General features: G+C 34.5%; 9 protein-coding genes and 2 long non-coding RNA genes across 15 annotated transcripts; 7 read left to right on the forward strand and 4 right to left on the reverse strand.

Moving 5' to 3' along the window:
- The first annotated feature begins 10,910 nt into the window (after positions 1–10,910).
- On the forward strand, positions 10,911–13,173 carry LOC102612475 (anthranilate N-methyltransferase-like). Of its 2 annotated transcripts, none has more exons than XM_052436452.1 (4): positions 10,911–11,385; positions 11,739–11,998; positions 12,149–12,213; positions 12,614–13,173. In XM_052436452.1, the coding sequence occupies exons 1-4, from the start codon at positions 10,988–10,990 to the stop codon at positions 12,908–12,910; spliced, it is 1,020 nt and encodes a 339-aa protein (XP_052292412.1). In that variant the 5' UTR covers positions 10,911–10,987; the 3' UTR covers positions 12,911–13,173. The 2 variants fall into 2 exon arrangements, with proteins under 2 accessions (XP_052292412.1, XP_052292411.1); XM_052436451.1 differs by having other exon boundaries at positions 10,912–11,385; positions 11,739–12,049.
- Positions 13,174–24,414: 11,241 nt separating this feature from the next.
- LOC127900948 (probable NADH dehydrogenase [ubiquinone] 1 alpha subcomplex subunit 12) lies at positions 24,415–38,823 on the forward strand. Its single transcript, XM_052436455.1, has 3 exons — positions 24,415–24,505; positions 38,341–38,450; positions 38,526–38,823. The coding sequence occupies exons 1-3, from the start codon at positions 24,415–24,417 to the stop codon at positions 38,682–38,684; spliced, it is 360 nt and encodes a 119-aa protein (XP_052292415.1). The 3' UTR covers positions 38,685–38,823.
- A 2,499-nt stretch (positions 38,824–41,322) lies between these two features.
- LOC102610785 (D-xylose-proton symporter-like 2) lies at positions 41,323–47,770 on the forward strand. Its single transcript, XM_006478848.4, has 14 exons — positions 41,323–41,535; positions 41,684–41,790; positions 41,953–42,031; positions 42,157–42,216; positions 42,346–42,412; positions 42,507–42,631; positions 43,319–43,420; positions 43,583–43,951; positions 44,492–44,539; positions 44,652–44,714; positions 45,564–45,644; positions 45,994–46,092; positions 46,925–47,062; positions 47,396–47,770. Exons 1-14 carry the CDS (start codon positions 41,485–41,487, stop codon positions 47,525–47,527), a joined length of 1,521 nt encoding a protein of 506 aa, XP_006478911.2. The 5' UTR covers positions 41,323–41,484; the 3' UTR covers positions 47,528–47,770.
- Positions 47,771–48,471: 701 nt separating this feature from the next.
- Positions 48,472–50,290, forward strand: LOC102611088 (uncharacterized). The gene is made up of 3 exons (XM_006478849.4): positions 48,472–48,775; positions 49,745–49,825; positions 49,927–50,290. The coding sequence occupies exons 1-3, from the start codon at positions 48,529–48,531 to the stop codon at positions 49,992–49,994; spliced, it is 396 nt and encodes a 131-aa protein (XP_006478912.1). The 5' UTR covers positions 48,472–48,528; the 3' UTR covers positions 49,995–50,290.
- A 511-nt stretch (positions 50,291–50,801) lies between these two features.
- LOC102611390 (uncharacterized) lies at positions 50,802–54,657 on the reverse strand. The gene is made up of 7 exons (XM_006478850.4): positions 54,408–54,657; positions 53,997–54,221; positions 53,691–53,810; positions 53,430–53,519; positions 52,945–53,093; positions 51,582–51,837; positions 50,802–51,329 (listed from the first exon to the last, which is right to left on the reverse strand). The coding sequence occupies exons 1-7, from the start codon at positions 54,618–54,620 to the stop codon at positions 51,177–51,179; spliced, it is 1,206 nt and encodes a 401-aa protein (XP_006478913.2). The 5' UTR covers positions 54,621–54,657; the 3' UTR covers positions 50,802–51,176.
- Positions 54,658–55,869: 1,212 nt separating this feature from the next.
- LOC127900823 (zinc finger BED domain-containing protein RICESLEEPER 2-like) lies at positions 55,870–58,518 on the reverse strand. Its single transcript, XM_052436069.1, has 3 exons — positions 57,178–58,518; positions 56,205–56,934; positions 55,870–55,889 (listed from the first exon to the last, which is right to left on the reverse strand). Exons 1-3 carry the CDS (start codon positions 58,516–58,518, stop codon positions 55,870–55,872), a joined length of 2,091 nt encoding a protein of 696 aa, XP_052292029.1.
- Positions 58,519–62,243: 3,725 nt separating this feature from the next.
- Positions 62,244–62,803, reverse strand: LOC127900950 (uncharacterized). The gene is made up of 3 exons (XR_008052864.1): positions 62,666–62,803; positions 62,511–62,574; positions 62,244–62,358 (listed from the first exon to the last, which is right to left on the reverse strand). It is a non-coding gene; the product is annotated as an uncharacterized LOC127900950 (long non-coding RNA).
- A 9,658-nt stretch (positions 62,804–72,461) lies between these two features.
- On the forward strand, positions 72,462–77,669 carry LOC102611686 (4-coumarate--CoA ligase 2). Its single transcript, XM_006478851.3, has 5 exons — positions 72,462–73,768; positions 75,354–75,552; positions 76,587–76,732; positions 77,073–77,140; positions 77,265–77,669. The coding sequence occupies exons 1-5, from the start codon at positions 72,725–72,727 to the stop codon at positions 77,488–77,490; spliced, it is 1,683 nt and encodes a 560-aa protein (XP_006478914.2). The 5' UTR covers positions 72,462–72,724; the 3' UTR covers positions 77,491–77,669.
- Positions 77,670–79,874: 2,205 nt separating this feature from the next.
- On the reverse strand, positions 79,875–96,039 carry LOC127900949 (uncharacterized). The gene is made up of 2 exons (XR_008052863.1): positions 95,890–96,039; positions 79,875–79,998 (listed from the first exon to the last, which is right to left on the reverse strand). It is a non-coding gene; the product is annotated as an uncharacterized LOC127900949 (long non-coding RNA).
- LOC102609664 (anthranilate N-methyltransferase-like) lies at positions 79,920–112,821 on the forward strand. 4 transcript variants are annotated; one of them, XR_008052862.1, is made up of 6 exons: positions 79,920–80,317; positions 80,647–80,957; positions 81,056–81,120; positions 81,530–81,853; positions 97,719–97,769; positions 112,774–112,821. XR_008052862.1 is itself a non-coding variant. In XM_052436449.1 (5 exons), the coding sequence occupies exons 2-5, from the start codon at positions 110,753–110,755 to the stop codon at positions 112,666–112,668; spliced, it is 1,071 nt and encodes a 356-aa protein (XP_052292409.1). In that variant the 5' UTR covers positions 107,810–108,142; positions 110,563–110,752; the 3' UTR covers positions 112,669–112,821. The 4 variants fall into 4 exon arrangements, 3 of the variants coding, with proteins under 3 accessions (XP_052292408.1, XP_052292409.1, XP_052292410.1); XM_052436449.1 differs by lacking the exons at positions 79,920–80,317; positions 80,647–80,957; positions 81,056–81,120; positions 81,530–81,853; positions 97,719–97,769 and adding exons at positions 107,810–108,142; positions 110,563–111,150; positions 111,508–111,818; positions 111,915–111,979 and having other exon boundaries at positions 112,372–112,821; XM_052436450.1 differs by lacking the exons at positions 79,920–80,317; positions 80,647–80,957; positions 81,056–81,120; positions 81,530–81,853; positions 97,719–97,769 and adding exons at positions 107,810–108,142; positions 110,563–111,150; positions 111,508–111,767; positions 111,915–111,979 and having other exon boundaries at positions 112,372–112,821.
- Positions 95,733–97,907, forward strand: LOC102611981 (anthranilate N-methyltransferase-like). The gene is made up of 4 exons (XM_006478852.4): positions 95,733–96,208; positions 96,567–96,877; positions 96,979–97,043; positions 97,395–97,907. The coding sequence occupies exons 1-4, from the start codon at positions 95,811–95,813 to the stop codon at positions 97,689–97,691; spliced, it is 1,071 nt and encodes a 356-aa protein (XP_006478915.2). The 5' UTR covers positions 95,733–95,810; the 3' UTR covers positions 97,692–97,907.
- Positions 112,822–129,379: the final 16,558 nt, after the last annotated feature.

Consider the following 129,379-nt stretch of genomic DNA (forward strand, 5'->3'; position numbering starts at 1 on the left):
TAATTTAAAGCAAGAGCATTTGTTTTTGAAAACATAATTGTAAAATACACTGGCAAATGAATCGGATGAAGACTGAAAATATATGAAAAATATAAAATTAAACATTCTAATATTTGAATCTCAATACTACATGTTCTTAAATAATAAATTAATAAATTACAAAACTTCTTCCTTCTCATTCACAATTCCTGAAATAGCCAAATGAAAAATGCTTCTTCCAACTCGTGCTCACATGAAGGCAGCAAGCATTTCTGGCAGCTATGTAAATTTCCCTTGGCTCAACAACAAGGTTCGAAGCTTTTTTTTTTTTTTTTAACCTTATAATCGGTGCATGTTTTTTGTTTAGATACGTGTTGAAAATTATTCAGGATGCAACTATGAAGTTCCATTCCATCAAATATTCCGATCTGTAATATTAATATGGATGAAAATTAAAAGTATTTTATTACTTTAAAAATATATTAAAAAATTGTAGCTAATTTTATTTTTTCACCAACTAGAATTCGTAAAATAGATAAATAGATAGAAGGGAAAAATAGTATAACCAAATCCGCTCCCTCTTTGGTGAAATTGAGTAAAACCCTCTATATTTTAAAATAAGTCTCTCTATAATTATAATGATGTTAACTATATTAATCATCTTACCATTTACCCCTTATCTTGATGTCAGCCATAGAATTTAAATATTTTGAGAACATAAATAAAGTAAAATAATTGATATAACCTTAGTGATTGAATTAATTTAATAATAAATATAAATTATTTGACAAAAGTCTCAAAGCAATAGAATAGGTCTGGACAAAATATAATTCTTATGAATAAAATAAAAATATTTTTTTTTGATATTATAATTTACAGGGGCACAAATGGTCACATATGGCCAAATATAACATATTGTACCAAATAGTTGTGGCTCAGTTGGCAGCGCAGGCTGAGTTTGTGGGAAGAACTCTCGGGTTCGATCCCCACTAAACACGCCATTTGGGAGGGGTAAAGAACCTTAATTGTGACTACACCCCGAATTTGGATTAGTCGAGACCCAATGCGGTTGCCGGATACCGAATGACTTACACCAAAAAAAAAAAAAATAACATATTGCAACTTTAATGAATACTTATAGGGACATTTATGACATTTCCTCTACTCATGACTATCACTACTTAAATGAATACTTTATATTCAAATTAATTCAATCATTAAGAGTACATAAGTCTATTTATTCGATTTTTATTCTCAAAATATTTAAACTCTACGGTTAAAATCAAAGATAAAGGGTACAATAATAAAATAATGAAAAAAGTTAACATCATTATAACAGTAAGAGGGTTTCAACCTATAATTTAAAATATCAAAAGAATGTTGCTTAATTTTGTTTAGGGGCCTATTTATACTCATTCTCTCTCTCACACACACACACACACACTCAGATATTCGTATGTAATTATCTATAGCGTAGATGGGGTGAAGACAATTTAAGAACTTGGAAGTATTTATTGAGATAATAGAATATGTTGACATTCACGATGAGTAGTTTGAATTGAAGGGAATACGATAACACTTCAAAAGGCAATCCAAGTTTATCTTCTAGTGGCACATGTTTTGGAAGTGAGAATAGAATTTTCAAGGCTTAAACTGTTTTGCAATGCGACTAGGTTTCTTTCTGTAGAAATTTTAGATATCATTCTGTCAGTAGAGATTGCTTTTCATAACTGGTGGCTTTGATCAATTATAGGCGGAAGTGATCTAATTTCGGCAATTTCTTGTCGATAAGTATCCTTCTTCTCAGTTTCTGCCATGGCTTTGGCTAAAGTGGATGAATTGTATGACCTAAGCACGGTAAATTAAACTTTCATTGTATCCATATCTTTCAAGAAGGAAATTCGGTGACCGATAATCTCTCTAATTTGGGCTTTTTATTTTTCTCTTTCTGGAATTCTCACCTAGTAATATCGCTAAATCTTTGTACGGAGATTTCTAGGGGCTGCCTTCTTATAGGTTCAGTCTGTGAAAAGCTTAAGCAAAAGAAAAATGGACAATTTAAATATAAAATAATGACCAACAAAAGACAAGAGATTGCGGAAAGAGGAGATGGAGAAAGGGCTGAAATTGATAATTTAGATTGAGGGTATTTTAAGTATTTATTAATAAATTTTTAGATTTCAAATATTTATTGTGCTTTTATTTAAATAAATGGGTATAATGAGAAATTTGGTGGGTTCAAGTAACTTAATCTATTATTTTAATAGGTAATGTATGTGACTTAATATCTTAGTTAACTTACATAATTGTCAATTTTAGCTCAAAGCCTCAAATTGCTTTAAAGAAGTTAAAAAAATATCAGCTAATTTTATTTTTCACCAGCTGGAATTTGTAGAAAAGAAACCAATGTATCAAAACAAGAAAATATAGTCATGCATGGTGTGTAGCAGATGGGTGAAGACAACTTGAGAGCTAGCTTAAATGGCTTACGTTATTGACTTAGTTAACGAATAGAGCCTAATGAATCGGAATATCAATTAATTACCAATGAAAAAAATTTGCTGAAGAGTCCGAATTTGACGGACGTGATAGCGAAGTCAACTCAATTAATTGTTTAAGTAACTGGGAGTTTTATAATTGGGCCAGCTGGAATTTGTAGAAACGAAACCAATGTATCAAGACAAGAAAATATAGTCATGCATGGTGTGCAGCAGATGCGTGAAGACAACTTGAGAGCTCGCTTAAATGGCTTTACGTTATTGACTTAATTAACGAATAGAGCCTAATGAATAGGAATATCAATTAATTACCAATTAAAAAATTTGCTGAAGAGTCCGAATTTGACCTACGTGATAGCGAAGTCGGCATAACTCAATTAATTGTTTAAGTAACTGGGGGTTTTATAATTGGGCCGGCTGGAATTTGCAGAAACGAAACCAATGTATCAAGACAAGAAAATATAGTCATGCATGATGTGTAGCAGATGCGTGAAGACAACTTGAGAGCTAGCTTAAATGGCTTACGTTTTTGACTTAATTAACGAATAGAGCCTAATGAATAGGAATATCAATTAATTACCAATGAAAAAAATTTGCTGAAGAGTCCGAATTTGACGTACGTGACTGGGAGTTTTATAATTGGGATAACGTTTAGTGTAATCTTAAAATATTTGATAAATTCTTGGTGCTATAATTTGAAAGTTAAATTGAATTTATCATATATTTATATATAAAAAAAACCTATAATATATTTTTGGTCTTTTTATTAAAATTATTTATCACATATTATTAACTTTTATTTTTTGTCAAAACACCTAAATATGAAACATGGTCTTAATTAATAAAACTAGCTAGCAAGTAGCAAGCACGCATTATCATTTTATTTTGTATATGAAAATTTGACACTCTTTAACATTGTGTTTCTTTGCATATGATTTTTATGAGCTCGACCTTTTGTTTATGAAAATTTGAAACTCTTTAACTTTGGCAGGTTGGTAACTGTATGATGAGCTCCACTTATTTATTTATTTGGAAAAAAAAGACACCTATTTACGTTTGAGAAAATAGTTATAAAGACATCTAAATTTTTAAAAATTGACACAAAATCCCTTTTTAGTATAATATCCTTTGATTTAGTAATTAAAAAATTGACTTTAAATTTTTTTAATCAATACAAATTTAATATAAGTAATATAATCTATCTAGTAGACTAACAATATTAAATTATGTTTAACATTTAAAATTATATTAAAAATTTAAATATTACATTTATTTTAATAATACATTTTTATTTATTATAAAGATTTTAAAAAATCCTCCGGGTTAAATATATTTTGCAATTATTAGAATATATCCCTATTAATAATATTAAAATTATTTTTTACATAATATTCAAAATAATTTTAATTCTAATTCTAATATTATGTTTCTATCTATTATCAAAAATTACTTTAATTATAATATAATTGGTCTAATATATTGTAAAATATTAAAATTATTTTAAAATGTCGATATTATTACATTTATTTTAATGCTATATTTCTATTTATTATAAAAATTTAAGGTCAATTATTTTGGGTTTATAAAGTCAAAAGGTGTTATGGTAAAAAAGGAGTCTTGGTTGTTGAGAATTCAGGTTGTGAAGAACCAGCATTTGATCCCAAGGCCCTGCTGGCATGCCACCTGAGCAACCATTTCCAAAGAGCAGCTGATGAGGAAGGTGAGGTGTATCCTATGAGCTGGCAAAACTGTTATGGTGAGGAATATCAACATGTGAACTCTGCAAGCTGGAAATTTCTAGAATGTTTTCAATGATTGGCTGTGCAGCTGTCACTCTTTGTCTTATTCATTTTCAGCTGCACCTTGAGCCAGCAACCGTTGTTTTTAGTTTATGTATAAATATTTGAAACAATTGTATTTCATTTTTAAGCTTCCTTTAATAAAAACAAAGGTATGTTTGTTTCTCTGCTGCTTGCATATTCAAGCAATTCATCAAGAATTTAAGTTGGTATCAGAGCAACTTTAAGCTATGGAAAGCAGCAGAAATTCACAAACAAACATGAATCAAACACTGGAAAATCCAGACGACCAAAACTTGAATCAACCAGAAAATGTTGATGACCAGAATCCAAACAACAACACCAGAAATATGACCCTAGTGAATGCATCTCCTACCCAACACATCACCAGCAACACATATGTGTTCACCAATCCTATCAAGCTAACACAGAACAATTTTATGCTCTGGAAATCACAAGTGATTTCCAGCATAAGAGCAAATGAGCTCGAAGGCTTCATAAATGGGAGCCATATTTGTCCCCCCAGATGCTTCACTAATCCTGGACCTAATCAAACTACTATCACCACCACAAATCCAGAATACCAAATCTGGAAGAAACAAGACCACATTCTTCTGAGCTGGTTGCTCTCATCACTCAGTGAAGGAGTGCTTGGCACTGTGGTGGATTGTTCTACTTCATGTGAAGTATGGACAACCCTTGCCAATCAATATGGTGCAAGAACAAGAGCTAGAGTTCTATACCTGAGAACACAGATTCAAACCACCAAAAAGGGGTCCCTTACAATTCATGACTATTATTCCAGAATGAAAACTATCCTAAACACTCTTAGAGCAGCTGGAAATAACATGACTGATGAGGACTTCATTATGTGTGTTTTAGCTGGAGTAGGACCTGAATATGATTCTGTAGTCACTAATATTAACTCCATGCCAGAAACTCCTTCATTATCAGAAGTGTATGGAATGCTCCTCAGCCAAGAAACTAGAACTGAACAGAACCTCAGCACAGGGTCACTTGAGGCCAACTTCACACAAATGAGAAATGGTAGAAGGAACTGGGGGTATGGTGAAAGATTTGGTAATCAACAGCAACCTGGAATAGTCTTTAGAACCCCTGGTAGTAGCTCTGGAAATGGTGGAAGTGGTGGTCCTGGTCAGACAAACCAAAATGCTCAAGACAAAGGGAAAGGCAAGGCTGTTGCTGAAAATGAGGGCTCTGAGTCAAAGGGTCCATGCCAGATTTGCTTCAAAATGGGTCACACAGCTGCTGAATGCTGGCATAGGTTCAAGAAAAATTATGTGCCACAACCAAATAGGAGAAGAGGGGCATACATGGCTTCAGCAGAAGGACAGAGCAGCAATGCCTGGTACCTTGACAGTGGTGCAACAAACCATGTAACCAATGCCATTGGGAACATGAACTTGAACTCAGAATACCAAGGTAATGACAAGCTCACTGTTGGTAATGGTAATAAACTTCACATCTCTCACATTGGTTACTCTATGTTACCTACTTACAACCCACACAAGCACATCAAACTAAACCATATTCTCTGTGTACCTGATATTGCAAAGAACCTTATTAGTGTTTCCAAATTGCTTCTTGATAATGATATTAATGTTGAATTTCATAAATCTGTTTGCTTCATCAAGGACAAGAGCCAAGGGAAAATTCTGGTGAAAGGAGTGGCTAGAGATGGACTATACGAGCTACTATGCATGCCTACTCATTTGAGTGGCAACAAGGTCACATATGCTGCTGAGTTATCTTCCTTTTCAGAGTCTGAGTCAATAAGCTACATTAGCAATCCTATGTCAATGATGTGTTTCAATTTCAGTGTTGGTAGTAATGAGTCTGTCAGTACCAGTATAGCTGAGTCTAGTGAGGCTGATAAAGCAAGTAGTAGGAACCTTAGAACCAATGATATGGATCTTTGGCACTATAGGCTGGGGCATCCAAATTTGTCAGTCCTAAGAAACACTCTACTTTCATGTAATCAGCTCAATATCAATAAAAACATTTTTCCTTCATTTTGCAATGCCTGTCAGTATGGAAAGCAAGCTAAACAAAGCTTCAAAAGCATAGAAACCAAAACCAGCACAGCCTTAGAATTGGTTCACAGTGACCTCTGGGGACCAGCACCTATCCCATCAACCCATGGACATAAATATTACATATCCTTTGTGGATGATAGAACTAGATACACATGGCTGTTTCCTATAACAGCAAAATCACAGGCCCTTGACACATTCATTGTGTTCAAAAATCAAATAGAAAATCAGTTAAATCTGAAAATCAAAGCCTTACAGACAGACATGGGTGGAGAGTTTAAAACATTTGAACCATATCTAAAAGGAGAAGGAATAGCTCTAAGACATTCATGCCCATATTTACATGAACAAAATGGAAAGGTGGAAAGAAAACACAGACATATTGTGGAAACTGGTCTAGCATTGTTAGCTCAAGCAAAAATGCCTTTAAAGTATTGGCAAGAAGCCTTCAGCCATGCCACATATCTCATAAACAGACTGACCTCACCTACACTCGAAAACAAAACTCCTTTTGAGCTACTATATCTCACCAAACCAGATTACTCACAAATCAAAGTTTTTGGTTGTGAATGTTATCCATACTTGAGACCCTACAACAAGCATAAGTTTGACTTCCATACATCCAAATGCATATTGCTGGGTATTAGTATCAGTCATAAAGGCTATGTTTGCATGCATCATTCAGGAAGAGTCTACATTTCAGCTAGTGTCAAGTTTAATGAAAGCTCATTCCCTTTTCAAAATGACTCAAATTTCTGCAAGTACAGGCTCACTGACCAAAATGTGTCCCCCACAGTCCTTGAAAAGTTTCAAGTTGTGTCTTTTTCCACAAGTGTCCCCTCTGAGTCAGCACAGCAAAAATCAGCTCATAGTCAATCTCAGGCCACTGCTGGAAACTCAGAACAGCTCTCAAATCCTGTTCAAGATGAAGCATGTGAGAATTTGAACCTCAACAATATGTCAGCCAACCAATCCCCTGCTCAACTCCCATCAAACTCCACAGAAGAAAACTGCAACCTGCCAGCAATAACAGAACCAAACACTCAAGCCTCCAACACTCAAAAGGAATTACCTTTACATCCTATGATCACAAGATCAAAGGCAGGAATCTTTAAACCAAAAGTCTACCAAACATCTACTCAACCTGAAACCTCTTTACCCCAAGACTCAATTGTGGCATTGAAGGACCCTAAGTGGAGAAGAGCCATGGAAGATGAATACAATGCCTTAATCAAAAACCAAACCTGGACCTTAATACCACATGACCAGAACTACAAACTTATTGGAAACAAGTGGGTGTACAAAGTGAAGGAGAATCCAGATGGTACCATAAATAGATACAAAGCCAGACTTGTCGTGAAAGGCTTTCTACAGACACCAGGACTTGATTTTAATGAGACTTTCAGCCCTGTGGTCAAAGCTGCAACCATTAGAATCATTCTGACTTTGGCTGTGAATAATGATTGGATGTTAAGGCAAGTTGATATAAATAATGCTTTTCTGAATGGGGAGTTGACAGAAACAGTGTACATGCCACAACCTGAAGGGTTTGAAGACAAAAGAAAGCCAAATCACATTTGCAAACTCAAGAAGGCTCTTTATGGCTTGAGACAGGCACCTAGAGCTTGGTTTGACAAGTTAAAGAGTGCTCTGTACTCTTGGGGGTTCAACAATTCAAAGTGTGATACCTCACTGTTTTTTAGAAAGAACAATGCTGAGATGGTCATTATACTTGTGTATGTAGATGACATAATTGTCACTGGAAGTGATAACAAAGGAATTGAGGGTGTGATAGGAAAGCTAAGTGAAGCTTTTGCATTGAAAGATCTAGGAAATCTGAGCTACTTCCTTGGGATACAGGTCATAAGAAATCAGAATTCTATTCTGCTTTCTCAAGCTAAATATGTCCAAGACCTATTAACTAAAACTGAGATGGAGAGCTGCAAAGGAATAGAGTCTCCATTCAGCACATCAGAAAAGCTGAAGAAAGGAGAAGGTGCCAAGCTCGATAACCCTTCATTCTACAGAAGTGTTATTGGAAGCCTGCAGTATGCTGTTCTAACGAGACCAGAACTTGCCTACTCTGTCAACAAGCTGAGCCAATACATGTCTGACCCAAGACAGCCTCACTGGATAGCCTGCAAACGAGTGTTGAGATATCTAAAGAACACTGGTAACATGTGTTTACAATTCAAAAAATCAGAACATCTTGATTTAGTAGCCTACACAGATGCTGACTGGGCAAGTGATCCAGATGACAGAAGATCAATAAGTGGGTATTGTGTGTTCCTAGGAGATAATTTGGTAGCTTGGAGCTCAAGGAAACAAGGAATGGTGGCAAGATCTACAGCAGAGTCAGAGTACAGAGCCATGGCTCTATGCACCACTGAAATCACTTGGATTAACTCTCTGTTTGATGAGCTGAAGATTGAAATGCAGAGAACTCCAATGATTCTGAGTGATAGCACAAGTGCAGCAGCAATAGCCACAAATCCTGTGTATCACTCAAAAACAAAACACTTTGAAATAGATTTACACTTCATTAGAGATAAAGTTACTCAAGGAGAGCTGGATATAAACTTTGTGGCCAGCAGAGACCAAATTGCAGATGTCTTGACCAAACCACTGCCTTACTACAAGTTCAGTCAATTTCGAAGCAAACTCAATGTCTTTGACAAGACCTTAAGTTTGAGAGAGGGTGTTGAGAATTCAGGTTGTGAAGAACCAGCATTTGATCCCAAGGCCCTGCTGGCATGCCACCTGAGCAACCATTTCCAAAGAGCAGCTGATGAGGAAGGTGAGGTGTATCCTATGAGCTGGCAAAACTGTTATGGTGAGGAATATCAACATGTGAACTCTGCAAGCTGGAAATTTCTAGAATGTTTTCAATGATTGGCTGTGCAGCTGTCACTCTTTGTCTTATTCATTTTCAGCTGCACCTTGAGCCAGCAACCGTTGTTTTTAGTTTATGTATAAATATTTGAAACAATTGTATTTCATTTTTAAGCTTCCTTTAATAAAAACAAAGGTATGTTTGTTTCTCTGCTGCTTGCATATTCAAGCAATTCATCAAGAATTTAAGTTTGGTGTCCCTTATTAAAAATTTGGGGTTCTTGTAATCATTTTCCAAAACCATGGGGATGTGTGTGTCCTTTTTCCTATTTATTTTTATAAAAATTAAGGTTTTTTTTTTTAAGAAAGAAATCTAATTCGTTCATTCTTCAAAGAGTGTGAGGATCAAAAACTTATTCTATGGTTATTGCTAAATACGAAAGAAGATAATTGACGTAGTTGTTATTTAGTACTATATTGATCCCAGATTGAATTTGGTTTAACCACCAAGAGTGATAGTGAATGCAAATGTTTCAATTTATACTTTCTTTATTTGATCTAATGGCAAATAAAATTTTCTCCCATCCTCATTAACAGGTTCAACCAAAAATTTTGTTTTTAGTTCAAGAAATTTTACCATTTATTTATGTTAATAATCAATACAAGAAGACTTACTAATTTACATGTTGTGGTAAGTTTTTGGACAGAGAAAACTAAGGTAGTGTTTGTTCTTTTATTTAAAATCTGAAAGGATTTGAATGTAACTGAAGTTTGAATGGATGTGAATGTAAATGTCAGAATAATATATTTGTTTTTTCATTTTTTGAAGTCAAGTGTAGCAGTAAGTTATTTATTTTTACAAACTTAAAATAATTTAAATCTAATATTTTTATACTTATGATCTTGAAAGTGTTATATATACTTCAAATTTTTAATAGGTATATATTTACAGTGTTTTCTTAACCAAATAAGTTCATACAATTGATTGTTGTTATTATTGAATAACCTTTTTTAGGTTACCTTTATTAGTTTAACAACGCTACTTTGTCAAAAGAATGAGTTACCATTATTATTAATAGGTCGGCAGTGACATTTTTTTATGTTTAGCTCACTGATAATTGACATAGAATAACAATGTTTTAGATATATACTCTATATATTTAGATAATTACATGTATTCGTATCTTTAAAATACTTATCATAATGTCAAATATTTTTATATTACTAAAAATTGTTGAATAATTATTTTAGAACAATATAAAATATTTTTCCCTAAAAATATCCGATGGATTCATTCTTCAAAGAGTGTGGTCGTTACTAAATATACAAGATGATAGTTGGTAGTTATTGTCTAGTAATTTGTAGATCTCGGATTGAATTTGATTTAAAATCGAGGCCTGCAAATGTTTCATTTTAAATTTTCTTTGTTTAATCCAATGGTAAATAAAATTTTCTCCCATCTGTATTAACGGTTCGAACAAATAATTTTGTTTCAGTTCAAGAAATTTTATCAATTATGTTAATTATTAGTACTCACATAATTATTTGATTTTTTTTTCTTCAGTTCTCATTGTTTGAACTAGTTTACTTGATGAGTAGTGCAATGTGTCCATATATTATATAAATTTTAATTTATTACTAATACAGTAACATTGCATGTTACTATTCGTGGTCAATAACAGTAGCCTGGGCCCAGGAGAACACGAGCATGATTGGTGGTCAGATATATAATATAGATGAACCTCTGCCTTGACTGATTCAATATAAAGCGGTGGAAAAAAAGGAAAACAGGAGCAAGCAATTAAGAAAGAAGCAAATTATAATCATGGCTTCTATGGCTGATCAGGAAGAAGAGACAAATAATTTTTCATATGCAATGGAACTGGCAGGTGCCATAGTGCTACCTGCAGCTATGCATGCAGTGGTAGAGCTTGATGTGTTTGAGATCATAAGCAAAGCCGGTGCTGGTGCTAAGCTTTCGGTTGCGGAGATTGTGGCTCAAATTCCCTTGAAAGATAATAATCCTGAAGCTGCGGCCATGATGTTAGATCGGGTGCTGAGGCTTCTTGTCAGCTACAATGCTCTTCATTGCTCTTTTGTTGACGGACAAAGGCTCTACTCTCTTGCTTCTGTTGCTAAATACTTTGTTCGCAATAATCAAAACGGCGCATCGTTGCGTCCCTACATGGCCTTGCGTCTCGACAAGGTCCCCATGGATTACTGGTATATAGAATTATTTTTTCTCTTTTCTTTTCTTTGATAATTTTGATAAATTAAGGAAAATTGTCAAGACCTTCTAGTTGTATCCAAAAATTAATCATTTGCATCTCATGTTTTGAACCCATCAAAATCCGTCAGCTGCTAAAAGACGGTTATCTTCAATTATTTTACTTTTGTTGTGGTAAAAGACAAAAACAGTTTAAAGTCCAAGCGTTTTTGAAATATGAAAGTAGAAAAGATTGATTGTAACAGACAATTAATAAAGTATTCTTTATCTTGGTTAATTATGCGGTCAAATTTTACAAGCTAAGCTTCTAAAATTGTTACTAACTGTGTTTGGATTTTGGAAAATTCAGGTTTCGGTTGAAAGACCAAATTCTTGAAGGAGGAACTGCGTTTAATAAAGCGCATGGAATGTCTATCTACGATTACATGGGCGTTGACTCAAGATTCAATGATGTTTTCAACACTGGCATGTTAGGCCACACTTGTGTTGTCATGGAGAAGGTCCTAGAATCATACAAAGGCTTTGAGCATGTTAAGAAGCTTGTTGATGTTGGCGGCGGCTTAGGAGCTACTCTTAACATGATAATTTCCAAATACCCTCGTATTAAGGGTATTAATTATGATTTACCTTATGTTATAAAAAATGCCCCATCTTATCTCGGTATGTTACTTACAAAATTTATATAGTATTTTTGTTAGAAATTCGTTGATGACATACACGATAGCTAACAAAAATTATTTTTTTAAAAAAAATTTTCAGGCATTGAACATGTAGGTGGAGACTTTTTTGAAAGTGTTCCTGAGGCAGATACCATTTTGATGAAGGTTATATATGTGTGTGTTATTTAAAATCATGATTATAAGGAAAAATCAATATAGGGTGAATCACACTTTTTCCCCTAATATTTTGTAGGTTTACATTAACCCGATGCTCATTTGGTATTAGAACTTTCACAAAATTACTTACAGTGAATACCAAAATATTATGAAAACTATAAATTAAGGGGGGGGGGGGGTTTAAACTCTCTCTCTTTCTTTTTCTCTAGTGGTAAAGAGGTGGCCAAAAGCCCAAATTGATTATTTAAAAACTACTTGACTAGCTCCTGATCAAAGTGTCAATTTTTCTGGATTATATACGTATGTTTTGTTCAATAACATAAATTGATCAAAGATATTCAGAAAAATAGATCGAATGAGAATTAACATGAATATTAAACTTTTGCAGTGGGTCCTTAGTAGTTTTGATGATGAGCAGTCCTTGAAATTATTGAAAAATTGTTACAAAGCTCTTCCGGATGGTGGGAAGTTGCTTAATGTTAATGTAACAATTCCAGAAGTGCCTGAGAATAGCGCGACTTCAAGGGAGATCTCTATTTTGGATACAATTTGTTTATTCCAAGTTCCTCACGGAAGAGAGCGGACCAAACAAGAATACAGTGAATTAGCAATCAAAGCTGGATTTAAAGGCGTCAACTACGAATATGGTGCATGCAATTTATATGTTATGGAATTCCTCAAATAATAAATTGATTTATTTCTATTAGGAAAGATCTTCTCAACTCTCTTTCGAGAGTTACCAATTTCTGGTTTGTGTTACTTAGTTTTTCTTCTCCCCTTAGCTTTTCTCTTATGTATTCTTTTTCATCCAATAAGCATCTGTCTCTTTAAGGGAGATTGACTGCCTTATAAGGTAGCTCTTATGTAATCTTTTCCATTTTAATTTTTACTGTTGCTGCATGTGATACCTGGTTTTTTATCGAGGAAAAAAATAGTGTATTCATCTTACTTTGTTATTTTTTTCTTTTTCTGGTTATTGCAAAGTTATGTTGTGCAAAAACCAGCAATATATAATTAATAATTTAAAGTAATAAAGTTTGATTTTTGAACGTAGTAAAATAAACAGTAACTGAATCGAACAAAGTCTGAAAATATATTGAAAATGAATTATAGAGATATTAATTTTTCATTAAACAACTACTGAGAGCTAATGATGTAGGACGTTATTTTAAGAATTTTAAGATTTTAGAATTTTATTATTTTAGGACTTTCTATTTTAATTAGAGTCATTATGGTATTTTATTATTTTAGGACCTTTTATTTTCATTAGAGTCAATTAAGGTATGAGAATTAGTTAACTTAGGAAAGTATATTTTATTTTTATTATAATTGTGATTTAATTTTTCATTTTTAAGTTAACTTAGGACAAGTATATTTTATTTCCATTATAATTGTGATTTAGTTTTCTTTTTTAAGTTAACTTAGGGAAGTGAGTTTTCTCTATTATAAATAGAGAGGTTTTATCATTGTTTTAAGAACTTTTTTCAGACTCAATTATTATATAAACTTTTATTCTAAAATTTATTTTCTCTATCTTTTTTACAATTCCACTTTGTCAGCCAATATAGGTCACAGGGGGTTAAAAAAAGTACCAAGTCTTTTGAAACAAGTCACAAATGACAATCAGAACGAGAAGCAAATATAATAGTTTGCACTGGCAAAAAGATTTCCAGCATTTCGTCTAAGGCACAATTGACACAACGCTTGATTGACCAAAACAAATAGTTGATTATTGTAAGACTTTTGTTATATTACATGATTATGTAACATATATGATTCTTCCACAGCCGTTTGATGAAAATCTAACGGTTATAGAAATAACATGATTTACTATTTTATATTTCCCCAACTGTTGGATTTTCATCCAATGGCTGTGGAAAATCCAACAGTTGTGGAAGAATCATATATTTTATATGATGATGTAAATAACAATCTCCTTATTGTAATTATTGTGAATATAGGTATTTTATTTTACAACACGTTAAATATGTTTACATATTTTGTAAAAGTCAAGCAATGAGATGAAGGGAACGATTATTTATTTCACCATATTTCACCATATCAAGTATCTCAAAGATTATCTCAAATATTTTCATAAGATTATCTCAAATATTTTTCATGTTTTGTCTGCCTTCTAGAGGTGCACAATGATGAGTGAAAAGAGGAAAATGAAAAAAGAAAAGGGAAAAAGGACATTTACACCCCCAAGATTTGGGGAAATGGTCACCAACACCTCCAAGTTTTTAAAGAGGGACACCAAGATTCCCTTCTGACTATTATATTATTTGCCTCTATTATCTCAAAAACAATTGACTCTAATATTTTACAATAAATAGAAATATAATATTAAAATAAATGTAAGAATATATACATTTTAAAAATAATTTCAATGTTTAAAAAATATTTTAGTATTTTATAATCTATTAGATATATTTTATTATATTAAAGTAAATTTTATGATAAATCGAATCAAAATATCAAAATAAATTTATTAAAAATTTAAAATATTTTGAATATTATGTAAAATAATAATTTTAACAATATTAGTATGTGAGAATGTTTTTTATTGTAGAGTGTATTTCATGCAAATATTTATATAAATCCCTTCAATAAATAAAAATATATTAAAATATTTTAATATTGTTAGTCTATTGCATAGATTACATTGTTTATGATGCGTACATTAGCAAGTGTACTACTCGGCACAAGTAATATAATGAAGAGTAGAGTATCGTCCCACCGAGATTGTAAATCTTATTAGTTACCAAAATTATTCTAACCCTAATTTATTTGAACAATCGAATAAACGAATTTAGATTAAAAATTAAAATAAAATTAAATAAAAATGTAGGCAGTAATAGAAATTACCAAGAGATTAAGATATTAGGACATCTGATTTCTCGATAACCAATCCAATTTAATCCTCCATCTATGTTATTTAAGTTTATTACCAATGTTGACAGTGAATTTCTCTAATCTATTCAATGTCCTCTCTCGAGTAATATAAAAAATATCTCCACATATCAACCCACTATATCTCTATGTGAATTTAAATATGCTACGATTCATTAAGCTCTATAGAAACTCTTAGAAAAATTGCATGAATTATGTTGGCATATTTATGTCTTTTGTTCAATTCATGGCATCTATTAGACAGAGCAAAAATACATAAATCTCCTCTCGATCTTATTATGTATCCTTAAATCATTCAAATATTGACCAGATATTTAAAAGCATTAAGCACAAGGGAAATTATCAATCGTATACCCTTAGTTTACTTCGTTATCAAATTTACTACAACACTTTTAGAGTATATCAGTCATCCACCCTAAGTTGACAAAATATATCTGTCGTTCATCAAATTGTTAGTTTCTGTTTAAATATGATGACGTTAGAAGAGTAATCTAGTTTTTTATATGATACAAGTGATAATTTAAGGGTATATAAATGATAATAAGAGATTTTAAGGGTATGCAAGTGATAATTTTTAATGGTAAAATCGTTAATTCACTATAGTTTCGTTAACTTTCAAACGGCAGCTAATGGTTTAGTGGTTGACAAATAACTTTTGTCAATTTAAGGTAGACGATTGATACATCCTTAAAGTGTTGTAGTATTTTTTATAAAAGCGCAAATTTAAGATATACGAATGATAATTTCCCTAAGCACAATAATGAACACTCAACCATGGAATAATAAACTAAAAATAATACAGATTTATGGAATTAATGTTTCATTGTTAGGCTACATCGTAGCCTTAGTAAAATAAATTAGTTCATGAGAATATAAAGAGAATTCATGAATTTAATTGAAACATTCAAGTAAGATAACAGATAAGAGAAAAAGAAAAACTCAAAAAGATGTCTCTCTCCAATCTCTGCAATTGACTTCTCCAAATTATTGCTCTATTTACAGCGATGACTTCTCTTCTTCTTCTTCTTCTTTTTTTTCTTGCTCTCGTTCTCTCCAATTTTTGCAATTTGTGCGGCTGCCTTCTTCTCTCTTTTTTTTCTCCCGCAAGTATATCTTTTATAGTAGCTTTTATTGTGCGCCCTAAATCCTCACATGGAAAGGAAAAAAAAAAAAAAAAAAAGAAAAGCCCAGCCGCCACTTTAGTTGATGCATGCTTAACTTGTACAATTAATTGGCCGATGAATATTGCAAAGCCAAAGCCCATCACGTGGTAAATTAATTCGTCAATGCTTGCCCACGTGCAAGCATGGTTAATTTAATCTTTTTTAATTTATCTTTTATTTTTTTCTCTTTTTATTCTTTCAAGGTGATTTTCTGCTTAATGTTCTCATTTTATTCATCTTTAATCTCATATTATACCTAAAACAACAAAATATAAAAATTAAGATAAAATTAAAATGATAAAATTAAAATAATAAAATATAATTTAACATAAAATTAAATTATAGAAACATTAAAATAATAGATAAATTATGAGCACATCAGTTTATATAGTATTTGTATTTACCAAAAATTTTTAAGTCAAGTTTTAAGAATAATAAAGATAAAAGGTATAATGGTCCAAAAATGGGCTTTGGTGTCTCTCTTTGAAAACTTGGGAGTGTTGGTGACCATTTCCTCAAATCTTGGGAGCATAGATGTCCTTTTTTCGAAGAAAAAAAATGGTTCCTCTATGATGCTGTAATATTTTTACAGCATCAATAATGTTTTAATTGTATACCATTGGATTTAATCAATGATATACAATATTTGTGCTAAAAAAATTTTAAAAAATAATGGTAAACAATTTGTTAACTGTTCAAGGGGTGGAGAATTTTTGTAAAATAATTGTGACTACCCTTAGAGTTTAAAGCAATTTCACTTAAATAGTGTATTTTATTTAAAATTACTTTTCAAGCTTCCTTTAAATTTGTATTGTGATAATCATTTTTAAATAAATCTTCCAAAATCTATTACCATTAAGTATAAAATATAATATGAAGTAGACTATTTAACACAAATCAAATAAATAAGTTGTAATTGAAAATTTTATATATGATATAACATTAATAAATAACACATTTAAGAATATATATTTAAGTAAATGTCATAGTTACAACAATAAACTCATTGGTGATTTGCTTGTAGCCTAAAAAAATACTTGATCGCTCATGTTTTAATAAAATTTAAAATCTTATATTAAAATGCTCATTATTTTATATAATATTAAGGACCATTGTATAATTGATCATAAGTATATATTATTTTTAACACCCATTTAATGTACCTATTCTCTGAACTATTTGTTTATCTTAAAATTAATATTTTTACATGGTAGGAATTTTAAGTCTTACAAGTTATATATTTTTATTCTATTTTCAAATATCATTTTGTTAATTTCATAAAAGTTAAATCTAATATATATTCCTAATGAGCTTTAGTTTATGATTCGTGAAATATTATTTTATTGACATATTTTGATTGTAATTATAAAATTTTTACGTTACTAAGAGTCATTACGTTTATTATGATAAGTAATAATGACAATAAATAAAATATTATATCCAATAATATTTAATGGACAAAATGAGAAAAAAATTAATTGTATGTTTTTATATTTCCGTTATAAAGACATGGCTTGAGATATTTTAACTTAAAATTTTGGCACAATATTTTAGCCATTAATATCTCATAGTCTAATGGTTAATATTGAAAGTCAAAGCAACATTTCATAATGTTATATCCTCCACCAATGAATTGCATGAAATTATTAGTTTAATTTTTTGTTAAAAATTTAAATTAAAATATTTCTCACTATATAGTTATATAGCCATATATATTTTTTAATAATAATTGGTGAATAAAATATTTCTCATTTGTTGTGACTCATACAGTATTACTAATAAAACATACATAAAATATTTTATTACAATACCTTTTACTAATAAAACATACATAAAATATTTTATTACAATACCTTTTACTAATAAAACATACATAAAATATCTACACTAAAGACTAAGTATTATGAGTCAAGAAACGATGAAGAGACAATAAATGGTTTAAATAATGAGGTGGGTGAAAAGCAATGGATTGGTTGATTAAATTTTGGGAATATGAGAAAGGGCAAGTAAGAACAAATACTCTTTACCCACTCGGCCAAAGGCTGCTGCCCTCCAACTTGGAGGGCAGCAGTTCGAACCCCCACAAAAGTATTGTGGGGGTATTTCCTTACTCAATTAAAAATTGAGTGAAGGCAGTTCTCTTCCTTACCCATGAGTGATGAGTGGACATCCCTCGAATATTTGTGAGGGTTAAAATCTAGGCAGAGCTCCATTAGCATTGATGTAAGTTAGTCTCAGTATTAGTTTGATTTGTAAATATCAGTTATACTCTTATGTAATATGAGTTGTAATATGAGCAATAGTCTCATGTAATAAAAAAAAAAAAGAACAAATACTATTTAGTTATTTGTTTAGCTTCATAGTTGTTCACAAAAATGTTGTGTAGGCGGAAGTTAACTTTTTCATTTTTATCACAACAACGTTCTGCAACAAGTTAACTGTTCAAAATTAAAGACCAATCACACTACTAGAACAAAAAGCTTCACTAGAATTAGAGATGAATTAGTAAATTGATCGCTTTACCTTGGCTGTTATTACATATTTTGTTTGTAATTGCAGTAATATTAATGCGTTTGTACATCTGCAACAATCAAATGACCCAAAAGGAAAAGAACCAAACATGATAGCTATGTTCACAGTTACTCACACACAAAAAAAAAATGGCAAGTCTGTTCATTTGAACTCAAGAGAGGCAATTGTAAGTAAGAATTTTATATAATAGTTATGCAATTTTAAGTGCCTTTTGTTTTAATTTTTGTTATGAACATAAGCACTACATTTTTAAGTACTATTATAGTTTCTATGACTGATGAATATATTTTTTTTTTGAATCATGAACATATATTACATAATTAAGAGTCTACTGATATTTATATAAGACATCTACTGAAACCACCTAGATTAAGTTCTATTATGTCATAGCCAAATTTCTACTATCATGAATATTGAAATGGATATTTGCTCTACCCGCAAGCCAACAGGAGAGATACTTATCTCTACCTAATTTTTAATTAGGAGAGGAATGCAAAGAGTTCCAAAATGGACTTACAATTTATGCTTTTTGTTTATTCTACCGTGTATATATCTTATATTATGATTTTAATTTATTTGATCCATTGTGCGTTACTTTATAATTTATTTTGGTCTTTTTTTTACTTCAGAATCAAATGAATGAGCTTGTGAACCAACAACCTAATGCATCAAAAGATCAAATCTTTAATCAGGTTGTAGGTGAGCATTCAAAATCTACTCACTTATTATCACGGGATTCGTAGGGTAGATGTCTTTGGAACATAATCTTATCGAAATGAGAGTTTGAAAATGTTAGAGGAAGAGCGAAGTCGTTGGAAAGCTGCAGAAAATGAACTTAAGAATATGCAAGAAGAGATGAATAGAGTGAAGTCAACTCTTGCAGAAGTTTTGAAATATGTTGAAGCACAAAATGAGGCAAATGCAGTTGAAACTTTTGAAAATTGATGTCTTATGATTTTGAACTTTTGACAATTATTAGGGTTTTACAATTTTCAGTAGTTCTTTATTGGATAGAAATGATATTAATAATTGATAGCATTTCTTAATGAATTAGTATAAAATACAATTTTAAAATTATTATTGTTGTTACTCATTTGTGAATTATTTTTTGTGACTGAATTTTCTCAAATCATATTATTTATGGTAAATTACTTTATGAATCATAAATATAGCAACAAAATTAACTGTCTTTAAGATTAATTAGTGACAAATTTAATAGATAAATCATTATTTTTTTGTAACAATAAAAAATGTCACTTTTTTAATTGGAGACTGAAATAGTGTCACTATTCACATTGTTAGTTGCTCAATAAATTGTTATATAATTTACCAATAGTCACACATTTTCAATCATTAATTTAGATATACAATGACTGATTTAATGTCACTAATACATTCATTGAGACAAACTTATGCATCACTATTGAGATCATATTGACCAAATTAACTATCACTAATTATACTAATAACAACATATTCAATTGTCATATTTAATTGTTAATGACTGAATAAATTGTCACTAGTGGCACATTTCATTGTCAATAAAGATCATCAATGACTAACTTAATTGTCCTTAATTATATAAATAGCAACACATTAACAATCACTATTGTCATAGTGACATATTAATAGCCACTAGCATCAAAATAGTGACATATTTATATGACCAAAAATATGCTTATAGTGATAGATTTTTGTTCATGTCTCTACTTATCATCAACTTATATTTGTCAGTATAAGGTGTGTATTAGTGACACATAATACTTGTGACTATTTATTAATTTTCACTATATGTTTTAGTGATAGTGGCGAATGCGACACATAAATAACGACATATAGTCTGTCAACAAATGTATTTAGTGACAAACGACAATTTTTTTTTTCCATCACAATAGACCATTCTTTTTTGTTGTGCTGCTTAAATGATTAGTTAAATGCGTTAAATATAACACAAATTAAAGTATTTTTAATCTAATTCATTGAGTACACTTAGTTAAGTTAATTTAACATGAACATTATTGAATTAAATAGACATGTACAATGTATTTATTATTGATTTTGGTTAATCGAATGTATAGTTTAATTCATATTCAATATTTACATTGAAAGTTTAGTTATTAAATGTATGTTAATTGAATTGTAAATAACTCTGTAAATTAATAAATTATTAATTTATTGATTAATTAATAAATTATTAATCTATTGATTATTTAATATTTCTTTTAACTAATAAATTTTAGATGATCCCAACCGTATTAATTTATAGACGTTTTACTGTAATTTAAAAAAAAAACACATGATTGAATTGTTAATGTAAAATATTTGACAAACAAAACAATCTAATTTTAATTTCTAGCTAGAGTCTTCATGTTCAGTGGCGCACATCAAGGCTATGTTTGATTTAAAGAACGAGAATGAGAGGAAAAGAGTGGAATGGAAAGGAAGGGAGAAGTAAAGAGTGGAAGAAAATAATAAAATTAAATTTCATTATTTGGTTTGACATAAAATTTGATAGGGAAATGAATCACAATTTTTTTCTTTGGACAAATTTATTCTTGGCCTTAAATGCTAAATTACCTATATTAGTAATGAAATATAATTTAATATCAATACCAAACTTTTTTAATGACAAAAAGTCCTAAAACAATTCTAGATTTATATTTAATATAAAAATAAAATAATTTAATATACTAAATTATTTAATATAATTTAATATAAATGAAAGGAGGCCAACGACGGCGGTCAACATAAGTCAACGGCAGTCAACAGCGGCTAGTGAATTTCCGATGAAATTCCGGCTGCTTCCAGCGATGGTTTGAGGATTTGACTGAGCTCCGGCAGAGTTCCAGTGAAGTTTTGAAGGCGGTTCGACGGAGTTCCAGTGAAGTTCCGGTGGCGGTTAATTTATATTTCTATATTTCAAAATAAATAAGTTTGTTTATTTTATTAAGTTTCTTAAATCATTCATTAAATTTAATTAATATAAAATTATTTATAATATTAAATTGATAAAATAAAATTATAAATAATAATTATTAATGGCATTAAACAAGTTAAAATGTTGAAGGACAATTTTGAAAACTTTAGTTTTTAACATAAGAGGAATTTAAATTCTTCACTCTTTGGTGTAGAATTCAAATTCTATATTATAATGGATATTAAATTCTTATATATTTGTGTAACCAAACAATGGAAATAAAAATAAAATTTGAATGACTTTCCTCTCCTCCATTTTCTCCTCTCAACCAAACATCACCCAAAAGTTTATTAATACCCCTTGAGTGTTTTTTTCTTTTTTTAAAAAAATTTTCCTACAATAATATAATTTTTATTTTATTTTTATGCATGTCCCCAGTTCAATCCTTTTTTTTTTTAATTAGTGTTAGGGACTTATTTTATAAATAGTTAAAGTATTTTTGTATTGAATACATTGAAAGGTTAAAATATCATATTACTACTTTACCTTACGAAAATAGTTATTATTTGATCTAATTGAAAGAAAAGTTTGTATTAAAAATTGTCACTATTATTGAAAACTTACAAAATAACAAATAGTAACAACCAGTGATTAGTATTAAAAATTGTTTAATTATCAAGCGATAAAAATGTTATTTTGTGCTTATATTATAATTTATATTGGTGTTTATCCAATATATTAGAAATTGTTAATTATGTCTTAACTATATTTAATTTTATATATTTTTGTTTGTTTATTAGGTAAAATATTAATTTCACGTAATTCGAGACTCTAAACAGATAAACATATGTCAAATTTAGATTCTAGAGGTTTGAAAATCATAAGATGAGTCAAGATCGACTTAAAATTGAGCTTGTGCAAAAAGTTAATTTTATCTATTGATTGAGTACTGATTGGATGATGAAATGAGCTTACGATAGATATTAGTGCATTGAATATCTGGCAATTTTGACTAAATCTCAACCATTTATAATTCAATAGCCACAATCGTGCCACGTGGCAATGGTCGGTGAAGCAAGTTGTAGGATCCAAACTTTTGTATTCGGGTCGACCCGATCCACCCATTACCCGCCAAATCTCAACCGTTCTTTGACCAAATTGGATACTTCACAAGATGCCACATGTAATGTTGACTTTTGAAGTTTGACCAGCTGTTGAATCTTGATCTAATGGTTGTGTAGAGCGCATGCACAAAGTTAATGATGGACCATAAAACACTGGATTATCAATGTATGTTTCTATAAATAGAGCCTTATTTTTATATTTTGGGCATCTCTCTTCTTCTCAACTTCTCTCAATTTCCCTGTAATCTTATTTTTCAGGTCTATTTTAATATTTTGCATAATTATTTTTATAAATAAATTTACTTTTATTTTCAATTTTAGTTGTTTTTATTCCTTTTAATTATGGTTATTTTAATTTTAATAATTAATTTTATTTCAATTATGCTTAGCTAAATAATAATAGTTAGGGTAATGTGAAACTCATAGGAAATAAATATGATTTAATCAAATTCTATTTTTAATTATATAAATTAAGTTATTTTCTATTTAATTTTATACATATTTTATATTTTGAAATTTTGATTTATTGTAGAAAAATAAAGGAGTTTGACACAATAAATTCTTAATATTTTAGTATAAGGTATGGTAAATTAGTATTTTGACTTATTTTAGAAAATTAAATTTTGGCACAATAAATACTTAATTCATAATAAAATTAATGAGAAAATCATAATAATTTATATAATTAATCTTTTGGGCAATAAATCTAAAAAAATGGCAAAAAAAATTTATTAAATTTTAATTACTACTAAGAGTGGATCCATAACCCTAACTAATTTAATTTCATAATTTCATTTAAATTAAATTGTTGTTCAAGTTTTTTTTAGATAAAGTAAAATAAACAAATTAAATATTTTCTCCGTGGATCAACTTCGAACTCACCGAACTATAATATAACAAGACACTATAATACTTAGGAGTTAGAAATCACTTTTAAATTGTGTCAACTAGCAATATTTTCATAATTTCATGGTCTATTTCCTTCACAATCATGCCTTCTCTTTTTCTTTTCATTGCATCAAATCATTTAAATATTGCATCTTCTCTATTAAATAATTAACAATGAATTTCATAAATATTTTTATGGTACAATTTTAATGATTTATTATAAGTGATGATACAGCCACAAACTCTTGCACAAACTAATTTGGCATTTACTCATTAGTTGAATAAAAATATAAAATAATAAAAAATCTTATGGACCAAGATATATATATATTTGTACAAAAAAAAATTATACAAAAGTTTGTAATTATATTATTACACTTTATAATATAAGCTTATTTGTTGTATTGTTGTCATTTATTTTATCAAGTATATATGATTTATTATGATTTTTAATGCTATGTCGCTTTGTGTTGCTCGATATATGTATCATTTAGCACTACATATTTTTTATTTGAGGTCTGTTGAAGAATTTTTTCAGTTGTTGAAGAATTTTTTATTATGCATTTGCTTTCTTGATCACTAGTTTCCATGTTTTACATCTGTATCAGCATTTATCTTTAGCATCTTGAGCTACAAATTGTTTGATTGATACATGCAAACCAAGATACATAATAGAGGGGCAACGCTTGTTGGAGTTGATAAATTTGGTAACAGGTATTATCAGAAACTTGACAAGCAATTTGGTAAGTAATTTTAATCTTCCTCTGTTTTAATATGCGAAATTTGTATTATAATTAATTGAAGATGCTAAAAGACTACTACTGAATAATTACATCGTCTATATTTTACTTTTAGTTATTTTGTGAATTTCTATTTGTTTTCAACAGATTTTGGGGTAGGAAAAGCCAAACCTATTTAGAACAATAAATTTGTATTTTTGGGGGAGATGGGGTACCTCACTAGTTTGTTGTGTGCGGTGAGGTGTATCTGAAATTTGGGGGAGGTGAGAAGGGGAGAGGGAGTGGTAACAATGGTGAAAGGTCAAAACCAAGAGAGGTGTCCTTCAAAATGAGCTTCACGCTTGCAAAACAGTAAAATAGAGGTTAGAGGTGAAGACGAGGTACCCCGGCGTTCACACTCCGACGCTCAAGTTAGCAAACTCAAGCTTTTACGGCAAAGAGAGCTGGCTAGCCCTCTGTAAATTAAGGTTTAAGGTTGAAGAAAACCTATTTTTTGGAGTGTGAGTATTAATGGTGAGTGAGAGCCTGATGGAGAATGAAACATAGGCACCTTTATATATGGAGTACCTCAGCTGCCACGTGGCGTACCGTTTTTGGCTAACGTTCTTTTACTTTTTTATAATTTTTGGGCTGTTATGTGCATGTTTGCAGCGTATCTCATCCTTTGGGAACGTGGTGCGCTCTGAAGAGTGGTCCAGGGTACCTTTACAGTAGCTGTGAGGTAGGCGGCTGAGAACTACTGTCCTTGGGACAATGTCCTTCACTTTTGGCAGAGGTAGTAGGCGGCTATCCCCCCCTTTTGGCACGACGTTCTTGATTCCTAATTCTGACAAAATCGAATGATATCTTTAAGAGATGGAGACGTTTTTCATGGCTAATATTTTCGGAGAGTTCTCTTACATCTGATCTGCCGGGTACCTCAATTTATGTGGAGTACCCCTAATTGTGCGGGGTACCTCTATTTGTGTGGGGTACTTCTAATTGTGCGGGGTACCTCAAATCACGCCTGGTACCTCAGATTATGCAGGGTATCTCGTATCATGTCGGGTACCTCTATTTGTCCGATGTACCTTAAATCATGCCGGGTACCTCGGATTGTGTGGGGTACCTCAAATTGTGCTGGGTACCTCTAATCAAGTCGGGTACCTCTAATCATGTGGGGTACCTCTAATTACGCTGGGTACCTCTAATTACGCCGAGTACCTCTAATCATGCGGGGTACCTCTAATTATGCAGGGTACCTCTAATCATGCTGGGTACCTTGAGTTATTCCGAGTACCTTGAATTATGTTGGAGTTATTCTGGGTACCTTGAATTATGCTGGAGTTATTCTGGGTACCTTGAATTGTGCTGGAGTCATTTTGGGTACCTCGAATTATACGAGGTACCTCCAGTTACTCTAGAATTATGCGGGGTATCTCTGACAGTGCCAAGCACCTCTAATCATGAGGGGTACCTCAAATCATGGCAAGTACCTCTAATCTTGCGGGGTACCTCGGATTGTACTGAAGTTATTCAATTCGTCGACACGTGGCGTTCTGTTATCTTTCTTATTTTTTCCCCAAACAACATCCCCATAGTTTCTTTTGGCGAGAAGTATTGGAGGCAAAAGAAACTTACATAAAAAGTAGGAGCGACATGTGGCAATATGAAGTTTAGCTCGATGGGCAGCTGAATAGAGGACGCCTATAAGGGTACCCTCATGAAGGGAAGATCTCTGGAGTGAACAAGACTTTGAGGGGACACTTTGATGAAGTTTAAGAGGAGAAGACCCATAAGGTGGAAGACCCTAAGGAGCTTTAAGTTAAGCTTGAGGACTTGGTACCTCGACATAAGAACATAGTTGACAATGCTTTTGACCGCATCATGACCGAGGAATGGAGTGCTGATATGGGGCTGATGGTGCCAAGAGAAGAGAACTAGGTAGATAAGCCGGCTATCTTGAAGGCAATTGAGAATAGCAGGGCTCCCCATACATCTTGGCCTGAAAGCCCATGGAAATCAACTAGGGTACCTCAGATGTAGTCGCCATAAAGTACCCCTGATACCGACGCTTGTGTTTCTGCTATTTCTAACACATTTGTTGATCCCCTTATCCTAAATGATGAAGGTGAAGATAACCATCCTACCATGTAACATTGTTCGGCATTACCGACAAGGCGTATGGGGTACCTCGGGTACCCTTAAGCTTGGATATCCCCTGAGCTATCCGTTATTTCATGGCAGGATAACCCAATTTTATCAAACATATGACTATTCCTTCAAATATGCTTGCTGCTTATCTCAGGATTTCTTAGAGTTCCTCTTGGTGTACACGAGGAATGGTTTTCTGTCATAGGGTACCCTGAGTACTATGGGTACCGTTAATCTTGTCTTATCAGTGTATTGTGGTTTACTTAGACATGCTTGTTGCGGTTAATTCATGGCAGAACAACTCAATTTCATCAAACATATTGTGATTCCTCCGGATATGCTTGTTGCTTATCTCAAGCTTTCTTAGGGTTCCTCTTGGTGTATTTGAGGAGTGACTTTCTGGCGTGGGGTACCTCGGAGGTACCCTTAATTAGTGTATGGCGATTTTCATATAAATGTTTGCCGCAAATCTTCACAAAACTTATGGTGATTCCTTTTGAGAGATGATGGAAAATCTCATGATCCACCATTCACTCTACATCAAATATGTAAGAAAAATAGTAATAAAGGTGGGCTGCTCGCCTACCCTTATGCAAGATGGTCGAAAATCTCATGATCCGCCATTCACATGGAATCAAATAAACAACATAGATTAAGATAAAGGTGACTGCTCGCCTACCCTTATGCGATATGGTCGAAAACCTCATGATCAACCATTCGCATGGAATCAAATAGACAATATAGATTGAGATAAAGGTGGCTGCTCGCTTACCCTTATGCGAGATGGTCGAAACCTCATGATCAGCCATTCGCGTGAAATAAAATAGACAACATAAATAAAGATGAAGGTGACTGCTCGCCTACCCTTATAAGAAATGATTGAAATCTCATGATCGACTATTCGCTCAGAATCAAATATGGCGAACAAATAATGATAAATGCGGCTCTTATGTTAAGTAGATTATCATGATTGGGGATAGGTCAGGTACCTCGGGTACCCTAGAGTAAGGTGATCTCTAGATACCCTCTTATATCATAATAAACAATACTAGTAGTATGACTTTTCTTTATTGGATCAATGGCCCAAATCGAGACTGAAACCGAGTCTTCAACCGGGGTACCTCGTTTTTCATCTTTGGGTATTTAAGGATCCAAAGGTGCCTCCAATTCACATTTGGGCTTAATTTGGTCTCCGTAGGGTACCCCTGCATAACTCTAGAGTAACTAGTTATGGGGTACCCTACCATCGAGGCCTCGGTGGTGGCTCTTGCTGCTCTGGTGGTGGCGATCTTAGAGGTTGGGGTACCCGTGAGATACCCTGAGTGTTAAATACTCGTCCCCGCGGGGTAACCCTGTTAACATATATGTTTCCATAATATTGATTTTGATGATAACAAATAAGATTAAGAATGATTAATCTTTTAAGCTCAAATTATTTTTATACATTTTAAATAAATCATTATTTTTACATTATAAAGGTTTTATATTTAATGGAAAAATGATTTTATGAAATTAATTGTTTTTATTCTTTTTAAATAAATCATTATTTTCACATTATAAATGTTTCATATTTAATGGAAAAATGATTTTATGAAATGGGTTGTTTTTCAAAGTTTATGGTTTAATTGAAAGAATTTTGAAAACTTTGAAATAAACAAGTATTGCTTGAAATTTTGGTGAAGGACTTATTTGAAAAGTATCATAACATTTTGGGCTATATCATAATTTAAAAAAGTTTTAGGATTAACAAAGCATTACTTATAAATTCTAAAATTGGACCTATTTGTAAAGTTTCATAACGTTTTGGGCCATAATACAGTTTTATAAAGTTTTGGGGTCAAACTAAAATTTTAGAAAATAGTTCACTGTAGCAGTCACTGTAGCAAGCGACTATCCGAATTCTGACAAACGGAAGTCTGGATTTTAGGTAGAATCTATCCAAATTGAAAGCGGAAATCCGGATCCGGACAAACGGAAATCCGGTTGTTAGGCAGTAAGCTACTGAGCATAAGCGGAAATTCGGATGTGACAAAGAGGCAATCTGGATGTTCAGAAATTTAAAATTGTGGCTGTAATGGTAACATTAAACGGAAGTCCGGATGTCCATAACCGGTAATCCGGTTACGACCAAAATATGCATAACGACTAGTTTTTTAGCTCAAACTATATAAACTCAAAACCAATTCATTTTTGGTAATCCAAGCAAGCAAGAACAAGTGCACACAACATATATTGAGCTTCAACTTCGTGAATCATCATTCATTAAATCATCTGTGTTCTTCAATTTGTATATCCACTCTTAAAGAGAGATTGATTGTTGTATTTTTCATTTCACATCAAATTGTGAGAGTACAAGTGTGAGAAACACTTGGGGTGAAGAGATTGGAGATATAATCTCTTGTTGTAAAAGTTCATTGACACCTTGAAGTCAATTGTAATCGTTTAACGCCTTGGAAAGGCTTGGATAGTGAAATCTTCAAGCCCGGTGTGCTTGGAGGCATGGACGTAGGCGGGAATTGCCGAACCATGTAAAAATCCTTGAGTTTGCTTTCTCTTCCCTTGCTCTTTAATTATTGTACTTTAATTGAACTTATGGCTTTCAATTTTTATTAAGACATTAGATTGCTTGTTGTGTGGATTTGCTAGGATAATTTTTAAAATTCCAATTCACCCCCCCTCTTGGGTTGCACACTTATATTTCATTTGGTATCAGAGCGAGGTGCTCTTGTGTAGACTTAACCGTCTAGAGTTAAAGATCCATGGCAACCCATAATGACTCAATCTTTAGAGAAGGACAATCCACAATTAGACCACCGTTCTTTGACGGTAATGACTACCCATATTGGAAAACTAGGATGAGAATTTATTTACAAGCTTTAGATTATGAAATTTGGGAAATTGTTTGTGATGGTCCATTTATGCCTTTAACTAGAAACGAAGTCGGGGAAGATATTCCAAAACCTTCACGGGAATAGAATGATTTGGAAAAGAGAAAAGCTACTCTAAATTCCAAAGCTATGAATGCCTTGTTTTGTACATTAGATAAGAAAGAATTTCATAAAGTATCTAGTTGTGAGAGTGCTAATGAAATTTGGCACAAACTTGAAGTTGTTTATGAAGGCACAAATCAAGTGAAAGAGTCTAAAATTAGTAGGTACACTCGGCAATATGAATTGTTCCAAATGGAACAAAATGAGAGTGTGTATTCTATGTATACTAGATTTACGGACATAGTGAACACTCTAGGAGCCCTAGGGAAAATTTTTTCCCTATAGCGAGAAAGTCAAGAAAATCCTTAGGTCACTACCTAAAGAATGGAGACCGAAAAGGACTGCCATTGAGGAAGCTAAGGATTTAAATGTATTACCTATTAACAATTTAATTGGCTCTTTCATTTCATATGAAGAAGATTTGGCAGCTGAAAAAGGGCATAAGGAAAAGAATAAAAACATTGCTCTCAAGGCCTCAAAACGTGAGAGTGATGAGGAAAGCGAAATGGATGATGAGGAGTTGGCTAGAAGATTCAGAAAATTTTACAAGAAGAATAATGAGCAGAGAAAGTTCAGAGGCTACAAGAATAAGAAGGAGAAGAATGAGCCAATCACTTGCTATAAATGCAAGAAGCCCGGACACATACGACCGGAATGTCCTCTTCTCAACAAACTCAAGAAGAAAGCAATGGTAGCCACATGGGATGATAGCGATGAAGAAACAAGTGATGATGAAGAGCATCAAGAAATGACAAATCTAGCTCTCATGGCAATTGGAGATGAATCAGATGATGAACTTGATGAGGTAAATGATATTTTTACTTATGATGAATTATATGATGCTTTTAAAGAATTGCATGATAATTGGATAAAAATTGGTAAAAAGAATGCATGTCTTAAAAAGAAAATGGTAAAGCTCACAAATGAAAATGAATCTCTAAGTGCAAAGATTACATGCCTAGAATTAGAGAATAAAACATTGCATGATAGAGTTGTATTATCAAATGAGAAACCTAGCACTTCACAAGAGCATCTAGAATTATATGTAGATGACTTGAAAAATGAAAAGGATGCTTTACAAAAATGCAATAATTCATTAAATGAAAAGATTAAAGGACTAGAGTTAGATAATAAAATGTTGCATGATAGAATTGCATCATTTAAAGGTAAATAAAGTATTTCATATGAGCATGAAAAATCACATGTTGATGAGTTGATGAAAGAAAATGAAGTGCTTAAGAAAAGAGTAATGAGCTCAACGACATTGTGTTAAAATTCACAAGTGGTCAAAAGAACTTAGAAAAATTACTAAGCACTCAAATATGTGTGTTTGAGAAAGGAGGACTTGGGTATAAGCCTAACTTGAAACAAAAATATTATAAAAATTATTTTGTTAAGGCTACCTCCACAAGTGATCATAAGATCGTTTGTCATTATTGTAATGGAAATGGTCATATGAGTTTTAGATGTCCAATTAAGAGAAATGTATATTATGGAGTCAAGTGTATTTGGGTTCCAAAAGGAACCATTGCTAACACTCAAGGACCCAAGAATATTTGGGTACCAAAGCACACAACTTGAATATTTTTTGTAGGTACCACAAACAAGGAATGGTGGAGAATTCCTTGATGAAGCTTGTGAGGATAATCATTTGAGCATGATCTAGGAGAAAAAGATGAGGCAAGATGATTTAATTGTTTTGGTAATAATTCTTGCCATATTAATTTTGTTGAATGGACCATGATAAATGGATAATAGCTTAAATTTGTGAAAGTATGCTTGTATGTTTACATGATTGAATTATCATTGTATTTAACATTGAATGCTTTATCATGATGCATGGTTATATATATAGATGATAGCTTGTCAACTCATCATGATAGCTTTGTTTGATTTTGATGATTATGTATTGCCTAAGCTTGATAAATAAATGATATGCTTGAATTATTAATCCTTGAATGCTTTTATGTTTCGTGATTGTGTAAAATATATACATGATGAATGAATTGTATGTGTGAATTCTTGTGTCGTTAATTGTGTTATATCATCATTCACTTATAAAATTAACATCATTATTTGATACGATTTCATATGTTTGGTCTTGTATGCATTTATGTCTCATGTATTAAATGACTTATTGAAAAGTTTTAAATCTCAAAATGATTTAAAATTAATCAATTTTAAAAGCCAAAAATAAAATGGTAAGTGTAATACAAGTATAAGAGCTAGCCAATATTCAATTAGAGACAAAAGGTTTTCCAAGTCTAAACCAGATTAGCTTTGGTTGCTCTCGGGACAACATTTGGATAACCGGATTTTCAATCTGGAAAATCGGATTTGCTAAGCCTTCTCTCTGCCTCAAAACCAGATAACCGGTTCTTAAAATTCGGAAAACCGAATTCAAGAGGCAACTTTCTGCCTCAAATCGGACTACCGGTTAGCAAAACCGGAAAGCCGGATTCGCAAGGAAAGCTTGTTGGAAAAAACCGGATTTCCGGTTCTGTCAATTCGGAATTTCGGATTCGAGCTGCACTTTAGCAAACCGGTTTCGCGGTTAAATGGGCACTACTCATCTTCCTTCTTCATTCGGCATTCCGGTTCTTTCTCTCTCACTAAAAGCCGATTACTCCTCACTTGATTTCATTCCAAAATCCATCAATCTCATCCTTTTTCACTTCAAATCCTTTATTCTTGTATTTGAACACACCAACATTTACTATTTTTTATTATATGGATGTTTGCCATGATTTTGTATTATATGTCTATTTTGAATTATATGGATTTGATATAGTTATATGTTATGTTCTTTACTTATGTTTTGGATAATTTTGAATTAATGTGCTTGATTTGAGGTTTTGATGATTGATAGGGGGGGACAAATATAATATGTTTTTGGATAAAATCTTTTTTGTTAAAATTTTAAATTGGCCATATATTTAGGGGGAGCATATAATATGATTTTGGATAATATGCATTTTGAACTTTTTTGTTGTCCAAAGGGAGAGACAAAGTAATATATCATTTCAATATTGTCAAAAGGAGAAGAATAATATGCACTTTGAGTATTCTTTTGATAATTGATATTTGATTATGGTGATGATTTTGATGATTTTGAGATATGATGAAGATTTGATTACATGAGTGTTTTCTATGATAATTTTATGTTATGAGTTGTTGATTTGGTAATAAATGGAATAATGGTTCATGATATTTTGGTGTGATGATTTGTGTATGGAGTTGGCTTTTATCATGATCTATAATAATTTGGATGTGATATTACTAATCTTGTATTTTGAGGTGATGCTTGTTGTTAGGGGGAGAATGTGTTGAAATTTCCACTTGGACAACATGGGTAACAAATTTGCTATTTTTTATTCTTTTCCTTTAAGTTTTCTTTTTGATGATGAAAGGGGAGAATAATACATGTTTTTAAATTTATAAAAATTTACTACTCTTTTTCTTTGCCAATTAAGTTTTCTTTTTGATGATGAAGGGGGAGAAAAATCCATGTATTTAAATTTGTTAATTTATCTAATTGGCAAATTGTAAAAGAAGATTATATTTAGGGGGAGCAATTTGTGGAATCATTCTTTAACTACATGAAATGTTTGTCATCATCAAAAAGGGGGAGATTGTTAACATATATATTTTCATAATGTTGATTTTGATAATAACAAACAAGATTAAGAATGATAAATTTTTTAAGCTCAAATTATTTTTGTGGAAACATTCTTTAAATACATGAAATGTTTGTCATCATAAAAAATGGGGAGATTGTTAACATATATGTTTCCATAATATTGATTTTGATGATAACAAACAATATTAAGAATGATTAATCTTTTAAGCTCAAATTATTTTTATACATTTTAAATAAATCATTATTTTTACATTATAAAGGTTTTATATTTAATGGAGAAATGATTTTGTGAAATTAATTATTTTTATTCTTTTTAAATAAATCATTATTTTCACATTATAAATGTTTCATATTTAATGGAAAAATGATTTTATGAAATTGGTTGTTTTTCAAAGTTTATGGTTTAATTGAAAGAATTTTGAAAACTTTGAAATAAACAAGTATTGCTTGAAATTTTGGTGAAGGACTTATTTGAAAAGTATCATAGCATTTTGGGCTATAACATAATTTCAAAAAGTTTTAGGATTAACAAAGCATTATTTATAAATTCTAAAATTGGACCTATTTGTAAAGTTTCATAATGTTTTGGGCCATAATATAGTTTTATAAAGTTTTGGGGTCAAACTAAAATTTTAGAAAATAGTTCACTGCAGCAGTCACTGTAGCAAGCGACTATCCGGATTCTGACAAACGGAAGTCCGGATTTTTGGCAGAATCTATCCGAATTGAAAGTGAAAATCCGGATTCGGACAAACGGAAATCCGGTTGTTAGGCAGTAAGCTACTGAGCATAAGCAGAAATCCGGATGTGACAAAGCGGTAATTTGGATGTTCAGAAATTTAAAATTGTGGCTGTAACGGTAACATTAAGCGGAAGTTCGGATGTCCATAACCGGTAATCCGGTTACGACCAAAATGTGCATAACGGCTAGTTTTTTAGCTCAAACTATATAAACTTAAAACCAATTCATTTTCGGTAATCCAAGCAAGCAAGAACAAGTGCACACAACATATATTGAGCTTCAACTTTGTGAATCATCATTCATTAAATCATCTTTGTTCTTCAATTTGTATATCCACTCTTAAAGAGAGATTGATTGTTGTATTTTTTATTTCACATCAAATTGTGAGAGTACAAGTGTGAAAAACACTTGGGGTGACGAGATTGGAAATATAATCTCTTGTTGTAATCATTGACAGCTTGAAGTCAATTGTAATCGTTTAAAGCCTTGGAAAGGCTTGGATAGTGAAATCCTCAAGCCCGGTGTGCTTGGAGGCGTGGACGTAGGCGGGGATTGCCGAACCACGTAAAAATCCTTGAGTTTGCTTTCTCTTCACTTGCTCTTTAACTATTGTACTTTAATTGAACTTATTGCTTTCAATTTTTATTAAAACATTAGATTGTTTGTTGTGTGGATTTGCTAGGATAATTTTTAAAATTTCAATTCACCCCCCTCTTGGGTTGCACACTTATATTTCAAACTCGTGGAAGGCTCCGTATTCGGGGTACCCTTGATATTGGGGCTTCCGTCCTCTTCGACTTCTCCTTCTTCTTATTCTTTGTGACCTCGACTTTATTTTCTTGGCACTTCAAATGACATTTCTCATCTATTTCCACTTACTGCAACGCCCGGGAACGGGCTTCCTCATACGAAAGTGGGTGCTTCTTTTGAAAGGAACGCCATAACTTGCCCAACCGTAAATTTTTCTCGAAATGGGTTAGTGTGTGTTGATTTCCAAATGCTCCGGTTCGCAACACCTCTTGGTGGAAACGGCTCACATACTCCGCCAAAGGTTTGGCTTCCCCTTGCTTGATAAAGGCATGTTTGGAGGCTACCCTATCTTGAGTGGAAACATAGGAAAACTCTTTAGTAAATTCGGATAATAATTGGTATAGATATGATAGGCTACCCGCCTTCAAGGACCGAAACCATGACTTTGCGAGGCCCGTGAGTGTGTGTGTAAACATCCTACACATGACATTCTCATCTACACCCTTGATAAGTATTTGGTCGTGGTATAGCTTAGCATGCTCCGAGGGATCAGTAGTACCCGAGTATTAGGGTACTTGAGGCATGGTGAACGCTTTGGGAAGTGCTGCCGTCCGGATCTCCATAGTGAATTGCAATTGGTAGGTCATTGGTGTTGGAGCAGCTGTGGTGTTTTGCTTCTCAAAGAGGGCTTCACTTGGGCTTCCAGGTTCTCCATTTTTTCCACAAGTTCAAGGGGTATCCTCGGGGTACCCGATTGTGTCGCTGCCATTTGAGAAGCCCATTTGGCGTTTAACTTTTCACGGAGATCCTCGTGGGCACGTTTTGCACACCTCATACCCTGGCTACTGCGGGAATTGCAAGAGGCGGTGGAACGCTCGTCTAGGGAGCCCATTAGAACGGGTACCCGATGGCCCATGTTTTGGCTTGCTGGCCTCGGGTACCTCTTTTCTGACAATAGCTTGTTGGTTCGTTTGAGGTGGTGGAGCATCTAGTGTAACCGGTAGAAGTGAACTTTCAAGTGCCCGAAATCCAACCGCCCTAAGTATTGCATGGGTAAGATCCTCAAAATGCTTGTGAGAGATATGTTCCTCATCTTGGTGAATACCTGTCGATTACTTGATACCCTTGCCCTTGCTGAGACGAGCTACCTTTCTTGCGGGAACACTGCCTTCACCATTGTTGTCATCTCCTATGCTTATAGGATCTGCCATTAAACCTTCAGGAGGTACATCGGGTGCCATGTATTGGAGTACACACAACAACTAGTTTGGTAACCACGGTAGAGGCTTTTTGCGCTCCTCCCCACAGACGGCGCCAATTGTTTTCAATAGATTTTGGGGTAGGAAAAGCCAAACCTATTTAGAACAATGAATTTTTATTTTTGGGGGAGATGGGGTACCTCACTGGTTTGTTGTGTACAGTGCGATGTATCTGAAATTTGGGTGAGGTGAGAAGGAGAGAGAGAGTGGTAACAATGGTGAAAGGTCAAAACTAAGAGAGGTGTCCTTCAAAATGAGCTTCACGCCTGCAAAACAGTGAAATAGAGGATAGAGGTGAAGCCGGGGTACCCCGACATTCATACTTCGACGCTCAAGTTAGCAAACTTAAGCTTTTATGGTAAAGAGAGCTAGCTAGCCCTCTGTAAATTAGGGTTTAAGGTTGAAGAAAATTTATTTTTTGGAGTGTGAGTGTTAATGGTGAGTGAGAGACTGATGGAGAATGAAACTTAGGCACCTTTATATATGGAGTACCTCAACTGCCACGTGGCGTACCCTTTTTGGCTAATGTCCTTTGACCTTTTTATGATTTTTGGGCCGTTATGTGCATGTTCGCGGCGTATCTCATCCTTTGGGAACGTGGCGCGCGCTGGAGAGTGGTCCAAGGTACCTCTGCAGTAGCTGTCGGGTAGGCGGCTGAAGACCACTATCCTTGGGACAGTGTCCTTCACTTTTGGTAGAAGTAGCAGGCGGCTGTCCCCCCTTTTGGTACGACGTTCTTGATTCCTAATTCTGACAAAATCGAATAATATCTTTTAAAAGATGGAGACGTTTCTCACGGCTGATATTTTCGGAGAGTTCTCTTGCATCTGATTTGCCGGGTACCTCGAGTTATGTGGGATACCTCAATTCATGGCAGGTACCTCTAATCTTGTGGGGTACTTCTAATTATGTCGGGTACCTCGGATTACACTGAAGTTATTTTATTCGTCGACACGTGGTGTTCTGCGCTCTTTCTTATTTTTCCCCCAAACAGTATTGATTATTTATAAAAATTCTTTTTATTTTTATTTAAAAGAATGGAACTTAAATAGTACGGGTTTTATAAAAAGTAATCAACTGCCCGCAGAAACTAGAGTCATCCTGGACAGAACGTCAAAAGAAACCAAAATCAAACTAGCCCACTCAAAGTTGAAAAAACCTAACAAAAATAATGACAACAAATCTATCTTGGTCTAAAACTACTTATTAATTTTAAATTTATAAAGAAGAAAGATGTGTCTTGAAATTCCTTTGTTGCTGGCAACCAAAAGAGAAGCTAGCAAATGTAGTTTATCCTGTTAACAGTTACATATTCCAGACTCAAAACTTTAAAAATTCTTCTGTTTCGTTCTTGACAAATCACCCAAAAAAGTAGCAAAACAGCATACTTCCACCTTTTTACCAAAATTGTTCATTTGTTCCACACACACACACATATATATATATATATATATATAGAGTTACAAATTCTAGCCTAGCGACTCAAGATTAGCTGCCTGAATTAATATATTTGACAAACTAGAAGCAGTGCAACAAAGAAGGAAGAGGTTGCCTATCTTTTGCATGTATTTGTGCAAATGACACACCATGAATGAGAGAGGCACATAAAAGGAAATCGCCTTTGTATATCTTATACTGTACTTTCTTGGTTTTCCTACATAAAATGTTAGGATTCCTTGAATGAACATCTGGACAACCTAAGCAGCCATTTTATCTTTCTTTTCATATTTTCTTTGGGATAATGTTCTTTAACTTGTTCTGTGTTTTATTAATACCAATAGTCATTAACTTATCTCAGGATTTAGTGATTTTAGTAGAAATATGGCTGATACAAACTTTCATGTTTCAACCAGCAATCTCTTTTTAGTTTCTGAAATTTAGAAGCCTCCCCTAAGTTTTGTGAGATCTTTTAGAAGCCTTTATGGAGGTTGTCAATGTAAAATATTTATTCAATAATTAGGTCACAACTCACTAGCTAAATTGCCTTAGCAGCTCTTTTCAAGATTCTTCTTTCTTCTTCATTCATCAAAACTGGGAAGAGGTGTTGGCTTAATTCTGTGTTTTTGTTGTAAAGCTTTCAGTCTTTTAGACCCTATACTTATATTGTCATTTGATTAGCTCTCAACTGCATAGATCTCTCAGTGATCTTTTGGGGGATTCTTTCTTTGTGGACTCTTTGTTCACATTTTGTAATTATTGTTCTTATTAATACTATTTTCTTTGTTTCCCATTAAAAAAAAAAGAATGTTGTGGATGTGATGTGCACTTATATATTTTAACTTTTATATATATACCTTCTAACTTCCTATGGCCCGTTTTTACAGGAAGACACAGGTGGGTTGAATATGCAGAGAAGAGTCGCTACAGTGCTTCCCAGGTGCCACCGGAATGGCAGGGTTGGCTGCACTGCATGACTGATCACACAGGAGATGAGGCAAGCTCTGTTTTAACTTATTCAGATGATACCAAATAACAAATTTGTGTACTGATGATAATGCATTTCTTTCAGCTTCTGATGCTGAAACCGAAGAGATACGGACTTGAGCACAGGGAAAATTTATCGGGAGAGGGTGAGGAGTTTATCTATCATTCCAAAGGACATTTCCTCAATCCAGAGCAGAGAGACTGGTCTAGGTACCAACCATGGGAACCCACCAAGAAAGAGTAATTTCTTCATCAACTTCCCGTGTTAACTTGCAAAATCTGGATTTTGGCTGCCATTTCCATTAATAAAATGTCTTGTACTTGTTTGGAGCAATATAATTTTTGCATTTTCTTACCACATTAATGAAATGTCTTGTACTTCATGTTTTGATCAAAAGCTCATTTTGGATTATGTCAAGTGAATAATCATTGTGCTTTCTCATCTTCGACAAGTTTAAGAACCCATTTCCCCCTTCAAGCGTTTAGATGTAATTTTGCTTCTGTAATTTTGAGTATGCAATATTGTTCAGGCGTAGAGATTAATTTTCAACAAAGCTAAAGTAAGCTAGTGATATCTAATTGTCTCTCAGAAGGTTTTTGATAGATGCCGAATCTTGATTCTGACAGCTGATGGTTTTGTGTTGCTCGGCGAATTTCTTAAACCGGTTCATATTTTTTTTCAACTCAAGAGTCAAATTTAGGTTTAGGAATTATCGGAAAGAAAAACAAGTTTTAGTGATTTCGAAGTGATTTGTTTTTATTAATTTATATTTTCATTCAACCAATTAATTAATGCCACGTCAGTTTATACAAAATAAGTTTGTACAAGAGTTTGTGGCTGTATCATTATTCTTTCTGTTTTACAAAAAAGAACTGCAGTGCCAATACTGGGAGAATTGTATGGGATATACCCCATTTCCTTTAAAATACCCAATATATACCTAAAATTATAACACTCTTAAATTTTACACATATAGACTCTAAAAAACAAGAGAAAGTACAAAAATAACCACAACTAAATCCTCATAAAACTGAACCCAACTCCTCGAAGTCGGGTAAATAGTCGAGAATACTCGACTTCAACCAAACCATACACAATTAGTAATTCAGTATAAATTCTACTTTTTCATGTTATTCGAGAATACTCGACTTCAATTGAAATAAAAAATTATTTGAAAAATTCTCGATTTTTTCAAGTAAGTCGAGTAAAGAGTCGAGAATACTTGACTTTAATTTAACCTTATCCAATATTCATTCAGTAAAAATTCTTGACTTTTCATTGAAGTTCGGTAATTAGTTGAGAATACTCAACTTAAATTGAAATGAAAATTTTCTTTTTAATTAAGTTAGGTAAAAAGTCGAGTATACTCAACTTTTGTTGTGTTATTATGTAGAAGTCATGAGAGACGAAATAAACATAAATAGATGGTTTTTTTTAGGTTTTTTTTTTTTTTACTTTGTACACTTTCACGGGGTATATGTTTGTAATGGGGGTATAGATTTAGTATTTAAGTTCAAATGGAGCATATTTAAATAAACAAACCCGCCAATACCCATAATAAAATTTACTTTTTTTTTCTCTTTTTTAATAAAAATTTTTTCACGCTTGCACAATAACAATCAGCTATGGCAATGAGTGGGTCTTAATCATGTTCACATTATCTAAATCCAAACGGATTTGGATTTGTATAAAATGGATTTGGAGCAGATTTAAATTTAAATGAACAGATTTAAAATGAATTTAATGTAAATGCAGATTTAACTTAAAATTTGGATTTATATCTAATTAAAAGTCTTTTAATTTAATTTAACTTTTAAAAGTATTAAATAATTGCCAATTGTTCACTACTCTTACAATCAAATTAAACTTATACTTAGTTTATTAATATCAACGTCACGTTTATAAGAAATGATACTTATTAATTTTATATAAAATTTAAAGTTTTATTAGTAATTTTAATTGAGATGTTATTATGTCCTTCAGTTGATGGCAATACTTTTTGTTTCTGAAATATTTTCTTTTTAATTTTTTTAAAGGATTTTAGAGTTTAGTAAAGATAAACTTTGTTAAAATTCTCTTATAATCTATAAAAAATTTAAAATTTATTTTTTTTTTGGGAATTGAAATATAGAGTAAAAATCATCGACTCGTAATAAATTTGGAGCATATACAATTTTTTTTTTTTAATTTTACGGATCTAACCATGAAGTTGGGTAAATCCAACCGCCTTCGCCGTCTCTACTCTTGGTAACACTTTTTATGAATCGAACTGTCGAAATCCGAATCTAATTTTGTGAACTTGTGATAATGATTTCTTCAAAAACAAAAAAAAAAAAAAAAGAAGTGAAATTGACAGCTAAATAGAAGAGAAAATTGACTCTAAAATCAACGAAACAGGGATAAAGAAAGAATCATTTTTTGCCCTTATGGTTAAATGTTAATAATCTGAAAACGATTTTCTTCTCGAACCCGGGGGACCAATGGGCTCTAGTGAAGAGAAAGCATGACAAGTTTCAAGCTGCGCTGCCTAAAATTTGTAGGGTCCAAAATGGAATTTTGTTGATTATTGAATCTTACAAACGGCAGAATCAATAAACAAACAGATAAAAAGGTTTCATGAATTTTCGTGTGTATTCTTCACAAGTGAAAGCCACAACTAATTATAATTATAAAAAAATTTAAAATCAAAATAATTCAACTCATATTTTATTATGGATGATCAATGATCTTTTGCACGGTCATGATTAATTACACCGTGGTATTATTTATTAGTTTAACAAACTTCACATTGTTCTCAAATTCTTCCACGTGTACGTAGGTGCTCCCCAGATCATTTCATATTTTTTTCCTTTTGTTTTTTCTTTTAAAGTAGCATTTTGCAGCTCTTACTTTTTCGTTTGGTGGAAGTCTACGACTCTACGCTTATTCCTTGCAGCAAGCAACACCCGCCTTAAATTAAATTAAATTAAATAGAAATACGATTAGAGCTCCAGATAATGTTAATAAACTAGAATAATTTATCAGAGTTTGGTCAGAAGTTAGAATGGCGACTGATCCTGAGCAAGCGCGAGCGAGACTCTCCTCTTTCGGAAAGGTTCCTTCGTGATTTTGTTTTAGTGAATTTGTTTCAATTCTGATTATAATTATTATGAAAAATAGCATCCTCGTAGTAATAATTTGATTATAATAATTTATAATAAAAACTAATTTGATTCTAATAATTTATAAAAAAAAAAAAATAGTTGGGAAAGTCATCTGGAGAGATTGGGAGTGCAGAAGAAGAGCCACTTATTGCTAAAGGAATCCGTCCATCTCCCGAAAATTATTCTGTTTCTGCTGCAATTCTCCCGTGAGTTTACTTCATTTTGCTTTCCTTTGCTTTTGCTGTTGATTATTAAATATAGTAATTTTCTTTTTTAAAAAAAAGGTTCATTCAATTAGGGAGCTTGCCGTTTTCTTTATGAATAATTTGGTTGGGTTTGAATTATTTGTTATTTGATTTTGATTTCAGATTTCTATTTCCAGCCCTTGGAGGTCTTCTCTATGGTTATGATATTGGGTCCACTTCCTGCGCTACCATTTCTATTGAGGTAGCTATAGTAAAATTTCGCGATAATCTCCGTCTATATAACTCAATTCAATAGCTCTTGTAACCATTTCCGTATTTGTCTTATACTTATTTGACCTTCTTTTGTTTGTTTGTTTGTTTGTCCAGTCACCCACATTAAGCGGAATTTCGTGGTACGACTTATCTTCTGTGGAAATTGGTCTTATCGTGAGCTTCTAACCATATTTTTTGCTTTTCATCCATTCATGTATATTTGTTGATGGAACGATTCTTTGTTTGTCTTCTGTTTTACTATCTTTTGTTTATTTGTTTATTATCTTGTTCTTTTTATTTCAGACTAGTGGATCATTGTATGGGGCCTTGATTGGTTCCATTTTAGCGTTTAACATTGCCGACATTCTGGGTAAGTTCTTCTTTTGCGTTATGAGCTTTAAGTTTAAAATTGATTGTCAATTCCTTTTTCTGCATTAAGTTTAAATGATGAATTTAAACTGAAGGGCGTAGAAGGGAGTTGATTTTGGCTGCTCTCTTGTATCTTGTTGGAGCACTTGTAACGGCATTGGCACCTGACTTCATTATTATGGTTGTTGGGCGTTTTGTATTCGGCATAGGAATTGGTCTGGTAAAACTAAATCTTTTTGTTGCACACATGCTCTTTACACCATTATTTTAAGCTAAGCTCCAGAAATTTGATGCACAATTTATCCATGTAATCCTATCATTCAGTTGCCTGTTTCTTGCACCTTTTTTTATTATATTTTATTACTAGTAGCACAATGTTGATGGTAGCCAAATCCCTTCTCCATTCATGAGCAAGGTTCAATCCTTAGACCTTTTGTTCAACCATAAAAAGATTTTGCATGTTTCTTTTGTCTACTATTGGCTATTTAGACATGCAGCGAATTGCCTTGGCTTCCAAGTCTTCTGGTAACCTATGATACAGTAATGTATCCAACCTTAGATTTAATCATTGTACTTTGTAGGACACGCACAAAATTTACATCGGTACATATGAACATAAGAATCTACTCCTGCATACTTTACATTCACAGTTGTTTTTATGTATATATCTGCATACATGCATGCATGTGCACACATTCTTTTTGTTTTCTTGATTTAATATGCATTCAGGGGAATCTACTGGCTCAGTAAACTTGCAGAAAAATGAACATGAAGCAAAGCAAAAGTCTTCTCTTATATGACAACAATTTTCTGGAAATGAACTTTTTAGTTTATATACATTCTGATATTTTATTCCATTTGGTAATTAACTTTTGTGGAAACATTTGGTTACCCATTTTTAATTTAGGCAATGCATGCTGCTCCGATGTACATTGCTGAGACAGCTCCAACTCCGATGCGTGGTCAACTGATCTCTCTTAAAGAATTCTTTATAGTTCTTGGAATGGTTGTAAGTGCTTCAACTTATGATTAATTTGGGTTTCTTTTAGGCCAAGTAGTACATGCCATACAGCCAACCATGGTTGCCTTCAATCTTCTGTTCTCTTCTTTGCTAAATCTTGCCTCAATAATTTTTTTGATGAGATATTTTAAGAGTAGATTTTTCTTTCAGGGTGGTTATGGTATTGGAAGCCTTTTAGTTGATTTAGTTGCTGGTTGGCGCTACATGTATGGAGCTAGTACTCCTTTGGCAGTGATTATGGGAATGGGAATGTGGTGGCTTCCAGCATCTCCTAGATGGCTACTTTTATGTGCCATGAAGAGAAAAGGAGATATGCAGGATTTGAGAGAGTCCGCAATAAGTTGCTTGTGCCGTCTCAGGGGTCAATCTATTGGTGACTCTGCTCCTACAGAAGTGGATGAGATTCTTACAGAGCTCTCTTATGTTGGAGAAGACAAAGAAGTTTCACTAAGGGAAGTATTCCATGGAAAATGCTTGAAGGCCCTTATAATTGGTGCAGGATTAGTTTTGTTTCAACAGGTATCTTGATTAATTGAAGTGGTATGGTCTTGTTAGATCTGGAAAAAGAAAGGGAAAAAATCATTATCGATGTATATATTTTTTATTTAGAGAGAGAAGAGAAAGAGCTCATTTGAGGGAGATAAACAGTGGAAGAATAGTTAACTACTTAATCACATGATTCACCGATATAAAGTAATAATAACCTATTGAACACTAAAATTTAATTTGATGATACGGATGTAAATGGAGAAATTAATGGTTTATGATAGTATAAATGTATGTTGGGTGGGTGTGCTGCATAATTTTACCTTTTTTTAAATGCTTTGTTATACGTCATTTGCTCTTTCAAGTAATTTTGCCAAAGGATTTTCTGATATTAAAAATTTCACTACATGATAGATGGAGTAACTTGATGGGTGTATTTAGTTTGTGTGTATATATACACATAGTAACATTATCCAAATATTATCTATTATCGACGTAGAATATCTCTAACAATGGTATGAAGTAGTTTTATGAAACATCACTAGGCTTACAAGTCTTCAACTTTTGTGGCAGATCACTGGGCAACCAAGTGTATTGTACTATGCTGCATCAATCCTTCAGGTATGGTGCTGTTTAAATTTATAGCATTGGTAAGGTCACAAGAAGAATTCCTTTTTTCTAGGGACTTGCAGAATAAAACAATGCTTCTTCCTAACCAAACATAATCTGATAGAGTGCAGGATTTTCTGCAGCCTCTGATGCAACACGGGTCTCAATTTTACTCGGCCTATTCAAGGTAGGTTCATGCACTTTATTTTTTATGTCAAATGTTTATTTCTTTCATATACGCATTTTCTATTTAATCATATGAGACTAACGTATTATATAAGTTGCAAATTTCATCTTGGCCTCATTTTTCCTAATTCTGAACACTTTGCAATGATGTCTCTGTCCTGTTGGTAAGTTTAGTGTGTTTTCTCAGCTTCCTTGGAAAGCTTATTGCTTGATTGGAGCATGGAAGTAAAAGCATGTGAAACATTTATTTCATGGAAAGGTGGCAGGAAATATTTTGTTGATTCTGTACAAAGTTACAAATGTACATGCACAAGTGTTGTTATGTTTTTATGACTTCCGATACTGCATGTATGCTCCCCCGCTCCCCCTCCCCCAACAACAAGAAAGATATTTTTAGCTGATTTATCTTGATTTTCATTTTTGAATTTTTGCTAAGCATGTTCATCTTCCTAGAAATATTCTTAGTAATTGATCATATTTCTTATGTAAAAGTCTTGGTATGATGGTCCTATTATCCCATTCCACTGAAATTATTACATTTGTTCTAAACTCTCACTTACTACTTCAATCACCACCATGTTGGTTATTTTTTAACTGAATGTGTATCTGTGGTGACTTATGACTTTACTAGAGGGATGTCAATAATGTGGTATGCTTGTCACAGCCAAGGCTCTTTTTCAGTTCAGCTTCATATATAATTCTATTCCATTAAAAGCACTTCTTTTTTCATGTCTAAAAGTATTCATGATGATTGACCATATCGCTTCCATTCAGCTCTTTTTGCATAACCCGACTTTTCCATTTGATGGCTTTGTTATTGGTAACCTGACATGCTCTTTTGTTGTTGTAGTTGATTATGACTGGATTGGCTGTTCTTGTTGTTGAGAGACTTGGAAGGAGACCTTTACTACTTGGTGGTGTTTCTGGGATTGTAAGTACTTTATTTTCTTCAATGTCCATTTGTGTTTGTCCTATATCATGGGCTGAGGCAAACATTAGACTACCTTAATGTTTCTGTGTCAAGTTCGTATAATTTTTTTTTTTTGCTTGATTTATCAAATGTAAAGTAATGGTGGTTCCCAGACTCTGTGTATCCTTTTTGTTTCCTTTTCATTAAGTTTTACTTGTTCTGACAAATTTTGACAAACAGCAGTGAAAAAGGAAATTGCAAATGGGTGATAATTGCATGGGAATTCTGGTTGTTTGAATTAAAAGTAGTTATTTCCTACGTTCTTGAAACATTAGCAGCAATCATGAATAGATTAATTTAATTGTGACAGGTTATCTCTTTATTCCTTTTGGGATCATATTACCTCTTCTTGGATGATGTGCCTGCTGTGGCTGTTGTTGCGTTGTTGTTGTATGTTGGTTGTTATCAGGTAATCAAGAATTTCAATCCTTCTAAAATTTTATCATTTTAGAATTTTCTTCTTTGAGATGACACGAATTGTTTGCCCAATATATTGTGCAAAACTTAGGTTTTAGAATTTATTTTGGTAGCTGGAATTATGATTGTGAGTGTGCTTCTGTTTTTCTGTACGTGGGGACTCTTTTAGGTTTTTATGAAACAACAGATCTTAAAAAGCAGTGTTAAATAAGCATTGAGATAGAGCTTGTTGAACCAGTGAGCACAACTGTTCTCGGGTAAATCTATGCTCAAGCAGGGTTTTAAGACATTAAAAAATCTCGAAAACTACCTTGTTAAATTTGGTTTTCTCCGATTATGTTTAATCCAAGCCCACAGTTCAAGAAATGCATACAATCACATATGATATCACTTAACATGCTAGTTTTATTCAAGTGATGACAAGAATCCGACCTTTAACAAATAGTACTAGAGTAAGCCTCATTTACTATCTGCTATTAGGCTCCCAATTTTCACATCAAGCTTTCCAGGTGGTTAGTGGGGGATCCATCGAGAGTTTAGATCAGAGTGAAGAAAATGTTAGGTGGAGGAGAATGGCATGATTTCACTGTGATTGGAGTGGGATGTGGGTATTGTATTGTAAGCATGGATGAGAAGTATCACCCTACAGGCTGGTCTCTTTGGCTGTAGCAACTGCTTGGCCTTTGATAACTGGAATGTAGGGGCCTCTGAATATATAGCTAATGCAGCTCTTTTTCCACATTTGCCCTCTTTTTTTTTTCTTTTGCAGATTTTATTATATATAATTGTTTCCGTTATTTAGGCTCACAAAATTAGTTTTGCAGTTATCCTTTGGGCCTATTGGTTGGCTGATGATTTCAGAGGTATTTCCACTTCGTCTAAGAGGGCGGGGACTTAGTGTAGCAGTTCTAGTGAACTTCGGAGCAAATGCACTTGTGACATTTGCATTTTCCCCACTGAAGGTACTTTAGTTTTTCAACTTAAATTCCAACAATATTTCTTTTAAAAACTTTGTTGAATGCTACCTTAAACTACAATCTAAAAATTTAATGAAGTACACATTCTTTGTTGAAAAATGCTTTAGCTTATACGTGTCTCTGGTTGTTTCTCAATTGGAATATTAATTTTAGACTTTTGAGTTTGTCTTCAAGAGTAACCTGATTTTGCTCTAGTTCTGCTTTTTTTTAACTTGCTTTATTTTCATTTCGTTGAATTTATGTCACACTATTCTTAGTGTTATTTCAATTAAATTGCATTATTACCGAGAAGATATCATAACTGTTAGATTATTGCAGGACCTGCTGGGAGCTGGAATTCTGTTTTACGCATTTGGAGTGATAGCTGTGCTGTCTCTCGCTTTCATTTTCTTCATCATTCCAGAGACAAAGGGGCTTACGCTTGAGGAGATCGAGGCCAAATGCTTGTAAGTAATGTTGCATCCACTGGACTAAACTGCAGTACTGGACTGAACTGCAGTAATAAGGAGATGTCAGGATGGAATTTCACCATGGCAATTTCAAAACACAGGGTGGGGGCACTCCTTTTATTTTGCAATTTCAACGTTGCTTGTAAGTTATAGCCAAGGAGTTGTACGGTTTTGGATATAAACAATCATGAGATCTTCATGTGTATCACTAATCAATAATCGGTATAGTCATTTAAGCTATTAATTCCGTCTTTCTTTCTTTTTTTCCCCTTCATTTTAAGAGGATTTAAGCTACCAATTCTGTTGTTATTAATTGTCACATAATATGTCTCTTATTCTTCCAATGACGATGAATTAACCGGGGAACTTTCGGCTATTACTGCATGAAACTCCCTGATGGTTCTGACTTCTGAGGACGGAATTGAATTTTGTGTGGAAAGTAGAAAGACCACATTAGTATTGCCTTTTATTCTAAAAAAGAAATAAGTTAGGGAAAAATGAGACTACATACTAGCAAATTTAGAGAAAAAAAAAATAGTGAAAAGTTAATTAATTTATATCTGTTATTTAAAATAAAATACAATAGATTTTTTTTTTTCAAATACTAATTAAATATCAAAACCTTAAAAACAAAAATAAAAGGAGTACATTTCATTTGGTTGATTCCAAGCATTAACCAAACGCTGGAATTTAATTGATTGAATCGGTAATTTAATTTAATTCCGCCTCCTTTCTTCTTCAAACCGAGGGCATCATCTAATAGATTAATTGATTGAATTGGTAAACTTTTAATTTATGAATAATAATTAATAAAAATTAGGGACAGCTGAAAATTATCCTCGCTAATAAATAGGTGGAAAATTGGGCTTCATTGTTGGGCTTATCCCGAAGCTAGGCCCAAACGAAATTAGCTCTGGGAAGTCGGGAGTTGTTAAATTGAGATGAAGGTTTAGGGTTCTTCATGTTGGTAAACAGAAGTCAGAGAAAGCAAAAGAGAAAGAGATGGGAAAGTACAATGTGGTGATGAAGCGAAAGAGAGCAGAGAAAGCAGTTAGAAAGAGAGCAATTCACGGGGATCCAGTTACTGCAAAGCTTAAGAACAAACCTCAGAACCTCTCTGTTTCAGGAAAGCGGCAGCGCAAGCTCCTCAAGAAATGGCGCAGAGACCAAAAGGAGGCCGCCGACAAAGGCCTTATTACCATGCAAGATGTCGAGATGATGGCCGCCTCTCAACCTGAACATGAGGAAGGTACCCACTTACTCTTGTTCTTGTCTTTCTGGTACTTATTATAATTTTAATCCAATAATTAATCAGGCATTATAATTGCAGTGATTATTCTAAATCCTTTATTTATTGACTTCGCAATTCCAGTTGATTAGGTGGGTGCTACGTGCTATTTTTAACTGGTAAAATCGCTTTTGTGGAGGTAAAAGAGGCATGGGGTTCGAAACGTGCTCACGTGGGTGGGGGAAGAGGATAGAGTTGCCATCACACTACTTAGTAAATATAATAATAATAAGAAGAAAATACAAGTTGATTAGGGAAGTTAAAAATATGGATTGGGCATTACATTTTGGAATGTGATTTTCAAATATTTGAAAATGTCGCTTTCGTGCTGAGAGTAAAATTTCCCTCTTTGAAGTTCATTGTTGCATTCAGATTAGTTTCTCTGTTGTTAAGAGTTAGTGGTTCCTTGACTTATAGATACCTTTAGAATTTAGATAATGCTCAATGTAAGGTTTGTTGGCTTTATGTATAAGCTTAGGTATGGTAATCTGAGATGAGCGTGGAAAAATTAAACTTGTTTCTAGGAATTGATGAGTTTTACAAATTTTCTATGAGCCTGATAAATTTATCAAAGTCAAATTTTAAACAAGTTCTTTGTTGCTTAAAGAAAGCGTACATGTTATTCTTGGTTTGCCTTTTACTGTGATGGCTGTATCCGTCTGTAATTCCATAGGCTTTGACTAAGTTGGTCTGGTTAAACTACTTATGTAAGCCAATGGTCAACCTTTTTTTGGTTTCAGAGAGAGTTGTGGAGGTTTCTCAATGAGGTTAGGTATTATATTTCTAGGAGAAAACTCGTGTTTTTAATTTTAAGCAAAGATTTTGCATGATGTTACTTATATACTGAGTTACTGACTAGTATTGCATCTGCATTAGACCTTAAATGATTGGTGCTACGACTTTATCCATGTTTATCCATGGTGTGTTTAGGTACATCACAGGACACCAACAAAACAACAACAAAATTTCACTTGAAGAAGAGTTTGAAGCTTAAACAGTTAAAACGCAGAGGTAAGTTAATCGTAAAATGATTCTGGATTTTTATTTTTTTTGGGTTCTTTCTTTGATGTTTTTGGGAAATGACCAACTTGTGTTCCTTGATCAATGAACAGGTAAGAAAACAAAAGCAGCCTCTAAGCCAGCTGCTGTTGAAGCTTCAGTGGATTCTATGGTAGAATAAATGCACTGAAGCACAGCATACTACTAAAGAACATATGCTGTTTTCCAAGTGAGCTTGGTGGACAGTTTTGCTTAGGGTTTTCAATAGTTGCTGTAGAATTCACTGAAGTTGTACAATTTTAATGCATTGGCTTTGCTTTTTCTCGGGCATTGAATCATTGTCCATTTGAAATTGCAGTGTTGAAAGTCAAGAATGTAATCAAAGCTGATTTTGAAATACAAAAACATCAGTAGACTATTGGCTTTTGTTAAAATTATGAGTCTGTTATATGAATGTAAATCCCATAAATTTTGTTACGGATAGGGCATTGTTGCTGAATTTGAATCATTTTAATTTGCAAAGCTTGACAAATGCCCTTGTGTATCAATTTTTTCCCCCACCTGATGATAGATTAGGCTAAAAGATTTGTCACAATCAATTTAGTATTTTCATGTCAAACTTCCAACCCTTAGGTCACTCGTAATGATCGATCAATTTTTTGTGCTCGCTCGTAAGTACAAGAGCCTTTTCAACAAAATTGATCTTTAAAATTCTCTTTGGAAGAGGATGAAAAGTTTGTGTCCAAACAAACAACTCTACCAGATATTTAGCAATATGTTTGCCCATTACATGGTTATAGCAGCCTGACAATTCATTAGCAAGTTTGTGAGGCGTAAGCATTTTCCATTCATCACACTCACAGTCACCACTGGTCGGCTCAGAAATCAATACATAGCAACCTCATTAGCAATTTCTGCTCCACCACATCCGTATACAGAATTATATAAAGAAAAAGCTTGGCCATATAAAAATTTGCTTATGCTGGCAAATCCGAAACGACTTTTCCATAACAAATTTAAGGGCACATCATTACATTTCCCAAATTCAAAATTGGAAATCCATATGATTTTCTATCTTGTCATTCATATTTTCTCTTGTATCTTTGGCACAAAATGTCCAACGGCTCATTACCTGAAACATGCTTTAATCCGAACTTCTCAATACACATACACCTGTCAACTATTGTTACAATAGGCGGTTGTGAAGGGACAGAGAATTTAAAGTATTAAGAATCAGATCTTACATAATCAATCAATTTCAACCACCAAAGATTCTTCAGGAGCTAGCTTATGGCACAACAATCAACAGTTAACATCTTCAGTATGTCCTAGGGAAGGTGAACGTGGGAAATGTTTACACTCATTACTTCCTAAACATACCAGAACTCTGAAGCATTCTGCTATATTCACTGATGATTGGAGAACTTTTAATGAGTTCCCATATTTTGGCAGAATTTTTCAACCAGTCACGTTCAGAAACAGTCCTCGCAAAGGAAGGGCAATTCATAGATAAGACCTGAAACAAATGAACAACATTCAAATTTGAATACTTCCCAAGTATTTCAAAAGACAACAAATTTCCAGTACTTCAGGATAATCCAAGATTACACTTTACAACATGTTAATGACCAGGAAATGTGGAAAATGGTCATTAATGCTGTAAGGATTAGCATTAATGCAGCAAGATCCTCAAAGTTTTGTGCATGCGTGCATGCGTGTGTAAGAGAGAGGGAGAAGGAGAGGGAGAAGGAAAGTGAGAGTGAGAGACCTCATCCCGCAATTTCCAGAGTGCTGAGCTGTAACTTCCATACTGAGCATTTGGAGAATCATCTCTGTTCTTAGATGGTATCAAAAACAACTTTGGCACCGTTGAAAGCATATCACTGCTCTGAGTACCAGGTTCAACAGGTTCTGTGGTTGCATTCCCGCATTTTTCCCTCACAAATGAAGAGACACTGAAGTATTGTGCCAGCGCCTTCCTTAGTTGCTCGTAAGTATGTGGAGTACAATTTTGATCTTGGAGTCTACAAACAGAGCCAACATGACAAATGGATGAGCTACTTCTTTTTGTCTTGTTTATTATTTATCTATTATTTTTTAACTAGAAGAAGTTTTCCCAAAAAAAGGGAGAAAAACACAAAGGGGACCAGTTGTCTGCTCAACAGAATCCTGTTAGAAGCAAAAATTGAAATAGCCACTAAAAGAAGAATCGTCGAAGAAAAGCTCCAGTTTCCAGAATTAAACAGAACATCCTTAAATTCATCAGAAACTGAAGCCCATTGAGACCTAAAGTAACATGAGTTACCTCATAAATATTTAGAATATTCCTACCTAGCTTCTTAAAAAGTCCTTATACTTCTTTTCAACAAATTAACTCAAAAAATGTAGTACCATGGCAATTCCATAGTACGATAACCTTCCTTCATCCAAATGCACAAAACTGTTCTATAAAGAAATAAGCACAGGGGTCTGTAACCATCCAATAATCCAACAAGGGCATGTCTGGGAGGTAGGACGGTTCACGGGACTGGACAATATCTCTGTGCCATTGCAGTTTCGTTATAGTTCATAACAATGAGCTAGAGGAAGACATACAATTTTGAGGCTAGTTTGAATTGACATTCTAGACATGCCTCCAAATAATTGAACTAATTCCTTTTTTGCAAGTTCATATGCAAAAAAGTGAATTCAAAATTAAAGAGTTAGGGTTGATGAAATTAGATGATGATGAAGTCTACCTTCTTGGAATAATTTATAACTTAAATTCAAAGCCAAAGTCTTAAAATACTTTCTTATATCAAAGTAATACCAAGTAGTTAAGAAGAAAAGTTAAACAAAACTATAATTTATAACTTGGTAGATCAAATAAAAATAAGATTGGTGAAGCTGTATCTGTTAGAAACAGAGATAACCTGTTGGTTTGTTAGTCACCAGCATTTCACCAACATAGATAGTATAATTTCACATTTCATGGCCTCACTCAGTACAAGTTTTATGGTTTCCCCTACATAGCCGGCACATATCAGTTTTAAGAGTGGTGCTGGAAAGAGAGTACTCAGTGTTTTGTGGTTTTCTCCTACATAGCCTGCACATATCATTTTTCATGTTACTGCTGGGAAAAGATTACTCACTTTGTATGCACAAAAACTGGAGTAGCCATATACTCTTCACCCTCGTTTGCTTTATCTTTCTTATCTTTTTCTGACCCCAAATTTGAGCTCTGTGAGTTGGAAGCAGTCAAAGAAGATGGATCTGGTATGCCATGCTTCAACAAGTCAACCTGCAATTAGATGAAAAAGGACACATAAGATCCAATGTGGACCATTAGTGATATATTTACCAAACTGGAAATAGCAATTTTTGGAAACATAAAATCATCTGGAAAAATACAGAGAAATTCCCAGAAAAGGCTCTCGACCAAAATTTGGTGTTTAGTTGAACTTTCATTTTTTTTAAAATATGAATGCATTATGCACTCTGTTAAAATAGAGATCGGGTCAGTCCATAATATTAAACTTACAACCTTTATGCTTGAGACCCAACAAAGGGTTTGCATCACTTTCCCATACAAAGCATTTTCCCTACAAGATAATCAGTGGTTGAGCAAGAGTAATACCGTCGACATCAAGCGCCACATGTTATTGCCATGGACTCCATCAGATACCACCAGCAAAATGTGACAAATAGAAGCCAAGAGAACACCAAGCTACAAGGACTCCTTGCAGTACACAGGAAAAATACGAACATTTAGATATTCTACCATAAGGAATATATATTCACCATGTACTCGTAGCACAGACAGAACCATTACATAGTTCACCGGTTGTCAAGTATTCTTTCAGAAATAAAATCAATTAACCCATATTTCAACCCTTACCTGAATACTCATGAGCTCAAGAGCCAACTCGGCGGATAAAGATTCACCACTAAGAACTGGAATCATGGACGAGCCATCAGGTCTCATAATTTCAGCTAAAACAGAAGAACTGAAAACAGGCTGCGAGTAAAGAAATAAGCAAATATAGAAAATAAAATATAAAAGGGAAAAGAGTAAAGGCACTTAAAAAATCCCAAGCAGAGAGTGTTTCTGGGTTCCCAAATATGTGGTGCACATATTTACATGACACATCGTTTTATAATCAATTGAAGGAATTTTGTGTCGGACATGAAAACAAGGAAACACCTGAGTGTCGAGAAGTAAAAGGCGTTGAGCTGAAATTCTTGGTTCAATTCCGGAAGTGCAATGCTTAGCCTGAGCTCTGGTATCTTCAGATAGAGTAGGGAAAGGAGGAAGCATTCCAGGTGAGGTAGCATCAAAGCCATAAAGCTCGTTCATAATGGTGGACTTGCCCACACCCGGAACACCAATCACTCCCACCACTGTAAACTCCGTATTCTCACTTAAAAACTGTACCAACCAACAAGCACAACAACAATAATCAGCTGTCCATGTATATAGGCTCCGTTTGGCAGCAAAGATAATACTATTTTGTCAAAAAAAATTATTATTTTTCAAGCTCAAAATTATTTAAAAAAACATATTTACCAAACATTATCGAACCGTTAATGAAGAGAGAGCGTTTGAGTGTGTTACCGGTAGAAAGCGATCGATATGCAAGTCCCAGGAATCAGACAACAAGTTGAGAGACGGAAGACGAGATCGGAGCGGATGCGGGTGAACATGCGGCGCCGTTTCGTCTTCCCCACGCCCAAATTTACCGCCAACAGCTCCACCGCTCACGAGTCCAGGCTTCGCTAGTAGGATTTTCGGACCCGACGACGGATTTGATGATGATGAACCAGCCATTTTTTTTCAATTTTTCTGATATTTTTTTCGATTCTATTTTAGTTTTATATTTTTAACTAATTATATATGTGAATGGGCACGAAACCGGCCCAAGCCCGACCCGCTGAGTTGGGTTGGGTTAAATTTTACCAACCCAATCGGGTTGTTTTTCACAACCCGCCAACCTTATACTAACTTTTGCCCTTTTGCCCTTTTAACATAAATGGGAAAACACAAGTATAAAAGCCAAAAGCCAAAAAAAAAAGAAAAAACTCGTAGAAATACTTAGGGGTGGGCATTTTTTGGTTCGGTTCGGGCTCCGAACCGAACCGAACCGGAACCAATCAGTTCTTAAAAACTCAAACCGAACATGAACTGAATTGTAGAACCGAACCGAACCGAAATATTTCGGTTCGGTTCGGTTCTACAATTCAGCTCGATTTGGTTTGGTTCGGTTTGGTTCGGTTTGGTTCGGTTCGGTTCGCACATATACCTATATTTTACAGTTTTAACCAAATGTCTTACTGCATTTTATAATTTTCACTTTTCAGCTAATCTCACTACATTTTACAATTTTCACTTGCATTTTATAGAATAGTTCACAACAAGAAAAATAAAAAGTCTTGTATACTAATATTTTCCAATAGTCTTGTATACTAATATTTAAAAAAAAAAAAGAGAAACTTCCGAATTTTATCATTTGAAGTTTTGAACAGATTGTTGGATACAACATACAAGTATTGTTTGTTTTTATTTTGATTTATATAGTATTTTATTCTCTCTAGCTTGTTATCTTCTTCATTTATCAATAATAAGAATTTATCGTTCAGTTTGCATTGTGAAGCTGAAATTAATCAAAGGCTTAATTAACATCAATTAATCACCGATGCAAGCACGCATATAGCTGGAAAACGCGCAGGGCATGGGCATGCTGCAGGTTTAGAAAAATAGCAGCCATGAGCCATATATCACTGCACGCAAATGCAAAACTAATTAACTAATCAAAGAGACGTTGAAATTAAACACTACTAAAGCAAAATAACAAAAGTACTAATACAAAATAGTCACAATAAAAAACACACCTAAATTTAAAATCTATTACAAATTATAAGTTCATAACAAGAAAAATAAAACACAAGAAGTCTACAATACACAAGCACCAACTTCAAATACCCACATCATCCGCCACCCACATCATCTACATGAAAACCCATACTCTAAACAAAACAAAATAAGAGAAGCCTTCAACTTCAATACATAAGCAACAATTTCATCCGCCGCCCACATCACCTACATCAAAATTCAAACTTTCAAAGTGAGCCAAAGCAACCATAATTAAATTTAAACTAAATAAACTAAATTTAAACTAATTAAATTTAATAATTAATAAATATACATATATATCAATTTAATTACCTAAAATGGTTTATGTTCAACTGCAATTTTCATGTTGACCTACAAAGTTGGTCGGCCGTTGTTGATTTGCGAAGTTCTATATACAAAAATTGGACAAATTGAACAAGGTTAGTAATACTAAAAAAATAAACTTAGATTAAAATTAAACAAATTATATAATGTTGATAATACTTAAAAAGTAAAATATACCTTCCGCAAGTTGATCCATAAACTCATTATCTTCAACCAATTTATTTAGGTCCGCCGTTGTATCCATGAAAAGAGAAGTCCGCAACCAATTCCTTGATATACTTGACAAGATTGGGTAATTAGCACTATTCACCCTCCACCATAATAAAATATCAAATTTAGTGCCCAAATTACTTTTTGCAATTTTTTCAGTCTTCTTCATCAAGTAAAGATCCAACTCATTTGACAACTCCGGGCTACCTTCACTAACCGCAACTGCTTTACTAAATTCGGAGAAAGGATCCTCAATCATAACATCATCATCATCACCCAAATCCCAAAAATTCGAACCACTTCCACTTCCATTAGCTAAATTTTGGGTCCCGCTTGTGCTTCCGCTTGCACTTCCACTTGCACTCCCACTTCCACCCTGTTTGTATTGTGCATTATAAGACTCATAAAGCTTAATCAACAAATTCTTGACCATTTCCTTCATCTCAACACATTTGGCACTATCCTTGCCATATAATTTCTCAAAGCAATGTGTTGCGAATTTCATTTTTCCCCTTGGATCAAGTACGGAAGCAACAATCAACAACTTATTTATCTTGAAACAACCATCCCAATACTTATTAAAATTTTCCTTCATTTTAATTGCCATGAAACCCAAAAGACTATCGTTACTAGCGGACAATGATCCCAAAGATTGTTCAATTTGACATATCAAATTGTAACAAATATTTGATGTCACCTAAAAAAAATAATGTTAATAAAGCTAAAATAAACTTCATCATATTATTATATATCATAAATTAAAAACAATATAGCTTATAAAATTAAAAACAATATAGCATCATATTATTATATATCAAATCATATTATTATATATAGCATTAAAAACAATATAGCTTATAAAATTAAAATTAAACAATATAGCATCATATTATTATATATCAAAAATTAAAAAAAAACATTTATAAAGATTTGATGTTACCTTCAAAGATGAAGAAAACTGCAAAGTCGCATCATGAAACGTCTTTAAAAACTTGACTATGCGTCGAGTATTTTCCCAATCACTGTACAATGGCGGCCCCTCCCTTTTCTTCTTCCCACCCTCTTTTTCATTGAAATAAGCATCATAAAGCTTATCTTCAAGTGACATTCGATCAAATGCCGGCTTAAATTTTAATGCCGTATTCAACATGGAATATGTAGAATTCCACATAGTGGGACAATCCAAAATCACACTTCCTCGGCAATTAATCTTCTCTTGTTGCACACGAATTTGAAATGCTTGCATTCTAGCAGTGGAAGATCTCACATACTTCACCGCATTCCGAACACTAACTATACTCTGCTCTAATTCCTTCAACCCTTCAGTAACGATCAAATTTAATATGTGTGCACAGCAACGAACATGCAAATAATCTCCATTCAACACTAAGCCATCATCCCTCCAAGTCTTCACTCTATTAATCAAGTACCTAAGAGCACCCTCATTTGGACTTGCATTATCAACAGTTACAGTAAACACTCGCTTAATACCCCAGTCAATTAAACATTTTTCAAGCTGCTTACCAATGGTCTCGGATGAATGATCATTAACAGTGTTAAAACTGATAATCTTCCTATGTAAGTTCCAATCTCTATCAATAAAGTGAGCGGTGATGACCATGTAGCTAGCTGTTGTAATGGAAGTCCAAATATCTGTGGTCAAAGATACTCTTTGCTTATTCCCCGCCAATAAACTCTTCAACTTAGCCTTTTCCTCTAAATACATCTCAAGAGTATCTCTACTAATGGTTCTTCGTGATGGGAGAAGATATCTCGGAGCTGCAATACTACAAAAATGCCTAAAACCCGGATTCTCCATAACAGAAAAAGGCAACTCATCAAGAACAATCATTTTCACAGTTGCCCGTCTACAAGCTTCTTGACTAAATCCTCTTGCTACAACTTCATCACTACCAACATCTTGAGTTAATGTTGTTTGGCTTTTTTGCAAGTCCTTGAACTTTTGACATCTTTCACGGTTATGAGTTCTCAAAGTGCTAGTCCCGTACCCGACCGTCCCACATTCAAATTCTTGACCATAGTAGTTGCATTTACACTTTGTATGATCATTTGGAACTCTAGTGAAATGTTGCCACACTGTTGATCTTGGAGCCATTTTTTTCCTTGGTAGTGGTGGTTTGGATGATAATGACTTTTTTCGCTTGTTTCCACCGGTGACAATTGTTGCCGAATCATTTTCATTATCATTAACTTCAACTTCATGCTCAAAATCATCAGCTACACAATCAAGGTTGTCTTGAACTCTTGAATAATTAGACATCTAAAATAAATCAAATAAAAAGAAATAAGCAATCATGATTTATTTAATAATTTGATTTACTTTCAATGAAAAAATTGAAACAACAACTTTAATTTACTTCACAATTATGCTAACTAATTATAAATTTATTCTTGAATTTTCTTTTCTATGTGGCAATATTTGTTTACAATTGCATAATTATAGCATTGGCAATTCAAATTCAACTAGTTAACATGATAATAATGGAATATTTAAGTAACTTCAAGATACCAGAAAACTCAGCTAAATAACTCAATCATGCATGCAAATAAATTACTTTTCAATAATGCAATTATAAGTAATATTCTTTGTAGACTTGCAGTGACTTGAGGAGAAGAAAAAATTCGAAGTGTGGAATAAGATCTAGTTTGAAACTATAGATTTATGATTTATCTAAACTGTACAAGGACAAACTTTAATATTTGAAACGTATATAAAAAAAAGTACGATCTAGTTTTTAAAACTATACATTTATCTAAATTCACTTAAAACTTTGAGTGCAAATTCAGTACCAATGAAACATTTTCAACACGAAAAGCAATATCCAAATCAGATGCAACAATCAGTACAATTCAGCCCTTAGTTAGCCTTCAATATTGATCCCTAAAGTTATCATGCAACCCACATATACAAAAAGATAAACGATACGGCAAGAGAGACAGCAGAATTAGAAACATATGAAAAAAATGAAAAGTGTTTATTGTAATTTAATTTCAAACTGCCAAATGCCAATACAATTTCAGACTGCCAGCAAACAACAATTATACAATTATACAACAACACCTTTGATTTTACATTCAAAGAAATATGATTTAAAAATGTAAATCCCACTTTAATAGATGAGCTGCCTAGAGCTCTACACGACAACGACTAGACAAGACAACTTTAGCTAGCTAAACTAAGCTTTGTTTAGCTGGTGCAACGCGAGATAAGCTCGTTTATCAGACTGCCAATACAATTTCAGACCGCCAATACAATTTCAGATTGCCAGTGCCAGCAACCAACACCTCCACAAATTTGACCCCACATAAGCTTCAATTCAAACACAATTTCAGACTGCCACAACATAAATTAAAAAAAATAACCTGCAGCAGTGAAGATGAGTGATGACGCGGGCTGAGTGATGAGTGGCGGTTAGAGCAGTGAGGCCTGAAGACGAGCGGCGTGAAACCATGAGCGTGAGCGTGAGGGATCGAGGGCTTTGACGGCGTCACCACGCTTGAAGACCGTGAGCGTAAGGGACTGAGGGCTTTGAGCCTTTGACGGTGAGCGTGAGGGACCGAGGCACCGAGCTACTGAACGTGTGAAACCGTGAGAGACTGACGGCTTTGATGGCGTCACCACGCTTGAAGAGATGCGCCACCGCTGACCATGATGCAAGGGATCCAGGGAGAGGCCGCGAGTCACCGATCCGACGAGGGAGATAATTGGATTTTGGACTTTAGGTTTAGAAATTAGGGTTACGAAATTAGGAATTAGAAAAAGGGGATTTGTGATTTAGCTTTTTATATTTTTGATTTTGAATTTTTATTAAATTAATTTGTATATTTTTTATTTTGATTTTGGATTGAACCGATTGGTTCTTCGGTTCGGTTTGGTTTTGAACCGAACCAAATGTAAACCAATCGATTCTTGTAATTTCAAACCATTCGATTTTTTACATTAGAACCGAACCGAACCGAATTAAGTTATTTCGGTTCGGTTCGGTTCGGAAAAAACCGAACCGTTTGCCCAGCCCTAGAAACACTCATGGTATCTAGGGGTGGGCAAATCGGATTTCGGTTCGGATTGTTCGGGTTTCGGTTCGGGTTTCAACCCGTTCGGGTTGGAGAATTGAACCCAATCGGGTTCAAAACGCCAACCCGAACCAAACCGAACCGAATTTAATTCGGTTCGGTTCGGTTTGGGTTGACAATTCGGATCGGATTGGGTTGATAATTCGGGTTACAATTTCGGTTCGGGTTAATTCGGGTTAGTTCGGGTTAGAATAATTTGTTAACATAAATATGTTAATAATATTGATTTTGATGATAACAAATTTTAAATGTATTTTGACATAAATATTGGAGCTATTTCTTAATAAACGAAAACTCTTTTAATCATTGCCTTATTTCTTCATAAAAGATGGTTTTTCAAATTAGAAAGAAATTCTCTGCAAAAACATGTTTAAAATTGCAATACTGGTTATAAACGGTGAACCGGTTATTTTAAACGGTTAACCGATTATAGGCAGAGAGTAACACATTTCCTAAACCTCTAACCGTTTATGGAAAACGGAAAACACAATGGATAGGGAGGTTACTGGAAATTAACGGTAAACCGTTTGCTTTTAAACGGTTAACCGATTATCACCAGAGAGCAACATTTGCCTAAGCTCTAGCCGTTTATGCTTAACGGAAACACCCAAGATGGGAAGGCTACTGGACACTAACGGTGAACCGTTTATTTTAAACGGTTAACCGATAACGTCCAGAATCGAAGGTTGTCCTCCTCTGGCATTGATTAACGAAAACTGATAAGGCTAATTTATTGTGCAGGTTACTGGAGACAAACGGCAAACCGTTTATTTTTAAACGGTCAACCGATAACACCCAGAGAAGCCACTTTATGCAAACCCTTAACCGCTAAATGAAAACGGATTAACTGATGTTCATTGTGCAGGTTACTGGAGACAAACGGCTAACCGATTATTTCAAACGGTTAACCGATAATATCCAGAAACGTTACTTCATGCAAGTCCTTAACCGTTTAGCGTAAAACGGTTAACCAATGTTCATCTTGCAAGTCTCTGGAAGTTAACGGCGAAAGGGCAATCCTAAACGGCAAACCGTTTATTTGAAATCTGGCTCAACGGTAACTTTGACCAGCCTAAACGGTTAACCGTTAATGGCTAACGGCGAACCGTTTTCTGTCCGACAGTTTGTAACGGCTAGATTTTCAGCTCCAAATATAAATAAGCTCATTCAAATTCAAAGAAGATTGATCACAACACAACCATTTGAGCTAATATTCGAGAATACAATCTTCATAGAGCTTAGAACACATTCTTGCTTCATCTACTCACATATCAAACATCATTGTGTAATCTTATATATTGTGAGAGGCAAAACAATTTGTAATCTTTTACTTTGAGTGATTGTAAGTGTTGGGATACACTTGGGTTAAGAGATTGGGGATAATCTCTTGTTGTAAAGGTCCATTGACACCTTGGAAGTCAAGTGTAAGCATTTGAAGCCTTGGAGGCTTGCTTAGTGGAATCCTCAAGCCCGGAAAGCTTGGAGGCGTGGACGTAGGCGAGGTTGGCCGAACCACGTAAAAATCTCGTGTTTGAATCTCTCTTCCCTTATCTTTTTATATTGTGATCATCTTAATTGTTATTGCTTTGAATTTGAGTTATATTTGCATTAAGATTTTCTTTAATATTGAATAATTTTTAGAATCCCAATTCACCCCCCCTCTTGGGTTGCATACTTGTATTTCATAATTCGGGTTAGTTCGGGTTAGTTCGGATTGAAACAATTTAATCTAAAAATTCTAAGTTTCTAACCACTTAAAATCTAAAAATTTAAATTCCAAACATTCTTAACAACAAATATCCAGTACAATCAAACTACAAAAATTACAAATCTAAAAATTAAAATGGCAAATGGCAACCATGATTAAACATCTTCATTCTCCACATGACAAATAAGGCTAATAATCCATCTCTAAGACTAACACCATCAATATTCAACACAACATCTCCAAATTAGCAATAATTAACCACCACCATAGAAAAATATCGAGCAACAACGGATAGAAAATGAAGCAAATCAGTCCATGCTGCAAAAAAATTAAAAAACTTAATTAAAATTTAGTTGAATAACTCAATATGCCTTAACAATTCTCAATATTACTAGTAGCATATTTGTATTATGACTATGCCTTAATTGTAAATGATTATTAAGTTTGATCTAAATCGATAACAAACTTACTGTTGCAGCAAAAATCTTCATATTAGAACACTTGGATGTTCTGCTTATGTCGATTTACGAAGCTCTACATAAAATAAAAAGATTTGAAGTAAATAACTCTTTAACTTAAAGTAAACAAATCTAAAAAATAAATAAATAATCATTAATATTTATACCTTCTGTAAGAGCATCCATGAACTCATTTTCCTCCACCAACACCTGAAGGTTTGTCGTTGAATCAACAAAAAGTGAAGTTCGCAACCAATTTTGTGTCAGTATCAATGCTTCCACCATATCAGGAGTCATAGAACTCCTATATTCATCTAAAATACGACCTCCTGTGCTAAAGGCGGACTCAGATGCAACTGTAGATACCGGAATGGCAAGTACATCTCTAGCTATTTGCGATAAAATTGGGTATTTCGAACTATTAGCTTTCCACCATAATAAAATATCAAATGGAGCCCCCAATGCATTAGACACTTGATATTCAACCGACTCCATCAAGTAAAGATCTAGCTCATTTGAAAATTCTATGTGATCTCTAGTAACGGCAACCATCTCAGTATATTTGGAAAAAGGGTCCTCAAATACCTCATCGTCTTCATCCATAAAAGTCAGCCCACTATTAGCACTAATACCCGCACTTTCACTCGGAAATGCACTCACACTTTCACTCGGAAATGCACTCGCACTCGCACTAGCACTAGCACTTGGTTTAAAGTGTTGAGCACTATATGCTTCAAAAAGCTTGTTTAACACATCCTTCACCACATTTTTCATTTCAGCACATTTTGCACTATCTTTACCATATAAAGTCTCAAAGCAAAGTGTTGGAAAATTCATTTTCCCCCGTGGATCTAATATAGAAGCAACGATCAATGACTTGTTTATCTTCGAAGACCCCTCCCAATACTCTTCAAATTTTTCCTTCATGCTACTTGCTATCATACTAATGTGTGGGTCAAGGCTGTCCGCCATTGTATTCAAAGCTTTTTCAACTTTGCATATCTCGTTGTAGCACGTACTAGATGTCACCCTCAGTGAAGAAGAAAATGACAATGTGGCCTCATAAAAAATCCTCAAAAACTTGACCATCCGACGAGCATTATCCCAATCATAACTTCCTGGTGGTCCGATTTTTTTTTTCCCACCTTCTTCTTCATGAAAATAAGCATCATAAAGCTTATCCTCATATGCCATTCGATCAAATGCCGATCTAAACTTCAATGCCGTTGTTAACATGGTATATGTGGAATTCCACCTAGTTGGACAATCTAAAACCACACTTCCTCTAGAAGGCTGACCATTCTTCCCCAAGATCTTTTCTTGCTCTACACGAATTTGAAATGCTTTCAATCTCGCAGTAGATGATCTTACATACTTCACAGCATTATGGATACTAATAATACTGTTATCTAGTTTTTTCAACCCCTCATTAACAATAAGATTCATGATATGTGCGCAGCAACGTACATGGATAAAGTCACCATTCAACACCAATGCACCATCTCTCCAAGTCTTCAATTTATTCGTCAAATAGGTAATGGCAACTTTATTTGCACTTGCATTATCCACGGTGACTGTGAACACCCTCTCTATACCCCAATCAAGCAAACATTTCTCGAGCTGCTTACCAATTGTCTCCCCTTTATGATCAGAAATTGTGTTAAAACTGATGATCCTCCTGCGTAACTGCCAATCTTGATCAATAAAGTGTGCTGTTATTACCATATAACTGACCGTTGTGATGGAAGTCCAAATATCCGTAGTAAGAGACACTCTTTGCTTCTTATCACATAATAAACTCTTCAATGAAGCCTTTTCTGATAGAAATATGTCAAGGATATCCTTGGTAATAGTTCTACGAGATGGAACCATAAACCTAGGACATGCAACACTGCAAAAATGTCTAAATCCAGAATTCTCCACATGCGAAAATGGCAATTCATCAAGAATAATCATTTTAGCAGTCGCTCTTCTAATAACCTCCTGATTAAACCCCCTAACCACAACCTGACCAACCTCTTCATTACCGACACCAATAGTTTCTTGACTTAAAGCTGTTTGATTTTGTAAATAACTTTCATATTCTAAACACCTTTTCAAGTGGTTCGACAAACTACTAGTCCCATCAGTAGATTTACATGAATATTCTTGGCCACAGTAGTTGCACTTACACCGATTATAATCTTCCGGCAATTTAGTGAAATCTTGCCATACCTTTGATCTTGGAGCCATCACTTTTCTTGGTTGAGGCGGTTTTGATGATGTCTTCGATGACCTCTTCCTCTTTGATTCGGATTGGGCTCCCGTAGCCATTGGTGATATATCACTAACTTCATTAGATTCAGTGGATTGGATGCTTTCATGAATTCTTGAGCCACCACTATCAGACATCTGAATCATAAATCCATAACATGATCGCATTAGGTTGTCATTACAAAACCTCAAAATTTCATAATGTTATAACTTATAATATCCTAAATTGAACAAATATCACAATTTAATTAATTGAACAACACTTAAGTTAAATACAAACAATAATAATAACTACATATCAACAATTCAGCATATTACCATTTTCTAAATTAAAAAAAAAGCAAAAATTAATCAATTAATTAACAATCTCCAATTTAATTAATAACTTCAATTTAATTAATAACCATCTCCACCCTCCAATTGTTCAATTATCAATAAACTCACTCCAATTTAATTAATAACAATCTCCATTTATTCAATTATCAATCAACAACAACAAACCCACTTCAAATAATTGAATAATTATCAATCAATTAATTAAAAATTTACAATTTAATTAATATCAATAGGCTGTTAAAAACTTAAAATTTGAATCGGGTTGTTGCCATCAGCTGCGTGCAAGTCAGCAAGTTATAGCGTCGCCGTCGGTAAGGTAAGACAAACCTTGATCTCGGAGGTCGAAGTAGCTACAACGTCGGCAGATCGAGGCTTGTTGGGCTGAGTGGGACGCGAGCTGAACGGCGAACGCACAGCGCAGTTGCGGGCAAGGCGTGCTGGCTGACGTGAGTGGGCTGCGGTGAACGGAGATGCTGGCTGCTGCTGTGAGTGTTCTTGTCGTGGGAGGGAGTAAGACGGTGAATGGGGCTGCTGGCCGCTGCTACTGGCTGCTGCTGCTGCTGCTGGTGGTGGTAGCTGGTGGTGGCTGGTGGTGGCTGGTGGTTGCTGCTGGTGGCTGCTGCGAGCTGCTGCTGCTGGCTGAGCTACTGCTGCTGGCGGCTGCGAGCTGCTGTTGTTGGTGTCTGTTGGAGCTGAACGGGGCTACTGTGGCTGCTGCTAAGGGGCTGCTGTGACTACTGCAGAAGTCGTCGGCCACAGTTCACAGAAAATTAGAAGAGGAAGCAAGGAGGGGAGGCCGAGAGGGAGAGCTTTTTGTTTAGGGTTAGGGATTTTTTAGTTTAATTAATGTTTATAACTATATATATTTTTAATTTAAAAGTTAAATGTTAAAAAAATAACTTCAACCCGAACGGGTTGAAAATTCGGTTCGGGTTCAACCCGAACCAAAATGTAACCCGAACGGATTGAAACTTTGAACCCGTTCGGATTTCACGGGTTAATCCGAACCGAACCAAACCCGAAATAAATTTCGGGTTCGGTTCGGTTCGGGTTAACCCGAACCGAACGCCCACCCCTAATGGTATCATTACGTGGCCAATTAATAAAAATGCCTTTTCATAAATGGCTTTGATGGCATTCTCACGTAAAACATCCTAACTTGCCTACATAGATATTTATGTCATAAATATTCTAGAGCGTGGACACTTTTGTAATTATATTACTATCTTTTCTATTTTTTATTTTTAAATTTTATGTCATCTCAACATAAAAGAAATTATATTGAAAAGTGAAAACCTCAGTGTCTCAAACTCCTTTCTGCTTTCAGGTTTCCTAAAATTGCCAATGGATTATAATTAAAAAAAGAAAATGTATCAATTACCAATTTAGAAGACCATGAGCCATGATTAAATTTTTATTTTTAGCACACAAAAATACAGAAAATGAAAGCGGAACGTCAATATTTCTTATGAAGAGTATGTGGTATCAATTTATTTCATTGAGCTTGGATAATAGACTGCACAAGTTAATCGTGCTGCTATTCTTAAGACTTCTTGGAATATTTTGACATCTTCTTCTATTTGGTGTAAGTTCTTAAAAGGTCAGTTCCAACTCTCATCATACAATTGGTCTCGCACTTATTCCAAGTCTTCCATTTGGCGAGGTTTGAAGACTATGATTCCTACTTTAGTTGATGGTTGTCATTAGGTTGTGGGAGATGAGAGAAAGATTAACTTGTGGCATGATAGATGGCTGTCATATTCCATTGTTTCTTTATTGAATATTACTGATTTAAGCATGAACTTTAATTCTTCTTTGAGTGCCTTGATTTGTGATGGTGCTTGGTGTACTTCAGATCATTTTCAATTTTCCTTCCCTCAGCTGGTTTTAGATATCAATATTACAAAGATGCCCGTTGTTGATACCGAAGATAAGATGGTGTGGTGCCACTCAGTAGATGGTGATCTTACTTTGGCAGAAGCTTATCATTTTTACTTAGCAACCTTGTAGTTTGCCCTTGAAACAAATGCTTGTGATCATCTTTTATTCCTCCGAAATACTCTATGTTTGCTTGGAGGTTGTTTCATAATAGAGTTCCAACATATGGTCAGTTGCATTTATGTGGGTTATGTGTTGTCTCAGCTTGCCCTTTTTGCTTGCAAACTGATGAAACAATTGCCCATTTATTTTTCCTATGCAGGTTCTCTCAATAGCTTTGTGGTTGGCTCACTTCTTTATTTAGAATCACATTTCCCATGGATGGAGACCTTGTGAGTCTATGAAAGCAAATTTTGAATGATAGATTCTCTCATCACATAGCCTCCCTCTAGCATATAACTTGCTTTATCTTGCTTTATTATTTTTTAAAAGCTCGAAACTTATTATGCTTTAAAAATCGTGTGCTTTCCTGGTCTCAACTAAGGGTTGTCATTTATTCTCACATTATTTTATTAAGCTCTCATTGTCCAGGACATGCATCTACCTAGGTTATAATTTATGATATATTAGGCATAAAGAAGCCATTGCGGCGTGCTCCGAAGGTATTTTCAGTTTGCTGGCATCTTCCTTTAATTCCTTAGGTTAAAATTAATACGGATGGCCTACCTAAAGGAAATCCGGAAGAGGCAGCTTGTGGTGCTGTTTCCAGGGGATTTAATAGGGCCTTTAAAGGATGCTTTGCAATGTCTTTAGGTCTCCATTATTCATTTTATGCTGAAATATTTGTATTATTATTGCTATTGAAGAAGCAGCTAATAGAGGGCGGCAATATGTTTGGTTAGAGAGCGACTTTACTGCTGCATTGTCTTGTTTTCAAAATCTTAGATTTGCTCCTCTATGGCGCGTCCGTAATAGATAGATTAATTGTTGTAGCTTGATACTCCCATATTTTTCGAGAAAGAAATTCTGTAGCAGATTGGTAGCATTATCCACCAATGGCTATTAGGAAAAAGTTATTTGACAATGCTTGGGGTTATCCTAAGTATTGTTTCATAACTTAACCTCTTGTACATGAGAATTTTGTAACTCTTCTCTTTTTTTATTAATATATTTTCAGATTTATATATAAAAAAAATTATTTCATTGAACTTCTTAAATAAATTAGAGAAACCACAGATTACAATAATACATAGTTAAGGACTACAACAACGTTTTGAACCTATAACTACAATGCAAGCCCCGGTCCTTAACTTCTTGTCATTCTTACACAATGAAAGACACTGAGCATCCCCAAAGGTTTTTGAACAACTGTTATAGTAGAATGGATCGGGAGCTTCATTATCTGCAAGTTAACAAAAATAAGTTAATTAATACTAATTTGCAGTATTTTTTTTCAAATGTATTCGATATACATATTATGACTGAGTTATGTATTATTCAGTGACATTCGTAACTTATATAGTGCAAATTTGAATGACTATGGTTAATCACCTAAAAAAATTAGAGAACTTACCTGAGCTAACTAAAGAGATGATAAATATCATCACAATAAGAAATTTACCGAATCCTATTTCTTTAAACAAAGCTCAAATAATTCTTGGATCTTGATGAATTGATGATCTCAAAAGAGCTTTATAAAATGGCCTAGAAAAGCTAGGGTTTCATCTCAAAATTTGTAAGCCAAATTTTCAAAACTCTAATGCTCCAAAAATGTGCCTTAGAGACAAGTATTTACCAATCTGATACAACTTTACAATTTTCTGGTCCTATAGAATTAATGTCTAGGTAAAATGACACGAATGATGTTACTCAACAATTGTTTCCCAATTTAAATCTTGTAAGATTTGTATGGGGTATTCACAGACATTGACAAAGTGGATTCGCTGTACATAGGAAAAACATACAATAGTACATGTAATGTGCAATTAATATTGTGGGATTATATCAATAAAAAGCACGGCTTTGTGCTAAATTTAGACTTTTCAGTTACCAGCTAGTAGGGGTGTTCAGAATCCAATCTGATCCGTTCAATCCGATCCGTATAAATCCGATCCGTGGATTGGTGGATTGGATATGGATTGAAAATTTAAAAATCCGCAGTCGATGGATTGGATATGGATTTACTTCTGTAAATCCGTAAAAATCCATGAATCCGCAAAATATATATATATAATTAAAAAATTATTATAAATTTAATTAAAAAAATTATAAATGTGACATTACATAGTTACATAAGCACTATAACATATCTTAGCCATTACCCAATAATAATATAAAATGAAAAATAATTAAATAATCAAATATACAAATATAACTTGTAAAAATTATAAAACAAAATAAAAGCAAAGTCACACGCACTAGTAAAAGTAAAGTAACATAACGCTAAGTCACCAACAATTTGCAAAGTCACCCAAAAGCAAAGTAACATGACGCCAAGTCACCAACAATTTGCAAACAAAAACTCTAAGCTTCCCCGCCGTCACACACACTAGCAACACTCAATACTGGTTGGATACACTCTCAACACGAATTTAAAGGACATCGGCCGCGCAATTCTGGCGAGAGCAAGCCATCTTCTTTCCCAAGTCCATCGAGCCACTTCACATTCACTGGTTCCAGATGAACAATTTCACTATCATAACCTTTAAGATCGCCACCCGTACGGCTTCTCCTAGTTCCCATCGTGGACGGCTCCGTAATCACCACTTTTCAATAGGCGCAACAACCCTGGTGAAGGATTAAACTGTGTTTGGTTTCCGAAACTTTGCCATTTCAATTAATTGTGACTTTATTTGAACAATTAATTTCGGTGTTATATTAACGTATTATTGTAACTTTATTTGAACAATTAAGCTTGGTGTGCTATATTTTGAAACTTTGAACGTATTATTGTAGCTTTATTTGAATAATTAGTCTCGATGTGTTATATTTTGAAACTTTAAATGTATTATTTTAGCTTTATTTAAATAATTTATTTATTTAAATTTTATTCAATTTTAAATTTAATTGGTAGCAAAATTATTTTTATATTAGATTTTTTTTATTTCATTAGTTGGAGAGAACGAAAAAATTTTAATTTGAAAACTAATGCGCAAAATGGTGGATTGGATATGGATTGAGTCAAATCCGCAGAAGTATGGATTGGATATGGATTGAGTCAAATCTGCATCCAATCCGCAGATGTATAGATTGGATTTGGATTGAATTTTATCAATCTGTGAATTTGATTGGATTAAAAAATTATAATCTTTAAAATCATGGATCGGATATGGATTGATGTCCAATCCGTAAAATCCGATCCGTGAACACCCCTCTTTGGTAATCCAATTAATAAAATTTAAAATGCGCAAAATAAGAATGAATTGACATTGAAGTAATAGCGTTCATGATTTAACCTTACTAGTCTCATAAATTTATGTTACGAAGAAATTAAAATAAACCAATAATTTCCTTAAATATTTAAAAGTGCTTGGTTTAAAGATTACACTGGAAATCAAGCAATCATTTTCTTTTTGATAAGAATGATATATATTAAGATTGCCAGCGTGAAAAGCACATATATATGGGAATAATTATTTTCATAATGTGATGTATTTATGACAAGAATCAATAACATTTAGTAATGTAAATATGGCAAGGATCAAGATGACTATATGATTCGGATATTGAAAAAATCAAAACGCTTATGTGCATTTGGAAGATGAATCCCTCATTTATATCTTAGGTTACAAAGTATTTTGTATAAATAAGCCTTTAAGCTATCGAAAAATAATAAGAGTGACATTTATTTGTTTCTCACAAAATTTTCACGTTTATACATCCAATTATCAACAACCTGACTAAAAATAAAAATTAAAAATATATGACGTATTATAGGTACTGTAAAATGACCCATCGCAGCCCGGTGACACATGTCTATTTACACATTTTAACCCTCGAGAAATATGAAACGTGAAAATAGAGGTGCATTTATTTTGTTGGCCCAAAATTATTCTCTACTTGTGCACGAACCACAGGTGGCAGATGAGTACACGTATCAACTGAGATTGGTTAACACTTAACAACACAGTAATGAGTGGTGCTGGCAGTGACTACGTGACAAACCATGTAACGAGGTGAGAATATTTACACTGAGATCCATATTGTTTTAGACTTTTGCATATAACTCATAAGGTTTGAGAATTCCATATCTAAAAATCCATTTTGTTTTAAAAATTGCCTATGTTTCTTAATAGAAATCTGGAAATATATATTCTTGAATCTGAAATTTAATTAAGTGCAAGATATAAATAGAAGTCATAAGATACTATTATAATCGTATTTTAATTAATATGCACATGCAATTGTTTGTATATTTGATTCTTGTAAGCAAAATCATATTTGTGATCATAAATTGTGTTTAATCATAATGTTCTCACGTGAAACCATGAAAAACAATTGTCATTTGAATTCTTAATTATTCGCTCTCTTCATTTTTAGGTACATGTAGGCAGGGACGGATGCAACATGTGACAAGTGGGGGCTTGAGCCCCCACTGGCCAATAAAAATTCTAAAGAAAAAAGAAAAAAATATTTTAGTTTTCTAATTAATCCCCATTAAATTTATTAAAATAGTCACTATAAATTATAAACCCCATTAAAATTTAAACTTTAACTTTCAAGAATTATAAAAACTTATATTTTAATTAAAAATAATGATAGCCCACCACCTAAAATATTTTCTATTCTAAAAAATATGATTAATTCTTCCAGTTTCTATAATAATAGTAGAGTGAACATTTTCAGTAATGAAACTTATGAAGAATCATCTTTGAAATCGGATGGGATAAATGATAGTTTGGTTGTTTATATAAGAAACAATAAATTTAATAATATTGATAATGAGTTTATTGCATAACATTTTAAAAATATGAAAATACGCAGAGAATAATTATAAATGTATTAGCAAATTTTTATATATTCAAAATTTTAGTTTTTTATATTTTACTATTATCTAATTTAGTCCCCGGTAAATTATTTTTCTAGATCCGCCACTGTATGTAGACCTATTGTCTTATTGTTATGCAATAATATTTCTCATTATACCGCTAATAATTTTTTAAAATAGAAGATCAATTTGTCGTAAAATGTTAATTCTAATAAGATTGATCAAGATCTTAACACAAACCGCTATAAAAATGAATCTATTAATGAGAATTACATTTTTTTTCCACTTATGCGACCAGCCAATATAACATGTTACCACATAACAAAATTATTTTAATTAAAATCAACGTAACCAACCATAATACCTGGTGATAATCCAATATTGATGTCCCCATATAGAATTTCATCATTCGACAGGGACTCGATTGCAAGGAATGGAAAAGACAAAAATAACAGTGCTGGGTTATGGGTATGGTAGGTGCAGTTAAGAGCTGTGATTTGACGAAGAAATGAGTACAGAGGGAATTGAATGGTGAGATGGGCATATGCTCTTCTTGCTAACGTCCACCTTCAAATTACAAATTTAAAATCACCCCAAACTTCTTCACATCCATTTATTCTACCTACCACCCTTTCCCCCACTCTCCTTAAATGTTCTTCTTTTTTGTGCAGTCTTTTGCTTCGTGTGTCGCTTAACTTAATTTTCCCTAAACAATAGCCAGCTCCTCCTACTCATCTAAAAAAATTTCGACAAAACAAAAAAGGAACTGACGATGATATCAATAGCCACTAAAAAACCAGAGCTGTCTCTTGATATCTCTTCAGCAGCACCACCAGCGCCGTCCAATGAAAAGATAGCCACCCATATTTTCAAATCAAAGCTTCCCGATATACCCATCTCCAATCATCTCCCTCTCCATACATATTGTTTCCAGGATCGTTTATCTGACGATCCATGCTTAATCGTTGGCTCAACTGGCAAAACTTACTCTTATGCCGAAACGCACCTCATCTGTCGAAAAACCGCAGCCGGTTTGTCGAATCTCGGCATCAAAAAGGGCGACGTGATCATGATCCTCCTCCAGAACTGCGCCGAATTCGTCTTCTCGTTCATGGGAGCTTCCATGATCGGTGCAGTCACGACGACGGCCAATCCCTTCTACACTTCAGCTGAAATCTTGAAACAGTTCAGAACCTCTGGTGCCAAATTGATTATCACAATGTCTCAGTACGTCGACAGGTTGCCGAAGACGGACAAAGATTTCACAGTGATCACGATCGATGCCCCTCCGGAGAATTGCCTGCATTTCACAGTGTTATCGGAAGCAGATGAGGATCAAATCCCAGAAGTTGCCATCAAGCCCGACGATCCTGTGGCGTTGCCCTTCTCTTCGGGCACCACGGGATTGCCTAAAGGAGTGGTGCTGACGCACAAGAGCTTGATCACCAGCGTGGCGCAGCAAGTGGATGGAGAGAACCCGAATCTTTACTTGACAAACGGAGACGTTGTGCTGTGCGTTTTACCTTTGTTTCACATTTATTCGTTGAACAGCGTGCTTCTGTGCTCGTTGAGAGCTGGGGCTGGGGTTCTGTTGATGCAGAAGTTTGAGATAGGGGCGCTGCTGGAGCTGATACAGCGGCACAGGGTGTCGGTGGCGGCTGTGGTGCCGCCCTTGGTGCTGGCGCTGGCCAAGAACCCGATGGTGGCGGATTATGACCTGAGCTCGGTCAGGGTGGTGCTTTCCGGGGCGGCGCCGCTGGGGAAGGAGCTTGAAGATGCTCTCCGAAGTAGAGTCCCTCAAGCAATCTTGGGTCAGGTAATTAGCATTTCTTAACCAAATAAGTTACATGCAATTGATTGCTGTTATAACTGAATAACCGTTTTTAGGTTGCGTTTAGGTTACCTTTATTAGTTAAAAAACAATCCTATTTTGTCAAAGGAATGTGTTTAGATACATATACGACATACTAATATTTTGAACTCATAATCACACGTATTCGTATTTTTTAAAATACTTATAATGATGTGGAAACATTTTATATCATTGTAAATTATTAGAAAATTATTTTTACGACAATATAAAAATATTTGAATACATGGCAGTCAAACTACAATTTGAGCTTTGCTATTATTTTCCGAAAATGTTTCTGAGTTCTTTGAACGAAGAAAGGTCCTTTGGATTGGGTTGGATTTTTTGCCGTATTATTTGCTGCGGCCGCAGGGTAATGTTGTCGCATTGGGTAAAAATAATTGGCATTTCACATGCGGCTATTTATGATGTGGGCCGAGCGATGGCCTTAGTCTTATTTTCGGTTGGTGGGTGACTGGGTGTTTCTGCTGTCTATCCAACTTCGGCGGGTTGGTTGTTGTATCCAATTAATAAGCTCTACTTATTTATTTATTTTTATAAAAATTCAGTTTTTGTTTTAAATATCCAATGGATTCATTCGTCACAGATTGTGGCCATTGCCAAATATGCAAGAAGAAAATTGACGTAGTTGTTATCTAGTATTATAACTAAATTTGACACGACTCAATTATCCGATAAAAACATAATAAAAATAAATAAGTAAAGATTATCAAATTTAACATTTTTATTAAATGGATTGTGTCAAAGTTGACATAATTTTTTTTTATGTGCTAAGGTTTTTGACCTGTATTTGATCAATGACACGATTATATGTTTTATTCTAAATTAATTTGTATGGAGATCTTGTCATCAAAACTAAAAAATTTGACATAATTCTTTCTTTTTATTTTTTTTATTAGACATGATGTAAATATGCACATAATTTCATTTATAAAATTTTATTTAAATTTAATATCTCAATAGTATAAATGGGAAAAATCTCGGTAGATATGTATATGTTATAATATTGGTGTGTATATATATCGATAAATTTTGTATTTATTAAATATATAGATATTACGTGGATTATCATGTAATTTTTTTAATTTATGTGTTAGGTTAGGATTTGAATACTTTGATATGATTATTAAATAAATTATATTTGACACGACACGAAATTGATTCAGTGACCTGTTTTGCCAACTTTATCTAGTACTGTGTAAATCCTAGATCGAATTTGGTTTTAAACTCCAGAAGCATTAGTGTATGCAAATGTTTCATTTTAAATTCTTTATTTAATCTAATGGCAAATAAATTTTTCTGTCATTCGTATTATCGAGTTTGAACAAATGTTTTTCCGTTAGTTCAAGCATACGCTGTTAAGCCGTGCGGTTTACTAACATTAAAATTGGCTCTATTTAACCATAAGACTTAGTAGCATATCCACGTGAAAAAAAAAAAAAAAAAAGCCCACGCTAAAGAAAAATTACATATAAACACTGTATCAAATCATTGTCTAATTATATTAATTTGTAAATGACTGAAAACACAGGGATATGGAATGACAGAGGCAGGGCCAGTGCTATCAATGTGCCTAGGATTTGCAAAGCAGCCATTTCCTACAAAGTCAGGATCATGTGGCACCGTTGTTAGAAATGCTGAGCTCAAAGTTATTGACCCTGAAACTGGTGCCTCCCTTCCCCACAATCAACCTGGCGAAATTTGCATCCGCGGCCCTCAAATTATGAAAGGTATGCTCCTCTCTTTTGCCATGATTATAACATGCTCATATCTTCTTTCCTTATTTCTATGCTTTTGAATTTTTTTTGCCTTTTCCCTTCGTAGTTCTTATTGATTGAACTAGTTACATGATGAGCAGTGCAATGCGTCCGGGATTATATATCAATGGTAATTTATTCCTAACAGTCTTGCTACTACTCGTGGTCAAAAACAGTGGCGCACAGTGGCGGAACTTGAATTTTGGTCTGATGGAGAAATTACAAAATTGAATAGGCTAACAATGGGGTCTTCATTAGGATGGGCAAGCAAAGCCCAGGTCGAACCGGGTCGATGGGCTTTTGACTTAGCCCTCTGCATGAGGGCACGGATACGAACTTAAGAAAAGAAAAAAAGTCTGGGTCAGGTTCGACCCTCTATTTTTTTCAAAAAATAAGTTTATAAATTAAAATAAAAATAATTAAAAATTAAATTTTTAATTCATAAATCAATAATTATTCAAAAATTTTAAATTATATTTTAAATTATTTATTAAGTGTTATTTAATTAAGAGGATGTTTAAACTAGAAAATTCATCATTAAAAAAATTAAATCTCTAAATTTTTATTTGTTTTATTTGTTTTATTTATTATTTATTTTAAAATATATATTTTCTTTAATTCATTATTAATTATAAACTTATGGATTATTATTTCATTTTAAATTTACAACAATTAAAAAAATTAAAAATAATCGAAAGCCTAGGCCCAAGCTTCGATTTTGCCATCCTTATTCTTCATAAAGAGAAACCATGAACTTGAGAAATTTATGAAAATTATGAAGCCCAAACATAAAATGTACCATAAAATGATAAAATTTCTTCTCTATCCTCTTTAATTTCTGGAATTTCAATTCTTTATTTGTGTGAAGCAATTTTATTCTAAATCTTTACATAGTTCCATCCTGATAGCGCGAATATATTAATAGCTAGTGCCATTACTTTTTCATTGTTTGATATTTGTAACTTTAATATAATGTAACACACATCTTCATATCTTGTAAATTATAGGTTACTTGAATGATCCTGAGGCAACTGCGGCAACTATAGACGTTGAGGGTTGGCTTCATACTGGTGACATAGGCTTTGTTGATGATGATGATGAGGTTTTCATAGTCGATAGGGTCAAGGAAATCATCAAATTCAAAGGATTCCAGGCATATTCTCTTAACCTTTTGTTAAATCTTTAAACTAAAATTATTCGGAAACTAAGATGAAACCTGAAAGGAATACTCAAATTATATATTTTATAGGATTAAGATCCTCTCCTGAGAAAAAAATTCATGTATTGATTTGTAGTTAATAAATTTAAAATGTAAAGAAGTCGTATTTTATCCATATACTATTACTACGTGACACATGACATAATGTTGTTAAAAGCTCAAAAGTGTACGGATCAGGAGAAGATCCTAATCTTACTTTATGAGATACTTATCACGTTACATATCATAATGTAAGCACTTAACCGTATAATTTTTTTGGATGTCATGCACACAGGTGCCGCCGGCGGAGATTGAAGCCCTCCTTTTAAGCCACCCATCAATTGCAGATGCAGCTGTGGTTCCGTAAGTGAAATTAAACTCAGCATTTTAGTTTGTCAGAATTTTAGATTGCTCGCATTTATAATTAATGAGGCCTAAAATTTTCAGAAGAGATTCTAACTTAGACGTGCTGCTAATTAAAATTTAGGCAAAAAGATGAAGTTGCAGGAGAAGTTCCAGTTGCATTTGTAGTTCGATCAAATGGGTTTGAACTTACCGAGGAAGCCATTAAAGAATACATAGCAAAACAGGTAGTGTTTTACAAGAGACTGCACAAGATTTATTTTGTTCATGCGATTCCAAAATCTCCTTCCGGTAAGATTTTGAGGAAAGATCTCAGAGCCAAGCTGGCCTCTTCAATGCCCTTGAATTAATTCTTCTTATTTATTACGTTAGTTTTTGTTCGCCTTTGAGTTGTTGGCATTCAAGAACTTCAAATGGTGTGACAAAAAAAATTATCATGTTTGCTTGTAATATGTAATTTTGATGAGTAGTTTTCCAAAATTTTATTGTAATAAATTTTTGTAAAATTAATAAATTCTTATTCTTTGAACTTTTGCCATTAAATTCACAAATTACAATATTATTTGTCTATTCATCTAATTAAAAAAAATGGTGATTTTTAATTATACGAATGAGAGAAAAAAAAAGAAGAGAAATTAATGAAGAAAGGAATGAGAAGTAGTAAATTAAAAGAAAAGGTTAGGTGTGCACTTGAACAAGTTATGCTCATATGGGCTGTCGTATAATACTTTTATTTTTTTGGGATGTAAAAATCGTATACTTGAATTTGGATTAGTGCTGATTTGAGAAATGTGATGATTATGTAAGTGGATTACTAAGGGACGCCTTCTTATAGGTTCAGCTGAAATAATCTGTGCACGTGTTTAGAAATGTGATGATTATGTAAGTGGATTACTAAGGGACGCCTTCTTATAGGTTCAGCTGAAATAATCTGTGCACGTGTTTTGTTTAGATACGTGTTGAAAATTATTCTAGGATGCAGCTATGGAGTCCCATTCCACCAGATATTCCGACCTGTAATATTAACATGGATGAAAATTATTTTAAAAGATTGTAGCTAATTTTATCTTTCGCCAGCTGGAATTCGTAAAATAGATAAATAGATAGAAGGGAAAAATAGTATAACCAAATCCGCTCACTGCCTCACTCTGGTGAAATTGAGTAAAATCCTCTCTCTCTCTCTCTCTCTCTCTCTTTATATATATATATATATATATAAAGTTGGAATTTAAGAAGGTAATGTGATATTACTATTTTTTATTTTTATATATTCTCTATTATCTAATAAATAAAGAAAGTTTCTTTTAGATTTGACTTTTTATCTTCTCATAATTAATTTGATTGTTATTACACAATAACAATTATGTAAAGATTTTAATGAGGCATATTCTTTGTAATGAACATCTAAGCGGGAGTGTTATGAATTTATTAAAATAAATGCAGATGTTCATAACATATATCTCTTAGTCTCTCCACTATCTCCCATTAGAAATCTTTAGCTTCCCTATAACTCTCACTATCTCACAATGAATTATGATCCATAATTTTCATTAATTTCATAGAGTGATTATGTAACTATAAAAGGAGAGCTCATATTTTTATTTTGTACACACACAATTAGAATGAATAAAATCACTCTATAATGTATTCTTTCATTTTATTCTTTATCTTGCGTTACTTCTTTATTTGTATTGCTGGCTAATATCTTATTTATTTATTTGGAAAAAAGACACCTATTTACATTTGAGAAAATAGTCATAAAGACATCCAAATTTTTAAAAACTATACAATTGCTCTACTCACACCATTATTCCCTATTTTGCACTGCCAAAATATTCTTGGATCGCTCCCACCGTTTCTCATGAACAATATCGTATATATGAATAGTAGCATATACGTGAAAAATACACTTTACGTGAACAGTACCCTTAACTCCAAAAAATACAATCAATAGCTTTGATACCGCTGTTGGGAAATTTATGGGTGAAGTAAATACGCAACTAAAGTGAAATTGAGAAATAATGAAACACAAAATCACATAGGGATACCCAAAATTATGTGGTTCGACTTTTAACCTACGTCCACGGGCGAAAATAAAAAAAAAATATTTTACTAGTGAAAAAAAATTACAAATACAATAATATTTTAGCTCATTTCTCAAAATTTCAATACACTCAAATTCTAAAATTACTAAACTCTTTTCAAAATGAATCTAAAGAGGAAGAGAAAAAGTTGATGTTGAGGACGGAAAAGAAGCCCTCTATTTATCGCTTCATTTCCTGTCCTTTTTTCAATTAAAATAATTATATTATTATTATTTTTTTCTTCGCCCTAAGCGGTGTGGCACCTCTTTTTCTTCCTTTTCCTTTTGTTTTTTTGTTCAAAGAAGCAACACCTCCTTCCTCAAAATGAGTGGACCTGCCTTCTAGAACGGTGTTGCCCACATGCCACTTTTGTCAATTATTTGATTTTTTTTTTATTTCTTCAGTTCTTATCGGTTGAACTAGTTTACATTATGAGTAGTGCAATGTGTCCATAGATTATATGTGAGTGGTAATTTATCATAAATATAGTGACATTTCATCCAGGAGTGCTTGTCCTTGTTGATAAATTGAAATTAGCGCAAACCTTGAGGACAGGCATGAAAAAATGAGAACACGAACATGATTGGTGATGAGATATAATATAGATGAACCCCTGCCTTGACTGATTCAATACAAAGGGAGGAAAAAAGAAGGAAAACAGGAGCAAGCAAATAAGAAAGAAGCAAATTATAATCATGGCTTCTACAGCTGATCAGGAAGAAGAGACAAATAATTTTTCATATGCAATGGAACTGGCAAGTGCTATAGTGCTACCTGCAGCTATGCAAGCAGCAGTAGAGCTTGATGTGTTTGAGATTATAAGCAAAGCCGGTCCCGGTGCTAAGCTTTCGGTTTCCGAAATTGTGGCTCAAATTCCCTTAAAAGATAATAATCCTGAAGCTGCAGCCATGACGTTGGATCGGGTGCTGAGGCTGCTTGTCAGCTACAATGCTCTTCATTGCTCTTTTGTTGATGGACAAAGGCTCTACTCTCTTGCTCCTGTTTCAGCATACTTTGTTCGCAATAATCAAAACGGCGCGTCGTTGCGTCCCTACATGGCCTGGTGTCTCGACAAGGTCCTCATGGATGGCTGGTATATAGAATTACTTTTTCTCTTTTCTTTTCTTTGCTAATTTTAGTAAATTAATGAAGATTATCAAAACCTTCTAGTTGTCTATATAAAAAAAAATTAATCATTGTCAGCTTCTACAAGGATAGTTATCTTCAATTATTTTACTTTTGTTGTGGTAAAAGACCAAAAAAGTTTAAAGCCCAAGCGTTTTTGAAATATGAAAGTAGAAAGGATTGATTGTAACAAACAATTAATAAAGTATTCTTTATCTTGGTTAATTATGCGGTCTAATTTTACAAACTAAGCTTCTAAAGTTGTTACTAGCTGCGTTTGGATTTTGGAAAATTCAGGTTTCTGTTGAAAGAACAAATTCTTGAAGGAGGAATGGCGTTTAATAAAGTGCACGGAATGGATATGTACGATTACATGGGCGTTGACTCAAGATTCAATGATGTTTTCAACAATGGAATGTCAAGCCACACTTCTGTCGTCATGGAGAAGGTCCTAGAATCATACAAAGGCTTTGAACATGTTAAGAAGCTTGTTGATGTTGGCGGCGGCTTAGGAGCTACTCTTAACATGATAATTTCCAAATACCCTCATATTAAGGGTATTAATTATGATTTACCTCATGTTATTAAAAATGCCCCATCTTATCCTGGTATGTTACTTACAAAATTTATAATGTATTTTTGTTAATGATTCATTGAGATACACGATAGCTAACAAAAATTATTATTATTATTTTTTTAATTTCAGGCATTGAACATGTAGGTGGAGACTTGTTTGAAAGTGTTCCTGAGGCAGATACTATTTTTATGAAGGTTATATTGTGTGTTGTTTGAAATCATTGTTATAAGGAAAAATACAAAATTGATATAGGATAAATCACACTTTTTCTTCTAATATTTTGTAAGTTTACCTTGGCCCGTTACTCATTTGGTATTAAAATTTTCACAAAAACACTTAAAGGGAATATCAAAATATTATGAAAACTGTCAAAAAAAGGGGGGGGGGGGGGGGTAAAACTGTCTCTCTCTTTCTTTTTCTCTAGTTGTAAAGGGGTGGCCAAAGCCCAAATTGATTATTTAAAAACCATTGGACTAGCTCCTGTTGCAAAGTGTCAATCTTTCTGGATTATATACGTACGTTTTGTTCAATAATATAAATTGATCATAGATATTCAGATTAATAGATCTAATAAGAATTAACATGAATATTATACTTTTGCAGTGGGTCCTTAATGGTTTTGATGATGAGCAGTCCTTGAAATTGTTGAAAAATTGTTACAAAGCTCTTCCGGATGGTGGGAAGTTGCTTAATGTTAATGCAGCATTTCCAGAAGTGCCTGAGAATAGCGCGACTTCAAGGGAGATCTCCCTCTTGGATACAATTTGTTTAATCCAAGTTCCTCACGGAAGAGAGCGGACCAAACATGAATACAGTGAATTAGCAATCAAAGCTGGATTTAAAGGCGTCAACTACGAATATGGTGCATGCAATTTATATGTTATGGAATTCCTCAAATAATAAATTGCTTTACTTGTATTAGGAAAGGTCTTCTCAACTCTCTTTGGGGTGTTACAAATTCTGGTATGTGTTAATTTTTCTTCTCGCCTTAGCTTTTCTGTACTCTTTTTCATCCTATAAGCATCTGTCTCTTAAAGGGAGATTGACTGCCTTGTAAGGTATCTCTTATGTAATATTTTCCATTTTAATTTTTACTGTTGCAGCATGTGATTCTTGTTTTCTTATCAAGGAAAAAGAATAGTGTATTCATCTTACATTGTTATTTTTTTCTTTTTCTAGTTATTGCAAAGTTATGTTGTGCAAAAACCAGCAATATATAATTAATAATTTAAAGTAATAAAGTTTGATTTTTGAACGTAGTAAAATACATTGTAACTGAATCAAATAAAATCTGAAAAAATATTGAAAATGGATTATAGAGATATTAATTTTTCATTAAACAACTACTGAGAGCTAATGATATAGGGCGTTATTTTAATAATTTTAAAATTTAGAATTTTATTATTTTAAAACTTTTTATTTTAATTAGAGTAAATTATGGTATTTTATTATTTTAGTACTTTTTATTTTCATTAGAGTCAATTGAGGTATGAGATTTAATTAACTTAGGAAAATATTTTTTATTTTTATTACAATTGTGATTTAATTTTTTATTTTTAAGTTAAGTTAAAAATATATATTTTATTTTCATTATAATTATGATTTTTTTCTTTTTTAGGTTAATTTAAAAAAGTGAATTTCTTTATTATAAATAGAGAGGTCTTATCATTATTCTATAAACTTCTATTCCGAAATTTATTTACTCTATCCTCTTTGCAATTCCTCTTCGTCAAACTAATATAAATCAAAGGGGTTAAAAAAAAAAAAGGTGGAAGTCTTTCGAAACAAGTCACAGATGACAACACAATCAGAATAGAAGTAAATAACATAAGTTAGCACTGGCAAAAGGATTTCCAGCGTTTCGTCTTAAGGCACAATTGACCCAACGGTTGATTGAACAAAACAAATAGTTGATTATTGTAATTATTGTGAATATAGTCTTTTGTTTTACAACGCATTAAATATGTTTATATATTTTTTGTAAAAGCCAAGCAATGAGATGTAGGGAACGATTATTGTTTTCACCATATCAAGTACCTCAAAGATTATCTCAAATATTTTTCATGTTCTGTCTGCCTTCTAGAGGTGCACAGTAATGGGTGAAAAGAGGAAAATAAAAAAAGATTAAAAAAATTATAAGTTCCTTTAATGCGGGGTCGCTTTGGTTCGACGTGTGTTGAAAATTTTTTCGGGTGCAAGCCGTCGCTATCTCAGACTTCAAAAATCTTGTCTTATAATATTAAATTATTAATATAGGCCCCAAGCCCCCATCCACTTTGCCTCTGTGATTAAGAACCTCATTCTTTGTCTTTTAGCTAACCCACCGCTGCTTTATAAGTCGATAATTTTGTTTTTTGTTTTTCTTTTTTGTGTCACCTCAATTGAAAGCTCTGCCCACTTGTAGAAAAATCCCATAATGGGTTCAACTAGGTTGCAGGAGTGGCACAACCAATTAAGCCTTAGTCCAGTGGTCAGAATTTTATACTCACAATTATAAATGTAGTGTTTTGATCCCCGTAATATATATAGGAATTTATTTTTTTTTTAATTATTAAATGAAGGCAGTCTTCTCCCTTTTAAAATGTGAGTGGATTAGACACTCCTCAAATATTAAAGAAGATAAAAATTTAGTCAGTGTTATATAAGAATTAATGTAAATTAAACCCAATAATTATCTAATTGTAAATACTAATTGTAAATCTCATATAATATGAGTTATAATCTGAGCATTAGTCTCACGTAATAAAAAAAAAAGTTAGGCACGTATAATTATAATTTCTTTTTGTCCTCTGTGACATATTTTCATGTAACCCCTCTTATTATTTTTATTTAATATTTATTCTATAAGTATTAAGTTAATTTCTACCTATACTTTTTTTTTAAAAGAAAGTAAACCTTTCATTAATTACAATACCTTGAGTATACCATAGAATTCAGCTGGAATATTTCCCAGCCACATACAGGGAGAGTTTTTCCCCAAAGCTATCTTAGCCAGGTAATGGGCACAAGCATTACAATATCTTGGAATGTGATTGACAACAACTTTTTGGAAGTTCTTCATCTGGTTTGGATTGCCAGAATTGTCCAAAAAATTTCTGATCTGCTGCCCCTGGTGTTGTTCACTAGCTGGACCACCTCTAAACAATCTGACTCAATGATCAAAGAGGTTACATCCGCACTTCTGGCCAGCTGAAGGCCCCAAAGCACAGCCTCTGCTTCAGCCAAGCTAACTGACCCCTTTAGGAGGTTCTGATTTACCCTAGCCGCAACTATCTTTCCATTAGAGTCTCTAATCACAGCTCCCACTCCTTTACTCAGATTCTTTGAATTAATAGCAGCATCCACGTTAACTTTGAAAACATTCTCTGGGGGGGGGGCACTCCTGCTGCTTCTCTTTTCTGAAGATAGAGATATGAGCTTGCTCGGGCTTCCTAACTCTCTAAAATGCTGTCAACACAGACTCTGCTTTAGCAGCTGAGATAATAGGATTAATCTCCCTGCCATCGAAGATACATTTGTTCCTAGCATACCAAGTAGACCAACACAGAGCTACCATTAATTCCAGATCTGATTTCCTCAGCTCCTTAGCCATATTTTGCAGAGTGCTGAAAATGTCCTGAGAATTAGCTTCTAAGCTAGGGTCTGAAAAGAGGGACTAGAGCCAAATCTTTCTCGCAGCCTTGCACTCCAAGAGAGCATGGCTGATAGTCTCAATGCTCATTTTGCATCGCTTACAAGTTGGCTCCTCCACTACCTTCCTTTTCCATAGATTTTCCGCCGATGGAAGCAGATTATTTGAGGCCCTCCACATGAAAATTTTAAGATTTTCAGGCAGCTCCAGTGTCCAAAGGGCACTTCAGTACTGATTGGAAGCCTCTGAGTAGTTGGTGGAATTTGGAAATTTTGATCTCAATGCTATCTGGTACCCACTCTTGACAGAGTAGTTCCCTTTTTTGTCGTAATGCCAAAGAACTTCATCTTCCGCTTTTTCAGCTGGGAGGGAAATCTTGAGGATCTCTACTGTGTCTGCATCCATGAAGTGCTGCCGAAGCTTTATTTCATCCCATTGGTTATCAGCCTTAATTAAGTCTGCAACAACTGAGTTTACAGGCAATAATGGAGGGAAAATAGGTCTGAAGGTCTCTGGTCTTGGCAGCCAGTTATCCGAGAAAATTGCTATCTTCTTGTTATTACCTATCCGCCATCTCAGACCCTTCTTGATCACTTGCCTACCCCACATAATGCTTCTCCAAATATACGAGGCATTGGCTCTTGCCTTTGCACATAAAAAGCTGGAATTCTTGTAATATCTTGCTTGAAGGACTCTTGAGACTAGCAAATTTGGGTACTGCAGTAACCTCTATGCTTGCTTAGTTACCAATGCTTGATTGAAGTAAGTAAACTCTCGAAATCCCAGCCCCCCTCTAATCTTTGCTTGGCTGAGCTTCTCCCATTTCCGCCAATGGATTCCGCGCTTATCCCCTTTCGAGCCCCACCAGAACTTCGCTATAGCTCGTTGAATATCATCACAAAAGCCTCTTGGGAGCTTGAAAACACTCATTGCATACGCCGGAATTGCTTGGGCTGTCGCTTTGATCAGAATTTCCTTCCCCCCACTAGACAACATTTTATGCTGCCATCCTGCAATCTTGTTCAACACTTTCAGTTTGATGTCATTAAATAATCACATCTTCTTTCTCCCAATCATTGACGGAAGACCGAGGTATTTCTCGTGCTTTGAGACCACATTTAGATTAAAGATACCCCTTATAGCAACCCTTTGATGCTCTAAAATTTTGCCACTGAAGAACAATGAGGATTTCTGGAAATTAAAAATCTGCCCTGATGCTGCTGCATATTTATCAAAAATTCCTTTTAAATGCCTACATTCAGCCATTGATGCACGAGAGAAGACCAAGCTGTCATCCGCAAACAGCAAGTGAGTAATTAAAACTTCCCGAGCAAATTTGAGACCTCGGATTAGCTAGTTTTGTTCTGCCAAAACCAACAAATTAGAGAGAGCCTCTGCACAAAGAATAAAAAGGTACGGGGATAGTGGGCAGCCCTATCGCAAGCCTCTTTCCAGCTGGATCATTCCTTTTGGCACACCATTAATAAGGACCGAGAATGAAGTGGAAGTAACACATCTCATTATCAAAGCTACCCAATTATTAGGAAACCCTAACTTTAGCATAGTTTGTTCCAAAAAAGGCCACTTAACTCTATCATAAGCCTTACTTAATTATGTCCAATTTTAAAGCCACAACCCACAAGTCTGTTCTTCTTCCCTTTGCTATGCCTTATTTTATGAAGGCATTCATAACCAATAATAACATTGTCGGTAATGAGCCTATTGGGGATGAATGCACTTTGCATTGGGGAGATGATTTGGGAAAGGATCGGCTTCATTCTATTTGCAATGGCTTTAGCTACAACTCTATAAATAACATTACAAAGGCTGATAGGTCTATAATCACTCACTTTCCTAGGATTTGCTATCTTTGGAATCAATGCAATAAAAGTGTGATTGAGGGTAGATGGGTTACCTTGCTCATTAAGGACATTAAGACACGTTGAGATCACTCATTTACGGACGGATTTCCAATGCTTATGGAAGAAGGCAGCTGGAAGACCATCAGGCCCTGAGGCCTTTGTGGGGCACATGTTGGCAAGGGCTTCCTCTACGTCTTCAGCGGTGAACGACTTCTCCAGCTGAACATTTATCTCCGAAGTTACTTTTGCAGTCATTCCTTGAAGGGTTGCTTGGATTTGGCTTGGAGTCGGGCTGGAAGTAGTGAATAGCTCTTGGAAATGGCTGCAAATCTCCTCCTCTATTTCATCATTTTCCTTCAACCAAATACCCTGGTCGTTTTCAACCCCCCACACCTTGTTCTTCATTTTGTGGGCAGAAGCTTTGGCGTGGAAATACTTCGTGTTCTTATCCCCTTCTCTAAGCCAGTCGGCCCTCGAGCGTTGTTTCCAGTAAATCTCCTCATCAACTAGCATATAGTTAATATGACTTTCCAATCTCCTAATTTCCTTGCCATCATCCAGCTTTGAATTCCCTCTCATAGCATCCTAAAGGCTCTGCATCAGCTTTTCTTGCTTTCTTTGCCTACCATTAAATTCGGTTTTGCTCCAAAGTTTTAGCTGGGCCAAGGAAGATTTGGCTATTCTCTGAAATTGTTGAACAGGGGGTTCCCAAGCTCTAGCCCCATACCGACTCCACTCTTCATGGACTATACTCCTACAGCCATCGTGGGAGCTCCACATATCCTCATAATGATCTCGGGGGAATGATTTGCCCGTATTTCTCAAATTTTTGCTTCGTTCATAGAATTCTAGAATGATTGGGCAGTGGTCCGAAGACCAGTTCACTAGATTTGTGCCTAACGATTCTTGGAAATTAATCCCCTAATCTTTACTACACAGAAATCGGTCAAATCTCTCCTTAATAAAATGATCTCCGTATCTTTTGTTTGACCACGTATAGGGTAGAGATGGCAAAACCCCGGGCCGGGTCTGGGTATTGCCATGATCGGACCCTGCCCGGATGCAACCGGTCCGGGTCCGGGTTCGGGCAGGGTTTTAATCCGAGTACCCGAATTTTATATTTTTTAATATTTTATGTGTATATATTTTTTATTTTTTAGTAATTTTATAAGTTTTAAATTTATTTCAATAAAATTTGACATGAAAATATAAATTTTAAGTGTTTAAAACTTTATATATGTATAATAAATAACTCAAATAAATATAAAATATTTAAAATAATATATATTTTATAATTTTTTTAATAAAATCCGGGTTCCGGGTTTATCAAGTGATGCCCAAGACCGACCCGGCTTCATACCCGGTCCGGGTCCGAACCGGGCGGGTATTTTTGCCACCTCTAGTATAGGGATATCCCTTACACCCCATATCCTGCAAATTGCAGCTTTGCACAGCTTCCCTAAACTCGGCAACCATATTCAGATTTCTCTCATTGCCCTTATTTTTCTCATTCAAATGCATTATCTCATTGAAATCCCCAAAACAGCACCATGGATAAGAGAATAGACTGGCTAACCTTTTCATGAGAGTCCAAGTATTATGCTTCTAGCTGAACTCAGGATGGCCGTAGATCCCGGTGCATCTCCACCTCAATCCACTTTCACTACTCACTATTGCATCTATATGATGTGGGCTATACGAGGTAATGCTAACATTAACATCTGCACTCCAAAGCAAGGCTATACCTCCCCCCATGCCCGTTTTATCTACTACAAAATAATTCTCGAGATTAAATTCTCGACAAATCGATTCAACTTGCCTAGCCAACATCTTGGTTTCACAATAGAAGAAAATTTGAGGCCGATGCAGGTGGAGAATTTTTTTGAGAGCTAGGCGCGTTCAAGGCTTCCCCAGACCTCGAACGTTCCAATTTAAGATTTTCATGGTTGTCGGCGGGCCTGAAATTCAGCACCCGCTAAAACTTCTTCTTCCATAGTTGCCACATATTCCCCTTCATCTGATATCTCTTCTGTTATCTGTAGCTGCCGCGTTGTTCTGTTGGAGCTAATGTGGTTGCTGTAGTCTGAGTTTATTGCTAAACTTGTGTGGTTTCTCACGTGTGGTTTCCCACGTGTGGTTGTTTTGGTGGACTAAGCACTCTTTTTTTTTTTTATATTGTGGGCTGAGCTGATGGTCATCACTACTAGGACTTTTTCCTCCTATTAACCCATGATTCTTCGCTCCTTTTGCTATGGGAATTCTTGCCTTAAGTTTCCATTTTCTCGCTTTGGGCTTCGCGTTGGTCTTGCTTGGCTCACTATCCATTTCTTCCATATCTAATCTGGTACTCTCTGCAATCTGCTTCCTTTTATCTTTTATTTTTTCCAATCCTGCTTTATCCACAGGATTTTCGTTCTCCTTCAAAATCTTTTCTCCCGTCTTTGTACTTTCATAGCTATAGTGGCTATCATTACTTGCCACCTTATTCTGCACCTTGTCGATGTCACAGCCCATACTCTGACTCCCCACTTGCTGATTTTTTGTCTCTGAAGAGGTCAACATTAAATGTGCTTTGTCAGATATCAGCTTGTTTCTTGTATCCTCTGGTTCTGCTCCATCTATTATTTCCTTATCCGAATTGTTCAATTTTGACCCGTCTCGATCAATCGGGTTGTTTGAGCTTGGACTGGTTGTTGCTTGCACATTTTCTTTGAAATTGGATTACTCTCGATTGCCTTTCTCTTTACTGCGTTTTTGCTTTATCCTGTCAGCTTGTGTAACAGCTCGCATCCATCCACCATAAGGCAAGTCCTCCTTTTGTTGTCCTTTGTATCTCAAGCATTCCCTGTACTGGTGACCGATATGCGCACAATAAAAGCAAAAATCCGGAAGTTTTTCATACAAAATTGGCATTGGAGTTTTGCCATCCGCTTGTTGTAGGAATACAATCTTTTTTAGAGGCTGTGAAATATCAATGGATATCCTGGCTCTAGCAAACTGCCCAATACATTCCCCAGCTTCATCTGTCTCCACTTTCTTGACTGTACCAATTTTTTCTCCCAGCTTTTGGATGGCCTCCTTGTTCATACACATTATTGGTATGTTATGAAGTTGAACCCAGAATGTGGTATGTGTAAAAGATTGATTTTTTATATCTTCAATCCCTGTTGGTTCAGTCAAAACTATCAATGCTCTGTCGAAATGCCACGGCCCTCCCATGAGCACCCTTTTCTTTTCTTCTTCAGAGGCGAACTTGAACATGAAAATATTATCCCCCATGCTTTCTATTTTAACCTCTTGACACTTCTCCAAGCCATTTGCATTGCAGCTTTCAAGCCCTCCTTGTTTATACTTCTTGATGTTAGCACTCTGCCTAACAAACAATTTGCAGCTACTTCCTCTCCCTTTATCTTCATCCGCCCCATGAATGTTACTATGTCTACCTCCTCTTCTTTTGAAACACTCGCCTGACACTTGCGTAATAATTCTTCAGCATCCATTAGTGGCTGTGATTCTAGAAATAAGTCTTCTCACTAAATTTCTAACCACTAAAATTAAATGTGTTGCATAAATAATATTGTAAAGAACACCCAACTAGTGGGTGATTGAGAAAGCCACGAGGGCTTCAATCATCTTTCATTCCTATACTTTTTTAGAGAAAAAGTACTGTGGAAGAGAAAGAAAGGGGTGCAATGGGAAAATAATTTCTACCTACACTTACAGCTACATTTCGGTTAGCTCTTTATACTATTTTATATTTACAGATTTTTTGTTCAATGTTGCACATGTATCACAATGCCCCCTCTTTATTATTTTGAAGTTAAATCATTAAAATGTTTAATTTAAAACCTTACACTCCTTTTTAATCATAATCTTTTTAAATATCAGGGTATTTTTTTTTACATTTGCTATCAAATTTCATTTAACACTTTACACTCTTTTTATTTCAATTTTTTTTATAGATATTATGATACTTTTTTCTTGTATTCATAAAAAATTATATAATCCCAATAGTTCTATTACAAAAAGTATTATAATTTTTCACACTCTTATTTTTATTATGTTATTTAATTCAAGTATTTTTATTTTATGGGTGCATTTATAACTGCTTTTTCCTTTATTTTCATCATTAGACTTATAATTGTTTTTTGCTATATTCGACCTCTAGACTTGTGATTTTTTTAGTAATCACGTGTTGTTTACTGTTATATTTTTTATTAGACCAATAATATTTTCTAGGTTTTGTATGATTTATCATGTAATTTTACATGTAACCATATACTTGTTTTACCTTGGTCTGGATTTGGAGATTTTGCAATATTTATGGACACGTGGCGCATTGTAAGTGGCTATAGATTTTAGCACTTACAAGATATATTAACTAATATTATTTAAATTTATTAATCAAGGAAATTTAAGTAATTAATAGATATAATTATTATTACTAGAAAATTTTAATTTATTATAATTTAATTTGATCATCAACTACCGTATCAATTTGGCAACTGTATTATGCAAACAATGAGGCAAATCTTAGTGTTACTTTAAAAAAATCCTAATACTTCAAAAAAAAGAGTTTAAGGTTCTAAAGTAAACATGTCAATTATTTAATCTCAAAACAGTAAAGAAAGGGTATTGTGATACATATGTAATAGAGAATAAAAATTTATAAATATTAAATATATAAGGTGCTAATTGAAATGTGTCTATGGATGCAGGTAGAAATTAACTTCATATTTATGAAGCAAAATTTAAATAAAAATGAGTAGAAGGGGTTATGTGAAAAATTACAGTGTACCGCCACAAAAGACAAAATAAGTTCCACGGTACTCCTTGTGTAACATAGCTGAACCGTACTTTTAAAAAAGTATTAAAAATTGCAACTAATTTTAGTTTGCGCCAGCTGGAATTTGTAGAAGCAAATTCCAATCATGCCTGGTGTGCAATTAATAACATGTGGGCGAAGACAATTTGGGAGCTTGGAACTCTCCAAACTCCAATGAGATAATAAAATATGTTAGTTAATCAGGGTTTTTAAATTTGAATAGCAACATCAAATATGTACAAATGAAAGAAATTTGCTGAGGGGGCTCCACTAAGACGGATGTGATAGCTAAGTCCTCATAATTCAATTAACAATTTCTAATTTTATTGAAATGAATCAATTAATTGTTTAAATAACATGGAGTTTTATAATTGGGATAAATTAATGGTACTAGTAAGCATCTTTTGGTGAGATGTCATTTTCGAAATTGCCCAATCATTAATTCGGACATCATTGATGAGGTTTGAGATTGAGATTTTAGCCTCTCTTAGAAATTATATATCACCACTTGAGTTATTAATAAAATTTTTATAACTCATTTAATTTTTTATATAAAAATAATACAATATTTTTTTAAAAAAACATAATTGAAGTGTTAATGTAAATTCTTGACAAACAAAACAATCTAGTTTTAATTTGTGGATAGGGTTTTCATATTCAGTTGAGGACCTAAAATTTTTTTTAAACCCTTTGAGTTTTTTTTTTAAATTTCCCATAATAATATATTTTTTATTTTTTTATATATGTCCCCAATTTAATTTTTTTTAAGATTAGTGTTACAGACTTATTTTATAAATAATTAAATTATTTTTGTCTTGAATGAATTGAAAGGTTAAAATATCATTACCGCTTTAACTTACAAAAATGGTTATTATTTGATCTAATTGAAAGAAAAATATGCATAAAAAAATTGCCACTGTTTTTGAAAACTTAGAAAATGACATATATTAACAACTAGCAATATTTTCATAATTTCATGGTTTATTTCCTTCACAATCATACCTTCGCTTTTTCTTTTCATTACATCAAATTATTTAAATATGTTACCTTCTCTATTAAATGATTAACAATGAATTTCATAAATATTTTTTATAGTACAATTTTAGTAATTTATAATATAAGCTTATTTGTTGTACTGTTGCCGTTTATTTCATCAAGTATATGTATTTTATTAAGATTTTTAATGTTGTGTTACTTTGCGTAGCTCGTTATATGAATTTTTTCACTCTTCTTCATGTACTAATTGTTATACAAATTCTAATGTATTCGCAAGTGTCCCAATCTACTGGAGCATAGATTAAGAATAATAAGGTTGAACCCATAGGATTGTTAATTTTTTAAAAGAAAAATATAATCTAAGCTAATTATAACTCTACCCGAGTTGAGAAGAAACTATTGTGAAATTATAGAAACAAAAAATAAAAGAAAATTAAAGGCCAGAAAATTAATACAAAACTTAAAAGATTGAAGTTACTAGGATTGTAGAATTGACCAATTCAACTTAATAATTTTCTAATTACCAATCAATTTCTAAATCTAGAGTGACAACAAAAAATTAATCCATATCTATTTATAGATATAATAATTAACTCCAAATAAAATTAATCTTATATAATTTCTTTTTCCGCATAATAGTGTAGTATCTAAGCATCCCATGTAAATAATATTGAATAACAAAGATTCAAAATTTTTCTAAGCATTATGTATAAATAATTTAATAAAAGAAATAAAATAAAAAATAATCACATGAACCTTAGAGACCTAAGCATAGGTTTAGTCAAATATTAATTTTAACAATAAATAATGTATGACAGAATTGGTGAAAAGATTTAATAATATCTAACCAAACATATAAAACAAGAACCATAGGTATTAAAGCTCAAACATAGAGAATTAATTAAAAAAGTAATTTATTTTATTGAGCAGTTATCATCACTGACCATAGTATAAACACCAGAAATAATGCATGACAGAAATGAATTCCCCTAAAAATATCTGATGGATTCATTCTTCAAAGAGTGTGGTCATTGCTAGATGTACAAGATGATAGTTGGTAGTTGTTTTCTTGTAATATGTAGATCCCAAATTGAAATTGATTTAAAATAAAGGAGGAATTATCACTCCTGCAAATGTTTCATTTTAAAATTTATCTATTTAATCCAATGACAAATAAGTTTTTGTCCCATCCGTTTTAACGGTTTGAACAAATATTTTGTTTTCAGTTCAAGAAATTTTATCAATTACGTTAATAATTAGTCCTAACATGATTATTTGATTTTTTTTTTGTTTCTTCAGTTCGTATTGTTTGAACTAGTTTACATGACGAGTAGTGCAATGTGTCCATATATTATATATGAATGGGAATTCATCACTAATATATTATATATGTGTCCAGATATCATACTATTCGTGGTCAATAGCTGTAGCTAGGAGTGGCTTTCCTAGTTGATAAACTGAAATTAGCGCAAACCTTGAGGACATGCATGAAAAAATGGGAACACGAGCAAGTTGTTGAGAAGAATGAGTTTATATTACAACTACGCAAGGTTGCCTTTAGGGATAAGTTTGATTTCAAGATTGCACGGTCTATTACGACACGTTTCGAGGTTCACTGTTGTTCAGAATCATGTAAATGACGTATTTGAGCAACTAGATGTTCGAACGAGCAAAATGTTACTTGGGTGGTGTGGAGAATTGACAATGTACACACTTGTCATAATGAGGTATTGGTTGATGGACGTCATCAAGTAAGGAGTCGGGTTGTCGGTTATATTATCGCAGAAAAATATATTCAAGATAAGAGGATTTATACTCCGAATGACATAAGAGCAGATATGCAAGAGGAATATGGTGTACAGTTAACATACCAGTAGGCATATCGGGCGAGAGAAGTTGGTCTTGAAATAATTCGAGGCAACCTTGCAAAGTCATACAACTTGCTCCCTAAATACTCTCACGTACTAACTACAGCGAATAAGGGTACAGTCACTCACATCGAGCAGGATGGAGATGGTAATTTCTTGTACTATTTTATAGCACTCGGATCTTCCATCAAGGGTTTTATGCAGTACATTCGGCCTGTCATTGCTGTAAATGGTACTCATCTGAAGGAACTATATCGTGGAAGCATGTTCGTGGCAACATGTCTTGATGGTAACAATCAATTGTATCTGTTACCCATTGGGATCATGGATTCAGAAAACAATGATGCTTGAGAATGATTTATGATTAAGTTACACGGAGTGATTGGCGATAGACCTGAGTTGGTAATTATCTCTGATCGATGCACTGCCATAAGGAGAGCCGTTCTTAAAGTATTTCACAATGCAACTCATGGCGTTTGTTTTTACCACGTCAAAGATAACATTAAGTCACAGTTTAGAATGTCCAAAGATCTTTGGGATGAATTTGAGCCTGCCTTTATTAATGCAGCAAAAGCATATGGCCACGAGGAATTTAAGAGACAACTTGAAGGGTTGTGGATGATCCACTCGGGTGCGGCTGATTACCTAGAAAATAATGTCGGTACGTGTAATTGGGCAAGGTCTCAGTTTGAAGGTAAGAGGTACAGTATACTTACCACCAACATCGCGAAGAGTGTTAATTCTTTCATGAGGGAACCTAAAAAATTTCCTGTTACTCATCTTGTTGATCACTTTAGGAAAACATTGCCGCAATGGTTTCATTTTAAATTAATGAAAATAAGTAAAATGACTAACTTAGGTTTTGTTGGAGGCTGTAAATGGTAGATCGGACACCGATGATGGATGGAGCCGCTGCCGACGAGGGTTAATGTTGCCGCTGATGATGGGTGTTTGTTTGGTTTGGGAGAGATGCGTGAAAGGGAGAGATGAGAGCGAAGGGTATTTTGGTCTCAAAGGATCTTTTATGGCTAATGTTGATAGAAATTTGTTTGGGGGGCTAAGATGGAAAAAACCAAAATGTTTATGGTTATTAGTGTAAATTTCCCAAAAATATCCGATCGATTCATTCTTCAAAGAGTGTGGTCATTGCTAAATATACAAGATGATAGTTGGCAGTTATTGTCTAGTAATATGTAGATCCCAGATTGAATTTGATTTAAAATCCAGGAGCATCGCTCCCGCAAATGTTTCATTTTAAATTTTCTTTGTCTAATCCAATGGCAAATAAATTTTTCTCTCATCTGTATTAATGGTTCGAACAAATAATTTTGTTTTCAGTTCAAGAAATTTTATCAATTATGTTAATAATTAGTACTCACATAATTATTTACTTATTTTTTTATTTCTTCAATTCTTATTGTTTGAATTAGTTTACATGATGAGTAGTGCAATGTGTACATATATTATTTATGAACGGTAATTTATCACTAATACAGTGACATTTCATCCCGGAGTGGCTGTCCTTGTTGATAAATTGAAATTAGCGCAAACCTTGAGGACAGGCATGAAAAAACGAGAACACGAGCATGATTGGTGATGAGATATAATATAGATGAACCCCTGCCTTGACTGATTCAATACAAAGGGAGGAAAAAAGAAGGAAAACAGGAGCAAGCAATTAAGAAAGAAGCAAATTATAATCATGGCTTCTACAGCAGATCAGGAAGAAGAGACAAATAATTTTTCATATGCAATGGAACTGGCAAGTGCCATAGTGCTACCTGCAGCTATGCAAGCAGCGGTAGAGCTTGATGTGTTTGAGATCATAAGCAAAGCTGGTCCCGGTGCTAAGCTTTCGGTTTCGGAAATTGTGGCTCAAATTCCCTTAAAAGATAATAATCCTGAAGCTGCAGCCATGACGTTGGATCGGGTGCTGAGGCTGCTTGTCAGCTACAATGCTCTTCATTGCTCTTTTGTTGATGGACAAAGGCTCTACTCTCTTGCTCCTGTTTCAGCATACTTTGTTCGCAATAATCAAAACGGCGCGTCGTTGCGTCCCTACATGGCCTGGTGTCTCGACAAGGTCCTCATGGATTGCTGGTATATAGAATTACTTTTTCTCTTTTCTTTCCTTTGCTAATTTTGATAAATTAAGGAAAATTATCAAAACCTTCTAGTTGTATATATCAAAAAATTAATCATTTGCATCACATGTTTTGAACCCATCAAAATCCGTCAGCTACTAAAAGGACAGTTATCTTCAATTATTTTACTTTTGTTGTAGTAAAAAACAAAAAAAGTTTAAAGTCCAACCGTTTTTGAAAAATGAAAGTAGAAAGGATTGATTGTAACAAATAATCAATAAAGTATTCCTTATCTTGGTTAATTATGCCGTCTAATTTTACAAACTCAGCTTCTAAAATTGTTACTAACTGTGTTTGGATTTTGGAAAATTCAGGTTTCGGTTGAAAGAGCAAATTCTTGAAGGAGGAATTGCGTTTAATAAAGTGCACGGAATGCATAAGTATGATTACTTGGGCGTTGACTCAAGATTCAATGATGCTTACAACAATGGAATGTTAAGCCACACTTCTGTTGTCATGGAGAAGATCCTAGAATCATACAAAGGCTTTGAGCATGTTAAGAAGCTTGTTGATGTTGGCGGCGGCTTAGGAGCTGCTCTTAACATGATAATTTCCAAATACCCTCATATTAAGGGTATTAATTATGATTTACCATATGTTATTAAAAATGCCCCATCTTATCCTGGTATGTTACTTATAAAATTTATACAATATTTTTGTTAATGATTCATTGATAGGATGCACGATAGCTAACAAAAATTATTTATTATTATTTTTAAATTTCAGGCATTGAACATGTAGGTGGAGACTTGTTTGAAAGTGTTCCTGAGGCAGATACCATTTTCATAAAGGTTATATGTGTGTGTTATTTGAAATCATCGTTATAAGGAAAAAGCGATATTGGGTGAATCACTCTTTTCTTACTTTGACCTGCTACTCATTTGGTAAAAGTCAAAATATGTTGAAAAGTGTTTGGGGGGGCGCGGGGGGGGGGGGGGGGGGAACCTCTCTCTCTTTCTTTTTCTCTAGTTGTAAAGGAGTGGCCAAAGCCCAAATTGATTATTTAAAAACCACTGGACTAGCTCCTGATGCAAAGTGTCAATCTTTCTGGATTATACGTTTTGTTCAATAACATAAATTGATCATAGATATTCAGATTAATAGATCTAATGAGAATTAACGTGAATATTAAACTTTTGCAGTGGGTCCTTAATGCTTTTGATGATGAGCAGTCCTTGAAATTGTTGAAAAATTGTTACAAAGCTCTTCCGGATGGTGGGAAGTTGCTTAATGTTAATGGAACAATTCCAGAAGTGCCTGAGAATAGCGCGACTTCAAGGGAGATCTCCCACTTGGATATAATTTGTTTAATCCAAGTTCCTCATGGAAGAGAGCGGACCAAACAAGAATACAGTGAATTAGCAATCAAAGCTGGATTTAAAGGCGTCAACTACGAATATGGTGCATGCAATTTATATGTTATGGAATTCCTCAAATAATAAATTGATTTACTTGTATTAGGAAAGGTCTTCTCAACTCTCTTTGGGGAGTTACCAATTTCTGGTTTGTGTTAATTTTTCTTCTCGCCTTAGCTTTTCTCTTATGTACCCTTTTTGATCCTTTAAGCATCTGTCTCTTTAAGGGAGATTGACTGCCTTATAAGGTAGCTCCTATGTAATATTTTCCATTTTAATTTTTACTGTTGCAGCATGTGATACTTGGTTTTTTGTCGAGGAAAAAAATAGTGTACATCTTACTTTGTTTTTTTTTTTTGGAAATTTACACCGATAGCCATAAAAATTTTGGTTTTTTTTCATCTTAACCCCCTAAATAAACTTCTATCAACATTAGCCATAAAAAAACCTTTGAGACTAAAATACCCCTCTCTCTCATCTCTCCCCCAACAATCTCTCTTTCTCCCATCTCTCCCAAACCGAAGAACCTCCCATCGTCAGCGACTAGCGTGATGCAACCCATCTTAAGGGAAAGAACTTGGCATAATCTGTTCAAACTGCAAATATGTTCCTCAACAGAGCCAAATATATACCCTATTTGCGCCCTCTCTTAGTCTTTTTCTTCTCTCTCACTCAAAATACACTACCCCTGCCCATGCCCATGCCTGTTCCTATAATGCTTCCAATTAAACTCGTCCAGCTGCACAAGTTGTGTAATATTTTATATAGGTGCACAATAATTTTATTTTTTATTTTATTGGGGTGAGAAAGGGTATAACTTCAATTAACTTAAACATTTGGAATCGGTAGTTTCCATATTCATTTTACTTCCATACGCTCGATGAATGAAGGTTGTGTTGAAAAAGAAGAAAATTTTGAATCTTTTGTTTTGTTTCTTTGCATGTAAAAGAAGCAATATTTTGACCCTAATTGAGTTAAAAGTATGAATAGTTGTAAAATTGCTCATTCCATCGAACGCCAAGACTTCTGTAATAACTTGGGGGTGTCATAAGATAGCATTAGACTTCAATTTCATTTGTTTCTTTTTGTCTTTTGGCAACCAATAGGAGATATATTGAACAACGAAGATCTGGGAATTGGGGCGTCAATAATTGGTTACTGGAGTAAGCAAATGTCTCTAGTCGCAGCTCATTGGTAGGCGGGAAGGCAGAGGAGGATGATAAGGTCATAAGGATGACTAGGAGACTGCACTGAGAGAGGAAAAGGAGAAAATAAGGGCTGCTTGTCGCACCAAGCCTTCGTGCGACAGGCAGCTTGTCGCCAGATTCACCCCGACTCGCAGTTCACTGAAACTCTCGAGCAAGTTGAGAAAATAACTCATACCACTATGTGATGCCGATTAGTGTTGAATCCGAATAGATTATTATCGGATTTCACTTTTATCGTTGCCTTTTACCGTCGCCGTTGGTTGATGATTCAAGAGTGGTAAACTGCCTTTGGTTTAACGAAAGGAGAGAAATGAAGTTGCTTTTGGTTTGTAAAGAAGGAAGGGTAATTTAGGGAGAGAAGCGTGTGTTTGGCTAATGTTGATAGAAAAAAGTTGAGAGGGTTAATTGTGAAAATAGCAAAAGTTTTATGGTTATTTTTGTAAATTTCCCTTCTTTTTTTTTTCCTTTTTCTACTTATTGCAAAGTTATGTTGTGCAAAAACCAGCAATATATAATTAATAATTTAAAGTAATAAAGTTTGATTTTTGAACGTAGTAAAATACACCGTAACTGAATCGAACAATGCCTGAAAAATATATTAAAAATGGATTATAGAGATATAAATTTCTATTATAATTATAATTTAGTTTTTCATTTTTAAGTTAACTTAAAGAAAATATATTTTATTTTCATTATAATTGTGATTTAATTTTTCTTTTTAAATTAATTTAGAGAAGTAGGTTTCCTTTATTATAAATAGAGAGCTGTTGTGATTGTTTTAAGAACTTTTTTCTATTATAAATAGAGAGTTTTTGTGATTGTTTTAAAAACTTTTTCCAAACTCAATTATTCTATAAATTTTTATTCTAATTTTTTTTTTTTCTATCTTCTTTACAATTCCTCGTCGGCTAATATAGGTCAAAGGGGTTAAAAAAGTGCAAGCCTTTTGAAACAAGTCACAGATGACAGACCCAATCAGAACTATAAGTAAATATAATAGTTTGCACTGGCAATAGGATTTCCGGCATTTCGTCTAAGGCACAATTGACACAACGCTTGATTGACCAAAACAAATAGTTGATTATTGTAATTATTATGAATATAGTCTTTTGTTTTACAACGCGTTAAATATGTTTATATATTTTGTAAAAGTCAAGCAATGAGATGTAGGGAACGATTATTGTTTTCACCATATCAAATATCTCAAAGATTATCTCAAATATTTTTCATGTTCTGTCTGCCAGTACTCTGCCTTCTAGAGGTGCACAGTGATGGGTGAAAAGAGGAAAATGAAAAAGATAAGAGAAAAATTATAAGTTCCCTTAATGCGGGGTCGTTTTGGGTCGATATGTGTTGAAAATTTTTTCGCGTGCAAGCTGTCGCTATCTCCGACTTCAAAAATCTTCTCTTGTAATATTAATATAGGCCCCGAGCCCCCAACTACTTTGCCGCCCTGATAAATTATAAATCAATAATTTTGTTTTTTGTATTTTGTGTCAACTCAATTGAAAGCTTTGCCCACTTGTAGAAAATTCCCATAATGGGTTCCAGTACGTTACAGCAGCGGCACATATCATTTCTTTTTGTCTTCTGTGATAAAATTTCATATAATCTCTTCAATTTATTTTTATTTAATATTTATTCTATAAGTATTAAGCTAATTTCTACCAACACTTACAGCTACATTTCGGTTAGCTCTTTATACTATTTTATATTTACATATTTTTTATTTAATGTTGCACATGTATCACAATACCCCCTCTTTATTATTTTGAAGTTAAATAATTAAAATGTTTAATTTAAAACCTTGCACTCCTTTTTAATTATAATCTTTTTAAATAGGGAAATTTACAAAACAAGCCAAAAAAAGAAGGCATTTTTCAGCTTTAACCCCTCAAATTTTTTTCTTTCAACATTAGCCAAATCACCAAATTGTGGACGAAATTACCCTCCTCATTCTCACGTTTCCCTCAAGCAAATTCCTTCCCCTCTCACCCAAATCTCATCACCGGAAGTTCTATAGATTGTCGGCGGCGGCGTACATCGGCAGCGGAGGAAGTTGTTGGCACTTGAAAGAAGCTAAATCACGTTGAAAATCTTCAGAGATCTCCAAAATCAAAGAAAAAAATTGAAAACCCTAGGTGAGTTGTTATTGCCGTTTTTCTTGTTATTGTTGTTGCTGTTGTTGTTTGGGATGTTGTTGTTGTTATTTGGGATGTTGTTGTTGTTGGTGGTGTTTTAATGGCGGTGGTGGGTGAGATGCGTGTGGGAAAGGGAAGAGAAGAGAAAGGGGGGAAGCCAACTCGCTCGCGCGCGCAGCGCGCATCTCGCGTGCGACATGCGCTGCGTCGCACACGAGATACGCGCGGCGTGCGCACCTCGCGCGCGCGAGATGGGCGTGCAGCGCGCATCTCGCGTGCGACATGCGCTGCGTCGCACACGAGATGCGCGCAGCGTGCGCACCTCGCGCGCGCGAGATGGGTGTGCTGCGCGCATCTCACGTGCGACATGCGCATGTCGGGCGCACGAGGTGCGCACGCCGCAGGCATCTCATGTGCGACGCAGCGCATGTCGCACGCGAGATGCGCGCTGCACGCCCATCTCGTGCGCACGCCGCGCGCAAGCGCATGTCGCACGCGAGATGCGTGCTGCACGCCCATCTCGCACGCGCGAGGTGCGCATGCCGCGCGCATCTCGCGTGCGACAGGCGCATGTCACGCGCGCGAGGTGCGAACGCCGCGCGCGACATGCGCATGTCGCACGCAAGATGGGCGCAACACGCCCATCTCGCGCCCGCGACATGCGCATGTCGCACGCGAGATGCGCGCGGCACGCCCATCTCGCTCGCACGAGGTGCGCATGCCGCGCGCATCTTGTGTGCGACAGGCGCTGCGTCGCACGCGAGATGCGCACGTTGTGCCCATCTCGCGCTCGAGGGCGCGGCCTCGCCCGAGCGAGTTGCGCTAGGCTCGCGCGAGGGAAGCCAAGCGCGCGCGAGTTGCGTGCAGGCAAGCAGCTCGCGCGCACTTGGCTTCCCTCGCGTGAGCTTGTCGCACCAAGAGGCAGCACCTCTTGGTGCGACAGTTGGTGCCCGTCGCACCAAGAGGCAGTGCGCAGTGTTGCCTTAATTTTTTTTTCTTTTGTTCATAATTTTTTAATGTGTGATACTTTTAACTTGTACCAGATAAATGGGCAAATCAAAATTAGCATTGCATAACCCACCCGGACCGATTAAAGAACCGGGAATGATGAAGATACCTTATGTTGATCACTTCCCTGGGCGTATCACAAGTATGTGCAAATTAGATGTCGTTGTTAATGCCATCCGGGAAAAATTAACAAGGCAATAGTTGAAGCTATTCAAAGACGATATATTTGGGCATTTCCTACAGTGCCGGAACTATCCGTTCAGTGGCGTGATTGTGCACAATATATTGCTTCGGCAAGTGTCACATGGTGATGGAAATGACAAAGATGAGTTATGGTTTCAAGTTGGCGACCATTTGATACGGCTATCGATTGGAGAGTGGTGCCTAGTAACGGGACTTTGCTATGGCGAAAAAGTATTCCTGACGAAGCATAAAACAAATCATAGGTTACTTAATAAGTACTTTGGAGGCAGGATTCGCGATATAAATCTTGGCCAGTTCGAGGAAATATTTATGAACTTACGCTTCAAGACTATGAATGACACCGATGCGCTAAAAATTGCCATGTTTTACTTTGCTGATAGAGTGCTACACGGAAGAAAGGATCATTGTCAAATCAATTTCAATTTACTTAATGAGGTAGATGACATAAATCATTTTCGAAGTATTCCGTGGGGTTGTTTGTCATGGGAAACAATATATAAAAGCATTGATATTGTATTGAACGGCAAAGCCAAAAAATTTAAGAAGGCAAGCGCAGAAAATACATTGCATAGAATTGAGAAATACAACTTTTACGGCTTTACGTCGGCAGTGCATGTGAGTGAAGAAGTTTTTTTTATAACTTAGTTTTGTTATAATAAATATTTAATGACACATTTTTTTACTTCATATCTTTCCTTGTTGAAGGCATGGATTTTTGAAGCGATCGAATGACTACCATTAGAGTGGGTGGAGAAAATTAAGAGGAAGGGTGCTCGGATCGTGCAATGGAAGCCTGTGGCTTCTTCAAATATTAACTTCGGCGAAGTGTATTCATACCTGAACGAGCGTCTTGTAAGTCATTTATATGTATGTCTGTATATAAGTATTACATAATATATGGTTATACTAATTGGAAATTTGGTAATCTTTACGACAGGATGGCACTATTTTCCAAACCCTGAAACCGGATGCAAAGGAGAGAGCCACAAATTATTGGAAGAGTGTCGAGGATTACGTGCCATATTTGCCAAGTTAGTTCTGTAATGTGGGTATCATCTATAGTATCATTGAAAACCGGATGCAAAGTCATTTATATGTTTGTTTTTTTGGTATTTACTGTTTTCTGTTTTACTTGGTGCAGCACCAGCCTTCAATCAATGCGCCATCCAGTACAAGGCCAAACGAGGTGGATCTTGACCCCACGAGCCCAATAGGACTGGAGCAGAGTCCTGTTGAGGATGCCGGTGCTGCCGACGACCATTATGAATCCGCACATGATTCAGATGACAGAAATGAGCCAGAGGTAACTTCTGTCGTCCTGAACATTTACAATGCACATATACCTATCCGACATTTTTTCATTACTTTCTTATTTGCGTAAATTGTAGGCAATGACTAAGTTCCGCAATGATTATTTCGTTGGACGACTGGATAAAATAGAGTCTTCCATTCACGAGTTGAGGTCGGAACTTCAGACTGGACACAGTTCCATTAACGAACTGAGGTCAGAACTTATGGCGGAACGCAGAGAAGCACAACAATATAGAGCAGCGGTCATGGGGTTTATGGCTTCGTTTGGCGCGGGTGCTTCAAAGGGCACGTACGGTGATTCTCTGTTTGGCCCCGCGCCCTCGGTGAGCAAGTTTCGTATGTTTTCGTTATGTTATTATGATTTCAAACCCGAACTTATGTTAATATGTTCATCTCCTCGAAACAACAGGCCCCAGATTGCTATGGTCCGAACGTTGATGCTGGCTATGGTCCGCATACTGATGCGGGTAATGACGACGAGCACACCCCTATGTCCTTGTACAGTCTACATGGGGACATATGTGATGACAGTGTACAGATATTCACGGAGGCACCTCCTGGCGTTAGTAAGTTTGGGCGTCCGTACCGACCGTCGTATATATTTAGCAGTCCTTACTTCATTCCTCCTTTCAAGAGAGTTAGGAATGTCAGGCCTCTACCCGCACTTAACATTACGGACTATGAAATTGATGAAAGATCGAGTGTGGATATGAATCCGCTTAGGGGACTAGAAGACTCAAGACTATGTGAGGAGTTTGATCAGTGGTTTGCCGGCAACATTTCCGTGGATCGGCCCGTCCAACAGTCTCGAAATTTCTTTGAAATACTCATGGGCAATGCTTCGATGGGGTGGCTTGGTGACGAGGTAAGCGTATTTAATAGTCAGTACATTACAATACACAATAATATTTCTGCTGGCATGGATATTGATATAAATTTACTTGGTATAATCCCTTCACAGCATATTCACACGTATTACCGCTTGATCAGCGAAAAGCAACGGCGGTTTCCAAATGCACTACCACAACGCGTCATGCATACAGATACATACTTTTGGGCATGTTTTTAAATTTTATAATCATTAATTATAATTTCGATGTTTTAAATATCTCGAAATGTTATTAATTTTCTACTCATCGTGTAATAGGTGTTCCTAAAGCAATTATGGAACAATGGTAGTTGTGATGTCAATTCATTACAATATGGCAACAACTTGAGTAGTTATATGGATGGGCGGGAAGATCTCATGTCCAAACCGTTTATGGATGTCGATATGGTAAGAATTGTCACTCAATCTTATGGTAATTGTGTATAAAATATACTAATTTACCAATTTATTTATGTAGATATTCATCCCTGTGAATTTGGGCGGCGATAATTGGGTACTAGCTCGAGCGGACCTTCGCGCGAGGAGGATGCGGATTTACGACTCGTTGGTTACCTTTCGCGAGGACAAAACATATTTGCGTAAATTCAAACCTCTTCAGGTCGTCTTCCCTCAATGGCTTCAAGATGTTGGATTCTACAACATTCGATCTGAGCTGCAGAGTGCCGACCCTTGGAAAGTAAGAATCGTTAAGGATGTGCCCCAACAATCACCTGGAAGTGGTGATTGCGGTGTATTTATGTTGATGTTTACAATGTATTTGATGTTCGGGCTAAAACTTGATTTTGATAGTAGCCACGGGCATTACTTCAGGAAGAAAATTACTGTAGATATATTCACGGGCGATATTGCCTTGTAAGTCGTTGTATTGTATTAAGACTTGATGTATTGATGTAGATTGTTTTTCTAATAGATATAAACTTTTGATATATTCATATATTTAGCTATAAGTAATTATTGATCAACTTTAGTACTCATTATGCAAATGAACATAACATAATATACCTCATTACATATAATTGTAATATAAATTATAATAAGAGTTCATAATCCATAATTAGTTACAACGACACAGTCAGTTTGGATTCGACACAATGGGATTTTTACATCTCTTGCGGTTATGACCTGGTTGGTTGCATCGACCACATCTCACAGTTCTTTGGTTAACATCCTCACCGATAGAAGGAATTTTTAACTCTGGACGACGACCAGGTGGTGGTGCTTCGATCGGTGGGTTAACTCTGATTTCCTGGATTTCTTCTGGAATGTCCCAATCTGTCATGTCCCCAACCGGCTCTACTGGTTCTGCATATGCCATGACCAATGAATCTTTAGAGTAATAATCAGAGCAAAGACTTATGTAATCCACACGGACGATCAGACAAGCGGCAATTGCATGCGCACAAACAAGCTGATCGAGTTGGAATACTCTACAGGAGCAAGTTCTTTCATGAATGTCAACTATCCCTTCCTTCATACCACCACCCAAAACATGAAATCGATACTGAGACACTGGCCGAACGGTCATTCTTTCGGCCAAAATTCTCCTTTCGCCGACTATCTCATCTGCCCACGTCGTTAGACGAGTGCTCATCGATTCAGTGACAATTTTCCTATCATAAAACCATTGCTGTAATGTTTTTCTAAAGTGATCAACAAGATGAGTAACAGGAAATTTTCGCGGTTCCCTCATTAAAGAATTCACGCTTTCTGCAATGTTGGTGGTAAGTATGCTGTATCTCCTACCTTCAAATTCAGACCTTGCCCAATTACACGTGCCCACATTATTCTCTAAGTAATCAGCCGCGGCCGAGTGGAGCATCCACAACCCTTCAAGTTGTCTTTTAAATTCTTCGTGTCCATATGCCTTTGCTGCATTAATAAAAGCTGGCTCGAATTGATCCCAAATAGCTTTGGACATCCTGAATTTAGACTTAATGTTGCCTTTGACATGGTAAAAATAAACTTCATGACTAGCAGTGTGAAATGCTTTTAAAACGGCTCGCTTGATGGCAGTGCATCGATCAGAGATAAATACTAACTCTGGCCTATCGCCAATCACTCCGTGTAACTTCGTCATAAACCATTCCCAAGCATCATTGTTTTCTGAATCCATGACCCCAATAGCTAACGGATACAGTTGATTATTACCATCCAGACATGTTGCTACAAACATGCTTCCACGATATATCCCCTTCAAATGAGTGCCATCTACAGCGATCACAGGCCTTATGTACTGTGTGAAGCCCTTAATGGAAGATCAAAGCGCAACAAAGTAGTATAAGAAATTATCATCTCCATCCCGCTGGAGGTGTGTCACTGTGCCCTCATTCGCTTTGGTCAAAACGTGAGAGTATTTAGGAAGTAAGTTGTATGACTCTGCAGGGTTCCCTCGTACTATTTCAAGACCGACTTCTTTAGCCCGATATGCTTGCTGATATGTTAACTGGACCCCGTATTCTTGCTGCATGTCTGCTCTAATGTCATTCGGCGTGTATATCCATTTATCCTGAATAAATTTATCCGCGATAAGATGGCCAACAACCCGACTCCTAACTTGGCGGAGGCCACTAGGCAAAACCTCATTAGAGCACGTATGAACATTGTCAACTCTTCTCACTACCCAAGGAACATTATGCTCATCCGAACCTCTTGTTGCGCGAAGACGCTAATTACATGATTCCGAAGAACAATGAGCCTCAAAGCGTGTCGTTGTGGACCGTGCAATCTTGAAATCAAACTTTTCCCGCAAGGCCACTTTGCGCAATTCCAGTATTAACTCATTCTTCTCAACGAACAACTTTCCCACACCAATGTCCGCAGAATTACAGCTTCTAACTAAGTCTGGAGCAACCAAGTTTGAAGGCAAAACTGGAGCAAGACTCACCAGGGGATCAACTGTTGTCCTCCTCCTCGAACGGGCCATCGGAGGAATAGGTCGATTCTCTCTATTGTTAACAGGAATATCATACTGATGCTCATCCTCATTATTGATAGGAATATCGGAATGACCAGTGTCCCTATCATCAACTTCAGTATTGGAGTTCATGCCTTGCACATTATCAGCTTCTGTGTTGTTGGTGTTATAACCAGAATCATCATAACTGCGGAACTCATTATTTTGAAATGGAGAGTAATGTTGCTGATGAGCATATAATACATACATATTTTACCATTAATTAAATAATTGTTAGTTATATTTATTTGTTATTTTTAATTAATTGTATTGTTTTATTGAATAGAGAATTAATTAGAGATTATGGATAAAAAGAGCATAAAGAAATTCAATTTGTGAGCATTAAAGATTAATTAACTTGGAAGCAATTATGCTTACATGCATGTGCAAATCAAGACAAGGAAACCGAATTCAACAATTCATTTAGCCATGCACGTGCAGACAAAGAAAATAAAAGGGGTGGAAAGCAATAGAAAGGGACCCGCACTTGACTTTCATGAGTGGAAAAGGAATGAAAATTCTTTTTGAAGTACACGTGATAAAGCCAAAGTTAAAAGCTTTGCCAGCACATGAAGGATAAAAGGAATTCTAATTGGGCTTTGCAAGAGTGGGCTGATTTTAGCTTGTGTGAGCAATTCACTAGCTATCATTATTTGACAAGGATTCGGCTAGGGATTAAAGATATAAAAGCCGAACTTTGGCTTTTGCAAAGGGGGAGCCGCCAGTGGAGTGAAAACGCAAGGCAGAAGAGGGGAGAAAAGGACGAGTGCAGCAGTTCGGCTTCATGGCTGATTTTATTTTTTGTGTTGCTCTCAATTCAAGTATGTCTAGCTAATTTTCTTATACTGAGGTTAAGGATGAAACCCTATTCAATGAAATAATTATCTTTTTATTTAATTAATTCCCTATATATGTTCTTTGATGATTATGGTTTTTATTTCACATGATTAATTGGATGTTAATAAAATCTTTTCATCAATTTTGTCATGCATTATTGATTGTTAGGATTAATATTCGATTAATTATATGCTTGGATCTATAAAGTTTATACATGATTATCTTTGACTCTATGTCTTTCATTAAATTGTTTACATAGAGTGCTTAGTAAACTTTGACTCTTTGTTATTCAATATGTTTACATAGGATACTTAGATATCGTATTATTAAGTAGAAAAAGAACCTACATTAGATTTAATTACTTGAGCTTAATTGTTATATCCATGAGATGACATAGATTGATTTCGAGTTGTCACTCTAAAATTGGGGATTAATTAATATTTAGATAATTACTAATTGAATAGTGGTGGATTCCGAAACCTTGGTAATTTTTATCTCATTAAATTCTCATTTACTTTAATTGTTTTCTTAGTTTAATTAGTTTAATTTCTCTTAAAACTCAATTTGCTCAACTAGGTTAGAATTAATATTAATTTTAGATTTAAATTAGACTTTTCAATTTATAACAATCCCTGTGGGATCGACCTCGTTACCACTTTTCTATCTCTAGATTCGTGCGCTTGCGAGTATATTAAAATTTTCACAACAGTTGCCCTAACGATGTCCCTAATGGTAACACATTATCTTCAACATCCGCTATCGTAATGCCATTATCATCAATAGTGTCATTGTTTTCGTTGACTGGTGAGTAATGTTGTTGGAACGACATTTGTTGTGGTAACACCTCTTCCTCAATATTAGGGACAGAGTCGTTTGCTCTAAACGAACTTTCACTTTCCACAAGTGGCTCAGGATTTTCGACCGGAACTCGAGGATGTGTGGTGACAAATATAGGGATGCATCCATAATTGACCACATCAGAGGCCGTGTGCAGCACAACATTAACCATTTCATCATTAAATATATCCATAGGTAGTGAACATGCACGATACATTGTGTTACTAGATCTCAAAGTTGTCTTCATCGACAAACTATATTCAATAGGATTTATCTGTAAAACTTCATACACCCTTGCCATAAATTGCTCAAACGTACAATCTTTCCGAACTAAAAATGTTGTATTCTTCGCATTCACGTACTCCGTACGGCCATCTGCTAATGTCTCCCACCAACCGTCATAACATAATTGAAGTACAACGGAATCCATTAAACCTAAAAAAAACAAAAGAGATAAGATTTCATGCTATAAAACCTAGTAAAAATGAATATGCAGTACATTTATATGGATGAAATGAAGTATACAGTTTTTGATTTACTTCGTCTCATCGTAAGCTTCGAAATAATATATTATACGCCTAAAACGGACACATGTAGCCCAAGTTATTACTTTCGAAAAATAACTTAAATTTAGTGAGACAGGCAGTGGGACAGGTGCCTGTCTCACATAAAACCAGCAAATTTATGTGAGACAGGCGCCTGTCCCACTTGCCTGTCTCACATAAAACCAGTGGTAACAAGTGAGACAGGCGCCTGTCTCACGCGCCTGTCTCACACGCCTGTCCCACTTGCCTGTCGCACATATTTTGGTGAGACAGGCAAGTGCGACAGGTGTCTGTCTCATATAAAACCAGTAGATTTATGTGAGACAAGTGCCTGTCTCACTTGTTCTGGGCTTCTGTTTTACTCGATTTTTCAGGGGTTTCAATGATTGATTTTCATTTCTCAACTCAAACTAACTACTTTAACAAGTCACATTGTTTTGTTAATGAAAAATAACAACATTTGCAATAAAAACTCACTTCAATTTCGAACTCAAATGATAAAATCAATAGATTAAAAGTTTAGGTTATGGTAAGAGTATAAACTAACCTTAAGAAGCTCTCCAATTAATAATTATATCTTCAATTATGTAATACTTGTTTGATGAAATTTGCTAATTTATTGAGAGTAATGGAGTTTGTTGAGTGATGAAATTTGTTAAGTTGAAAAGGCAAAAGTGGTGGAAGTTCTAGAATTGATAAGGGAAAGTGGCATGCCTTTGTAAATTTGATGAAAATGATGAGGGTAATGTAGTCCAAAAATAGGGTGTTTGGCTAGTTATGATAGAAAAAAGTTTGAGGGGTTAAAGTTGAAAAATGCCTAATTTTTTTGACTATTTTTGTAAATTTCCCTTTTAAATATTGGGTATTTTTTTTACATTTTTTATCAAATTTCATTTAATACTTTACACTCTTTTTATTTCGAATTTTTTTATAGATATTAATTTACATTATGAGTAGTGCACTGTGTCCATATATTATTTATGAATGTTAATTTATCACTAATACAGTGACATTTCATCCAGGAGCGGCACTCCTTGTTGATAAATTGAAATTAGCGCAAACCTTGAGGACAGGCATGAAAAAATGAGAACAGAGCATGATTTGTGATGAGATTTAATATAGTTGAATCCATGCCTCGACTGATTCAATAGAAAGGAGGGGAAAAAGAAGGAAAACAGGAGCAAGCAAATAAGAAAGAAGCAAATTATAATCATGGCTTCTACAGCAGATCAGGAAGAAGAGACAAATAATTTTTCATATGCAATGGAACTGGCAAGTGCCATAGTGCTACCTGCAGCTATGCAAACAGTGGTAGAGCTTGATGTGTTTGAGATCATAAGCAAAGCTGGTCCCGGTGCTAAGCTTTCGGTTTCGGAAATTGTGGATCAAATTCCCTTAAAAGATAATAATCCTGAAGCTGCAGCCATGATGTTAGATCGGGTGCTGAGGCTTCTTGTCAGCTACAATGCTCTTCATTGCTCTTTTGTTGATGGACAAAGGCTCTACTCTCTTGCTCCTGTTTCTAAATACTTTGTTCGCAATAATCAAAACGGCGCGTCGTTGCGTCCCTACATGGCCTTGTCTCTCGACAAGGTCCTCATGGATGGCTGGTATACAGAATTACTTTTTCTCTTTTCTTTTGTTTGCTAATTTTGGTAAATTAAGGAAAATTATCAAAACCTTCTAGTTGTCTATATAAAAAAATTAATCATTTGCATCACATGTTTTGAACCCATCAAGATCCGTCAGCTTCCACAAGGATAGTTATCTTCAATTATTTTACTTTTGTTGTGGTAAAAGACCAAAAAAGTTTAAAGTCCAAGTGTTTTTGAAATATGAAAGAGAAAAGATTGATTGTAACAAACAATTAATAAAGTATTCTTTATCTTGGTTAATTATGCGGTCTAATTTTACAAACTATGCTTCTAAAATTTTTACTAACTGTCTTTGGATTTTGGAAAAGTCAGGTTTCGGTTGAAAGGGCAAATTCTTGAAGGAGGAATTGCGTTTAATAAAGCGCACGGAATGCATATCTACGATTACTTAGGCGTTGACTCAAGTTTCAATGATGTTTTCAACAATGGAATGTCAAGCCACACTTCTGTCGTCATGGAGAAGGTCCTAGAATCATACAAAGGCTTTGAGCATGTTAAGAAGCTTGTTGATGTTGGCGGCGGCTTAGGAGCTACTCTTAACATGATAATTTCCAAATACCCTCATATTAAGGGTATTAATTATGATTTATCTTATGTTATTAAAAATGCCCCATCTTATCTTGGTATGCTATTTACAAAATTTGTATAGTATTTTTGTTAATGATTCATTGATGACATACACGTTAGCTAACAATTTTTTTTCTTTTTTTAAATTTCAGGCATTGAACATGTAGGTGGAGGCTTGTTTGAAAGTGTTCCTAAAGCAGATACTATTTTCATGAAGGTTATATGTGTGTGTTATTTGAACTCATTATCATAAGGAAAAATTAATATACGGTGACTGACGCTTTTTCCTATAATATTTTGTAGTTTTATCTTATCTCGTTATTCTTTTGGTATTAGAACTTTCACAAAAACATTTAAAGGGAATACCAAAATATTATGAAAACTATAAAAAAAAAATGGTAAAACTCCCTCTCTCTTTCTTTTTCTCTAGCTGTAAAGGGGTGGCCGAAGCCCAAATTGATTATTTAAAAACCATTGGACTAGCTCCTGATGCAAAGTGTCAATCTTTTTGGATTATATACGTACGTTTTGTTCAATAATATAAATTGATCATAGATATTCAGATTAATAGATCTACTGAGAATTAACATGAATATTATACTTTTGCAGTGGGTCCTTAATGGTTTTGATGATGAGCAGTCCTTGAAATTGTTGAAAAATTGTTACAAAGCTCTTCCGGATGGTGGGAAGTTGCTTAATGTTAATGCAGCATTTCCAGAAGTGCCTGAGAATAGCGCGACTTCAAGGGAGATCTCCCTCTTGGATACAATTTGTTTAATCCAAGTTCCTCATGGAAGAGAGCGGACCAAACAAGAATACAGTGAATTAGCAATCAAAGCTGGATTTAAAGGCGTCAACTACGAATATGGTGCATGCAATTTATATGTTATGGAATTCCTCAAATAATAAATTGCTTTATTTGTATTAGGAAAGGTCTTCTCAACTCTGTTTGGGGAGTCACCAATTTCTAGTTTGTGTTAATTAATTTTTCTTCTCGTTTGGCCTTAGCGCTTCTCTTATGTACTCTTTTTCATCCTATGAACATTTATTTCTTTAAAAGAGATTGACTGCTTTTAACATAGCTCTTATGTACTCTTCTCCATTTTAATTTTTATCGAGGAAAAAAAATAGTGTATTCATCTTACTTTGTTATTTTTTTTTTCTTTTCCTGGTTATTTCAAAGTTATGTTGTGCAAAAACCAGCAATATATAATTAATAATTTAAAGCAATAAAGTTTGATTTTTGAACGTAATAAAATACACAGTAAATGAATCAAATGAAGTCTGAAAATATATTGAAAATGGATTATAAAGATATTAATTTTTTATTAAACAACTACTGAGAGCTAATATAGGTCAAAGGGGTTAAAAAAAAAAAAGAATACAAGTCTTTTGAAACAAGTCACAGATGACAGACCCAATCAGGACTAGAAGGAAATATAATATTTTGCACTGGCAAAATGATTTCCAGCATTTCGTCTAAGGCACAATTAACAACGGTTGATTGACCAAAACAAATAGTTGATTATTGTAACTATTGTGAATATAGTTCTTTCTTTTACAACACGGTAAATATCTTTATATATTTTGTAAAAGTCAAGCAATGAGATGAAGGGAACGATTATTGTTTTCACCAAATTCAAGTATCTCAAAGATTTTTCATGTTCTGTCTGCCTTCTAGAGGTGCACAGTGATGAGTGAAAAGAGGAAAACGAAAAAAGATTAAAAAAATTATAAGTTCCTTTAATGAGGGGTCGGTTTTGCTAGATATGTGTTGAAAATTTTTTAGGGTGCAAACTGTCGCTATCTCCGACTTATCAAAAATCTTTGACTTGTGATATTAATATAGGCCCCAACCACTTGGTCTCTGTGATCAAGAACAGCACTCTTTGTCTTTTAGCTAACCCACCGCTGCTATAAACGTCAATGATTTTGTTTTGTTTTTTTTTTTTTTTGTGTCAACTCAATTGAAAGCTTTGCCAACTTTTAGCAAAAATATAATTTATACTGTTGGACAATGGTGGGAAATTTACAGTAATAACTAAAAAAATTTTACTTTTTTTATCTTAACTCTCTAAAAATATTTTTATCAACATTAGCCATAAAATAACATTTGAGATCAAAATACCCCTCCCTCATCTCTCCCCCAACACTCATTTTCACTCATCTCTCCCAAACCGATCCAACTCCCATCATCGGCGGCGGCTCCATCTCTCACCGGCATCCGATCTACGATCTACAAACTTCAACAAAACTTAGGTTAGTTATTTTTCTTATTTTCATTAATTTAAAATGAGATTTTAGAATAATAATAGTTATAGCTTGAGAATAATAGTGGTGGTGATGATGTTTGTGGTGGTTGGTGGTGTTTGGGAGTATTGTTTTCGATTTTGGAGTGATTGCACTTAATTTTGGGGGTGGGGAGGGAGGGGGGTAGGGCGCGCGCGCGCCCATGCGCGGCACGCTGTCGCACCAAATCTGGTACGACAGGCGCGCGGTTGTCGCACTAAAAATTAGAGTTTTTTTTTTAACGAGTCAATTTTTTTTTCTGTAAATGTAATGTAATAATTTTATAAATATTACAGATATATGGCGAAATCAGAATCACCGGATATTGAAGTAGGCAAGATGTATTTTCGTTATGCTGATCACTTTTCTGGTCGAATTTCGAGCATGTGTATATTATCTTCGGTCGTAAAAGCCATCGAGGAAAAATTAACAAAGCGGCAGTTGACTATATTAAAAAAGGATATATTTGGGCATTTCTTGGAGTGTCGAAGTTTTCCATTTAGTAGGGTAATTTTGCACAATCTTTTACTGCGGCAAGTGGCCCATGAAGAAGATAGCCGTGAGGATCAGTTATGGTTTCAAATTGGTAAGCATTTGATTCGCTTGTCAATTGTCGAATGGTGCTTGGTTATTGGACTTTCATTTGATGTTAATACCAATAAAAAAAATGATGAAATGAAGCAGAGGCTACGGAATACGTATTTTGGTGGTGTGCATCATAAGATTAATGTGAAGCAATTCGATGCAGTATTTAAGGAGTTGAAATTCGAGGAAATGGACGATATGGACGCATTAAATATTGCGCTGTTTTATTTTGCGGACAGAGTACTAAATGCAAGAAAAAATCACTGTCAAATTAATTTCGATTGGCTTGACCAAGTTGATGATATACAGTACTTCCGAAAGCGTCCATGGGGTCTATTGTCGTGGGAAATGATTTACGAGAGTCTTAACAATGCACTGTTCGAGAAAGAAGAGAAATTTAAGAAGACTCGGTTGAAAAATCTAGATCATAATATTGAAAAATACAATCTTTACGGCTTTACGTCTGAGGTTCAGGTACTTTTTTTTTGTTTATTAATAAGTTTTATAGTATTAAATATTTGATAGTTGTTTTATTTGATTTTTCACTTTGGTTGTTGTAGGCTTGGATTTACGAAGCAATCAGAGGGTTGCCATCAACATGGGTCGTCAAAACGAAGAATTAGATTTCCCGCATTCTGCAATGGAAGCCCATGGCGTCTTCGAGAATCAACTTTGCGGAGGTTTATTCGTTCTTCAACGACGAATCTCGTCTTGTAAGTAATATGTATTACTTATTTTTTTAACTTTACTAAATTTAAGTTATGTATACTTACTTAAAATTTTTAATTGAATTTATGGCAGGGGGACGTTTTACAAACTCTTGAGCCAAATTCAAAGGAGAGTAGCAGAAAATATTGGCTCTTTGTGAAGGATTACTTGCCAAGCATTCCAGACTGGGTTCATAAGGTCGGTATACTCTAAGTACTAAAAATTTGTTAATCGAAATTTTTGACTTTTCATTTACTAATTTTAAATGATACTTTATACAGCACCAACCATCAATCAACGCGATGCCGTCGGTTACAAGGCAATCAGACAAGCATGACGATCATGACGACATACCAAACCCAATACCAGAGCAACGTCATGACACTTTTGAGGATGATGTGGCTGTTGATGACCACCAGCAGCAATCAGACAACTCTGATGACGCACGGGATTCTGAGGTTATAATAATATACGATATTTTTTCTTTATAAATTATTATTTTTTATTGTTATTCTAAAATTTTATTTTTTTCTTTTGTAATAGTCGAGGACAAAGCAGTTTAATGATTACGTACGACGACGGCTGGATAAGATTGATCGTAACGTGTATGAAATAAAGTCATAATTAAAAGATTTTAAAGAAACTGTTGTTAGCTTCATCGACACATTTTCTAAACGTCCAAATAAGGATTCTCACATTGCACGCTCGTATGAGGTAAGCTAGTTTAAATTTAATTATAATGTTCGTTTAACTTTTAATTTGATAGTTATTTAATATGTTCTTTTTGGCGAATGTACAGGCCCCGGATGACTATGGAGTGTATACTGACGTGGGCAATGAAAATTTGTCTATGCCCACGTCATTGTATAGTTTCTACGGGGATGTTAGTGGGGAGAGCGTGCAGGTGTTCACAGAGGTGCCTCCGGGCGTTAGTAAGTTCGGCCGTGCGTACATATCGTCGTATGTTTATAACAGTCCTTATATGATTCCTCCGGTCAGGCGAGGACAGAACGTCCGGCCTTTACCTCGACCCCAAATCATGGAGCATGCGATTGACATGAATACGAGTGTGGATGTAAATCCACTGAGAGGATTGGAGGACTCTAGTCTGTTTGATGAGTTTGATCGATGGTTCACTGGTGATAGCAGAGTCCGCCGGAGAGTCCAGCACCCGCGGTCATTCTTTCAAATAATTTTGGGGACAGCTTCGATGGGATGGCTAGGCGATGAGGTATTTATATTTTCCTCGTGGTGTATACTGTTGTGGATTTGTGTATAAATTTTTTTTTAAATCATAATATTTCTGTTTCTCTACAGCATATTCACGAGTATCTCCGCTTGATTAGCGAAAAACAACAACAGTATCCAAATGCCTTACTCCAACATGTCACACATACTGACACATTTTTTTGGGTAATGTGTCGACAAAACTTATACATACTATTTATTTTTTTTTTAATTATTGCCTTTAAGTTTTATTAATTTATGCATTTCTTGGTTATCTATGTACTAGGTGTTCTTGAATCAGTTATGGAATAACGGGAATTGTGCAGTCGATTCAATGGTATTCGACGACCGCTTGAATAGTTATCTTTGTGGGTGACAGCACACAATGTCAAAATCATGACGGATGTCGATATGGTATGTATTTTATTACATTTCACATGCTCTATAATGAAAATATTCGAGTTGTTGCTTTTTCTTTGTTGTATTTCAATTGCATATATAACGAAAATGTTTTTCAATTTTTATATGCAGTTACTCATCCCTGTTAACTTGGACGGCTCGCATTGGGTACTAGCACGAGTTGACTTTCGGAAAAATAAAGTCTGGATTTATGACTCATTACTCACATTTTGCGACGACAAAAGGTACAAGTTGAAATTCAAGTCACTTAAAGTTATATTCCCTCGATGGTTGGAATATGTTGGCTTCTACAATATCCGACCTGAGTTGCGAAGTGAATACCCATGGAAAGTTATCGCAGTTAAGAGCGCGCCGCAACAAGAGCCCGGAACTGGCGATTGCGGTGTTTTCGTATTGATGGTTACGATGTATTTAATGTTCGGGCTTAGATTTGAGTTTAACGCTAGTCATGTCGAGTACTTTAGAAAGAAGATTACAGTTGATATATTTAATGACGATATTATATTGTAGACCTATGTAGTAATTTTAATGTTGAAATTTGAATTTTTTTTTAATTTGCGCACTTAATTTTATATAATTTTAATGCCTCACATTTTGAACTTTAAAATAAAATAAAGTTTTATGAAATATAAGTGTACAATACACAAAAAATAATAACAGTTTTAACCAACGAAATACAAAAAACAATAACAGTTTTAACCAACGAAACACAAAAACAATAATAGTTTTAACCAACGAATAACACACAAAATACAACTAACTTCGAGTCGACGCAATAGGATTCTTACATCGCTTACGATTATGGCCTAGTTCATGACACCGGCCGCATCTTACAGTCCGCCGGTCAACATCCTCGCCAAACGAGGGTATTCTGAGCTCTTTATGACGGCCAGGTGGTGGTGCCTCGACTGGTGGATATACTTGCATCTCCTGAATTTCATCTGGAACTTCCCAATCAGCCACATCACCAACTAGCTCCACTGGTTATGCATAAGCCATCGCCAACGATTCTGTAGTGTAAAAGTCCGAGCAAAGGTTAATAAAATCCACCCGGTGTGTTAGACACGCCGCAATTGCATGAGCACACACAAGCTGATCAAGCTGAAACACTCTGCAGGAGCAAGTTCTCTTTTGTAAGTCAACCAACTCTTCCTTAAGCCCACCGCCTATAACTTGAAAGCAATGCGGAGACCCCGGCCGAACTATCACTCTTTCAGCTATAGTTCTCCTCTCAGTGACTATTTCATCCGCCCATGTTGTTAGTCGAGTAGTCATTGATTTAGCCATAATTTTTCTATCATAAAACCATTGCTGCAATGTTTTCCTAAAGTGATCAACAAGATGAGTAATAGGAAATTTTCGAGGTTCCCTCATGAAAGCATTAACACTCTCCGCGATGTTGGTGGTAAGAATACTGTACCTCCTACCTTCAAACTGAGACCTTGCCCAATTACACGTACCGACATTATTTTCTAGGTAATCAGCCGCACCCGAGTGGATCATCCACAACCCCTCAAGTTGTCTCTTAAATTCCTCGTGGCCATATGCTTTTGCTGCATTAATAAAGGCAGGCTCAAATTCATCCCAAAGAGCTTTAGACATTCTAAATTGTGACTTAATGTTACCTTTGACGTGGTAAAAACAAACGCCATGAGTTGCATTGTGAAATACTTTAAGAACGGCTCTCCTTATGGCAGTGCATCGATCAGAGATAATTACCAACTCAGGTCTATCACCAATCACTCCGTGTAACTTCATCATAAATCATTCCCAAGCATCATTGTTTTCTGAATCCATGATCCCAATGGCTAACGGATACAATTGATTGTTACCATCAAGACATGTTGCCACGAACATGCTTCCACGATGTAGTCCCTTCAGATGAGTACCATCTACAGCAATGACAGGCCGAATGTACTACATAAACCCCTTGATGGAAGATCCGAGTGCTACAAAATAGTATAAGAAATTACCATCTCCATCCTGCTCGAGGTGAGTGACTGTATCCTCATTCGCTGTAGTTAGTACGTGAGAGTATTTAGGGAGCAAGTTGTATGACTCTGCAGGGTTGCCGCGAACTATTTCAAAACCAACTTCTCTCGCCCTATATGCCTGCTGGTATGTTAACTGAACACCGTACTCCTGTTGCATATCTGCTCTTATGTCATTGAGAGTATAAATCCTCTTATCTTGAATATATTTTTCTGCGATAATATGACCGACAACCCGGCTCCTTACTTGATGATGTCCATCAACCAATACCTCATTATGACAAGTGTGTACATTATCAATTCTCTTCACCACCCAAGGAACATTTTGCTCGTTCGAACTTCTAGTTGCTCGAATACGCCATTTACATGATTTTGAACAACAGTGAGCCTCGAAACGTGTCGTAGTAGACCGTGCAATCTTGAAATCAAACTTATCTCTAAAGGCCACCTTGCGTAGTTGTAATATAAGCTCATTCTTCTCAGCAAATAGCTTACCCACGCTGATATCATCTGAGTCACAACTGCTAACAAAGCTTGGAGCAACCATGTTCGAAGGTAAAGTTGGAGCAAGACTTGTAAGGGATTCAATTCTCCTTCTCGATCGAACCATAAAAGGAATAGGTCTACTGCCTCTGTTATTCACAGGAGTATTGTCTTCACACTCATCCTCATGCTGAAACGACGGAACATTCGAAGGACCGGCTCCTCCATCATCACCATCATTATTGAAACGAGTGCCCCGTCTTGTATTATTAGAAGGTTCTGCACAAACATTATCCCCCTCTGTCTCATTATGAAAATCATCATTGTCCCGAAAATCATTGTTGTGATACGGAGAATATCGTTGCTCCAACGACGTTGTTATTGGAAATACCGTTGCTCCAACATCCTGTAACGTAACGCCATTATCATCAATGTTGTCATAATTGTCGTGGATTGGAGAGTAATATTGCTGCAGCGATATTGTCCTTGGCAACACCTCTTCATCATTATCGGGGCCAGACAAATTTGCTCTAAACGAAGTTTCTGTATCGACATGTGGCTCAATACCTTCGCTCGGAACTCGAGGTGATGTGGTCACGAATATAGGAATGCATCCAAAATTAGCTACGTCAGATGCCATATGCAACACAACCCTCACCATTTCATCATCACATATATTCATGGGCATTGCACATATACGATATAATGTGTTACTAGACCTCAAAGTTGTCTTCATTGTGATACTATAGTCATTAGGGTTTATTTGTAACACCTCGTATACTCTTGCCAATAACTGATCAAACAGATAATTTTTTCCAACCAAAAAAGCTCGATTTTTACCATTCACGTACTCCATACGGCCATTCTCTAATGTCTCCCACCAACCATCGTAACACAATTCAAGTACAACTGAATCCATTAAGCCTGAAATTATAAAAAAAAATTATTTGACTCTTATTAAAATAATACAGTTTTAATGAATCTCCAGGGTGGGTGCGACAGGCAACCTGTCGCCCGAAGCTTAGTGTGACAGGGTGCCTGTCGCACCAAAGTTTGGTGCAACAGGTGTCTGTCGCACCTTGCTTGGTGCGACAGGTTGCCTGTCGCACCAAGTTTTGCTGCGACAGGCAGCCTGTCGCACCAAGTTTTGCTGCGACAGGCAGCCTGTCGCCAGATTCAGATTCACCCGACTCAGTTCAGTAAGTTCAGAAAATAATTCATACCACTAAGTGATGTCGATTTGTGTTGGATCCGGATATATTATGATCGGATATCACTTTTACCGTTGTCTTTTGCGGTCGCCGTTGGCTGATGATTCAAGAGTGAAAAGCTGCTTTTGGTTTGGCGATATGAGAGAAACAATGTTGGTTTTGTTCTGTAAAGAAGGGTAATTTGGGAAGAAAGGCTTGTGTTTGGCTAATATTGATAGAAAAAAGTTGAGAGGGTTAATTGCGAAAATAATAAAATATTAATGATTATTTTCGTAAATTTCCCGACAATGGTACGTTGCAGATTCTGCATGTAACAGCTCAGTGCTGGCCTTGTATCAGCTAAGTTCCAACAGCTTTTCCTCACTCCTGCAACGCGTGAATGCTCCCCATTTACTATGTTACATACAGAGTCTGTAACATAGCAAGCTCCTAAACTGTTTTTTTAATCTAGCCGAAGCAACCAATACAAAAAGAAGGCAGTCAGGCAGGTAATAGTCACGAACTAAAGTCAGTCCTTCCTTCGTGATTCTCTTTTTCGACAATTGTGACTAATTTTGGTTTACGCCAGCTGGGAATTCGTTGAAAGAAATTCCAGTCATGCCTGGTGTGTAATTAATAAATGGGTGAAGACAATTTGGGAGCCTGGAACTCTCCAATGAGACAAGAAAATATGTTAGTTAGCTAGGCTTCTGAAATTTGAATAGGAACATCAAGTATGTACATATGGAACAAATTTGCTGAGGCCCTGAGGGGGCTCCACTAAGACGTACTTGATAGCTAAGTCCTCATAATTCAATTTAATAACTTCTAATTTATTGAAATGAATCAATTAATTGTTTAAGTTGGAGTTTTATAATTGGGATTAATTAACAATACGAGCAGCACCTTTTGGTGAGATGCCACTTTCGAAATTGCTCAAACACAATAAATTTGGACATGATTGATGGAGCCCGGGAATGAGATTTTGGCCTCTCTTAAAAATTATATTTATAAAAAATTATATTTACCACTTGAGTTATAAATAAATTTTTAATAACTCATTTTATTTTTATATAAAAATAATACATTAAAAAATCACATGATTGAAGCGTTAACGTACATTTTTGACAAACAAAACAATCTAGTATTAATTTGTAGCTAGATCAATTGAGCACCTGAAAAATTTTATTAATACCCCTTGAGTTTTTTTTTCTATTTTTTAAGTTTTCCTACAATAATATAATTTTTTATTTTATTTTTATATATGTCCCCGATTCAGTCCTTTTCTAAAATTAGTTTTAGAGACTTATTTAATAAATAGTCAAATTTTTTTGTATTGAATAAATTGAAAGGTTAAAATATCATTACTACTTTAACTTACAAAAAAGTTATTATGCGGTCTAATTGAAAGAAAAGTATGTGTTAAAAATTGTCACTAGTATTGAGAACTTACAAAAATGACATATGGTAACAACTAGCAATATTTTCATAATTTCATGATTTATTTCCTTGATAATCATACCTTCTCTTTTATTTTTCATTATATCAAATTATTTAAATATGTCACCTTCTCTATTAAATAATTAACAATGAATTTCATAAATATTTTTATGGTAAAATTTTAGTAATTTATAAAATAAGCTTATTTGTTGTATTGTTGTCGTTTATTTTATCAAGTATATGTATTTTAATAAGATTTCTAACGTTGTGTGCTTTGTGTTGCTTGATATACATATTCTTTTACTCTTCTTCATGTACTGACTGTTGTACAAATTCTCATGTACTTGCAAACACATAAATTTATTGGAGTATATACTAAAAATAATGAGGCGAACCAATAGGATTGTTTATTTTAGGGGAAAAAATCTAATCTTAGCTAATTATAACTTTACCGTAGTTGAAAAGAAACTATTTTGTTTAAGAAAATATAAACAAAAAATATAAGTAAACTAAAGGTGAGAAAATTAATACAAAAATTTAAGAGATTGAAGTTACTAGGATTGTAGAATCCACCACTTATCTAATTACCCAACAATTATCAAATTTAGAGTGACAACTGAAAATCAATTTCTGTCTACTCATAGATATAATAATTAAATCCAACGAAAATTAATCTTATATAGTTTTTTTTTTGTTTAATAGTATAATATCTAAACATCCCATGTAAATAATATTGTGTTGGACGGGTAGGCACCCAAGATGGGCTGACCTGACTCGACCCATACATGGTAACCACTTATTGGTTACCATATGCGTTTGGGAGAGGGAAGTTGATTTGTGTTGAACTTTTCAACCGCTCCCAACTGCTGCTTATATATGCCACCAAAACCATTGCTATAAATGTACGAGTTTTTCCATTCATTCGAAAAAGCAGTGTGAGTGCGGGTGAACAAAAAATATAGAGAAGATTCATCTTATTCTCTTCTTCATCAAGATTAAAATAAAGTCTTTGAACAATCAGTAAAATACATATATATTGTGACTTGATGAAGATTTCCGCTCGTGATTTATTTCCGACCAATGACATGATCCAACACCTGTTTATTCCACTGCATAATTCGAAAAATGTAAGGCCTATTGACTTCCTTTTAAAAATTTCCTTCAAATGGTATCAAAGCCTAAATTGTGTTGGATTCGTGCATTGGTTGGATTTAATTCATGAACAACATGATTTTTTTTTCTCATGCCCGCTGTTTTAAGTGTTCTGGAATGTTTAATATGAATGGATATATGGAATTGATATTATTAAAACCGTCCAAGGATTTAGATTGCATGAACCCTAAATATATATAAAACCTGAAACTTCAATGGATCATATCTTTTGATCTAGGACACCTGACAATATGTGTAATATATCATTGGGAAGATATTTTCAAGAGCTTTCCAACAGTATATGATTTGTTAAAAATGGACTTAAGACGAGAAATTTATGGCCAAAATATGATTAGTGTCAGATTAAGGTTTGGAAAGGGTTAAAAACCCTAATTTGGAAAAGATGATGAACATTATCAGATTTAGTTTTTTGACAATTCTAGCCTATTCCGACCTCCATTTGAAAATCCAAATGCACCATTGAATTCATAATGAAATATGGAGTTAGATAGTGTCGGGCCCAATGTTATTGGAGCGGCGCAAGGCTGCGCGTGGGTCCTACGGCGGTTGTGTGTGTTGAACACACACTGTACAGTTGTGCACCGTAGAACAATGTTTTGCATTGTAGAGCATTATAATTTTGGATCGAACATATATAGTCTCATGGATGAGTATTATATGTTAATAAATATTTTGCTCTAGTGAGAGCTTAAATTTTTTTTTATGGGAATTAGCTAAAATTTAATCTCGTATTTAGTTGTTTGTTAACAATCACTAATTTGATTTTTATATTTTTTTTTGTCGTAGATGCCTCCCGTTAATAAGTTGTGGACTGAGGAAGAAGATGTAATGACAATTAGAGCTTGGGTTTCAGCTAATGATCTAATTGAGATTAATAATAGTCTATCTTATGAAGAACTTATAGAGAAAATAGAGAATTATAAGATGGACCCTAATCATCCTATATGCATGAACATAGAAGATTTATATGGGGCTTTTAACTGCTTAATGTCCACAAATAAGCCTACTATGTAACGAACTGGGGTTATTATCAATGGCTTCTCATTCAATCATTACTTGATGATGACAATACGCTTGTCTTTAAGGTTCACATGTTAAATGAGATTGAGAAACCTTCACACAAATATTATATGCTGAGGTGTGTAATTGAGTTAATGGAGGAGCATCGTCTTGTTTCAAATATGAGGCAAAACTCAGTGCTTAGCATTCACACGAACTTCGAAATGGGAGGCAAGCTAGTTGCCTTGGTAGAGGGTAGAAGTTATGATATGAGAAAACCATAAATAGAATCATCAAGAGGAAACAATTATTTTTATTTGGAGATAGACTTAAGTATAAGTTAGATGAAAGAGTCACGTGCAACAAAGAATATTTTAAGAACATGTAGAAGATTCTATGTATTAGTTTGACTATGTTATGTTATTTCATTTGTTTCTTGATTATGATGGTTCTTTTTAAAATTGGTTTTAATTTGTTGGTTGAATTATATGTTGCTATGACTTCATTAATGATATTTTACATTAATTGTTGCTCGACTAAATTTATAATTAGAACTGATAATTTTGCGTATTATAATCGAATTAATGATGAATATAATAAAGGGAATTGGATGATGATTGGAAGTCTCGACGAACTTTTGATTCCATTCCCGATATTAGTTTGTCATGTTTTTTAGTTTACGTTTCGGAAAAATTAATTGTTTGTGTATATTTGTTAATAATGTATTTAGTGATTGTATTTTGAATTGTCTCTGTGTTAAATTATAGTTGAGATGACCTCTGCATCTAAAAACATTGTGGTTGAGCTAAACTGAACAAGGGTGAGAAACTGAATAATGACAATTACGATATTTGGCACCGCAAAATTCAGTACATCCTTGAAGAGTAAGAAACTCTAGAAGCTCTTAACAACACCTTAGTTGAGCCTGACCAAGACAGTACTGCTCAACACAAGAGAGATCTTGAGGCCTATCAGGCCTGCAAAGAAAAGAATAGCAATGCGCCCATAACGTTGTTGAGCAGCATGCAAGATGACCTCATGTGCAAGTATGAGAAGTATAAAACTGCTCAAAAGATTTGGCTCACTCTGAAAGACAAGTTTGGTGGTACCTCGGCCACTAAACTCATGAGGCTTATGATCAAATTCGACTTTTATCAGAAGCACTCGAACTATACTATGAGGCAGCATCTGAGAGAGTTGTCGAACATGGTTCGTGAGCTTAAGTCTGCTGGACGTGTTTTAACTGATGAACAGCAAGTTCAGGCAGTGATAAGATCTCTACCCGATACCTGTGAACACATGAAAGTGAATATAACTCATAATGAGAATATCATAACTTTTAAAGATATTGAGGATCACTTAGAGCTGGAAGTAGAGCGCCTTGAGGTAGTTGAGCTTTCTGATAATGTTTTTTATGGCTGAGTCGAGCTTGCACAAAGCTTCGGGCTTCAAGCACAAAAATGGCCATAAATATAACCAGAAGAGTAAAGGATCTGATCTTGATCAGAAGAAGGCAAATGCTTAAAAGCGCCCAAGAGCTAAGCGTGCTTGCAAGAAAATGGACAAATCCAAGGTGAGATGCTACAACTGTAGCAAGCTAGGTCATTTCGCTCGTGAGTGCACTGAGCCGAAAAAGGTAAGACCCAACTATGCTTTGTTAAATTATGCTTTAGTTATGATTTTTGTACTCCTAACCGAATCTTGTCCTATGTAGACTGTAGACTCAGCAGCAACAGACTATATAGCTCGTGATCGAGATGCATTTGTGGAGTATCATCGAATCAGCTAGGGGAGTAGATGGATATACATGGGCCAAAACTCTAGAGTTAAGGCAAAAGGAATAGGCACCTGCAAATTGACTTTGCGTGGTAGACGTATTCTTTTGTTACACGATGTCTTGTATGCACCGAAGATTCGACGAAACTTCATTTTTGTCCATGTTCTTCTTAAATTAGGATATCACTTAACTTTTCATGGTGTCTGTTTAGAGATCATTTTAAATTCAGTCCTTATTGGAATTGGGCATTTAATTAATGGTTTTATTGTATTAGATTCAATAATTGATGGTTCAAGTTATGCTAATAGTTATTTTTCTTATGTTACTTCTTCTAGCAATAATAAAATAGATGTCATCACTTGGCATGCTAAATTAGGTCATATAGGATAAAAAAATGTATAGACTTCCGAGAAAGGGCATGTTGGGCCCACTCACCAAGATTGAATTACTTTATGTGAAAATTGTCTAGTTGGAAAACAACTAGAAAATCATTTACCAAAGTAACTAGAGCCGAAAAACCATTGCAATTAATGCACTTTGACATATGTGGTCCAATGAATGTAAGAACTAAAGATAGAGCCTCATATTTTATTACATTCATTGATGATTATTCATTTTTCGGTCATGTCTACTTGATTTCTCATAAATCAAAAGCATTGGATTGCTTTAGATTATATTTGAACATGATAGAGAATCTACTAAACAACAATGTTAAAGCTCTAAGAACTTATCGAGGACATGAATACCTTTCGAAAGAGTTCAAGGAATTCTGTAATGAGAAAAGGATAAAAAGACAGCTGACTATTCCTGGAACTCCACAATAAAATGGTGTAGCGGAAAAAAGGAATAAAACTTTATTGGAAATGGTTAGATCAATAATAGCGCAAGCAAATCTTCCAATATCCTATTAGGGAGATGCTTTGTTAACTGTTGCCTGTGTATTTAACTGAATTCCTTTAAAATCAATTAGTTCCACCTCATATGAGTTATGGACGGGTAGAAAACCTAGCCTATCTCATCTACGGCCATTGGGGTCTGTAGCTTATATTCATAACTATACTCATAAGTTTGGAAAATTGGGAGCTAAGAGTACAAAGTGTATCTTTATTAAATACTCAGAACACTCTAAAAGATATGCGTTCATTGGTAAACAAATAAATTGAACTATGTCTGAACTGGAATCACGAGATATTAGTTTTTTAGAAAATGAATTTCATAGCATTGGAGAAGTTGATAAGGATTTTTAATTCTATGAATTAGAATATCCAAATGATATTATCACTTCTAACTATGATGTTGGTGTTAGTACGGATCCTTTAGGGATTGCCACTCTGAGTGGGAGTGAAACACCAGGCACTACGATTCCAGCTAGGGAATCAACTCGAAAAGTAATCGTAGGCCAATTACTCGTTGTCGCTTTGAGATTGAGGGAGAAGCTTTTATGATTACTTCACACGATGGTGATAAGCTAAATACATATAACAAGACTCTCACATCGTCTGCTAAGGATTCATGGATAAAAGTAATTGAGGAGGAGATAGAGTCTATGAAAGTCAATCAGGTCAAGGACTTGATTGATCTTCTGCCTAACCGTTAAGCTATCGAAAACAAATGGGTTCTCCAGATAAAGTGTAAGGCGGATGAGACAATCGAGAGATATAAAGCAAGATTAGTCGTTAAAGGCTATATTTAACAGGAATGTGTAGACTATGAAGAGACATTTTCTTCTATAGTAAGGTTTGCTTCTATACGATTAATCTTGGCTATCGTTGTACATCTAGATGTTGAGTTACATCAAATAAATGTAAAAACTGCATTTCTCAATGGAGAACTAGAGGAAAAAATTTACATGGAATAACCACAAAGTTTTGTTGTTAAAGGCCAAGAGCGCAAAATATGCAAGCTCAAAAGATTTATCTATGGCCTTAAACAATCTTATAGACAATGGAACCTTAAATTCCATCAAGCCGTAGTTTCTTATGGCTTCAGGATGGTTAAAAAAGACCATTGTGCGTACGTTAAGAAGTCTAAAGACGATTTTACGATATTTGTCTTTGTATGTGGATGATATACTGTTAGCTGCGAACATTAAAGAGTTTGTCAAAACTGTTAAAGATTAGTTATACTCAAATTTTGACATGAAAGATATGGGTGAAACCGTTTATATTTTAAGAGTCAAAATTTACAGGGATCGTTCAAGGAAACTTCTGTCGCTGTTACAAGAACCTTACAATAAGAAGATCCTTGAAAGATTCAATATGGCTGATTGTAAGCGAATAGATACCCTAATAGCTAAAGGGCAATCTCTTAATCTCGATATATGTCCCAAAATTTCTCAAGAAAATGAAAGAATGACTAGAGTTCCTTATGCAAATGCCATTGGAAGTCTCATGTATGTCATGATGTGTACAATGCCTGATATCAGTTATACTGTAAGACTAGTGAGTAGATACCAATTGAATCTTGGACAGAAGCATTGGAGTGCGATCAAGAGATTTTGGCATATCTCAAAGGCACTGCAGATTATTTTTAATACTATCAAGGAAGTGGTTTACAAATTGTTAGATATTCAGATGCCGACTGGGGTGGCGACCTGAATGAACGTAAATCGACCTCAGAACATGCATTCTTGCTAAACAGAAGAGCAATTACATGGAGTAGCAAGAAACAAACATGCACAACTTTATCGACGATGAAAGCCGAATATATTGCATGTTCTACAGCAGTGCAAGAAGCTATGTGGCTTAAGAGATTTGTGGAGGACTTAGAGATTAATATTAGCGTTACTACTCCAGTAACTATCTATTGTGACAGTCAGATTACTATCCCTTTCTCTAAGGATGTAAATACCACAGCAAGTCGAAACATATTGAGACTACATACGATTTTATAAGAGACATTTTGGCAAAGAAGGAAGTAGCCGTACACTATATATATATGCATCGCATGATAGATGATTCACTTACAAAAGCTATAACGATGGATGTATTCGCCTCTCATGTTAGATCGTTGGGGCTACGTAGATTATAATCTTGCATTATAAAGATATTTTTATTTTGTAAACATTTTATTACATGAATTATTTTGAAATGCAATGATGTTTTAAGTTCTCTTATTTCAATTTAGTTTGGAAAATGCATAATTACACACATATGAAAGTATGTTGTTGTTGGTTAATTTTATAATCAAATGCTACTGATGTCAATGTGCAAGTATACACAACAAGTAATAAAGTGATGAATATTCAAGATCGTCTCCACAGGGATTGATGTCACTTAAAATGCTATAGCAATCACAATAGTGCAAACTAACCTAAGTCCGAAGTTAACAAACGT

The sequence above is a fragment of the Citrus sinensis genome, chromosome 3 (genome assembly GCF_022201045.2).
Source record: "Citrus sinensis cultivar Valencia sweet orange chromosome 3, DVS_A1.0, whole genome shotgun sequence".
In the NCBI taxonomy this organism is placed as follows: domain Eukaryota; kingdom Viridiplantae; phylum Streptophyta; class Magnoliopsida; order Sapindales; family Rutaceae; genus Citrus; species Citrus sinensis.

What these genes read in the sequence shown, in the direction of transcription:
- LOC102611088 (XM_006478849.4), top strand. Translation starts at nt 48,529, where the DNA reads ATGGGAAAGTACAATGTGGTGATGAAGCGAAAGAGAGCAGAGAAAGCA. An exon ending in TCAACCTGAACATGAGGAAG is followed by an intron (nt 48,776 to 49,744) that starts GTACCCACTTAC and finishes TGGTGTGTTTAG; the next exon opens with GTACATCACAGGACACCAAC. An exon ending in TAAACAGTTAAAACGCAGAG is followed by an intron (nt 49,826 to 49,926) that starts GTAAGTTAATCG and finishes ATCAATGAACAG; the next exon opens with GTAAGAAAACAAAAGCAGCC.
- LOC102612475 (XM_052436451.1), top strand. Translation starts at nt 10,988, where the DNA reads ATGGCTTCTATGGCTGATCAGGAAGAAGAGACAAATAATTTTTCATAT. An exon ending in AAGGTCCCCATGGATTACTG is followed by an intron (nt 11,386 to 11,738) that starts GTATATAGAATT and finishes TGGAAAATTCAG; the next exon opens with GTTTCGGTTGAAAGACCAAA. An exon ending in CAGATACCATTTTGATGAAG is followed by an intron (nt 12,214 to 12,613) that starts GTTATATATGTG and finishes AAACTTTTGCAG; the next exon opens with TGGGTCCTTAGTAGTTTTGA.
- LOC127900948 (XM_052436455.1), top strand. Translation starts at nt 24,415, where the DNA reads ATGCAAACCAAGATACATAATAGAGGGGCAACGCTTGTTGGAGTTGAT. An exon ending in GAAACTTGACAAGCAATTTG is followed by an intron (nt 24,506 to 38,340) that starts GTAAGTAATTTT and finishes CCGTTTTTACAG; the next exon opens with GAAGACACAGGTGGGTTGAA. An exon ending in CTGATCACACAGGAGATGAG is followed by an intron (nt 38,451 to 38,525) that starts GCAAGCTCTGTT and finishes CATTTCTTTCAG; the next exon opens with CTTCTGATGCTGAAACCGAA.
- LOC102610785 (XM_006478848.4), top strand. Translation starts at nt 41,485, where the DNA reads ATGGCGACTGATCCTGAGCAAGCGCGAGCGAGACTCTCCTCTTTCGGA. An exon ending in TCGGCATAGGAATTGGTCTG is followed by an intron (nt 42,632 to 43,318) that starts GTAAAACTAAAT and finishes TTTTTAATTTAG; the next exon opens with GCAATGCATGCTGCTCCGAT. An exon ending in GATTAGTTTTGTTTCAACAG is followed by an intron (nt 43,952 to 44,491) that starts GTATCTTGATTA and finishes CTTTTGTGGCAG; the next exon opens with ATCACTGGGCAACCAAGTGT.
- LOC102611686 (XM_006478851.3), top strand. Translation starts at nt 72,725, where the DNA reads ATGATATCAATAGCCACTAAAAAACCAGAGCTGTCTCTTGATATCTCT. An exon ending in TCAAATTCAAAGGATTCCAG is followed by an intron (nt 76,733 to 77,072) that starts GCATATTCTCTT and finishes TCATGCACACAG; the next exon opens with GTGCCGCCGGCGGAGATTGA. An exon ending in GCAGATGCAGCTGTGGTTCC is followed by an intron (nt 77,141 to 77,264) that starts GTAAGTGAAATT and finishes ATTAAAATTTAG; the next exon opens with GCAAAAAGATGAAGTTGCAG.
- LOC102611981 (XM_006478852.4), top strand. Translation starts at nt 95,811, where the DNA reads ATGGCTTCTACAGCAGATCAGGAAGAAGAGACAAATAATTTTTCATAT. An exon ending in AAGGTCCTCATGGATTGCTG is followed by an intron (nt 96,209 to 96,566) that starts GTATATAGAATT and finishes TGGAAAATTCAG; the next exon opens with GTTTCGGTTGAAAGAGCAAA. An exon ending in AAATGCCCCATCTTATCCTG is followed by an intron (nt 96,878 to 96,978) that starts GTATGTTACTTA and finishes TTTAAATTTCAG; the next exon opens with GCATTGAACATGTAGGTGGA.
- LOC102611390 (XM_006478850.4), bottom strand. Translation starts at nt 54,620, where the DNA reads ATGGCTGGTTCATCATCATCAAATCCGTCGTCGGGTCCGAAAATCCTA. An exon ending in TTGAGCTCATGAGTATTCAG is followed by an intron (nt 53,520 to 53,690) that starts GTAAGGGTTGAA and finishes GAGTCCTTGTAG; the next exon opens with CTTGGTGTTCTCTTGGCTTC. An exon ending in TGTGGCGCTTGATGTCGACG is followed by an intron (nt 53,094 to 53,429) that starts GTATTACTCTTG and finishes ATCTAATTGCAG; the next exon opens with GTTGACTTGTTGAAGCATGG.
- LOC102609664 (XM_052436448.1), top strand. Translation starts at nt 79,920, where the DNA reads ATGGCTTCTACAGCTGATCAGGAAGAAGAGACAAATAATTTTTCATAT. An exon ending in AAATGCCCCATCTTATCCTG is followed by an intron (nt 80,958 to 81,055) that starts GTATGTTACTTA and finishes TTTTAATTTCAG; the next exon opens with GCATTGAACATGTAGGTGGA. An exon ending in CAGATACTATTTTTATGAAG is followed by an intron (nt 81,121 to 112,371) that starts GTTATATTGTGT and finishes ATACTTTTGCAG; the next exon opens with TGGGTCCTTAATGGTTTTGA.
- LOC127900823 (XM_052436069.1), bottom strand. Translation starts at nt 58,518, where the DNA reads ATGTCTAATTATTCAAGAGTTCAAGACAACCTTGATTGTGTAGCTGAT. An exon ending in AGTTTTCTTCATCTTTGAAG is followed by an intron (nt 56,935 to 57,177) that starts GTAACATCAAAT and finishes TATTTTTTTTAG; the next exon opens with GTGACATCAAATATTTGTTA. An exon ending in TATGGATCAACTTGCGGAAG is followed by an intron (nt 55,890 to 56,204) that starts GTATATTTTACT and finishes ATTTTGATGTAG; the next exon opens with GTGATGTGGGCGGCGGATGA.